The sequence below is a fragment of the Rhipicephalus sanguineus genome, chromosome 8 (genome assembly GCF_013339695.2).
Source record: "Rhipicephalus sanguineus isolate Rsan-2018 chromosome 8, BIME_Rsan_1.4, whole genome shotgun sequence".
NCBI lineage: Eukaryota > Metazoa > Arthropoda > Arachnida > Ixodida > Ixodidae > Rhipicephalus > Rhipicephalus sanguineus.
The window spans coordinates 54,618,217-54,762,395 of NC_051183.1; the positions used below are offsets into that span (position 1 = coordinate 54,618,217).

The 144,179-nt window shown below is 46.0% G+C and overlaps 2 protein-coding genes and 1 long non-coding RNA gene across 9 annotated transcripts in view; 2 read left to right on the forward strand and 1 right to left on the reverse strand.

Moving 5' to 3' along the window:
• Positions 1-4,760: 4,760 nt before the first annotated feature.
• Positions 4,761-29,878, forward strand: LOC125759538 (zinc finger protein 26-like). 3 transcript variants are annotated; one of them, XR_007417119.1, is made up of 5 exons: positions 4,761-4,944; positions 6,792-6,994; positions 8,530-9,212; positions 11,028-11,792; positions 29,264-29,878. XR_007417119.1 is itself a non-coding variant. In XM_049418449.1 (5 exons), the coding sequence occupies exons 2-4, from the start codon at positions 6,820-6,822 to the stop codon at positions 11,259-11,261; spliced, it is 1,092 nt and encodes a 363-aa protein (XP_049274406.1). In that variant the 5' UTR covers positions 4,761-4,944; positions 6,792-6,819; the 3' UTR covers positions 11,262-11,281; positions 27,418-28,151. The 3 variants fall into 3 exon arrangements, 2 of the variants coding, with proteins under 2 accessions (XP_049274406.1, XP_049274405.1); XM_049418449.1 differs by lacking the exon at positions 29,264-29,878 and adding an exon at positions 27,418-28,151 and having other exon boundaries at positions 11,028-11,281; XM_049418448.1 differs by lacking the exon at positions 29,264-29,878 and having other exon boundaries at positions 11,028-12,282.
• Positions 18,525-83,545, forward strand: LOC125759539 (uncharacterized). 5 transcript variants are annotated; one of them, XM_049418452.1, is made up of 5 exons: positions 18,525-18,849; positions 22,276-22,480; positions 23,505-23,599; positions 70,706-70,954; positions 83,123-83,545. In XM_049418452.1, exons 1-4 carry the CDS (start codon positions 18,526-18,528, stop codon positions 70,928-70,930), a joined length of 849 nt encoding a protein of 282 aa, XP_049274409.1. In that variant the 5' UTR covers position 18,525; the 3' UTR covers positions 70,931-70,954; positions 83,123-83,545. The 5 variants fall into 5 exon arrangements, with proteins under 5 accessions (XP_049274409.1, XP_049274410.1, XP_049274408.1 ...); XM_049418453.1 differs by lacking the exon at positions 23,505-23,599 and adding an exon at positions 58,667-58,761; XM_049418451.1 differs by lacking the exons at positions 22,276-22,480; positions 23,505-23,599 and adding exons at positions 55,931-56,135; positions 58,667-58,761 and having other exon boundaries at positions 18,532-18,849.
• A 30,094-nt stretch (positions 83,546-113,639) lies between these two features.
• Positions 113,640-144,179, reverse strand: part of LOC119401928 (uncharacterized) — a 105,225-nt gene continuing 74,685 nt past the window's right edge. Inside the window, exon 2 of the long non-coding RNA XR_005185568.2 lies at positions 113,640-113,992. This is a non-coding gene — a long non-coding RNA (uncharacterized LOC119401928). The remainder of the gene's footprint in view (positions 113,993-144,179) is intronic.

Below are 144,179 nucleotides of genomic sequence, written 5' to 3' on the forward strand. Positions count from 1 at the left end.
AAAGTGATACAGGCTTGCCAAAAGAGCTCATTGAAGATAATAAGCTGTCGCGTGAGGGCGCTGTATGTCTTCCATTTTATTTTTATTTTTGCAGCTGAAATTTCGGTTCGCTACGCTTTCCATAACCTTCCTTCCAATGTGTCAGCAGCTGAATATTTTCGAGGGGTTGGAAATAGAGCAAAATATTGCAGTACAGTAGCAAAAAATAAAATCTTGTTTTTGTGGTATGGCCACGGCACGAGCGCCAGCCAGCAAGCGAGCCGACTACAGCCAGCCACAGCCGCAGCGGATGTTTTCGGTCGAGTCACGAGTGTGTGGTGCGGCATGTTCGTGGTCGAAGTCAGGCTTAGAAATGTTGTATGCTTGTGTCTATTGAAGGTTGCACGAAAACGCACGTGTGTAATCGCGACGACAATGCAAGGTCGGCCATGAGCGTGAAAAAAGTTAAACGTTTCAGCGCTAAAAGCGTCTCGGACTTGCAACAGCAGTAAGTGGTACCGTGTGTGCTGACAGGATGCTGCTCGCAAAGGTGGTTGCTTCGGTGCGCATACCCTAATGGGCAAAAAACAGCGCGCAGACGGACGGGACGAAGAAAGGGATACACAGAACAAGCGCTGACTCTCAACTGTGGTTTATTAGGCATATGCAAATTATTTATACACAAATGATAAGCATCAAGAACATGCGCAGAGGGGCTGGCAAGGTACCTTAACAAGGAAAAAAAAGAAAAGAAAACTGCTTTTTAACATCGTGATGAGACTGCGCAGGAGCGACCAAAGATCAAACGAACATACGACTGATTAAGTTTACTTCTTTTTCGTGTAAAGAAACCGATGTTTGGCTGACGCAGAACTCTCCTTCTTTTTTAATGTAGAAAGCTTCCACAAGTTCCCGTGTCGTTTGATCACCGTGCCTAAAGAGCACAGTCGTGTCACTGAACAATGGCTTGCACCCACACTTGTTGCAGTGCGAAGGCGAGTTGCACCCACACTTGTTGCAGGCGAAGAACATTCCGCAACCTTCAAGACATGCACGTATGCCAACCTGCCTTCGCACTGCAACAAGTGTGGGTGCAAGCCATTGTTCAGTGACACGACTGTGCTCTTTAGGCACGGTGATCAAACGACACGGGAACTTGTGGAAGCTTTCTACATTAAAAAAGAAGGAGAGTTCTGCGTCAGCCAAACATCGGTTTCTTTACACGAAAAAGAAGTAAACTTAATCAGTCGTATGTTCGTTTGATCTTTGGTCGCTCCTGCGCAGTCTCATCACGATGTTAAAAAGCAGTTTTCTTTTCTTTTTTTCCTTGTTAAGGTACCTTGCCAGCCCCTCTGCGCATGTTCTTGATGCTTATCATTTGTGTATAAATAATTTGCATATGCCTAATAAACCACAGTTGAGAGTCAGCGCTTGTTCTGTGTATCCCTTTCTTCGTCCCGTCCGTCTGCGCGCTGTTTTTTGCCCATTATGTATCACCAACTAGCCCAACTTTCAGTCCTGCTGCGCATACCCTGCCGATGTTAGGTAAGTGAACTGTTTTTTATATATTTGCTAGTCAGTAAAAGTTGCTCTTGCTGTGCTAGTAATTCGCGCATCTGCCAGCGTGCCCACCGGACAGCGAGGACAAGAGCGATAAATCAGTGTTCACTTACGGTTCTTTGCAGATGTATTGAAATAATACCTCTAGCCACGTAAAATGATTTTGTCGCTGCATGTGCCTAGCTCTCACAGCCCTAGCATTGTAACTGGTATGGAATAAGTCTGAGAACTTGGCGTAGTTTTTTAAAAAAAGTTAGCCCCCTTCGTTTGTTCTAGTTTTTCCGCTCCACAGTACAATAGTTTTGAACATCGTGTGGGCTGTTCGCATATACAGACGCTGGCATAGACGCACGTTATCGACTTGCGCATTGTTTTCGCGATAATCTAAAGAGACTAAAATACGTAATCATGCCTTCGTTCACCTTCAATAATACACTTATGGGAGAGGGAAGAAGTTTATTGGCAATAAAAATTCTGTGTGGCTGTCCCATCATCAATTACTAGTCATGCTCACTGAACCCCATTCTATGACACACACGGTTGCAGTAGAGAGGCACTATATTTAATGAAGATTTCTGTGGGAAGTCCCGAAGTTCACACGCTGCGATCGGTGTGGTGCTAGGGCTGTTTGGCCTTTCCCACAAGTGTCCGAAGTCCACACACGTGACTGCGGTTATGCTTCTGGGACACAAGCATAATCTAATCTGCTGCACGAATTTGACAAAAGATCCGTCCCTGTCATGTTAAGCTGTTACCTACATCCAGCTCACCGGAATTCCCCTTATGCCGATTCTAGTGTGTTGTATCTGCATATATTTTTTTATTCTAATGCTTGTTTTCTTTCAGTAGCACATCTAAATATTTTCTTTCTTACTTCCTGGTATTTTATGTTTGTTTCTTTTTTTCAGGCACTACCTAGAGAAGCGGTGCTGTGGCATATATTCGAAAGGCAGCACAGCATGCCTGGAAAGCTTGTTGCGGGGAAGATCGCCGATTTGATGAAGTTATCCTGTAATAATGATAAATATAGCACATGCATCCGTTCAAATAGAATTTGTTCATTTTATACAGGCGCTGCTATGTTGCAGTCCTAAATGGCCATTGTTTGATATGCCAAAATTACGAGTTCCCGGCAGAGAAATAGGCCAGTAGATTTCCAATACACAAATACAGTACTAATAGGCAAATAGAATGCCAATAGACAAATATACTACGAGTACGCCAATAGACAAACACAATAGACAGAGTGCCAATAGACAATACACCAATAACCAAATAGAGGTTGAATAGACCAGCACGCCACCTATAGACCCATATGATACCAATAGACCAATATGTTCAATAATCCGATAGGCTATTGGTTTTTCTATGGGTGATTTTTGCTAGGGTTGACCTTTCTAGTCACCTAAGAGGGGGGGGGGGCGCTGCGATGAACCTTCGCCCCCCCTAATGAGGAACCCTGCGCACGCCTGTGCTTTCAGCACCTCACCCTGCCTCCGGCCGGGATCGGCCCACCTTTGACCAAGAAACAGTGTCGTGTGATGACGTACGGCACAATTTTTGGCAATCTGTGACGTCATCACATAATGGTATTTTTTGCATCAGTCGTGTTGGCGCCGCCGACGCGGAATGCCGGTACCAATTCACGTTCGATGAGGCATCTAAGGTTTTCTCCTTAATATCGCTTTTAGGGGCGGGCATGGGGTCGGGTTCACCTCCTCCCCGCTAATTCCCGCTAGAGCAAGAGCTCATGTGGCGCGCGCCCTCTCCGCTCCATGGACTCGGCATGGCGCGATCGACTGTGGGCGCTTGCCCGAAAGAGAGAGCGCCGATGCCGCGCAAATTATACGTTTCGAGCACGGGTATCGCAAGCGAAACGGCAGCTTACCCTGATCAGCGGCATAGAGATGCACAAGCGAAACGCCACTAGAGACAAACCAAAACCTGGAGTTTCAAGAGCGAGCAATCAAGCTCAAGCGCCGAAGGCCATAAGCCAACCCAGACTTTCGGCAGAGAGAAACCGAAGCCAATTGTCGCTACAGGCAAGCGAATCCCCCGCCCCCTTCAGTTTCAACAGCAGGCAACTCGAGCCAAGCGCCTTCAAAGCAAATTAGCCGTAATCTTCGAGGGCAGGAGGCCGAGAGATTCCTGCTACCGACGGTGATGGACGGTTTCCTTGACAGTTCTGCACCGTGGTTCGGCTACAGCACAGCCCATGTGAAAAAAGACCTACTGGTTCTAACTTGTTTTAACCGGAACCAGCTGCATAACTGTTTCCAGTTGATCCCCAGCAGAAATCATTCGAGTCTCGAAACAGAACCATCTGGAACCAGTTGGTCAAGGAATGGACACTCTGGAACCAGTTGATAACTAAAGTGGCCTGGAGTTAGGAACCTTTTGTTTGCATACATCCTGCTGCAACCCAGGCATGCATATATTGCATCCAGGATAAAATGTGGAATTCATGTGCGCTTCAACTGCAAGAAAATTAACTCTTGCAGGTGGTCTCCGAGTGCGCAAGTCGGTCAGCTATTAATGGTAGCGCGAGCTATGTTCCCGTATTTTGAAAGCCGCCAATATTAACGAGGAAATGAAATTGAAGACTATATATATATATATATATATATATATATTAGTCAGTACGCGTGTATACATATTTCTTTCACCAAAGGTTTGCTGGGACGCGACTCAGGTTCTTTGCCGTATGCGAAATTCTGGAACAATGTCATAAACAAACTTGCTTATTGCAAGTCAAAATTTTTTTCAGCTCTGCTGATATCGTATGCAGACCGAGCTGTATTCTTACTTCATTGTGTGTGTTCGTATGGTTGTGCAAATACTAATTGTAGTATTTGCCCCGTGGTACTAATTTCAACACAAGTCCGGACTTTGTTGGTGCTTCAGTTTGGAAGAGCACCAAAATGATGCATATTTACATGGAGATATGCAAGCGTGGCCTACCATACGAGACGCCTTCGAAGACAGCTAGCGAGCGCTCTCAAGTGTCGTCAAGCGCACAGCCGAAGCGAGAAAACATCCACATTTAATACGAACTATAGAGCAGGTGGCATTTTGAAATTTTGTTTTCAGCGCGCGTCGGTGCTCCCGAAGCAGACGACGCTCCTGTTGCTGACTACGTCACGCCGACGGTGGCGCCAGCTTTTCCAGTGGTGGGCCCAGGTGGGCCTCGCGCCCAAGCACAAAAGTAACCAAACCAATCAAACTTTCCTTGCTACGAGTTCGCGAAGCAGGCATATTGTTTGTTGTGTTGTGTCCGGGTCTGAATCTTTCTGTAGTCTGATCGGTCTGATCGCTTGAAGAAGCAAGTAGGAACGTTTAGATTGCTGCAGTGAAACGCCAGAGGCACACAAGAACCCGCGGATTTGCTCGGGTCACTAAATTCAAGGTAACTTTTTTGCGTCGATTACGCTAAGCAAAAGAGAAGAGGTGAACCTTGCAGAAGCTCGACTTAGAGCCGCTAGCTGCTGCGCTGACAGCGAAAAGCACGCTCCTGCACAAAAGCACATGAAAACATCCGCATCTATACTGTCGCGCCTGCTAACTTCCGTAGCATTTCTCTGGGTCGTACAAACGAAAATGTCATTTTTAATCAAGCTCGCGCGAGTGTGCTTAGTGCTAAGAATCTTCGCGCGAACGGCTCGCGTCTGCGAACGCTTGAAAACATGAACCCTTTTCTTTGTACCAAATTCGAAAAGTGGAAGCTGCACTGGCTGCACTTCCTGCGTTAGTTTTCCGGCGGGAAGTAGAGAAGTTCCAAAATAATTTGTTTGTTGTCAGTGTTTCGTTGGGATTCGTATCCGTGCGGCAGTAAACGTCGTTGACGGGAGTAGCCAGAATGCCTTTCCGGTGGGGTAGGGGCGGCGGACTGTTGTGTGTGGGTTTGTATGTGTGCGCGCTACATACGCATAGGCGCGCGCAGGGCTTCCCATCGGGGGGGGGGGGGGGTCAGAGTTCCATCGCAGCGCCCCCCCCCCCCCCTTGGCCGAGTCCAAAAGACAAGATGCTTCATAACAGATGAAAGATGAAAATCGGGCAGATCCCACGCACTGCGGGAATCAATTTCATGCGAAGCAGTCAGCGAGTAAACTGTCTGAGCAGGACTTTTTGATTTGAGCCAAGCCCTACGAGGTGGATCGACGTCCTTGTATAAATTGAGCAGTTGTCCGTGTATTGTGGGCTTAACAGGCATGCCAACTACACTGCCACACAAAAAGTAGCTCACGGCCCTGTGTAACGGCGGCACTCACGTTAGGGAGAGACTTGTTTTGTCACAACGAAGTGCATGCTATGGTGCGATGATGTGCATATCACAAGTGACATCTTCGGCGTATTCGAGCAACGCTTCACTATAGTTTGCGGAGTCACAGGTATGCACATATGTAGTGTTTATTACATTGCTATAAAAGCGGATAGTCAAAACTGCAAACAGTAGCACTTTTAATTCATGCACTGGCATGGTTCTGTGGTAGAATACTCGACTGCCATGCAGAATTCCTGGGTTCAATTCCTGCTCGAGCTGTGATTTCTATTCTTTACTTTTAGGGTATTTCACCCATCAACAACACCACCGATGCCGGCACTGCATTTTCTGCAGAATGGCCTCCTTCACGCCGTCCCGCTAAGATTTCCAAAGTCTAGGTTGACGTGGACTGTGAATCACCTGTGGCGCAGGCCTTGATCTTCTGAGACAATGTTGCAGAAAAGAGAGAACACTTCACGCTGGATCGAAGCTGTTGCTAGGCCTAGGCGCAGCCATTCTTTCAATTCATCCTAGAGTGTCGAAGGAACAGCGAGAAGAACTTGACCTGAAACAGCCAGTGCAAAGATCAGACTACCTCGGAGTGAAACAGTTGCGCCGTGTGTGTTGGAGTTGTATGTTCTGTCTTGTGAATTGGCTTGTAGCTTGCATAAAGAGACGAGACTGACTCGTAGAAACTTGTTCTTGAGTGCTTTTTTTTTCTTTTCTGTACGGCTGTGGCTTTGTTCTTCTCAGTGTGTTCCTCTTATTGCACAGTGAAGCAGAGGAGTATCTGCGAGTAGATGTCGAAGCTGTCAGCTTTCAAAGAGAGAGAGAGAGGGAAGCAAGGAAAGACAGGGAGGCTAACCAGACAAACATGTCGCCTTTCAAATATATAACAAAGAAAGGTGGATGATTATTTTGTTTCCTGTTAAACTTGTGGAACTGGCCTTTACAGTTTAATACATTGCTGCGCACTTTGTTGCGCTCCCCGGCTCCAGGTTGCAGTGCCACCCGCAGTCATGCAACGCAATGCTGCTTCCAGCCGCAAGCAGTCCACGTCGTGTGAGTTGGGCCTGTCCATATCAAAACAGGCCGAAATGCTCACTCCCGAGGGCTCCATAAGGATGCAAACCAATGAGTTGGAAGGCTTTCATGAGTCCTCCTCAACCCCGCAAGTGCCACTCCCAGGCAAAGGTACACTCTTTCTACGCATTTCGATATCATCACCATCGCCAAAGGTTCGCTTATAACAGTGTCATACAGGCATCTGGAAAGCCTTCCAGGCAATAGTCCATTGACTAAAAGGTCAAGTTCAAGCTGCTACATGGCCGCTGTCAAAGGCCGTCAATAGGCTATGGAGTCAATGGAGCACCCTACAGCTCTGTCGAAATCCTGATGGCCATTGAGCAATGGAAGCGGAAACAGCACAAACTTGCTGTCGCGTTCACACTGTGCTCGACTCATGATTCGAAAGGATACAATCGGACCAGTATGCTTTAAAAATGGCATATGTGAGTGATATTAATTATTTAATAAAGTATTTTTGCCACAAAAAATCTGCGAACTGCACACACTTTCAACAACGTGCCTGTGTTGTTGAAAGTACAGCCACATCGAGCGGTGCAAGCGTTGCCACAGTTTCACTGCTCAACATGTATGTATAACGACGTGTAAACAATTAATTGAAATGTTTAAACAAAAATAACAGACATTTTTATGTGTTTAAGTGCATTTATATCATTTGACGTTTGTGACATGAAAACCAAAATAAACACGCGTATCGCCACCCAGTTTTTTCGAGAAACGCCTGAACCACTAAATAGCCATTCAAAACTGCCATGTAGTAGCACCACAACTTCATTGTGCTAATAGAGTTGTGGAATTTTATGAGCATTGACTGGATGGCCTTTCAAGAGTGTCTGTGTGCCATGGGTATTAGACGGGCATTTAAGAGGGAGTGTTAACTTAGGTTTGATCTTGAAATACCTTTTCTGCAGTGAAAGACGAATGCTACCACGATATGGAGCATTGGGATGACAAAAATGAAACATGGGTCTTGGCGAGAAATAAGTACTATGAGGTTCCTGGAATGCTATTTTAACAATCCACATCGACTTGATATTTGGCTTTAGTGTCCCTTCAGAGTGACACTAAAGAGAAAAAGAAAAAACGATTCTTCTTGTATTGGTAAATTATTGTTTCACATCTCCAAGATCACCATGCTTGCCGCGAGAAGACGCACAAAAAGAAATTGCGAGTGGTCACACCACTTTGAAATGCCCGCACCAAACACGGTGACATCATAGATATTGACGGCGTCTAGTAGGTCCTACATAATACCAAATCAGTAAAAATGGAATACATGTTCTCTGAGGTGTCCATAGGCTTAACATGTCAAGTTTCAGGAAATTTCGTTGAGCCATTGTCGCCAAAATACAAAAAAGTAAGCTTTGAAATTCGTGACGTCATGTGTGGAGACTTCTGTATGAAACTTAAAAATGTAACTTCGGCCTTGATTTTCTCCTCTATTAATAAAGCTATGATAGTGACATTAACAACTTTAGAATGCTCAAAATACAATTTATCAATCTAAACCGATTGATTGTTTCTCTTTAGTGTCCCTTTAAATAAACTTAACTAAGCATTAGTGTGTGCGTGCTACCTGAGGTTGCAAGTTTTTACCCATATTCACAGCATAGTGCACTAAACTTTCCGTTTCATTTCGGCAGTGCCTTTAGTGCCGGGAAATTCGACAGGAGCTGGCTGTGCAGTGCAGGGAGCTGCAAAAGTCGATGATGCCACAGAAGGCAACTGCAAAATCAAGATGGAAGCTGAGACATCGTGCAACGCAAAGAAGGAAAACCCTTCCTCCGCGAACGTGTGTCTTGTGGTTAGTCCATATGGCTGTGGCGTTTGCTCGCGCAGTTTCGAGGAGGTGGATGCTCTGCTCTCGCACGTACTGACGTGCCCGTGGCCGGAGCCATTTCGGTGTGGCCTGTGTCCGGAGCTGTGCACGAACTGGGGCACGACGCGGAGCCATCTCATTGCTCACATCACGAGAGGCACGCCAAAGTGCCCACTGTGTGGCCACGCGTTCGGCAAGCACTGGACTGTCGAGCGTCACGTTCAGCGGCACCATGTGCCCATCCGGCCGTTCGTGTGCAACTGCTGCGGGGGTGCGTTCACCGCGAAGGCGGACATCCAGAAGCATAGCCTTCAGTGCCGTGCAAATTCGCAAACGGTCGAGAAGTACCTGGGATCGAGCGAGAAGTGTGACTCGCAGGTTCGCAGTCATCTGCCCACTACGGTGTACAAGTGCTCCGTTTGCGCGAGTGCGTTTTTGGACCGTTTGGTTATAGCGAGGCACATGCGCATTCATTTGAATCAGCTGCAACACAGTCGAAAGGGTGAGGTAAGTACATATAATTTAATTTCATTACCTTAAAGGGGCCCTGCAACACTTTTTGACCATGGTCAGAAAACACTACCGACGGGTAGTCAAGGCTTCTAAGAACATGTGAGCCAAACATTATGTCGCAGCATGTGGACTGGAATTAAGAATTCATTCTCGGGGTCAGCTAGAAATCACTCGCTCTTCTCTCGACAAATGATGCCATAGACCCAAATGACTGCACCATAAACCGGTAGTCCACACGACCATTGGCTGAGTTGAGCATCGTGAACTGCATAGTTACTGCAGCTGCCGCGGGATGCTGCCACATGTCCACGTGTACACTCGCAATCACACTGAAAGTAAGCCACACCTTCGAAGCAAAAAATAAGCTCAAGGTCATGACGCGTGCTGACACACGGACGTAGCATGTTGCCCCATTGTCATCGCCCTTGCACAGCTTTCAGGGCGCTTGCTGGCACGAAAGAAGAGAAAAAGCGTGCAGCAAATCCCTGTAACTCCACTTGTACTTGACGGATTCTAAAGATTTTTGCTGCAGTTGATTTGTGAGGCAATAAACTCCTTTAATTAAGCCATTCTATGATTACTTGGAAAAGTGTTGCAGGGCCCCTTTAAAGGGACACTTAGAGGAAAGCTATTTTTCCGATGTTAAGAAATTACGATTTTGTAATACCATAGGCACTACTCTCACGACAAGTAGACACTTGGTTAGCGAAAAAAACATGCCAAAAAAATACGGGTGGCAACACCACCTTGAGGTTCCCGCACCAGCTTGCCATGGCGTCATAGGTTTTGGTGGCGTTTGCTGGGGACTACGTAATCACTTGTCGGTAAAAATTATTTACAGTGTGTTCTAAGGGACCCAGAGTTGTAACATAACAAGTTTGTAACATAACAAGCTCTATGGCTACATGAAAGAAAGCATTGAAGAAATGCCTCTTGTAAATGCCTTTCGAGGTAATAGGGGAGAGAGCACCTGCATTGGCAGGGAGATGATTCCTTGCAACATGTTAACAGAATCAGTTAAGTTTCTTCAAACTCCTTCAGAGAGAGAAAGAGAGAGAATTAAAGTTTATTTCTTTTACCAGGCTGTTTACGCCTGGAAGTGGGTGGCCACCTTAGTCCGAGTAGCCATGAACTTGAGCCCTGTTCACCAGTTGTAACTGGTCCTCGGTATTTGGGCTTGTCAGGTGTGCCTCCTACTAGCCCTCCACAGGCAATTGGATAGGCATTGTCCGTGTGTGCTTGTTACATTCACTGACCATGTGGTAGAGTGTGTTTAGCAATTGCAAAATTTGCCGTCTAATCCGTATGTTCCAGGATGCGTCATAAGTAGCAGAGTCCTGTGGAGGTAATAGGCCCACTTATAGTCAACGCAGTATGATGGATTCTGCACTTTTTATTTTGCAATGTGGCGCTGGGCTTTTCCACCTCTTGTTTTTGTAATGTTCTAGAAGTAATGAGGCAGTTTGAAAAATTATTTTTGTAACTCACTTAACTGGCCTTACAACTTCAAATGCATAATCAAAGTTGGCAGTGACGCCAGCTGAAGAGGCCCATTGCAAACTGTTTTGCGATCGGTTGGTTTTGGACAATCCACTCCAGGCTGAAGGGCAGAATCCGTCTTTATACTGTACAAGGCAAATGTCGATGTGTTCAATGTTCAATATATAGATGTATATCTAGTATGCTGAAATTGTGAGATAATTTTTAGATGTGCACATTTCGTTCTTGTTGATGTTATCTTGTGTTGTGATTCAGCTGTTTATACATTGCCAACTTTTTTTATCGCGCCTCATCTCTCCCTGTGTCTAGGGGCCGAAGAAGCATCCCTTCGATTGCGGAAATCACAGGTCATACGGTATTGGACCCCCGAAGGTCAAGCAAGGAGTCAAGGCATACACGCAGTGCTTCATTAAAATACATGTTGCTGACAAGACGACGTGCTGCAAGGCCATCTCTAAAGCCACACAGGCTAACTTGCGCTCTACCACGGTCTCCAGCTGGACACAGTGCGATGATCTGGAAGACTCTGAAGACGACCTTTGAACTTCCACTGTGAAATGTAGGTGCATCCCCACGCATTTTTGCGATCGCACATCAGTGCTGTCAGCAAGTTAACCCTTTGGGGTCCGAAACCTTTACACACCTTCCGTCCATTCTGGTTCGAAACTAAGGAAATCAAAGCTCAAGTAAAAGAAGTTTACATACTCGTTTAGAGATGGCGCTTAATGCAATGAGAGAATGCACACATGGATCAACTACAAAAGAACTTGCTAAGCAGTGCCCTACCACAAACCGCTGCGGGGGTGTTGCGTTGTTGGGAGGGGCCCGAGCGGCGACAGGCCCGTGCTTCGCTGGGCCAAGCTTTGCGCGACTTAGTGCAAACATTAAAATTCTTTTGCATCTAAGATATCTGTGCGAGCCATATTGCCATTTCGTTAGTGTCGATTTATATCTCGACTGTTACGACGAATATAGGATATAACGAGCTAATTTATGATCCCCATGCTACTTCGTTATAACGAGCTTCAATTGTACTACAAACATGAGACTTGCCGCAACTGGAGACTTGGCAAGGTAGAGAAACAAAAACGGGAGGATATCACAGTCACGCCATGCAATTTGCACATTGTTTGCTCGGTAGCATTGTTAACGCAGCACTTTATGAATGTACTGGAATACATTGCATTCTGATGAAACCAAGGACTCGATGTAATGAGCTTTGAGGATCAACTCTTCTTTACCACAGTTACCCCTTTTAATCACGGTCTAAGACTCGAGTCACAGCTGCAGCAAAGCTGTGTGCAGGTGCTGTACAATTAGCGGGAAAGCTAAGATGAACGTTGGTAATGCCGGGCTCAGTATGAATCCAGATTTAAGACCTATATGCACTGCTTTTTGATCACATTGTGATGTGGCAAGCACACCTCACAGATTTCGTCACAATCCTACACCCAGGGGTTTGTCTTCAGCAGGAAGACCTACATTTACAAAATGCTGAGCACTCTTTCTTGGATATGAGTGCCTGTTTTGAACTGTGCAGTAAAGTTCACTGTCGTTCTTCTTTTCACAGTGCCTTGGTATGCTTCCTCGCATGTCATATTTTCTTACGTAGTGCACCAGCCTCTCAACACTGACAGTGTCTTAACTCTGACAGCATGCGCAACATTTGCCGGCTTCAGTCGTGCAAGTATATGCTCGGCACGTGACTTGCATCACATGGGAACAATTTGCTAGTATACTCACAGACAACTTTTCTTGGCAATTAAAGGGGTACTGACACAAAATTTCACGGCCGAGATAGCCTGCAGGATCGATTCCTGTGAACGTGCATATATCATCTGCAAAATATCAAGATCGAATATAGCTTGGAAGGTATTATAAATGAATTTTGAAGTTTGCGTGAGCTATTGACACCTTCAAAAATGACCCTCGGTGACCCCCCTACTTCCCTCGCATGACCACACTGCAACGAGTTATGATGACGTCATAGCCGCCATTTTTGTTTTTTGCCACATTCGCTCCAGCAGCCTACTTCTCGGCGGCTGTTTGCGAACCGCGCGGAAGTGCGTCACAGTTCTTTGTGCTGAAGTGATCGAGCGCTCCACCCGCTAGCTGGTGACAGTTGTACCTGGAGACTTGTCGTTTTTGAAAGCGAAACTGACACTGGTCGGTACTGAGGAGCCTGTGATTAATTACCTGTTGTGCGCTGCAGCAAACGATGTGCTGTGTTATGACTAAGATGCCCCCAGCTACACATTGCGGCAAAAAAACGTGAGGCCAAAATTTTTGTGTCAGTACCCCTTTAAGGGACACTTACGGGGCGGAGCTTCTGCGCAATCACTCCTACGCGAAGTAGTCTAGTCTGGGGTGCATTTCGTACCGCTGTGGAAAGGGATGACTGCACGTCAGGACCATTGCGTGCCATTTGCCTTGTTTTCTTGGATGGCCGTTTGTGGGTAAAGTTCGTCGCAAGTTTCTGAGGTGGGTAGATGGAAGAGCCAGAATGGCGTGGACGCTCACCCGAATACGCAGACGCCATTTGGCGTTTAGCTACACATCAAATGCGCAACATCCTCACACTTGCAAAAATGCGAAATGACAACGTATAAATGAAAGAGATACGAATATCTCAATAATGTGTGCTGCATCCTGGCTCAAACAGCTTCCTGTAAAAAATGCAGCAGTCCTCTTTTATTAGTTCTCACGTAGAAAACACGGATTCAGTGATGGGACTACATTTATTAGCGGTATCATTCGCGCAGTTGGCTCTGTAGCCTTTACTTCACTGCCAGGAAAATTTGTCCCCGAGCATAGAACTCATTGATGGTCTAGTGTGTTGTACATACTTTGGAAGTACTATTTGCTTCGTCCACATGCTGAAGCATGAGCACGGAAATCGCGTGTGTGCACAATTACTGAATTCCAGAAAAAGAAAAAGAACTTAGGAAAACGTACAAGAGGTGGCTCAATCAATGCAGGGGGGATGGTGAGCTCATGTGGGCCTGGATGAAGTACAAGGCATCCAGTTACAATGTACACACACATGCGCGCGTACACTGCACACGATACCTTGATTATAAAAACTGCGCTACTGCGAAATATGAAGTGTCCACTTCGTTTCGTGTCTCCCCCCCTAACTTCGTATTTCGCAGTAACTGTAGCGCAGTTTTTATAATCATGAAAAACCAACTAGCCCAATACCTCACGTTGCACACGATACCTGGCAGTCCAGGGTCGTTTGAGTCGGATAAAATCTGAGCTTGTCTGCGTACATACATAGTGCGCTGCATGCAAAGCCGACATGTAAAAAAACATATTCACTAGGACTGACATGGACTAACAAAAGCAATGTCACATGTATTAACAAGGTTTCCATGTTGTTTGGCATGACTTTCTTGTGGTGTACGCCTGATTGGCTGTCAGAATGCAACACTCATGCTGTCCATACCTAAAAGGAAGTCGTCACCTGCAGTGAGAGATACAACTGGCTGACTTGGCTCCACAAGTTTGGTTTGCTGTGGTCTCACACTGTTTCTTTTAATAAGCACATATGCAGGCTGTTTGCCTGCTTTTTCACATTGTCGTGCACATTTGGAGCGAGGTAGCTATTTAGAAAACGTAAGAACACATACAAAGCGAATTAAATGTACTGAGAGAAAGTGCAATGGTTCCAGCCTTTCTGGCTTTCTGGTAGTTAAAATGCCACGGAGGTTATAGATTATCGCTGCAAGTGAAAAGAGGCGCAGCAACTGCAAGAATACAATGTTCGCAACATAGGAATGCTTATAGGTATCCGCAGGATAGAACGAAGGAAAGATACTCCACTCTTGAAGCTGCAGTGGCTCCAGCCACAGTTTGAAAAGAACTTGACATTTTGGGGCCTGTTCGGTTCCCTTCTCAGAAGGTGAGTGTCATTTCAGCTTCGATAATTCTATAAACCAGCTCAACAAATCTCCACCAACATGTTTACATTTAATACTTACCGTGCATTAACGCGGCAAAAATAAAGCGACAATGCTGTGGACAACGCCATCCACATATTCGACATGGTATGTAAAATATGTTCATACAGAATATAGTTCATTTTGATCACGCGTTCAGCAGAACGTTGTGGTGACGTCTGAAAATCACGTCTTTTTGCCCACTGCACCTCATAGTCTCTCAAACTCGCAACGTGCGGTACTGTATGCAACAAATTACGTGTTGTATCGGCATTCGAAGATAACGTCAAAAGAAAAACTATCATAGCCACTCCGGAGATTCCGCTCTGTGAGGGCGACCTGTGAAGCTGTGTGGTGTGGCATGGCAGTGTCGCTGCAAGTGTCTCACCATCACATACAAGAAGCATTGCAGCATCGTTTACAGGTTTAATTTTGTCGACACGACCTTTTTAACAGCGATACTGTTCCAGCTCGGCGTGAAAAGTGCATTGTCCGCAGAAAACCTTCCTTCGCGTTGCCTAGCCATAAGCCAAGCCACAGCTGTCGCAGCACCTGGCATAACCATACTATGTCACTATGTGACATCACCTCGCAAAGCCGCGCATGTGCAGGAGCAACAGCTGTCGTTAAGCGGTTAAGCCACGCCCAGCGACGGATACACTGCGCTCAACCGGGTCGCCACCACGTCGAGGCCTGCGCATGCGCAATAGCAACAGCTGTGCTGCTTCTGCAAATGTGCTCGACAGTGTCTAGGCAGGAATGGGGCGACCTAAGAAATGTGAACCGTCGAAGCCGCTTACAGCCACGCTTGGCTTGATGCAGAACTGGAGCATAAGCGCGTACTATCAGCAAAGAGACAACGACGGGCTACCGACCCGGACTATGCACAGCGGTTACGAGAGCGAGAAGCTGCTTCAAAACGCCGCTTACGCGAAGGTCCTCACGTTGAGGGGAGCTGAGCACAAGCGACGACGGCCTGTGCATCAGTAACGTTGAAACCTGGCAAAGCTTTGCTCTGTCTAGCTTTGCGCGACTGAGTGCAAACTTCCCCATTTTTGAAAGCTCAAAGTAAAACGTCCGTCCTACCGCAAAAAACTGCGCGCCGTTGCCTAGCAACAATCAAGCCACAGCTGCGCACCAGCTGGGACTGTGAGTGGGTTTAACCTCGCCTAGCCGCGCATGCGCCGAGGAGCAGCCGCCCCCAACCGACGGAGACGCTCTGCGCAGCCGCCGCTCCGAGCTCCGCCACAGCTGGTGATTGCCGCGCATGTCCTCGCGCGTGGTTCGGCCGCATGGGTCGACCGAAGAAGGTGCGCACGGCCTAAGAAGAAGCCGCTTACCGCGAGTCTCGGCGTGCTGCGGAACGAGAGCGCAGCCGTCAACGGCGATTAAATCCCGCCTACGTGGCCCATGAAACGGCTGCGAAGCGGCAACGACGACGAGCGGACCCGGACTATGCTCGGCGAGAGCGCGAAGCGAACGCTGCAAGAAAGCGGACTGTGCGAAGTTTGCCCGGCGTGGCTCGAGCCGAGTACCAGCGACGAAAGGCCCGCGCTTATACCAGAGTGCCAGAGCCAGGTTTGCACGTGAGTTTCTGGCGCTGGAGTTTCGACATTCTTGCACGCTCTGCGACAGGACGTGGTTCGACTCTACTCTTATCTACGCCAAGGAAAGACCTAGCATTAGCCAAGAAGGCACGTTTAAGCCCCTAAGATCGATCAGCTTCGCAACCTTTACGGATAATGTAAACTTATCAATTTTTTAGATGCGAAGCAGCTTATGAGCGAGCTTAGTCCGGTGGCGTCCGCGCTCCACTGCGCATGCGCCTGCTCTCTCTCCCACGCTCCTTTACGCAGGCGTTCGGTGGTTCGGTCGCCTTTTCTCCTCTCCTCCCCCCCCCCCTGCATCCTGTAAACGCACTCTCTCATCTCCCTCCCCCATTTCATATAAGCGCGTGCGCTCGGTCGGCTTCCGTCATTCGCGCTTCGCTCCCGTTCAGATGGGTTGTAACGCCAACGTCGGCGCCATTTGCAGCAGCACTCCAACTGCCGAGATCGTCGCGGAGCAGCAGCAGCGCAGGGCTCGCGATGCCGTACGCAAACGCCTGCGCAGACAAGGTGATCCCGAACTCCGGGCCAGGGAAGCGCAAGCCAAGAGTCGGCGTCGAGCTGCAAACCCCGAGGTCCGGAATGCCGACGTCGAAGCCAAGCATCGGCGTCGAGCTACCGCTTCCGCTACTAGATAGATAACGCGAGTCTGCGGCGAGGGTAGCGAGGCGTTCGAGACAACTGCAGCGACCGGGAACCAACGGAGCGACCGCACGATTCTAGCGAGACTTCCTCGACCGGAGCTTCGGACACAGCTGCAACGTGTGCGACCGACTTTGGTTCGACAACCCGAGCAGGGTTGGTAGCATCCAGAACGAATAACATACTCAGCGCTAATGGAAGCAACGCACAAACACAACGTAATGATAACACAAACACTAAATACAAACCGCACACACTAACGGAAACGCCGAGTGAACGTAAACGGAAACCTGGTGTGCGCCCCCAATGCTGCTTCGCATCCCCTCATGGTCCCCTTTAGTGGGAGATGGTGTAATTTTTTTTTTCTACACACCCTGCAACCTCACTGTAAAAAAAAAAGCTTCAATTACATGTGCGCGAGAAAGAAAATCGCACACACACCGTGGCAGTATGCCTTATCAGGATCGGCTAGCTAGCCTTGGACTTGTGCGTGCGGTTTTCTTTTTCGGAAGGGGACTTCTGGTACCTGTAAGAATCAGCCGTGCAACAAGCCGCGACTAGGAAGAACGCCTTTGCTAGGTACCATGCCCCAGAGGCGCAGGCGCGCTTCTCTATGATGTGATAGTCGTAGTGAGGGTGATGGAGGAGGTCGCTGTAGCCGTAACTAACAGTTGCTGTCAACGGCCACGAAAGTACGCTACTCCAGAAGAAGCTAGGGAAGCCCGGAACGCTGCTAAACGAGCCAAACGGCGTGAGCAAGGGGTGCGACCACGAGTGAAGGCTTCGTCGCCGACAACACGACGACGTAAAGCCGAGGCGAAGAGGCAACAACGCGTGTCAGATCGTACATGTCTTCAACGCGAGGCGGCAGCCAAGCGGTTCAAGCGGCTGCTCGATCCTGGAATACTGCAACGTGAGACGGATACTAAGACGCAAACGTCAAGAGGATGCGGAACTTATGCAGCGAGAAGCCGAAGCTAAACGTAGAAAGCGCAAAGAGAACGCCGAGCTGAAACGGAGGGAGGCCGAAGCGAAACGTCTGAAGCGGCAACTGCGGAAACGTGAAGCTGAGGTTGCAAACCGACGACGTGAAGATAGCTCAGAAGCGAGAACAAGAAGTTAAGAACGGAGCGTGTGACGCCTACAGATCGATTGAAGGGAGTGTTTGTGCAAAATCCATTCGACAGCGTGTGCGGTTCGAACGGTTTGACCAAACTGAAGCCGGGTTGGACGGGTACACTCTGCTGGAACACTTCCCAGCGGTCATCGTGGACGACTTTCGAGTCTGCCGTCGGACTTGGGCATCTTCGCCACGCGAGGCCAAGTTGCCTGACAAGTTACAACTATAGGCCTTCGCCTTCAAGTCTCGTTAACGATCGTGTAAGAGACCCCGTAGAATTTTTAACACCGCAAGCCGAGCGTAATCTGTCTGTCGTAGACAAAAAACTTCGCAGAGCGATGACGCACCTCGCGTTGCCTAGCAACCGCCGTCGCAGGTGCGCGCTACTGCGCATGCGCCGTGACGTCGTTCTGGTGCATTCCTGCTCGCCGTCCGTACACAGTGCATTGCTTCCGCCCCACCTTTACGACTCCGGCGCCAGCTGCTCGCAACTGCGCATGTGCTCTTTCCATATAAAAGCTGGTGCACGGCTGCTGCGATCCAGACACAGACGTATGGGGAGACCGAGGAAGGTTCGCACTTCCGAAGAAGAAGCCGCTTACCAAGAATCGCGGCGCGCTGCTCATCGAGAGTACCAGCGTCGACGCCGATTGGAACCGGCACGATTAGCCGAAGAAGCCGCTGCAAAACGACGACGGCGAGCCGGAGACCCTGAGTACGTCCAGCAAGAGAATGCTAGGGAACGGGAGAGAAAGCGTCGGCTCCGAGAAGATCCTGACGTGAGGGAAGCCGAGAAGGAACGATACCACGCCCGCAAGTCGGTGAGATGGCACGAACGCCCGGTTCCAGCGTATAACTTGGCATCGGCGCATCGCTTAGCATTACTTCGGACCAGCTAGACGCTGGGCCTTTAGCCATGCGCCACTAGTGCAAGGAGGTAAAACGGATGAGCACAAAAAACCCCTCCGCGCCGTTACAACAACCGTTACCACAGCAACCGCCGCGAGGAGCTGCCAGCGCCAAGCCACGCCCACCGACGGGTGTGACGTCAGCATAGTCGTCGCTTAGCAACCGTGTCTACGTCATAGTTCTCATAAGTAGTGGAGGCGGGCGCGCTCGGCCTCGGCCGTGTGTCCAAGTACACTGTAGTCCAGGCATTTGGAAGCCATGGGTCGGCCGTTGAAGGTGCGCACAGCCGAAGAAGAAGCCGCTTACCTCGCAGCTCGGCGTGCCGCGGCCCGAGAATGTAACCGTAAACGGCGATCGGACCCCGACTACGCTCAACGGGAGCGCGAAGCGAACGCGGCGAGGAAGCGGGCCCAGCGAAGTTTGCCCGGCGTGGCTCGAGCCGAGTACAAGCGGCGAAAGGCCCGCCGCGCTTCTACCGGGGCGAGCCACTGCCAGGTTTGCTCGCGAGTTTCTGGCTCTGGAGTTTGGGCATTCTTGCAAGGTCTGTGGCAGGCTGTGGTTTGACTTTAATCTATACGTCTACGCTAAGCTCGGTTCGATGCAACGAAAATCGCGCGAAAGGCCTGCAAGTGCTGCGCGACATACCAGCTTTACACGGCTAGTGTAAACATTTTTTTTATTTCACAGATGTGGGAGCTAGCGCGGTTGTGCGCTGTGAAGTTGCGGCTTTAAAAAAAATGCTTCTACCTGCGTTTGTGTTTTCTTGCAGGGAAACTTGCGGGGATTTCTGGAGAATGTTGTGGGGGGGAATTGTCCCTACAATGGGGAATTTTCGTTCTGGACGAACAGCGCGGACGCGAATCCGCAACTTTGGAATTCAAACGTTGCGTATTCGCGTCCACTTTAATTTGTTTCGTCCACATTAATTCGTTTCAACCTATGTCATATAATTATTACCTGACAGATCAAAAAAGCAAGAAAAAAACTGGGGAGGGGCGAAGTATGTAGGGAAGGAAGGGTGTTTCAGCTCCACTAATGTGAAACCTGCGGAGGGGCGAAGTATGCAGTGTGCGGCGGTCTTTCCCATAGCGAAATCTCTGCAATTGGACAATGAGAGACAGGAGAAAGATTATACACAGAGACCCGCAGTCTGCTTCTAGTTAACGTGTACACTGCGAATCTTTATTGTTCAACTATGTACAAGAGAAATTTCCCACTGGCACTACATTGCAGGTCAAGATCATATATACAGGGTGAACGAATGGTGCAGCGCAAGTAGTCGTTTATTTTTCAATCAAGAAACTCTCTAGCAGATGCTGCCCGTGTCAGCGTTGTCTCTTGCGGGCGAGGGCGCGTTCTCATTCCTTGTGAGCTGGCAGTTCATCGCAGAAATAGCGTTTCTCATAGTCAACGCGTGCCATTTGCTCACTCTCGCCACACGGCAAGCGCTGCAGCAGTGGCGCCCTCTCTTGCGCTCAAGCAAATGGACTGTCACGACAGCAGACGACGATGCATGTCGCGACCCTAAATTGTCCCCTACGCTTTCCTTGGCTTTAATTACCTGCTGGATTACCCACCGCGGTTGTCTAGTGGTTATGGTGCACGACTCCTGGCCTGAAGGTCGCGGGATTGTATCCTGGTCAGTTGTGGGAGATTGATGATGCCGAAATAGATCAGCAAGCAAATTAAATTTGCCGTCTCTAAAGCAGTGACCATTTCTCAAGAACCATCGTCCTCGGCATAAGACTGTTTCTACAGAATTTGCAACCACGCATGCTTATTTTTGTTAACACGATTCCTGTTTATTACTTCCACTGTGGAAGAAGATGCCCAAAATGCTGATTTCCCTTGTGATACAGATAGCTTCACTGCACCACACTACCCTGAAGTCGTGCCCAGGTACCCTTCTTGGTCTGAATATTACTCTCTGCTGGCTGAAGGTGATGTCACCAAACCTTCACCATATACTGTGGAGGCACCACGAATAGAATGTATAATTGTGGCAACATCCACGCGACATTTCAGTCAGCGTAAAATATTGATGTCAGAAATCGAAACATATTGATCAACACCTGACTCCAATCTGGGCTCGTCTACGGGTTTTTATAATCCGAACTATATTTACACAATTTAATTGACATCATCCTCAGAGTCACGTCTGCCAGAAACAGCAGAAAAATAGCTTGCGGATACAACAGAATCATCTAAAAAATGTTTCCGAGAGGGTGTCACTACCGGGTCATCTGCCATATTCGCGAACAAACCAAGAGAACCGCTGTCTTTGAGTCACTGTTAAAAATTGCCGCCGGTCGGGAAAAAAAAAAGACTAATGTGCAGGAAATGAAACATTAGTGCTTACAGAATTTGCTAGATGGCGCATCTATTGTAGTTGATAGGAGCGCCCGTATCTTTAAATTCTCGCTTCGGGTCACCAGGGACCCATGTTCTATAGGCGCGGTAACAAAAGTGTTAAAGGACCCCAGGTGGTCGAAATTTCCGGAGTCCTTTACTATGGCGTCCCTCATTATCAAATCATGGTCTTGGGACGTTAAACCCCAGCAATTATTACATTATGTCTGTTTATTATTATTATGTCTGATTCATTTGGTTGTGTTGAACAAAGCGCACGACAAAAGTAGGGGAATTGGCCGAGGGGCTCGTTTTCTGTATTATAAACTAGCGAGACTGACAGATTGCCTGTCGGTTTCATTCGGTTATAACATAGAAAATGAACCCCTCGGACAATTCGCCTAATTTTGTACTTTCACAGCGAGGGCTTCGTCACGGCAGAGTTGATGCCTTAGGTAGCATGCGAGGGTTTATTGGTCAGCCGCCACTTCGTGCAAAGATGACGTGCCCCATGATGCCCTCCGGCACAAAAAAAAGTGTTTTACACTCTCCACTTGGGCTAGGAGTGGCGCTGGCTAACACTCCCAGGTATTAAGTACACATAAGTACCCTACAAAAAGTTGGACGGGGGAGTACCCTTTGTTGTAGCTCAGTGGTAGAGCATCAGATGCGTAATTTGAAGGTTGTGGCTTCCGGTCCCACTGACAGAATGGGTGATTTTTCGTCCACTTTAATTCCTTTCAGTTTAATAGAGAATCGCCACAAGACATATAATGTCCCCGGTGCTTTTTCTTGCCTTAATTGTCTGTCGGTTTCATTAGTTTATAATGTGCATTACGATATTTTTTCAGTCGCCATGTAGATGCTGATGACTCTTTACATTTAAAGGATAGCGCTCAGGCATATTTGTTGCCAGGTCAACTAGTGAAATTGGCCTTTACATTTTATCACATTCTTGGATGCCTTATATTGTGCTCTTCTGCCATTAGGTTGCATTGCCTGCGCGATCAGTGGGAGTTGTTCAAGGGAACCGTGCCGTGCAGCGTGACCAGTCCACATCGTGTGAGAAGGGCGTGTCCAAATCGGCACAGGCCAACATACTCACTCGCATGGTCTCCGGATGGACGCAGACCGAAGAGGTGCAAGATTTTCACGATGCCTCCTCGCCACTGAAAGTGCCACTGCCGAGCAAAGGTGCACCCTTATGCATATTGGTATTATTATCATCATTAAATGCTAAATTAGGCATTTAGAATTGCATACCTGCAATGACGCAAGCCTCAGCATTATCACAGTGGGATCCCTTGTTAGTAGAGGTGTGCGAATATGCGAATATTTGAATCGCATGGCACTCCCATTGTTCAAACACTGTGGAACTTCATGACAAGTACTGAAATCAGCTCAAGAACTACATACCTGTTGTAAATTTTGCAGAATTTGATGCAGAATTTGACGTTGTTGAAAATGTCGTACCAGTATACAAGTGCAGTGGCCAGAGCATGGCATTGTGTATGAAGCCGAGCACGTTGCATTAGTGCTGAAGCTGTACTGAAGAAAACCACCGGAACAAGTGGGGAGCCATTGCAAAAAAAAATTAAGAAGAAATGGCTCAGCATTCTTCTGGGTTATCGTAAGATGACGCACCTACAGTGAACAACATGATGATCAGGTGTTGCTCCTCCCTGTTGAAAACGCAAGCTTAAAGGATTAAAGTATGATGACAAAATCAATGCATCAGCGCTAGTGTGTCTAGTGAGTGGCTATTTTCATCTGGAGGAATGGCAACATGTACAACAGTGTCACTGCTTCCCGAACATATCAAGCAGCAATGCATCCTTCGTGACGACATGAAATAGCTGCATATGTGATGCTGTAAATCAGTAGGGCTGTACAATGCATAAATTTCCTGTACATTATTTGCTGTACGAAAAACTTAGTTTTTCATTTCTGGTTGGCAAAAACAAAAATTTCTTTCTGCAAAAGTCGGTTGTACAATTCGTATTAAAAAACATTCGGAAAATTGTCCTAGTAGGATTCTGCGAATATCCGAAGTTTCGAATGCAGATATACTTCGCGCCATTTGATTAGATAAATCGCCTTTTGGAAGTATCAGTTATCTGTTCATTCTCACTGATTTTGACCAATAGCACACAACACGGTCTCGAGTGAGGGACATCGGTGGAAATGCAAGCTGTTCGGAATGATTTTGTTTTTGCAGGAGAGCCACCATTGGTCGCCTTCTTAAACAGATCAGCGATTGCAATACAAATGCTGCTTCACTCGAACGAGGCGCAAGAAAGTCAAGTGGAAGGGGTGAGTACACTTCGCAACTGAAAGAGGACATGTGGACCCTAGTCCCCAATCGGAATGCTGTGGAGTACAACTTAAGCTTCTCGTAATGAAGTTACGAGCCCTTGTTTCAATAGTACAACAAACGTACGATAGATTGATAAGGCAGTGCACGACATATTGGCTACTGTGCTTAACCCCTTCAGGCGTGAACTATAATGGACTGTCTGAAAATGCGCCGCACTTGCGCAACATAATTCCAAGGCACTCAATATTAGATCCCAAGAAAACGAGATATGTTGTTTTGTGAGAGTTTCACTAAGTAATCATCCCAAAGCATGCAGTTATATATCTGATTGTTTAGCAATGAGTCAGGTTTAATTCTTTCGTAAAATGAATAAAATGTTAGGCTCAAAATGAATTCCCAGTTTGTTTATTGGTTCTATTCATTTCGAGCAAAGAAAAATAATACTCTTGACGTTGGTCCTGGAACGCGGCGCGTCGAATGATTGTCGAACATGGTAGTGTCTCCAGCAAAGTGATCCTCTGCAGCAACACGCAGCCCAGTGAAGTTCAAGGAGTGCTAGTTGTCCACCCCGGAAGCTTATAAAAATGTGCACACTGCGTTTCAAGCCACTTAAAGAAACACGCGGTGTGCGATGTGCCTCCGCAGTTGATATGTACAATTGTACACACTGCTGCTGAAGGGGTTAAAGTCTGGCTGCATCAAAGGGGGGTTCCTTGTTTCAAAGTACTGCAGCGCATAAAACAGACAAGGATGAAGTGAGATAATAAGGGTGGGCACTGAACAACTTCCAACGACACTTATTTGAAATTTGCACTTAGTACTATATGTACGCTGTCCAGTACAATACGTCACCCTCAGCCAGGCCCGTAGCCAGGAATTTGGGGGGGGGGGGGGGCGCTTATTTTTATTATTTATTTCTGCTAAAAACACCTACTTCACCAAGTTTTCGGGGGAAGGGGCGGGCCCCTAGGGGACCCCCCCCCCCTTCGCTATGGGTCTGTCCTCTGCGCATGCATAAACACGCCAGCGTTGTCAGAAAGTGATATGGAGGTAACACTAACGCAACTCTGTCCGAGATTGAAGATGCGCTCGGCTTCAATTATTTCCCGCGCCACGCGGATTCTGTTTCTCCTTGTTGCGGAAATGTGTTCCAGGTTGGGCGAGCATTCCTGAAACTCTAGACAATGGCTCGCTAGAAATCCTTCAAAGTATTTTCCTTCGTGCGCATTTTTCGCATTGTTAGCATGCTGTCTTAACCTGTCGTCGATGCATCTCCAGGTTTGCCCAACATACACTTTCTGGCACCTTAAAGGAACTTTGTATACTACCCCTTTTACACATTTAACAAAGGGCCGCCTGTGATTATCTCTAGTGATTTGAGCAAATCTGAAGAGGGAAATAAAGGAGAGAGAAAAAGCGGCTGATAGCTTGTAGAGACTATGCAATGTGTTTCCCATTGTTGTGGAGACTTCGAGCTCAGTAGTCAGGGTGGGACTGAGACATGGCATGAAGGCACAGGTTTGCCGTTTTCTTCGAAACTTTGTGCAGTGCTGCCGACTTTTTTGTTTGCTCTATCTCAGGTTTTAGCGAACATGGCAATGGTTCTTGCGGAAAATCATGGTGGAATTTTCCAAATGATAGAGAAAAGGTGTTCCGATCACCATTGACAAGGAGAGTATTAAGATAGTGTGCATGTTAATCATCAAAAACACCAAAATCGAATCCATACACACAAGCAAGCGAAGAGAAAAGTTAGAACTGTAGCCAGCTGGGAAAGCACTCCTAAAGGTTCTGCGTCAGTGACTATCTGTCTTGTTCAGACAATGCCTCCTTTATAAAGAGTTAATAAAGGAGGCGTTGGTTCAAAAGTCCAGTGAACTCTTGAGTCATTTCAAGTATACACTGCTTATATTTTATAAATTTTGTGCATTTGAACCATTTATCATTTATGTATACATACGCTGGCATCTGCATGTCCCATCAGTGTGGTGGGTAACAGTGAGGCTTTAAACGATTGTGCAGTTATTATGTACAAGTACTTTAATTAACATGACGCACAGCAAGTCCTACACCCATGTGGCCAAAGTAAGGATGACTTGCTGCTTCACGTCCACACATACCAATTAGATGGTGTCACAGTTCAGCTGTCAGTATCATTGGTTCATTGTGGTGTTGTTTTCACTGTGAAGAGAAAAAAAAACAGAAGGGGGGGGGGGCGTAGCAATGTTAAAGTGGGACACTAAAGGCAAATATTAAGTCGACAAAAGTTGTTAAAATAGCATTTCAAAAACCTCGTAGCACTTCTTTCGTGCCTAGGGAATGCTTAGTGTAAATGAAAATATCATTTTGGTTGTCTGCATACCATTTGCACACTTCAAGCCACCCACCTCTGAGAACGGCCTTTTGACGTAGCATTTGCCATTCACTGTCTGACAGTTGAGCAAGGGGCTTTAGCGGAGTAAAGTTTGGCGAGTGTGGAACTTGTGTCATTCTGAAGGGTAACATAAAGTGTTTTTTTGCATGAATCAAACTGAAATGCAAAGATTTTATTTTATTTCGTCTTGTCCTGCAATGAAATGTTCTTATTTTTCACGGGGAGTTTGAATGCATGTTATTAATTGTACTGAAGTGCTACTACGTCATCGAGCTTGTTTTCCAGGATTTCCGAGCAGTGGTGCAAATAGTTTCCCACATTTACCTTAATATCTTGATTACTAAAATGCTGCTGTGTATAGTATAGATGTTTTAGATGCTCTGAATCATTGACCTTTCACTCTGACATAAAATGTTATTTGCATTTAGTGTCCTTTTAAGCTTGGTGAGACCATGCAGTTCAAAAACAGCATAGTCTGTCTTTAAACTATACATGTCAAACTTTTTTAAATTTCCATTATTAACGTCTGTCTGGTGCACTGCAATTGCGGTGGGACAATTTATACTTTGTTATATCTGATAATTCTCTGTATTGAGATTCACCCGTCATGGTGCCCGAGTGCTGATCCGGACGTTACGGAATCGAAGCCTGTGCACTTTGTGGCCTTATATTTAGGTGCATGTTAAAGAACCCCCAGGTGGTCAAAATTTCCGAAGCGCTGCACTACGGCGTCCCTCGTAATTGTATCATGGTTTTGGGACGTTAAGCCCCAACGGTTATTATTGTGCATCGAGATTCAACTGTAATGCGTTGCCGCTTTGTTGCGACACCGTATCTCTCTCTGTCTCTCAATTACAAAGCAGCATCCTTTGGATTATTTTTGTAGCGCACTTAACTGGCCTTACAACTTCAAATGCGTAATCAAAGTTTACAGTGACGCCAGCTAAAGGAGCCCATTGCAAACTGTTTTGCGATTGGTTGGTTTTGGAGAATCCACTCCAGGTTCCAGGGCAGAATCCATCTTTAGACAGTACAAGATGAACGTCAATGTGTTCAATGTTCAACATATAGATGTATATCTAGTATGCTGCAATAGTGAGATAATCTTTAGATGGGCACATTTCGTTCTTGTTTATGTTATCTTGTGTTGTGATTCAGCTGTTAATACATTACCAACATTGTCTAGGGGCTCAAGAAGCATCCCTTCGATTACGGAAATCACAGGTCATACGGTATTGGACCCCCGAAGGTCAAGCAAGGTTTCAAGGCATACACGCAGTGCTTCATTAAAATAGAGGTTGCTGACAAGAGCACGTGCTGCAAGGGCATCTCGAAAGCCACAGAGGCTGAGTTGAGCTCTTCCACACTCTCCAGCTGGACACAGTGCAATGATCTGGAAGACTCTGAAGACGCTCTTTGAACTTCCACTGAGAAATGTAGGTGCATCCCCACGCATTCTTGTGTGATCACACATCAGTGCTGTCAACAAGTTAACCCTTTGGGGTCCGGAACCTTTACACATCTTCCGTCCATTCTACTTCGAAACTAATGAAATCAGAGCTCAAGTAAAAGATGTTTACATACTCATTTAGAGATGGCGCATAATGCAATGAGAGAATGCACGCATGGATCAACCACGAAAGAACTTGCAAGGACGTGCCCGATGACAAACTGCTGCAGTGGTTTTGCATTGTTGGGAGAGGCCTCACAACAAACCACAAAGGTTTGAATTAGCATTTTGCTAAAGGGAAATGGTGAATAGATTGCATGGGCAAATTGATACGCCTGTGAAATGCAGTTTAACCTTGTTATAATGCACATTGATATAGCAAATTATTGTTTATGGTGAACCAAACACAAACTTTGGTTGGGCAAACTTCATTTCAATGACTATTACTTTGTATATCAAAAACCGAAGACACGAGCGGTGCCATGATATTGGCTGTAACGAAGAAATATTTAGTTTGCGCGAGGCTCAAAACTGGAAAGGTAGCATAAAAAGCAATATATTTATCGAAAGACAATTCGGAACCACATTGTTCTAAAAATATGGTTGTGACGCTAAAACTTTGGTGGAAAATGTGGTTACATCCTTTTTCAAATAAATGTGAATGCAGTCCTGTTTTGTCAGACAGACTTTGTTCTGTTGTGATTTCACCTTATGTTTGTTTAGTTTGAAATGCCACAAGGATACAGTTTATTTATTGAAAATACCTTACAGGCCCGAAGGCATTGAGTAAGGGGGGTTACAGTGAAATCAGATAATGAACAAAATCTCACAATGAACAAAGCTACAGTGCAGGTTAATAATAATAACAAAAATACTTCGTAACAAAATTAACAATGCAATCAGTCACCGTAATTCAATAGTACACGAATAGCAGATTACAGCACGTTAATCAAAATAGAGCGCAACACTTCACAATATAAAAGTTTCAAAGTTCGACGAAAAAAAAGAAAAAAAAGAAATCTTACAACGCTACACCGTGAAAATGTATCTCAAGTTTCTTCCGAAACGCGTTAGGGTTACTATTAGAGGTGATATCATCGGGAAGATCATTCCACATGCGGATGGCTTGCGGTAGTGCTGATGTGTTAAACGCGTTTGTGTTACCAAAGATTATCTCGTTTATAATATAGGTTTGAAGCATAGAATAGTTGTTTTTAACAGCGAAGCTGTTTGAGCCGGCCTTAATGTCGACCCTCCCGCAAAACTATCATCATGAACGGGTATGTGCCACAGATTTTGGGCAAATCCCACTACTCAGTGCTATGGCATGGCCTGTGATAACCCTCATGGGTGAGAGAAAGAGCACAGTGAGAAAGAAACAAACAGAGAGACGGAAAGAAGATATAAAGAAAGAGAAAAATTCTTGCAGAAAAAAAAAGTTATTCGCGAACCATGGTATCTTAGATCCAAAGGCGATCGTCCTAACCACTCGGCTATCCAGGCGCACTAGCAGACCTAGAGAGTCATGGGGCATCCTAGGAAAGTGCGTACTTCCGAGCAGGCAGCCGCGATTCTCGAAGCTAGACGTGTCGGTCGACGGGGAGTACGAACGGTGACAGGTCCGTGCTTCGCTGGGCGAAGCTTTGCGCGACTTAGTGCAAACATTAAATTTTTTTTGTATCTAATATTTCTGCGCAAGCCATATTGCCACTTTGTTAGTGCCAATTTCTATCTAGACTGTTACAACGAATATCGGGCATAACAAATTAATTTATGCTCCCCTTGCTACTTCGTATAACGAGCTTCGATTGCACTACAAACATGAGACTTGGCAAGGTAGAAAAACAAAAACGGGAGGATATCACAATCACGCCATGCAATTTGCACATTGTTTGCTTGGTAGGACTGTTAATGCAGCACTTTGTGAATGTACTGGAATACATTGCATTCTGAAGGAACCAAGGAGTCAATGTAATGAGCTTTGAGGACCAACTCTTCTTTGCCACAGTTGCTCCTTTTAATCAGGGTCTAAGATGCGAGTCACAGCTGCAGCAGAGCTGTGTGCAGGTGCTGCACAATTAGCGTCAAAGCTATGATGAACGTTGGTAATGCCGGGCTCAGTATGGATTCAAACTGAAGATTTACACGCACTCCTTTTCGATCGCATTGTAATGTGGCAAGCACACGTCACAAATTTTGTCACAATCCTACACCGAGGGATTCGTCCTCAGCAGGTAGGGTGCCTTCAGATGTTGTGTCTGAAGTCTCACATGGGTAACAGGTTGTCAGCACTTAAATGTACTTCTATTTTCAAATAATATTTAGCTGCAAGTTCATTGTTGTAGTGTTTCCCTCTATCTTGTTTTGTCTGTGTTGTTGTTGCGCTGCTTTCAATATGTTCAAGGACTATTACCAACTAGCTGAGCTATCAATTCTTCTGCAGAACTTTTGCATTATAGCTCACTTAGACTTCTGACCTCTTTCAGAAATGCCTTAATTTTTGGAGATCCAAGGAGGACCAGCAGTCGAGTGGAGGAATACGCAGATGATGATGGCATCGCAGATGGTGTCGATAGGCGCACATTGACAGCAAGCTCACCTTTAATGAAGAAGGAGAGAGAGAGAGAGAGAAGGCCCTGCCACGGTCGATGGAGAGCCAGTACAGGTCACCACCTGGAACAGTGGCCTTTGCTCGTGGTAGTTTCAGTACCTGAAGGCTTTGACTTTCCAACTGTGTCACGGCCTTTCCAATGCAACCTGTGTCTACAGACGAGTGTGATGTGAAACCATCTCCTCGTGTCTTACATTGACAGAGCGAAGGGCAAAGTGCCAATCCTGCAAGCACACGCTTGGCCGCTTGCAGCAAATATTTTGCTAATAAATGTGAGTTGCAGACCCACATTCACCGGAAGACTGCATGGTCATGTAAGTGTCACATTTCTTTCTCTAATTTAGATAAAATAATTTTGGGGTAATTTCCATACAAGAAGGTCAGTCTGTAGCCTTTGTAAACCTTCAATTTATCGATATTGTGAAGATTCATCCAGTTTGGATGAAATAAATTTTGGGGCACCCTCCAACCGAAAAGGTGAGGCTATAGCTTCTGGAAGTCTTGAATTTTTTGTTTTCTTGAAAGTTGTATTCCTATAGCTTATACCTTTTCGGTAACAATTCTACTGATATTTGTGAAGTTTGTGTGTACGGAGGCTCAGACATGGAAACCCAGAATTTAAAAGAATGTGCAGACCAACTTGAGCACACTGTCATCTGTGCCGTTCCAGCGGTCGAGGGATGAAGTGTTCGCTCCATAATCGACAGGGCGGTGGTTCGAATGCCACTTTCGGTCACGTTTCTAAGGAGTGATGGTTAGATCTTAAAAATATTAATTTTTTTTCAATTTTATGAAGTTCCGTCGCACTTTGATAAAATTGTTATAGAACATTTTTCGCCGATACTTTCGCCACGGCGGGAGCAAAGTGGTTTGGCATCAGCTTCCGTTACGGGAATGTACCAGGTTTGATTCTTAGTGCTGTCGAGCCACCCACTGGTTTATTCCAATGGGTACGAGTGTGCTTTGGAATGGTGCTACAGCAATACGAAGCTTTGGTTCCTTGCAGGACTCCCAAATTGCTGCATGGGACTAGGGGCCAAGTTCCCTGAGGCAAACAGGGGGTTCTCTTTTGTTCTCTTAAAAATTGAACTTCCTCATCTGCGTAACATTCCTTGTTGAGGAACAATCGAGTACTACCTTGTACTTTCCACTGATGTTGCCGTGGAAGAATGTCACGAGGGTCAGGTACTGCTTTGCGAGGCCATCCATCTCCAGTTAACCGCGCACGTAAGTGTTCGCTTCATCCACATGCTCAAGCATAAGCACGAAAATCATGTGTGTGTACACAATTACTGAATTCCAAAAAAAGAACTTCGGAAAACGTACAAGAGGTGGCTCAATCAATGCAGGGGGGATGGTGAGCACAGCCTGGATGCAATACAAGGCACCCAGTTACAGTGTACGCGCACACGAAGCCTGACAGTCCAGGGTCGTTTGAGTAGAAGAAAATCTGAGCTTGTCTGCGTACGTGCATAGTGCGCTGCATGCGAAGCCGACATATAAAAAACACATTCACTAGGAATGACATGGACTAGTAAAAGCAATGGCACATATATTAGCAAGGTTTCCATGTTGTTCGGCGTGACTTCCTTGTGGTGCACACCGGATTGTCTGCTAGAATGCAATACCCATGCTATCCATACCTGAAAGAAAGTCCTCACCTGCAGTGAGAGTTAAAACTGGCTGACTTGGCTCCGCATGTTTGATTTGCTGTGGTCTCGCACTGTTTCTTTGCATCACTCGTGTTGACACCGCCGACAGTCAACTTTCGCGTTTGATGAGGCATCTAAGGCTTTCGCTTTAATACACTGCTCGGCTGTCGTTGCATGAAATTCCAGCAGCCGCTGGTGTTCGGCACAGGTGGCTTGTAGTAATTAGGCGGGATAATGTCTCCTAATACATCTTCAAACTACACTGAAATATGTAGCCGTCATTTACGACTCGGAAGATTTCATAGAATATAGGAAGCGGCGACTTAATAAGGATGCAGTAGCGTCAGTCTTTGCAGACTACCCTTCACGTTTGCAGCCCAAGGTAACAACTGAACCAAGCACGGCAAGTATCGCGAAACGTGACTGTGCTGCGTCCGAACAGTGAACGAATGCATGTTCCACTCCCTAGCAAAAATTCCCAATAGAAAACCAATAGCCTATTGGGTTATTGACACCTATTGGTCTATTGGTTCTATAGGTCTATTGGAACTGTATTTGGCTATTGGTTCTATATCAGCCTATTGGACCTATATTGGTGTATTGGTTCTCTATTAGCCGATTGGAATTATATCGGCCTATTGGTTCTGTATTTGCCTGCTGGCATTGTATTAGTTTTGTATTTGCCTACTTCTCAGCCCCATTAGAATTAGTCTTGCGCAAGTGTTTTATGGGTGTCTTGTCATGCAGAAGGCCCACAATGTAGCAGCGCCCCTGCAATGATAATCACAGTGGATGAATTAGGCATATGTTCAAATATATTCTCATAATCAAAACTACAAGTGCTTCTTCTGGCCCTTGATGATGTTGGCGATCTTGCGGGCGACTATTTTGCCAAGGCAACTATGTCTTGTGTCAATTTCTTCTGGACTGCCTCATCCGCACTCGACGAAGTGCCTGAAAGATTCTGTAAGTAAACAGAGCCATGAAATCGGAAACAGTAACACATATTTAATTAAAGTTTACCTTTGAAGCAATGTATAGAAAGTAGGCGGCACAGTGAGAAATGATCTAGACCTTCATTCACTGCACATGTTCACAATGTTGCAGGAACTGAACTATAGCAAAAAACTGAGTGAAATATTACACACCAAACTGTGGCTTATTGCGTGAAAGGAAACAGTATATGGCAAAATTTTGCGGCAAAAAAGGAAGGAAAAGAAAGGGGCAAAATTTTTTTTAAAAATTAAGCAGCGCCTTATCCCGTTTACACGCTTGCGTCCTGTGTTTTTTGAGCTGTACCCAAGAATGAACTTCAAACTCGTCCTTAAATTACAGCAAACTCAATAATCACTTACTATCTGTGACGTGCTCTTTTTCACGATGGTGGTGCGACTATCATACCTAGAGCATGCCACTAAATCTCAACTTAAAGATGGCATGAAATAAATTAAGCTAGGGTAGATTCACGATGAGGCAACAGTAATATGTAAGACTGTAGTAAAGGCAGCCTAGATTCCATATCATTGCAAGCCCAACACAGCAGTCAGGCTGCAATGAGTTGGATATAACACACGTGCTGCATGTTACGTGCTTGTGCAGTTAAGCCAACAACATTAATAAATCGCACCAGTGTAGTACATATGCTATGCACATTTTGTATAATGAATTGTCATGTGGCCTTTATGTGGTCTTGTGACATTATGTCGAACAAGTATGATAAGCCGATTGGCGCGCACTACAACACACAAACCGCATCGACTAGAGCGTTTTACTATGAGGCGATAAACGCGTTTTCGGCTCAACACGCACGTTGTAAATACTTACAAAGGGCTTGCGAGACTCCAACTACACTCACGAGCAGGGCGCCTGTCCTTTACCTCTAATCTATGCTACGTTTTTTTGTGCATACTGACAAACACAAAAACAAACTGCAATAATATATGCGCTCAATCATTCAACTTCTATTAGAGCGTGTGGACTTGCAATCGAGGCGTCGCTGGTCTCGCTGTCATCAAATACCGGAGACAAAGGACGAGGGACTTGTTTTCCCGATCTTTCGGCTTCGTCCCAAGTTTGAATACAAAAAGAAAGGTGATACCAAATAAATACTAAATAGGAGTAAGAACCATGCCCACTCAACTCACCAAACAATCGGAGCACATGGGCCTTGAAGTATAACCTTGTTGCTCGTCTTGCCATTATTCTTGGTGCCACTTTGAAGAGTCGAAATCGGTCGAAATCCAAGACATTTATGGCTCAGAACGTCTCCATCTGGTGCACGCTGAACACAGTCTTCACGTTATCGTCGCGGAAGCACACTAAAGCAAACACCGTGTAAGCAGGCTTACGCGAAACATCTAGATCACACAAAGCGCGCGCTAAGGCGACAGACACAGAACGTTTTGGCTAAGCTTGGCCGCAGGCTGGGCTTGTCTTCGTATCGGCCGAGCGCGGATGGCGCGCCATACGCACGGTCGGTCGCGTTTGCAGATCCACAATTCTTTCTCCTGTATCTTTACAGCGCTACTTATATTGCTTAGGATAAATAGTTATAAACTTTACATATTATCCAAAGCTTCTCTTAAAGCTTAGCACATGGCTTAGCCTGCTTAACCAAGGAACGTGTAAAAAAAAAAATGTTACACATGCAGCGTCGCCACGCCGCGCACCGTCTCACTTTTTTTTTTTTTTTGTCACCTGGCTGGTTCTATGCATGCCGGTTGTGATCTCATGGCGGTTTCTTTATTATTATTCCGTGGTGTCTGTGTTGTCGATTCCTCCGCAAGTTCTTCTTTAGCGTGTTTACCGCACGGCAGGTACGGAGACACCGTACCGCCGTGGTCGACACGCAGCCTTTTTGTCGCGCGAGTTGCTAACTGCACACGGTGTCTCACGGTGTACGATTAAGCTCAATCGGGATCAGACTTATCAAAAGTGAATTGATCCCGTCTGCAGCTTGCGTATAATAGCCAATCATGATCAAGAAATTTGATCGGGATCGGGTCCGACGCGCTCAATCAGTCATAAGATGCTATAAACAGCTACCAATAGGCGGTAGTTCTTTGAACAATAAAACTCTTGTTGGCCTTATACATCTTCTGTTAGTACATTAAGAAACCAATAGAAGTACTTATTTGACCAATACAACTTCTATTGGCCCAATAAGTCACCAATAGGCAGCACCTATTTGACCAATACAACTTCTATTGGTCCAATAAGACACCAAAGGCAGCCCCTATTTGACCAATACAACTTCTATTGGTCCAATAAGACATCAATAGGTGGTGGCTATTGGTATATATTGGTACCAATAGAAGTCTTATACAACCACTACAGCTCCAATAGATGTCCTATAGAACCAATAGCGATTTTCTATTGGACCAATAGAAAATCCTATCGGCATTTTTGCTAGGGCTGGCAACGCTGCCTCGCGATTGCTGCCATGTGTAGCGCTGACATTAGGTCCCGAAGCCGAAGAATCGGAGCCCATGGACACCACATTCGCTACCGGCGAAAAAACCGACAATCATCATGTACAGTGTCACAATGAATGCGTGCGCAAGGCTGAGCAGGCTGCCTCGTGCGACAAAAGCGTCCAGACCGACAGCCATTCTGCCTCTACTTTGCTCACTACCGAAAAGGCCAAATGGAGGAGAAATATAGCTGAGGAGCCAGATACTGAGGCTACAACAATCCGTCGACAAGTACAAAGACGAGCTCTGAAATGGCGGAATCACTTGGCATAGTTCCTTTTTTTCTGGCACCAGCTGTTGCCGTGCTTTCTCTCGGTGGCAACAAATGTAATTATCAAAAGCTTTACGAAGGGAACGCGTGATCACGTATATCCCTGGAAGCTGTCTAGTGACATTTCGTGATATTTAGCGCATGCACTCAGGCTTGCGTATAGTGTACTACACAACTAGACGATAGCACGCATCAGGGAACTGTAAGCGCCCAAGCTTTCAGTATTAGCTCCTCACAAATGCTTTCAAAAATCGACTTTCAGACAGTCAAAAACCGACTTTCAGTCAAGCGAACGTAACGGTGACAAAACAATCTTCCGCGCATCACTGGCATGCGCTCTCTGGTACCGGCCTAGCAGACGACGCGCGAGCGCCTCCATCAAATAGCCGCGAACGACGCATGCCTTTGAAATGGGCTGGTTGCCTAGAACAAGTGCATCATGATTCCCGTTTACAAGTTTTCATTATACTCTACACAACGCTAATACAGCCGAAAACTGAACCACATAGCAGCTTAGAATACAGTTTGCTGAACATATCGTAAGTGGCGCGAAGCTAGGAACACGAAAAAGGGCCGGAGGAAAGAGACAGAAGAGCGCTCTTCTGTCTCTTTCCTCCGGCCCTTTTTCATGTTCCTAGCTTCGCGCCACTTACGATATGTTCAGCAAACTAAGGCACCAACTCGCCCAAAAACAAGTTCTTTTAGAGTATATTTCTTAGAATACAGCCATCGCATTCATTTCCGCGAGCGACGACGCGACTGCGGGTCTACTACGGTGGCGGCGCCTAGCGGCCGAAAGCCGCACTAACGCCAACGGCCGGTTTCTCCCACTGATCTCCACTAGGATAGGGTGCTAGCCACCCTAACTAGGACAGTGGTTTCTCCCTCCCCTCCCCTCCCAAAACCGCTCCTCTCCTTCGCCCAACAGGCACAGAAAGATAGAGGAGGCGCAGGGTTTAACAAAGAATGTCTTTGTTTTTTTCGTCATACTTGCTCGCATAGGGTGCCTTTAGAAAGGCATAATTAGAGATAGTCGTATCATGGGTGCGTCAGCACGTCGTCGATGGAGCCAAATGTACTAGGGCACACCTACCTTAAGTGAACCTTAGAAGCCCCCGTGATCGACCTGGTTTTATTTCAGAGGTTCGCTAAATATCCAAACATCTTTACTTGAAACCTACCCAATAAAGATTACCCCCCAAAACAAAACAAGTGAACTTTGTACTTTGTATCCTTTAAGCAATCGTCTAGAAGACAAAGTGAGAGAGAGAAAGAGAAGTCTTATTGAAAGGAAGATAATTTACCTGGCGTGTACATATTGCTGACTTGCTATTCTGCGAGGGGAAGGGGGTTGGGGATGGAAAGACAGGAAGAGGAGGCGGAGAAAAAGAAAGTAAAAAAAATATATTAAAATACGATAAATAAATAAATAAGACTACTTTTTCTTGGCATTGAAGCGAAGGCTAGAGCCACAAATATATGCGCGTATCCTACCGCTAATGAAAGTAGTCCCACAATTGCGTCCGTATTTTCTGCGTGAGATATATAAAATGCTCCTTCATTTTCTACATGTAGCCTTTTGTGACGGAACGCAGCGCACACAAGCGAGATATCTGCATTTCTTTTACTTTACACGTTGTCACTTTGCGTTTTTGCGTGCGTGAAAAAGTCGCGCCTTATACCCGTACCTTAGACGCTAAGCAGCGTTTGCGTCGAAGTGCAACGCTAGCCATCACACTCCACAGCGTTACGAGACGCGCGCCAAACCGGTCTACTTCGCGTAGCAGTACATGTGCGGACCCTCCGCCCCCGTAGCTTTCCCTTCAGTGCGAAGAAAAGTTGTCGGCGAGTATAGTAGCACAAGGCTAACAAGGCTGGAACCAACAGCGAAGCGACTATTTCTGTGACTTGCTATGTCGTGATTTTAGTCACGTGACCAGTTTTTACGTAGTTTTTGGCTCGAACATGTCACGTAACTAGTCGTTGCGTAAGTTACGAGATTCTAGTCACGAGATTTTTTACGAGATTATCTCCTCGCCTGTTGTGATTAATAACACTTTGTTCAGCTAGCTGGCACCTTCCTTGAGCAACTAACACTTATACTTTCATGCTCATCTTTCATGTGCAGGAGAAATTGAATTTTTTTTTTTACATTTTAATTGTGTGTCGGTGATTACAGCAGCGACATATATTTCGTGCTTCAAAAAAAAAAAAAAAAAAAAAACAGGACGACGTTTTATTAGGGTCCCTAGAGTTTTATTTAAAATTAAATGCACAATACATCTGGTCGACGTAGTCTGTCAGTGAAGTTCGTGTGCCCCGTTCTCCGGTGTGAACCGAGAAAGCCGGCTCTCTTATGTCGCTAGAGGAGACTTAGACAGGGTAAAATGCAGTTCGTTTATTCCGATGCGCACTCGGCGCATTCCGAAATCCGTCTCTCCTGGACCCTCCCTTCAGGTCTCGTAAAAACACTGCTGCACGGGGTCTTCACAAGTTCATGTATGCACGGCACTTTCGCGCGGAGGTCACGTTCCCACGGCTCGAGCACGGTGCTCGGATGCCTCCAGCCATTGAGATCTTATAATAAGCGCCGCCGCGGGAGCGCACTCCACCAGCTGCGTCGGCTTTTCGCGTCCGTATGTGGACAAGAGAACGTGGACGTTTCCTTTGTCCACATACGGACGCCAGCCGCCCGGAGTACTCCACCTTGGAAACGCGCTGGCTACACGGACACAGCTTTGCTGCAAAGACATCCTATGGCGAATGCTGCTTTGGGCCTTTCGTCAAGTGCACGCAAATGGCTCCCGCGATGTGTCCGACTTGAAGAAGTCCGGAGTTTGAGTCGTCCTGCCAAAACCACAATAAATAAAGAGCAGGATTTCGGAAACATTGCGTGTGCCATACTGCTGCTGCTGCTGCATGCTGCTGCTGCTGCACGAGCTGGACAAAGACACTTTGAAATAGTATCGTGATAAAATACAAGATGCGCAGGCAAGAAGTACTTGAGATACATTTACAAGATACTACCGCAATTATACTGTCCGATACGATAGATTGAAATTGTGTCTTAGGATATTTGAATACATTCACAAATTTGTTATTACTTGAGATACATTTGCAAGATACCACCGCAATTATACTGCCCGATACGATAGATTGAAATTGTGTCTTAAGATATTTGAATACATTCACAAATTTGTTATTATATATCTATCCCGGGTGATCAAAATTAAGCTATATGTTAGGCACTGGGATGTAGAGGGCCGATGGAATGAAACGCGAACAGCGCTGTTCGGATTCGTTTTGATGGCGCTCTTAGTAAGAGGACGGTAGTCTCGTCCTTGAATGTGTCATAGATGACTCTAGTGTACTTGTTTTACCAGCCAGGCTTCAACCACTTGAAAAGCGAACGGCGGGAGCGGGTATCGATGCCGCACTGTTCGCGTTTCTTTGCATCGGGATAGTGAAGGCCACCTCTGCAAATAAGCTGTGTGGTCAGGGGGACACAAAGTGAGATGTCAATTATCGCTGTAAGCTTCCCAGTTAACTAAGATATAATAACGAACTTTTTTATTGCTTGCACTAAGCGAGTCTGTTTGTATCGAAAAGTTACGGCCAGTGGCTTTTCTACTCAGTTCAACTTGAAAAAAATCTTGTACCATGTCCCGCTCATAGTTATCCAGCTGCAAAGTATGTTTGCGGTTCGCATGATATTACGCATTCAAGTCAGTGAGGGTCGGCGCAGTGTTTCTCCCTGGTGTGACGCGCAGTCATTCCTCGATATCGCCAGCCAGTAGTAAAACCAGTATTATCATATTTGCCTAAACACTGCACGCAACTGCCGCGGCACATCAGGGCGGCGGTATGAGCCAGTCTTCACTGTGCTGAGCGTGTAATCATGCAAATCGCAAATAAACATTGCAGCCGGATATCTAGGAGCACGGACACGCTAGAAATATTCTGCCAAATGGCACTATGTAGAAGCACGAATGCATCTAACTCTTGAATACAAACATGCCCGCTTAATTCTTGCAGTCATTAAAAAGTTCATTATTGAATCTAAGCTATGTGCGTGGGTTACATATACAATTAGCATCTCAATTTGTACCCCCCTGGATGCTTATCTTATTTAAAAAGGTGCTCTTCACGTGCCTCCGGGCACTGATTTTCAAGAAAACTATAAGGCCTAATTTTGATCACCCTGTATACATTATACCATTTAACGCCTACGCACTATAACGTTTGCTTGAAAATTTGTTAACTGCGACCAACTATGTTTCATTTGAATGAGATGTCTGTTAGTATGTCAAAAGCTTCGTATTTCTTGCTCGAAGTATATTTCATTGCGAAACAACTTATTGGGGTTCCTTTAGGCGCTTCAAATTACAGCCTTTTATACACTTCACTGTCAGTGGCTTGTATACCCTTCGTAATTGATGGGATTCGCTGCTCTACTTGCCAGCTAGCTAGCGCGTTGCTACCTGATTACAAGCCCATCAATAAGAAGCGTCCACACGATATGGAGCTAATACCGGTGTGGAGTTCTATCTCGTCCTTAAACGTTTCACCGTATCCGCAATACCGGATCACCGGACAGGTTTACAGCAGAGATAACGCTGGCAGCAGGGGCGTAGCCAAGGGGGGGGGGGGGGGGGGGGGGGTTGGGGGGGTTCAAACCTCCCCCCCGAAATTTTTCAGTTTTGCTTGCGTATATAGGCATGCACACATACAAACGCACGCACGAACATACATAAAGTATGGTTGAACCCCCCCCCCCCCCGAAAAAAATTTCTGGCTACGGCCCTGGCTGGCAGCGAATTTTTTTGTGGCGCATTGTGTAAACGTAGAGGTCGCGGACATAAACTGCAATGACTTTTCATATTCTAATTGTTTGTTGGTGTAAAGCGCTCGTTAGCGGCATAGTATCGTGCCATCTATAAACAATTCTTCAAATTTTCAATTTTATAGACAAAAAATGGTTTCGGGAGGCCTAATAAAAAAGACAAAGTACTTCTTAGCGAACCAAAGGCACTTGGACCATATCTATCTATCTATCTATCTATCTATCTATCTATCTATCTATCTATCTATCTATCTATCTATCTATCTATCTATCTATCTATCTATCTATCTATCTATCTATCTATCTATCCAGCTACGTCTGGACGCTTTCATTTTTGTTTCCTTGGTATTTACCAAAATTGAGAGAGAAGGACATGAGTGTACGAAGAACACGATTCACAAGTTATTTATTTATTTATTTGTAAATACTGCCAATCCCAAAGGGATCATAGCAGGAGGGCATATACAGTAGTTGAATACAAAATAACACAAATTGTGATACAATGGAAACAACAAATAATTACAAAGAAAGTGCAACACAAGAGCGATTAGTGGTATGTGCATATGAAGAAAATAGGCTCGCATAATAAGACCATAGTCAAGGGAAGGAAAAGAAAGAAACATGGAAAAAAAAAGAAAAACATTTTGAGACCATGGTGTAAGCATTTTAACATAGTAGAGCTTTAGCGCGAGGCGACAAATGCATCCTGTGGGGCTTCAGGTATTGGAAAAAAAAAAAAAATAAGAGCAGAAAATGCATTAAGAAAAAAAAAAAACAGGTGACAGGTGCAGTTTCATACATCAATAGGAGGGTGGAAAGACAGAACTATCTAACAGGGTTCAAGGTTCGCAGCGTCCCACCGGGCCCGTGCCCCCCCCCCCCCCCCCAATTTCTTTTTGCTATTGCATACTGAGCCCAAAATGACACTTGACCACATCTGCCTGCCCGGCCCCCACTACAAATCAAGGAGGTGCCCCCCCCCCCCCCCCCCCGAAAAAAATTTCTGCCTACGCCCCTGTGCGCAGCGCGTACTAGTGGCGCAAGGCTGGAACCAACAGCGGAGCGAGTGTTCCACCTATCTTCTTCTAAGTTCTTGCTAGTAATGACAAGCCTTCGCTAAAGAGGCTAAGTTTTTACAAAAACGTTGGTTTTTACTAGTACTTTTTACTAGAAGTATGGCATGCTCGGCTATTTGAGTGATTTGAGCGAAAGGTCAGCGGGCCGCGTGTTCGAGACTCCTGCTCAAGCGCCACCTGAGCTCACGCTACGTACTCGCGGACAATTTTTCTCGGCAATGAAGGAAAGGTTATGGGGGCGGAGCTACTGCACATGTACTGCTCCGCAAAGTAGTCCGGTTCGGCGCGCGTTTCGAGTTTAGTTTCGGTTTGGATACAAGATTCTGTATCTCCTGTGATGGCCATTTGATTATTCGAGCGGCCGTCACAGGCTTAGACAGCCATTTGTTAGTGAAATTAGTCACAGGCTCCTTCGGCGAGTCCTCGGAAAAGCTGGGGGGTGACGAGAGCTCACCTTACGGTCCCTAGGGACCGTACTCATTGAAGACCACTGAAGACCATGCATGCTGAAGACGAAGACGCCATTTTGACTGTGAGGTGCACGTAAAAGGTGCGACGTAAAAGGTGCAAAAACGCGAAATGAAACTGCAAAAAGCAAAACAAATATAAATATCACATTGGTGCGTGCTGACCTTCTTTTCAAACAGCGTCCCATAGAGAATAAAGTAATACGTTGTTGTTTTTTATTCTCACGCGGAAAACACGGACGCAATTGTGGAACTATATTCTTCAACGGTAGCACCCGTGTAGTTCGGCTCGGCAGCCTTCCCTTCATTGCCAAGAAAAATTGTCCGCCGAGCTAAGCCACTGCTAAATTTTAAATGCGAATGCATTTCTTAGTCGGGGGTTGTCGTGCGTCCCCGGTCGGCGTGCGCACAGATCTCCCAGGCTCAGCGCGCGCTCCTCCTCGCCCCTAGCAACAGCTGCGCCGCGCCTAGCAACCGGAGCAGGTGGTGAGCGGCGGAGGGTAAGGGAGAGGAGGAGCGCGCGGGCGTGTGAGGGCGGTCGCATCTCGGAGCTCATTCGGCGGAGACAGAGCTCGGGCGCTCCTCCTCTCCGCGCTCGGACCTATATATATCATGCACAGAGCGCGCGCTTTGGTGTCTTGATAGCGATGGAAGTCGGTGAAGTCGAATCTCTCGCGGCAACGATACCACTAGGTCGAAGTGTAACACAACGCAACTCGAGCATTACGCGTCTTCCTGGTGCTGGCGTCACTGCAGTTGCTTCAACGTCATCATCGGTTGGAGAAGAAGACACTGCTGCGAAGCGAAGAGCGCGTAATGCCGAACGCATGCGCTTGAAGCGAGTCGCCGATGCGGAACTCCGTGCTCGGGAAGCCGCTGTGAAACGCCAACGACGAGTCGAAGATCCTGACATGTGTGCTCGGCACGCTGCTGTCCGGCAACAACGGCGAGCTGAGAACGCTGCAAATGAACGTCAACGACGAGCCAAGAACGTTGAAGTGGTTCGTGTTCGAGAAGCGGCGAGGAAACGTCAACGGAGAGCCGCCGACCTTCGAGTGAAACAGCGGGAGGCCGAGGCCAAGCGCCAACGACGAGCGGCCGATCTCGCCGGCGCTCGCGAGCGGGATCGCGCTCTTCGCGCGGCGACTCGCGCTCGGCAGTTTGCCGGGCCGGACGCACGTTTCAAGCGTGACTTCGAGGATCGGAGCTTTGGCCACAGCTGCAAGGTGTGTGATCGGTTGTGGTTTGACAACAATCTTAGCGTGATCCGAAACATCAAGAAGGAGTCGAGTCGTTTGAACGCGCTTCGGGTTCTTTGGAACGAGTTTGGAAGAGGAGCTGCTGGTGATGAGAACGGTGACGCCACCATCGCCGTCTTTCATTAAGTAATCGCACACTCATCGGGTGCACCCAAATGCATTCACATTTCCTCACGATCCCCTTCGGGGAGGTGCGGCCTTTTTTTGCCACTATTTTCGTTCTTATGAAAACGGCGCAACGGAAAGACACGAACAGACTTTTCGTCTTCGTCTCTTAGTGCTTAGTATACACGCGTGTATCATCGTGAGCGGCCTGAGTGATTGCTGCTCTGTGAAACAACGAGAAATTTCGTCTTGCAGCCCGCATGAAAACGTGCCAAGTTCACGCTCGTCGCGTGCCTTCACCGTGCAATTTCTTCATGTCTAACAACTTCTGGACCAGGAGACGTTGATAGGAGATCGAAAGTAGGGCTCACAATTGGGCGAGTTGGTACGGATTCTTTATTATATGTAAACGGCGTATTGGAAAGACACAAAAAGACTTTGCGTGTTTTCAGTCTTTCCGTCGCACTGTTTTCGTAAGAACGAAAATAGTGGCGAAAATATTTGGCCATATATGGGAAGCTGACAGGGGCGTAGCCAAGGGGGGGGGGGGGGGGGTTGGGGGGGTTCAAACCCCCCCGAAATTTTTCAGTTTTGCTTGCGCATATATACACGCACACATACAAACGCACGCACGAACATACATAAAGTGTGGTTGAACCCCCCCCCCCCCCCCGAAAAAAATTTCTGGCTACGCCAGCTGATCAAGAGCACGCAGGATGGCTATCAGCCAGTAAAAAAAAAAAGAGCCCTGCAAATCATGCAACGCTGATTTCAAATGTGGAAAATTAGAAATTGACCGCCGCCTCGCGAGTTGCAAGTACAAGAAATGGGTTACAGACTTGCGATTGAACCGAACTAACCGAACGATCCCATTTAGTGGGTAAGTGAACTTGACAAACTTGTCTTTCTCTCTAGCAACTGGCGCCATCTGCAAACCCTTTATGTGCAATTATTCCGCATAAAATGCAGAAAACTTCAAATAGGATTGGCATTAATTGGGCCAGAACGCGAACAATCCTTATACCAATTGTTAAAGGTGAATTAACCTAATTATTACATTAAAAAGTCAATCTAGGTACTTTTCTTGCCATCTAGGGTATTTTCAGGGGTCAGTCTAGGGATAAAACGTTGACTTAGGTTGGCACAATGGCATCATTCACTGGTCGGTGTTTTTCATGTTCTCTGGCCGAGTGTATCAAAGGCTGCGCGCGACCGTGCCCAGGGCATAGTACAGTTAAGCCATAGAGAAAGAATAGGCAGACATGGGGCGATCTAAGAAAGTGCGAACCGCCGAAGAGGAGGCCGCTTACCGCGAGGCTCAGCTTGCTGCGAAACGGGAGCTAAATCGCCGGCGCCGAACGGACCCTGCCTACTTGGCCGAAGAGGCTGCAGCGAAGAGACGGCGGCGTGCTGATCCGGAATAAGCTCGACGAGAGAAGGCCAGAGAAGCGGCGAGAAAGCGATTACTACGCATGAGGGAAGCCGAGTATGAACGACGACGGGCTCGTGCTTCTACAGAGGCTGCCGACGCCCAGTTTCAGCGCGAGTTACTTTCGTTGGAGTTTGGCCATTCCTGCAATGTCTGTAATAGACTATCTTCACTGTGCCTGATCAAAAGTATCTAAAAACGTTGGCCTGATCCCATAGACCATTATAGCGTTGAACTATTCGCCTTGTTTTAAATGCGAATGCATTTCTTAGTCGGGGCATGTCAGGCGTCTGTCGGTGTCCGCGCGCCGGCAGGTGTTATCTCTCCGCTCTCACTCCCTCTCCCATAGCAACAGCTGCGGAGCAACCGGAGCAGGTGGTGCGGGCGGAGTAGCGGAGAGTGAGTGGAGAGGAGGAGCGCGCTCTGGCGTGTGAGGGCGCTCGCATCGCGAGAGCTCGGCGGAGCTCCCGCGTGTGTGGAGAGAGTGTAGGAGAGGGTAGGTGCAGTGCTTCGCCGCTCCTTCTCTCGCCGTTCGCTCTCTCTCCTTCCTGCGCCCCACTCTCCCGTCCGCTCGCTCGCACGTATATATAGGTTGTATTCACTGAGGACACGCCCACACTGGCGCGCGGGCTGATGGGAAGGGCGCGAGCTGCTTCCGTCGGCCATGATCCGGGCCACTTCGTGAAGCTCTTTCGGTGCGTGTGGATGTTCTGTGCCTCAGTTCGCGAAGCAGCAGCTGACCATGTTCTGTTGCAGTCTCTGAAATCATGGTAAATTGTGCCGTCTATTGACATAGCAATAGGTCACGGCGAAAGAACAGCGTCAACTTTTATGGAGCCATCTACAACCAACGCAAGAATTGTTGTAAAGGTGTTGTACCGAGTGGTTCGCCGCATTGTTCGCTCTCGCATCAACAAAACTTGGATTAACTACGAAGTGTGCAGCGCTCATTTCATTGCTGGTGAGTACCAATTTTGGTTCCAAATGTTACACTTGACGCATTTTATGCTTCAGAGTGTCCGTGTTTGTTGTCCCGTCACCACGCCGCTTCGAGAAGGGCAGTTAAGTTTCTGGTTGGCTGGGTGTTTACGTTTGCGTAGCCGCATTTTTATTGTTGTAGACGACACTAATACATAATGTCAGCGTGCACTGGCACAGTTGCATTTTTTCGCTCCGCTTGCGACGTCTCTCCTGTAAAACGTTCGCTCTGAGATTTGCCTCGGTGACTGCTTCTCACTTCAAGAGGCGGTGCTGGCGTACTACAAGATCTGTAATTACACTTGTATTACTCACTTGCAGTAAAGCCATCCTATTTAGTGGACGAGACCAGCCCCAACTGGGCACAAAGTCTTCGGGAGGCTACGAAAGCAACCCTAAAGAATCCTTGATGTGGGAAATTTTCACCCTCGGCACACACTCGACGTCGAAGTGCAACTTGCCCATGACCAGGAACAGTGGTTCAACACCGCCGCAAAGCTTGAATTTTTCCACGCAAAGCTCCAATTTTTCCAACCTGCTCCCTTGCCGTCTCGTCCAAGCTTTTGTGCATTGCGCTCATACTGATTAAAGGCGTATCGCCCATCACTTTGCAGCGTCTTCGACCGCGTTCGTTGAGGGTTATCCTGCGGTAGTTGCTAGTACACAGCAACAATTCCTGTCCTGTAAGGGCAGCACCTGTCAAATCCCATATAAAGCAAAACACACAGTGTGGGGCACTACGGCACAGACGCCATACAGTGGCCAGGATCATGGCGGACCGCCCAAAGGACGGCGTCACTATAGTTGCTAGCGCTGCTCACAGCATCGTGGTGACGTCATGTGAATACAACCTATAAATGGAGTGAAGCGCGCGCCTCACTCATAGAGTAAGAGAAAATGACAAGAGTGGACACACGAGCCTATAAGCGGCGGAGCTACGCAGCTTCCCGCCAGCCGTTAGACGGCAGCACGTCACTCCCTGTTTCCAAGAGAACGCGCGCACTAGTTATCTACTGCAGTACCTTTTCTGGTTCACGATACATCTACTTGTCTTTGTCAGACTATGTGGCTGCGGCAGTGGCTTCCGCTGGCTCGCAGTGCGGCTCTAAATCCGTCTTTATCGTCTGTGATTGGACAGTTCGAAATCATCGATTGGTAGCTGTCATGACCATATATGGTCAGATTTGCCGGCAAGACGACGCGGCGACGCATATAAAATTTCCTCTACCTGCTCCGTGGAATTCGCTGGGATCGTCTGCCGGGAAGTCACTCTGCTTGGCGGCTGCTTGGTAAGAACGCCTTCATTAGGTTCTTTTTTCCCTTCATTACCTTGCAATGTATTTGTCTCTACAGCTTTAAGTTGACATTTGACGCACTTTGTGTTTTAGCGCAGAAAGCTTCTTTGTGCTTCACGCTTCGCGTATGATGCTCGTGAATTGCTTTGCATTAAGAAATAGCAACTTGAAATGCTGCGCAGCACGTTAGCGAAGAAATCGTTTCTTGGCGCCAAAAATGAGCCGTCGCTTGCGTCGTAAGGTTTTCTTTGTGCATACAATGCCGTTACACGCAGCTCTAATTCACTGCATGGGTGTGCAAATGTGTGAAAGAGTGCAGTTATGCTTAGAATTGTTATTTGTGGTATTCGCAGCTTGCTTGACGCCTATGTTAAGAGCCGAATTAGAGAGTACTTGAGAAATGAGAACAGTGTTCGTTTGCCGTGGCTACGACGTAATATTCTCGTTAAATACTGCCTCAGTGGTTCATGCATCGAAGGTTGCTTTGTTTTCACTGCGGCAACTGCTTGGGACTGTTTTTCGCGAAAGGGCGCTGAGAAGTGCGTCAGAGACAATTTGTGCGAAGGCCAGAGAAAATACGGTCAGCTTTCTCTCTTTTTCCAGGTCATGCCGTCCGTAGTCAAGTACTACGGCAGCTACTGCTGCACTGCGTGGTGCAACAACAACGGCAGGACAGGGAGAGAGCGTGGTACTAAGTGGTTCAGGATTCCGCGAGACGACAGGTAGCCCTTTGCACCTTTCCAAGATGTAACGTTGAAGTTGTGGTTGTTATTAGCTAACTATCAAAGTATGTCCGTACCTTTCGCACTATTTTGCCGTTCAGCTAGTTAGTGTCTGGATGGTCATACATATTCTTCATTCGCTTAAATCGAGTGGCCCCTTTTCACTCTGAAAAATCGCCCCCTTTTCACTCTGAAAACTTCGCACTGGAGGTGTCATGGAGCTGGGTGGCCTTCCTTGTTTCTCCTTTCTTTCTCTGCTTCTTGAATCTTTTTCTGTCCCTATCTCTTTCTTTCTCTCTCTATCTAGTTTTCCCTTTCTGTATCTCTTTGTACTCACTCTTGCTATGTATTTCTTCATTTTCTCTGTCCCTCTCTCTCTTTATTTGTTTTTCACTCTGTGTCACCTTTCCATGCCTTTTCCTTTCATTCCTGTCTGCGTTCTATCTCATTTTCACATGGTCGTTTTTGTTTGACTCACACCAGTTGTATTTGGTAGTAGAGCTTGCCAGATTCCTGTGGTGCTTATCCTTCCGAGGAGCTCTGCATGACTGAGCACAACTTAATGATAGCTCAAACAGCTTCACTGTAAAGAGAACGAAGAGAGAGTGCGAGTTTATGATAAGTTGTACGATGTTGCACAAGTCAGTGGCAGCTTAATCGAGTTTGTTTTAAAAAATGTAGTTCCATTGTTGAAAGTGTGGTTCATTGCCATGGCATCTGCTCTATCCCTGGTAGCACAAAACATTGCTGCAACATTGTCATAGTGTTGCCTTTCAATGTTGTTACAACGTGGATAATGTCCGCCTTCAGTAGCATTCCCGCAACATTGACAAGAAACATTGCAACAACATTGGTGAATCATTCAGGCAACGTCGCAAAAACATTATATAATATTGCAACAACATTTTATTAACGCTGCTTTCGCAGCATTGCAGCATTAGAGAAACGTTTGCACGCACGCTGCACACCATTCAGGCAGCATTGCTGAAGCATTAAATAATGCTATAAAAATGGTTATTAGCGCTGCTGCCACAGTACTGCAACATTATAAAAAACATTTTCGTGCATCCTGCACCTCACTGAAGGTAGTAGTGATTTTGAACCATTAGGTATCCCTGAACTGACTGTCTTTTTGCAGCACAACAGTCAATCAAAGGTGAGCAGGAAAACAAAATTGTATGGAAGAACACTTTATTGTCCCCGATATGAACACTAATAATCTGATGAATCCTCTTCCCTGATGGACACATCTGGCATGCAGGCTCCGATGTCGCTCGGCTGCTGAAAAAAATTAAATTATATATTCATGCATTAGTCTTAACAGAAGTCATTCATTAGGCTCATTATAATAATTTGTGCCCCATCAACATGTCACGATTTTAAAAGAATACCACCACAAAAATTAGGCAAAGAGTTTTTTTTCCGGCAGCTGTTGATGTCACCTTCAAATACAAACATATATTTTTCCAGTGAGTTGTATAATTCACAGCCCTTTCAAAAATGTGCATGAAGAGCAGTGTAGCTCTTGCGTTTGAAAAAGATACTCGTGTCACCGGAAGTGGCAATCCCTAGTATGAAATTTTTTTAGCCCACTAGCGAGCCCAATGTTATGCTGGCGGGAGGCCACGTGGCAACTGCATCTTCAAGATTACGTGTGAAGCAGTGCAGAGAGACAAGGCACAAAAGGAACGAAGCGACAGGACACCGCTGCATTCGCAAGTAGTTTATTTTGAAAAAACAAGGCTATTACACATATACCAGCGTACTACGTGTGACAATGACTTTCAAGTTATAACAGTTTCAGGTGATCTTCCAAAAAAAAGACTTCACAATCACTCAGAACAACGGACGCTTGGCTGATACAATCACCTTTTCTTTTGGGGACGTGGAAAGTCTCGATCACTTCCCTGGTCAGCTGATCCTTGTGAGTGGAAAGTATCTCAGTTTCAGGGAAAAGCGGCGTCCAACCACATTCCAAGCAATTCCGTTTAATGTGTGAATGAACATTGTTTGTTAGTGATCTCTTGTGTTCTGAAAGCCGTGTGTTAAGATCAATAACAAACAATGTTCATTCACACATTAAACGACATTGCTTGGAATGTGGTTGCATGCCGCTTTTCTGTGAAACTGAGATACTTTCTAATCACAAGGATCGGCTGACCAGGGAAGTGATGGAGGCTTTCCACGTCCCTAAAAGAAAAGGTGATTGAATCAGCCAAGCATTGGTTGTTCTGAGCGATTGTGAAGTCTTTTTTGGAAGATCACCGGAAACTGTTATAACTTGAGTCACTGTCACACGTGGTACACTGGTATGTATGTATATAACCTTGTTTTCTTCAAAATAAACTAGTTGCGAGTGCAGCGGTGTCCTGTCGTTTCGTTTTTTTTTGTGCCTTGTCTTCGTGCGCTGCTTCACACGTAAACATGAACTATCACCAACTCGCCGAACTTTCAACTTCATCTTCAAGAGCTGCAAAATTTGTATTCAACAAGGGCACTTGCTATCCTCCTTTGTACTAGTGAGTGGTGAATGGACTAGGCTTTCACAAGCACGGGCGCATTGTATTTGTGTACATGCCTCACAGTGCCCTAGAACTGCATTACACTGCTACGCACAAGGCAGCGGGTTCAATTCCCGGCCACGCTGGCCATATCTTGTGGGAGCCACAATGCACACATGCTTGTGTACTTCTGCTGTTCCTGGCATGTGTTTTCAACGTGTCACATCAAAAGGCAATAAGATATGTTGCACTCTTGAATTAAGGAGACGTGGTACTTTAAAACATTTCTTTAATTCTTGATCGATTTTGACGGAAATTGGAAAGTTTAAGAATATTTGTGTGCGAATTTTAAATATGCAATTGTTATTTTTTTCTATGATAAGTAGTTTCCAGGATATCAGACCAATACTTCTTTGTTTAATGCCTAATTAGCTAATTAACCGCAACCTGCACTAATGTGCAATCCACAGAATACATTCAGAATGTAGTGTGCCGTAAAGTATAAATCATTGCTTTAGGCCATTTCCAAGCAGAGTCGTGGGCTGTTGCACCCGATTTAAAAAATGCCCTCATTAGTACTCGAAACAAAACCTTCATTTATAACATTTCCTCATGAAAGTACTACAACAAAATTTGCCTCATGACACATATCGCATCTACTTATATTAGAAGCAAAAAAAAAAAGATATCAATGATAACCCAAGTATAACAAAAGATATTGCTCCTCCATCACAGGAAGAGCATGAAAAATTGTTTGCTGTTCGCCTTCAATTTAAAGGGCAGGATGCATGATTTTGGTTTTTTAAAGTAAGATATGGATAACAAATGACAGTATGCTACTGTATGCAGCAATGAAAATTTGTAACCAGGTGCAGAATGATGTCAGGAATGTGAAAAGATGAAAAGACAATGACAGAAGAAAGACAAAAATGTTTGTCACACCAAGCAGTTTCTTTGTGTAACAAAGAAAATGTTAAGGCTAGCAAGCCACATAATCAAGGCACATAATTAGGACTTAGTAAAGTTAAGTAGTGTTGCAGAAGAAAGGCATTGGGTACCATTTCTGAATCCTTGAAGGAGCATAGCGCAGCCAGTCTGCAGCATATGAACGTTTCGTACATTTTCGGCAATCCGCCGCCGTCTCCGACGAGATGACACTTCACCAATCGAACTTCTTCATATCCGCACAATACACATGTCACCGCGACGCCGCCAACGGAGCACAATCACAGAACATTACACCCAGAGAACATCATCTTGACTCATCTTGACTACACACAACAAAGGTGCTGCGTCAACACGTGGTATACAAGCAGGTGAACGAACCGAACCGAACGAACCGCAACGCACATGGTAGCGGACTGAGTTATATGTGGTGTTATTACATGATTTATTATAAATAAAATAATGCGGTCTGTAAATTAGACAGGAAACGCTACAGCGGCAGCTGCACTGACTGTTAATAACTATTGAACGTTTCCTTGGCACGTTCGTGCCTCCATTTCGGGTTTTCTAGGTATCACACTGCGGCGCGCAAATTCAAATCTGTCCGCACGACGTCTGACGACGTCGGTGTCCGTTGTGTCTGCTTAGCCTAACTATACTGCCTTGAACCTGGTCACGATTTCATTTTATGACTACATATCCGCGGAGTATGATTAACAGCTCGACGCTCCACGAGCTACATGGCATGCAAGGAGTTTGTGAATGTTCGGACAGTGAACAGATAGAGCTCGACAAATAAAATAAAATACACCAAAAAAAGGACTTACCACGTTTCCCAATGCTGCAGGGACCCATCGCGTAAGAACTTCACGAGGGTCGTTCTCGAACAGAATGAGAGAAATCGCCGGCATGGCGTGCACAAAAGATGCGATTATAACTGATTACAACGTGTTCTTGCGCGGTGGGCGTACTGGCGGCGGGATTGTGCAGCTTAATTTGATCGCTGTAATGTTTAATGTGAGAATCTGCTTGAAGTGTATGCATGCTTATAAAAAAAATTCTAGGCCAGAAAATAATGCTCAATACGGTTGCTCTAGTTTGCTTCAGCGAGTTTGCGCTTATAGTCGGCCACACGCGTCCCCGCCCGTCATCTCCGTAGATGTTGCCTCAGACTTTCGCTGCATGCAAACAGCGCAACAATGGCCTCTAACCCTTTAAGCCCTGGATTTTTTATTTTGGTCGGGGACATTTTTTGTGCTTATTTTCCTAATAGTCATGACCTCAGAAGACGACAAATTAAAAATTGAGCCAGTGGTGCAAGTATTAATCGATTTACAGGCATGACATCAAATTAGGTCATCAGGGCTCAGCGGTTGTGAAATGAGAAAAATGGCATCTTTTTTCCTGCTATTCACTAGAGTACACAAAATGTGAACCACGTGTCATTTTTCAGTGTGATACTCACTGATACGGCTTCGGTACGTCGACCCGAAAATTGCGCTTAGCCGCCTCAGCTGACCCACCTCGGCGTCACCCATGACTTCGGTCAAGTTTCTTCTTCTTTGTGGCTCCCAGCTCCGTAAGCATGTCACCCTTTTGGTGTCAATCGCAGTGGGGATCATTGAAGAAGTATTACCCCAAAAATGAGCAGTTTTGGTTTCATTTCCGAGGTGCTAGGGGAAATGTTAGGTGATGGTGTCAATTGACACCCGCCAGGGCCGAAAGGGCTAAGACGCATATAATTTTATTTTATTTTAAATGACGACGTTGCCTACAACTACTTATTGTGGATTAAACAGATTCTCAGATATGTGTTATCATACGCAGTAGATATTTTGCTTCGTTGTCAACGAATAAGTCTCCGAGTAACAAGTACGAATCTAGGAGGCCGTGCTACAGCTTGGACATGCAGTTGTGTTTGGACTTCGCAAGTGCCAAAACAGGCTACGATAATGCAGAAAAAAATGTGGTCACAATTTTTTACGTACTATTCATTTTAAAGTGACGACCATTGAGATATACGGTTGCATCGTGCGCCGTATCACGAGCCAGAATCTAGGAAGTCAGTATAAACTCGCGTTGCTGTGATTAATTTCGCAGATGAAGTTTTCTCCTCCATTTATCGATACTGCTTCAATACATGCTCATGACTTCGTCAAGTTGTGGCAAGTCGCGAAAGTTGAAAGATTAAAAAAAAAAGGTGCATGCGATGTGCTAGTGCTTCAAGAAAATATTGTGATTTAAGGTACCCTGCAGCGTTTTTTGCGTGCACGCCATTCTTGCTAAGTGCATAGGCAAGTGTTTCTATGTTCCGCTTGAATATCGCCAGTGAATGTTGAAGGTTACATCGACGGGATAATGCTGCGGCGTTGTCTACCGACATCGCGTTAACATTGTTAAACAACGTTTCATCAACATTGCTGGAAAGCAATGCCAACGTTTTAGGAGTTGTCAATGTTGCAGCAACATTACCATAAGTTGTCCAACGTTGGGCACCAAAAGGCAACGTTCGAAACATTGCTGTAATGTTGCAGCAACATCTTGTGCTACCAGGGATCTTGTCTGATGAACTGTCATCCATAAATTTCCACCTTTGTTCACTGCATTCCCGTCATAGGTTCCTGAAGATGTAGAGTCGAATACGCTTGTGTAGGAATGTCACATTTGTTAATTGCAACTTGGATAAAGTTCAGTTTCAGTGCCCGGTTTCTGGCTTGCAGACTTGTTAACCACAACTTGGGCAAAGGTCTGTTTCAGTCCCCATTTCCTGGCTTGCATCTTCACAAGTTTAAGTCTTAAACCAAAGGATGTGGGTTTTATGTGATATAAAGGTGTGAGGCTTAGAAAACCTCCTAGTGTGATGTTTGTGTGAGATGCATTGAAATTGCATGTTGCTTTGTGAAAAATGTGAAACTAATCCTTAAGAAAAAAAAAGGGGGGGGGGGATGATTTGTTCTGCATTGTGCGTGATAGCTACTTGTATACCTAATAAGGTTGGGCTTCGAAAGATTATTGTAGTCCTCTGTGATGCTAATGCTGTCTTCTGCACTTTTATTGTATTGTGGGAATTTTCTAAATATCGCCTATTTATTCCTACTGTGCAATTTCTCAACATGTGGCAGCTGTCTTGCATTGTGCAGTGCACCCATCTTTTGTATGTGCTTACTGAGAATGTGACTTGAAATAAAATGTTTCGTCTCTCCCAACGTTTGCCATGTCTGCATAAACAATGACATTGTGTGCTCGCCGCTCTGGCGGTGTGGCTTACACGAATCTACTTATGCATGCAAGTAACACGTTAAAAAAAAAAATATATATATATATATATATATATATATCTATGTATGACCTCCGAGACAATCACACGAAGAGAAGTGGTCTCGGGGTCCGTGTAATTTTACCTATAGCTAAATAATGGCCTCTGAGATCGGCATTTTTAATTTTTTTTTTGCGATTTCTTATCTCTGAGGCGGCTGTTAGGATTCCCCACTTCCGTTTGGTGCGCTGCGAACCCAAATTTAAAATCAGCCGCAGGGGCCTACGGTACGGGGTATCTCGACCGTTCGCTGGCTGGGCTTGGGCTGGGCGCCTCTCACGGCGATGGAAGTAGGTGAAGGCGAATGTCTGACGGCAACGGTACCCCTGGCAAGATGTGTAATACAATCCAACCCGAGCATTACACCTCTCGCTGGAGGTCACGTCACTGCAGTAGCTTCAACGTCATCATCAGCCGGAGGAGAAGAAGCGGAAGACAAGGCTGCGAAGCGAAGAGCGCGTGATGCCGAACGCAAGCGAGCGAAGCGTGCTGCCGATGCCGAACTCCGTGCTCGGGAAGCCGCTGCGCAACGCCAACGCCGAGCCAAAGATCCGGAAATGTGTGCTCGATACGCCGCTGTGAGACGTCAACGGCGAGTCGAGAACGCTGAAGTTCGTGTTCGAGACGCGGCGCAGAAACGTCGACGGCGAGCCGCCGATCCTCGAGTGAAGCAGCGCGAGGCCGAGTACAAGCGGCGACGACGACAGGCTGATCCCGCTACCGCCCGCGCTCTCGATCGCGCCACGCAAGCGGCGGCGCGCGCTCGGAAGTCTGCGCAGCAGGACGCCCGTTTCAAGCTGGTTACGGTACAAATCCTCGTCTCGTCATTAATTTACGCCATTAAAATTACTACGCCGTGTTCTCTCAGCGCAAGAAATGCGTTCGCATTTCCTCACGATTCCCTTCGGGGAGGTGAGGGCATGTTTTTGTGGTACTTGCGTCCTTTGGCCGCGTTTAGCGCTTCGCGGCTCGTGCCGGCGTGCATGTTTTCTTGCAGGGAAATTTGCGGGCATTTCTGGAGAATGTTGCGGGGGAGGGGGGGGGGGGATGTCCCTCAAGTAGGGAATTTTCGTCCTCGACTAGCAGTGCGGACGCGAATCTCTGCAACCGTCGAATTCGAAGGTTGTGGATTCGCGTCCACTTTAATTCATTTCAATCTATGTCTTAATTACTACCCGATAGATAAAAAAAAAAGCAAGAAATCATGTATCCTATGCTTTCCTTGGCTTGATTGTATGTTGTGTTACGTGCCACGGTGGTCTAATGGTGCTCGACTGCTGACCCGAAGGTCGCGGGATCGAATCTCGGCCTCATAATATCATGGTTTAAGGATGTTAAGACCCAACAAGCGTTATATATTATGTCTGTCGAACTCGTTTGGTTGTGTCTAACAAAGTGCATTACAGTATTTCTTCAGTTGCCATGCATATAGATGGTGATGCCTCCTAACATTTTAAGGATAGGGTTCAGGCATATTTGATCTCAGGTCAATTTGTGAAATTTGCCTGTAAAGTTTATAACATTCTTGGATGCCTTATGTCGCGCCTTTCCTGCCATTAGGTTATATTGTCGGCACGATCAACCAGAGTTGTTCAAGGGAACTGTGCTGTGCAGCGTGACCAGTCCACATCATGTGAGAAGGGCGTGTCCAAATCAACACAGGCCAACCTATTTCCTCACATGGTCTTTCGATGGGCGCAGACCGAAGAGGTGCAAGATTTCCACGATGCCTCCTCATCAGTGGAAGTGCCACTGCTGAGCAAAGGTGCACCCTTATGCATATTAATATTGTTATCATCATTAAAAGTTAAATTAGGCATTTAGAATTGCATACCTACAATGGCACAAGCCTCAGCATTATCACGGTGGGGTCCCTTGTTGGTATAGGTGTGCGAATATTCAAATATTTGATTTACATGGCACTTCTACTATTCGTACACCTAGAAACTTCATAACAAGTGTTGAAATCAGCACAAGAACAGCATACCTGTTGTAAATTTTGCAGAATTTGATGCATAAATCGACATGCTAGATTCGGTTGTTTGCTACAATGATTGCTACAGTGACTACAATTTATGCTTCAATCACAACAACTGTGAGATTGAGCACGCTCATGCAGTACTCATTTTAATTGTCACCGCAAGGTTGGTACTTCTAGTTCTTTTAAAGGGGCACTAACAGAATATTTCGCGGCTGAGATAGCCTGCGGGATCGATTCGGGTGAACATGCGTATATCATCTGCAAAATACCAACAGCGAATACAGCTTGGAAGTTACTTTAAATAAATTTTGAAGTTTGCATGTGCGATCGACATCCTCGCACTGCTGACACCCTCAAAGGGGACCCTTGGTGACCCCTTACTTCCCTCACGTGACCACGCTGCAACAAGTTATGATGACGTCATAGCCGCCATGTCTTTCTGCCACGTTTGCTCCAGCAGCCTACTTCTCGGAGGCTGCTCGTGAACCGCGTGGAAGTGCGTCACAGTTCTGTGTGCTAATGTGATAGAGCACTGCACCCGCTAGGTGGTGATAGTTGCACCCGGAGGCTTGTCGTTTTTGAAAGCGAAACTAACACTTGGTCAGTAATGAGGAGCCTGTAATTAATTATCTGTCGCGAGCTGCAGCAAACGATGTGCCGTGTTATTGCCAACAGGCCCCCAGCAACACATCGCAGCAAAAAAACGCGAGGCCAAAATTTTTGTGTCAGTACCCCATTAAGAAAAGTGACGCATTATGCTTGAAGAGAGTGTCAGAAACTTCTTTATCCTGAATGAAATGATTGCTAAAGTGAACAATTTATGCTTTAATCTCAGCAATTATGATTTTGAAGGGTTCTTGCTGTACTTATTTACCTTTATCATTTAAATTACAACGTTGCAGTTGTTCACAACTGTGCATTGCTACTTTTAGCTACGTTTACGGCCCTTAGCCCAAGCTGGCTACTTTTTAGCTTGTTTTTACAATATCTTGGCTAGGTTTTTGCTTTTTGACCTGGGAACCATGGTGCCAATGTTATACTGAAGAAAACCATTGAAACAAGTGGGGAGCCATTGCAAAAAATTAGCAAGAAATATCTTGACATTTTTCTGGGTTATCCTAAGATGACACACCTGCAGTGAACAGTATGCTGATAAATTGTCATTTTCCCTCCCAGTTGAGAAAGCAAGCTTAGAGGATTAAACTATGATGACGAGACGAATGCATCAGCGCTATTGTGTCTAGTGAGTGGCTGTTTTCATTGTCTGGAGAAATGGTAACATGTGCAACAGTGTCACTGCTCCCCGAACGTATCAAACAGCAATCCATCCTTCGTGACGACATGACGTAGCTGAATATGTAATTCTGTAAATCAATGGTGTTATGCAATGCATAACTTTGCTGTACATTATTTGCTGTACGACAAACTTGCTTTTTCGTTTCTGGTTGGCGAAAACAAATAAGTTCTTTTCGCAAAAGTCGGTTGTATAATTCGTATAAAAAATATTGGTATTATTGTTCGTTTGAACTTTCTATTACCTTTAAGAACGTTAACCTATTGTCCGTTTCACCTTGTTTACCTTGATGTTAACCTTGTTTTATATATCCTCTTGCTTATTACAGTAAAAAAATACAATGTGTAGTACGCGACCTGTCTCCCCTGTAATAATGCCTCTGAGGCAGTGTAGGTGTTCTATAAATAAATAAATAAATAAATAAATAAATAAATAAATAAATAAATAAATAAATAAATAAATGAATAAATGAATAAATGTTTGATGATATTTGTACTTAGTTTTCATTATTCGAATTCAACTTGCACTTGAAATTTTGATATTTGCGCACCCTTACTTGTTAGACAAAAATGAAACATAGGCTCCAAGCACTTGCACTAGCTCCTAGCACCATCGGGAGTAGGATTCTGCGAATCTCCAAAGTTTTGAATGAAGATATATTTCTTGCCATTTAATTAGATTGTGGCGATGAGCGACCTTGCAGACCGGTGAAGTCTCGGTCTTAAGAGTGAAAGAGTGAGCCCGACACGACTGCTGGAATCAGAGGTTCTTTAATCACTCATTCGAATGATAGCGCTGCAAGCCCGTGCCAGCGGCACCTGCCTCGTGCAAGAGCAAGCGTCTCGGTGGTTTTTGATGTGACGCTTATGCTGCTGTGGCTACAAGATAAATCACTTTTTGAAAGTAGTAATTATTTGTTCTCATTTCTATGTGAACAATAGCACACGACAAGGTCTTCAGTGAGGGACATTGATGGAAATAGAATCTGTTCAGGATGATTTATCATTCTTTTTTTTTGCAGAAGAGCCATCGTTGGTCACCTTCTTAAACAGATCAGCGATGGCAATACGAATGCTCCTTCACGCGAACGAGACGCAACAAAGTCAAGCGGAATGGGTGAGTACATCTTGCAACTCAAAGAACATGTGGACTCTAGTCCCCAGTCAAAATGCTGTGAAGTGCTACCTAAACTTGTAATGTAGTTTAGGTAGCACATCAGGCCTGGTTGAGTAGTGCGACGAACGTACAATACGTTGATTAGGCAGTGCATGGCATGTTAGAAGTAGTGCTTAAGGTCTGGCTGCATCAAAGGGGGGTTTCTTGTTTCAAGATACCGCAGCGCAATAAACAAACAAGGATGAAGCGAGATGATGAGGACGGGTGCTGAACTACTTCCAACAACATTTATTTGGAATTTGCGCATATATATACGCTGTCCGGTACAATACGTCATCCTCAGCGCATGCGTAAAAATGCCAACTCTTTGTCAGAAAGAGATATATAGGCAACCCTAACGCAACTCTCCCAGAGATTGGAAATGCGCTCATCTCCAACTATTTCTCGCGTCACACCCATTCTGGCCCCCTGGCAGAGACAACACTCCCCTTTGGCCCCGGCTTCACGTAGATGGCACCCCTGGGCTGACCCACCCAGGGAAAATTGGCAGTCGCCTTTTCCTGTCTCTCTCTCCTCTCAGCTTCGTCTTTATCTCCCACTTTAAAGGAGTGGTGACAGAAAATTTGTGAACCTCTGTTTTTTGCTCTTAATCAATGGCTACTGACTCGATAATAGCGGCAACGAAACTCATTTGCCCCAGCGCGAGACGAATGTTTAATTATATGCTCGTATGTTACGACCGGAGGCAGTTTCGATTTCGAAGAGCACTCGGTAGCCCCGTGACGTAGATGGTCTACTTGGTAAACAAGACCGCGAGAACCAGTGACGTCACTGGCCAGCTTCTGCCATGTTGTCAGTGCTGCTGTTTCGTTTGCGAGTTGAGCGTTGCGAGTGCTTGTTTCCTCGATTGTCAAACTGCGTTGCTTATCTAGTGCGGCGATGGACGAAAGAGCTGGCAGGAGTGCAAAAATCAGTAAGAAAAGCTCGATTCACTTTGCGAATCTCGCCGGTAGCTGCGATTTTGTTCTTGTAGCCGTTGTCCAACTGAGGCGACGTTTTCCGCCAGGCTTGGAGTAGCCGCAGCATTAGACATGCTGAAACATTTTTGCTCCGATCATTCGTAAAGTAGCAGGATGAGAAGTGACGAAGGAAGCATTGAAATCACAACATTGGCGCTCTGTAACAGTGTTTATGCGTAACATGCAAATGACGTGATGTACGCTTTACTGACTCGTATTTACATCGGCGAACACCGCGTTCTCAAGGCATACCAATCCCACGTACGCACGTCGGAGGGTCGAAGCAGTTATCTGTCCACTACGCAATATGATCCCGGCAGCAGAGAGCTTTAGTTCGTCTGTAGACTTCCTATCGTTTGCGGGCACCTGGTTACCGGAGCTGTTGACGGCTGCAGCAGCAGCAGCAACTGCGTACAACTGCGGAGCCCGTAGCGACATCTTGTGGCGTTTTGTCCAACTACAATAATTTTTTTTCGATTTTTTTCCGTCGCGTTGTAGTTCTTGTCGGGAAAAAAAGCAATGAGAATACTGTGAGTTGCTAATTATCTCACTGCAAATGCTTTACATAGAATCAGTAAGCGGGTAAGTCCCTGCGATGTTATATTGTAGGTCTCTGTTTAGGCTACGCATCATCAGGTGTCGCTACCAGCTTTGTCGGTCTCGTACACGCCTCCGGTAACCCGGCCAGAACTCGTGACGTACGTGGTATCCACTCGGTGACCTCATCGTCTTTTGCTTATATTTCCGATCCGGCACTTTCACGAACTTCAAAACTCAATTAAAATACCTTTTAGGCTGTATTTGTGGCTGATATTGTACAGATGGCACCTATATGCACCCATTAGTGTGATTCAACAGTCAAATTGTGTCCGAATTTTTGTGTCACCACTCCTTTAAATCTTTCCTGTCTTCTCCTCTTTTCAATTCATTTCCGTTTTTCCAGGCGGCAAGGGTTAACCTTGTGTACTATGCCCAGTCTTGGGCATATATATTAGGTTATAGCTGCAGTGTATAGCTGACGTTTGAAACCTGCAACGTACCCTTGGGCTCGCTGGTGGGCAGCTAGCACCGCTGCTGTACGTCATGTGCACATCATTTGTGCTGTTGTCTGTTTTTATTTTTTTATGAATGTGAAGAAGGATAACTTCAGGCCAACACATCATTTTCACAAGAACACCGTGCACCCGAGTCACTAACTAGCTGTTTATGCAAGTTGTTCGGAAAAATCATAAATCGCCGTCTAATGTATTTTCTGGAACTTAATGGAATCCTAGATCCGCACCAAGCTGGCTTTCGCGTCAGCAGGTGTACGACAGATAACTTAGTACTGCTAGAATCGTATATTAGGGAAGCATTTGTGCACAAGCAGTATTGCCTCTCTGTTTTCTTTGACCTTGAAAAGGCATACAATACAGCCTGGCGCTATGGAATACTAAGGGACTTGGATAGCTACGGTAAATGCGGCAACCTATACAACGTCATACAGAGCTACCTGACTGACAGGAAATTTCGAGTACGGGTCGGTACATCACTCTCGAAAACATACATACAAGAAAACGGAGTCCCGCAGGGCGGAGTTCTCAGCTGCACCCTTTTTATAGGCGATGCGCAAAACGCCGATGACGCCATCTCCCGCCATGGCTCGGAAGTGCTCGCGGGGCCCGACGAGGAGTGTTCCCGCGAGCGTCTATACGCGAGTGCACGGATGGATGTGTTTTTCATCGTGATTTAACGATTCTGGCGGGCCTCAGCGATGTCGAAAAATACCTGCTGCGTTGTTGGCTGCTCAGCAAACACAAAAAATCTCCAGGAACGCACATCTACAGGTTTCCGGGGCTATTTCATGAGCGAAAGCGACGGCGGCGATGGATTGCGGCTGTACGACGTAGAAGCTAAGCAATCGCGCTTTGTTTACGGCAGTGTTAGAACGATTACCGTGTTTTTATTTCTCCTTTTTTGTCGCTACGTTTTCAGCGAACGCTACTACGTTTACACTTGGTCGCCTCGCCTGCATTGTAGACACTACAATTCACATGAGGTTGTTATTACTGATAAGACGCGATACCTTGGCTCACTTGGAAAACGAATGGCGCGAAGCGCAATGCGAGAGAATGTAGGGCAGGTGAAGGCTCCTTTAAAAAAGCGCCGTGGAATCACACGTGTGCTGTACGAAATCGGCTGCATTCTACCTATTGATGGCACTGGAATGCGATCATCGGTTCAGAATGTTCGCTGTGCGCTTCTGCACCGATGATGACAAGCTTATTGTTTATTTTTTCACAAGTTTATCGTGCTGGTTTCAAAGTTTTACCAACGCTGACCCTTCACGTGGCCGACCCTGTGAAATCTATACGCCGGTGATACAGCGCTCCCTCAAAATCTACTATATCAGCACATGGCACGTAAACGAAGCTACTGTGTCGAGAAAAAACATTGGTTCACGCGTCAACGCATGCAGGCGTTAGGGATCGGGACGTTATAAAGAAAGCGGTGAACTTAAGATGAGCTCCACTTCGTAGGAGAAGCTTGTTGTAGGGGTGTGCGAATATTCGAAATTTCGAATATTTTTCGAATAGTGTTTGCTATTCGATTCGATTTGCACTGAAATTTTACTATTCGAACTTCCCAAAGACAAATGCAGTCAACGTCTGGTTGAAAGTGACCCCTTCAAATTTTTAATATGCTTCACCTAATTACACTCTCGTATTGCGGCAAAGCTGCCTTTCAAGCTCCGTTACGTTCGAACTTAGCCAAGAGACAAAGTCCGGTTGGAAATGGTCCCTAGATTTTCAATATGCTTCACCTCATTACACTCCCGTATTGCGGCAAAGCAGCCTTTCAAGCTCCGTTACGGTCAAACTTAGGCAAGAGAGTCAACGTCTGATTGGAAGTGGTCCCTAGATTTTCAATATGCTTCACCTCCTCACACCCCCGTATTGCGGCAAAGCTGCCTTTCAAGGTCCGTTACGGTCGAACTTACCCAAGAGACAGTGAACGTCCGTTTGGAAGTGGTCCCTAGATTTTCAATATGCTTCACCTCATCACACTCCCGTATTGCGGCAAAGCTGCCTTTCAAGCTCCGCTACTGTCGCAAATGTGTTAACTCAAGAAAACGCTGGTTCCAATATGGAGATGAAAGATGTGGCAGAGTTGGGGACTCAATTAATGCTGTTTTGGACCTGAAATTTGGGCAGGAAGTATGAAAAATCAGACGCCGAAGCTTTTTAGCATCCAAAATTTCAGATGTTCTTATATATCGATGTCTACGAGGCAGATTTTGGACTCTGGACTTGAAAGGAGCTCACCCTTGACCGCCACATCAGTTGGGCTTCCACAGAAGTTGAAAGAGAAGGAGAGGCTGAGGAAATGGCATCTCTGCCTATCACATGTAAAGTGTTGTCGGCAACCCTTTGGTTGCACCAAATCATGTACATAAATACAATTCGGCCTCTACATTGCCTCACTCTTGATAAGACAACTATGAAACACCACCCCGCCAGTGCTTCATCAACCTAGCAAAAAGAAACACTTTCATGTTGCTATCTCATAAGAACATGCTTAGGAATCCTCTCTAACTTTTTCTGTAATTTCACTTCGAATTATTCAAAAAATGTTTGAGAAATATTCGAAAATTATTCGAAATTATTCGATTCGATTCGCACTCAATCTTTATTATTCGAATTCGCTTCGCACCCAAAATTTTGCTATTCGCACAGCTCTAGCTTGTTGTCGATTGTCTGTGACAAACGCTTGTCGCGTATGGGGACATTGTCGTCCCACACAGCTGTGACATCGGACACATGTCCACTATTATAAAGTGCGGCTCCTTTGCGCACACTGTTGCCGCAAAAGTAATTATCTGGGACGCGCACAACCGGCGAATCGCACGCGCGCAAATGAGGCATCTGCTACGCGACCCGCGAGCGGTTCCAACGGCTGCCGCTACGCGGCTTTCACTGGCGCCCCTATAGGCGCTGCGCATCGCGGATAGTAAAGATAAACTCTCTAAGCACTGCTCTCCCACCGACAATATCCTACCCTGTTTACATAGATGATATCCAAGTAAGTTTTCGGTCGTGTAACTTGTCCATTTGTGAACGGCAAATTCCCCTGGGTGTGAACCTCATCTCGAAATGGGCAAATGAGAATTGTTTTGCAGTTAATGTTGACAAAACTGTTTGTGTCTTGTTTAATAAATTTGAAGCTGTTCAGCCGGTTCCTTGTATCAAAATCAATGGCTCCCCCATATGTGTTGAAAACGAACATGTTTCTTGGCGCAATTTTTGATAGTCGAATGTCTTTCCTCACATCAAGGCACTTTAAGCTGAAATGTCTGAAAACGATGAACTTGTTCAAAATGCTGTCATATCCATCATGGGGAACTGACAAAAAATGCCTGTTATCGCTGTTTAACAGTCTTGTAAAAAGCCGGCTGAACTATGGCTGCGTAGTGTACCAATCGGCCTCAAAAACGGCACTTAGATGCTGGATCCGGTGTACCACTTAGGCATTCGGCTTGCTACTGGTGCGTTCTGCACAAGCCCTGTCAGTAGTCTGTACGTTGAGGCAAACGAGAGGCCCATGCAACTCGAATGTGAATACTGCAGCCTCATGTACACCCTCAAGCTATTTTCCATTCCGACACATCCCTGTGCAAAACTCGTGGCGGACACCTCTTCTCTAAGGTTTTTTGAAAAGCGACCGTCTCTTTCAAAGCCATTCGGTCTTACCTGTAACGCGACTGTGGCTCAAGCCGAAATACCGCTACAACAAGTTGCTGTAGCACCTTCCATAGCTCCCACCATGGCAAAAAACTCACATAAAATGCGACATGTCTTTCTGCCGCATAGACAAACAGCGGCATCTTCGTGCAGCTATACAACAGCATTTCTTATCTCTCCAATACAAATATCGCGGCTGTCACCAATTTTACACAGATGCGTCGAAGACTAGACACTCTGTATCTGCCACTGCCATCGGGCCTGAATTCGCCTCTTCACAAAGACTCAACACGCACACTAGTATTTTTACCGCAGAAGCATATGCAATATTAACCGCCACAAAATACATTATTATTCGCAACATTAAGAAATCAGTCGTATTTACTGATTCATTGAGCGTTGTTCGGGCATTGAACACTGGCAAACCAAACAAAATTCCAGTCCTCACTGATTTAGAAAGGCGATTAATTACGGCATATCGGAGCACCTCAGAGATTACAGTATGTTGGGAAACGAGAGAGCGGATGCCTGCGCAGCAGTAGCCGCGCAAAAAAGCAGTCTCGACGTGGACAGTGTGCCGTACCAAGATCTAAAAGCGCTTGCCCACCACAATCTACATGAGAGTGGCAGAAAGAATGGGACCTCAAAATCAACAACAAGCTCCACACAGTGCAACCTCATGTTAAAAGCCTAGTTTTCCCCTGCTGTGATAAATACAAAGAAGTTGTTTTATGCCGACTCCATATAGGACATACCCATAGCACTCATTCCCATCTCTTAAACGCGCTCAAACGCACCAATATGCGAAAGATGTGGAAAGATCCTGTCCGTTTTAGTCCTTATCGAGTGTACTCAAATGGAGATGGGGCGGATACGCCACTTTCCGGAGATCTTTAAAGGACATATCCCGCTTCATCCATCACTGTTTTAAATGCGAAGGCATCTCTTGCTCGGGGGTATGTCTCTCGGCGTCAGCCTGGTAGTCCACACTCACACTGTGCATGCGCAACTCTCCTCCCTCCCTCTCTCCAACAGCTGCGCGTTACTCTCTCCACTTCTCTACCAGCACCTGCTTGCGCTTCTCCTGCGTTCTCGCTTCTGCTGTCGCAGCGCGTGCGCTACTCTCCTCCTCTAGTCTCCTCTCCTTCAAGTGGTAGAGCTCTGCACGCGTTCAGTCCAGCGCTTGCTTCGGTTGACTCCTCTGAAATGCGGGCTCGACATGCCGAAATTCTCTCCTGCGCAGCGCTGCGATAGGTGCCAGCGCATGCGTGTTCCCTCCCCCTCTCTCTCCTCTCCTACGCTGCTCCCCTCTCGTGCGCCTGTCGACCGCGTTCCCTGCTCGCCCTGTGAGAATTAACGGCCAGGCTAGAGGGAAGACACGACGCGCGTAGTGTTCCTTTTCGCGTTCCACAACGCGAGGTCGGTAGCATGCCCAACGAACGCCAACGGAATGCGATCGTGCAAGTGCTCCGGCTTCGCATCGCCTCATGGTCCCCTTTAGTGGGAGATGGTGTAATTTTTTTTTATCGGACACCCCCATGGTTCCTTTTAACACACTATTACGCTATTTAGGCGACGTTCATTTTCTACAATGTATATTCTGGCAACACAGGTCGCAGCCCAGCCCTCAACTCTGAGGCCCAGGCTAGCCTTTATTTTGGTGGTATCGGTGGCTTGTCAGACCCTACCACGGTAGGGCCACTTGGCCAGGTACGTCTGTAGTCCCTGAGCTACTGTAGTGCTATATGCAACATTTCTTTTTTATCTCTGATGCACTTTTAGTATCACCCTTATTCACCCTTAGTATCCATCTTCACACTGTACAGTGAAACCTCGGTGATACGGTCACAGCTAATACGAATTTCGGGGTGATACGAATTTTTCGTTGGTCCCGGCCAAGGTTCATTTGCCTGCAGTGTAATGGAGTTCGGTTATTGCGAACCCATTTTTACCCAGCGTCGTTTGATACGAACGTACGCTACCGGCCAGGTATGAAGAGATCCTGTCCGCGCTGTCGCGGAAGACGTGCCAAGCACGTGCGAGCGCGGGAACGCAAGCGTGGGCATGCGCGCCGCACCGCCAAATCTTCAGAATCACGGTGTAAGAAAAACACTTTTCTTACGGTCAGAATAAACCTTCAGAGACGCGTCATGGCCTCCGAGATTGGTACGCGAATCTTTGAGGTTCTTATGTGCCTCCGTGTGCCTTCGTGTTTAGATTACAGAGGACATTAGCACCTTGCTTTTTTTTCTAACGCGTCGACGCGGGCTGCTGTCGTTGTACTGTGTTCAGACGTGCCTGCCTCGTGCATCAGACATCCCATGAAAGGTGGACGAGAACCGAAAGAAGGCGAGGACGGTCTTAGCGAAGGAGTCAGGCCTCACAATGTCAACATGCGCGACCGTTGACGTCGCACTTGTGCGGGCACGGCCGTAATTCTGCCAAAAAACATCCTCAACACCTCCGCGATAACAAAATCATAACATAGGATTGTGGTTCTGTAATTTTGTGGCCTTGATCCATCGCATCAAAGCGCTTCTTTCGTTACTTTCGCTGCAGTACTTCTGTGTCATGCAAAAAAGCATACTAAAATTTGGAAAGGGCTACTACTGTCGCAGGTCACAACGCACCTGGTTTATTAAATAAATACGCGCGTGTGGGCCGTATATTATGGTATGATTGCCGACATCTAAAAACTTAACTGACAATCATTCAAGGTTCTTCCTGACGTTGTTGCGGCCCTGAAAAACAATAAATGAAAATGTACGCCAGCTTTCTTTTGTCGCATGCTAATTTTCCATGCTTCCTCGTGATACGAATTTTGGATGATACGAATATTTTTGGTGGTCCCGTGAGATTCGTATCACCGAGGTTTCACTGTATACACTTCTAGGAAGCACGTGTCAGATATTCATTGCACAAATTTATTCCATGTCATGATAATTTTACTATGTATATATATTTTATGCACATCTAGTGCGCTGCATTTTAGGCCGGTGAACTCTTGAGTCATTTCAAGTACTATATACATTGCTTCTATTTTATAAATTGTGCATTTGCACCATTTATATGTGTATACATACGTTGGCATCTGCATGTCCCGTTAGTGTGATGGGTAACAGTGAGGCTTTAAACCAGAGGTCTCACTCATCTCAGCTAGTGGGCAGCAGTCCCAAAATTAATTTCGACAAGTGTTAAACTTAAAGGGTCACTAAAAGCAAAGATTGGAAAACTTGGAGGACGCTTGAGCTTCGCCTTCAAGAGTAGAAAGTGATAGCGTAATTGGGCCCCGTGCACATCGCCTTCTCAATTCCTGGCTTCGGTTCTCGGTGCATGCGTCAACCGTGCCGTAAGGAAACGAACGACTGTGCATGTAACATTGGCCGTTTCAAACTATCCTAGAATGCCTACTGCAAGTACAGTTGTTAAGGGCCCACTGCACCATAATTATTCCTTTTTCGAATCAGTGAAGGGCCTACTACGTGTCCGTAAGGCAACACGTGAACCTACGCAGCTGCTCACTTTGTTGATGCTTTTGCAGCTGATGATGATTAAATATGTCTGAGCGCTTTGTAATGGGTGGGCCTTTAAAACACCCACTTGTTGAGCAATCCACATGTTTTAATGCCTGGAGCGATTCTACGCTTCTGCCATGCAATATTACATGCGTTTAGGAGACTCCTTCTATTACATGACATTCATGTGTGTTTTTTTCCGAAGCAGTTTCAAGCAGTAGCGTTGCTCTGTGGTAGAACACCTGCTTGCCACGCAGACAAGGGGGGGGGGTTCGATTCTCACTCAAACCTAAGATTTTATTATTTATTTTATTTGCATCTTTCTCGATTTGTCGGTCACGGACAAGATGATTTTTCGCTCACAACCAATGATGCCGACACTGGAATTTCTGCAAAACGAGCTCTTTAACACTATCGCGTTAATATTAAGTCGACAAAGATTGAAATAGCGTTCCAGAAACCTTGTAGCACTTGTTCCATGCCTAGGAAATTCTTAGTTTAAATGAAAATCACGTTTTAGTTGTCCGCGTACCATTAGTGCAATTCAAGCCACCCGCCTCTGAGAACGGCCTTCTGCCGTAGCAATTGTTATGCCCACCCTTCACTGCCTGACAGCGGCGCAGGGGAGCAAGGGGCTTTAGCAGAGCACAGCTTGGTGAGAATTGAACTTGCGTCGTTCTCAAGGTTAATGTCACATTCTCGTTTGCATAAATCAGACGGAAATGCAAAGATTTCATTTTATTTCATCTTGTAATGCAATGAAATGTTCTTATTTTTCATGGGGAGTTTGAATCCACGTTATTAATTGTACTGCAGCTCTACTACATCATCGAACTTGTGTTCCGGAATTTCCAAGTGGTGGCGCAAATCATGTCCTGGATTTTCCTTAATTTCTTGGTTACTGAAGCGCTGCTGTGTATAGTAATGATGTTTTAGACCTTCATAAGCGTTGACCTTTCATTCTGACATAAAACATTATTCGGGTTTAGTGTCCCCTTCAGCTTGGTGAGACTATCCAGGTCAAAAGCAGCGTAGTCTGTCTTTAGACTATAGAAGTGAAGCTTTGTTAGGTCCAATTTTCATTGTTAACGTATGTCTGGTGCACTGCAATTGTGGTGGGACCATTCCTATCTATACTTTGTTATATCTGATCATTCTCTGTATTGTGCTTCACCAGTCACGGTGGTCTAGTAACGGTGCTCAAGTGCTGATCCGGACATCACGGGATCGAATCCCAGCCGCGGTGGCCGCATTTTCAGTATAGATTAAAATGCTCGAAGCCAGTGTACTTTGTGGCCTTAGATTTAGGTGCACGTTAAAGAACCCCAGGTGGTCATAATTTACGAAGCACTGCACTACACATCCCTCATAATCATATCGTGGTTTTGGGATGTTAAGGTATGAGGCCAAGGGTTGGAAAAAAATTTTTAAAAAGCGATAATCACTAGATATTATTAGCCTACATTGTAAAGCAGACCTTTTTAGGGGGATTTTAGCATTATAAAGCAAGTCCTAATTTTTGTTAATTTTTCATAAATAAAAATTTTAATAAAAGTGGGCCTCACGTGAACAGTCCCAACTCACATTTTACTCAACAAAAAAACCTCATTTTTTGCAAAGACATAAAAGAAGCTTTGGCCAGTGCAATGAACCAAAACAAATGAGATCAGGTGAATACTAAAAATTATGCACTAACACCAGGGGCACCTTCGTATAACAGGCAGCCGTATTAAATATTGTGACACGATTTTGCTTATTGAGGTTCATTGCACACCCACTAATGTGGTAAGGAAGTGTGCCAAGTTTTAATGGAAAATCTTTATTAGCAAAAACGCTTTAAATGTTCGCGTACGGAAAAATACCAAAAATGTTAGTTCTGAGAAAATTAACAAAAGAAAGATTTGAAACATGTGCAGCGCTTACACAAGGTGACCAAGAGCCCTAAAATCCTCGATATTTGTAGCTAGTTTCATCCCGGACCTTATTCTTGTGTGCCATTGCTCGAGTGGTAAATTCCCCTTTTTTTTCTAGCTTGCCTTGCAGCATCAGTGCCATGACGGGACGCTTTCGTAATGCGGTGCCGATCGTTTGTGAGGCAAGTTTTTGCAGTGTAGAGGCCAGGCTCGAAGCCAACTTGCCTCAAAATATCAAATGTGCTTCTGTTGCCATTATTCAAACGACACACAGCATCATACAAAGCAAATTGAATGATTTACAGGCTCGCATATGTGTCCTTGAGGTGTACCTCGTTGCGCGACCACCTGGAGAGAAGTTTATTACTTCTATGATTAAAAATGATGGGTTTACAATGCTATTAGAGCATTATTACAAGTTCGCACTTGACATGACTGTTAAATAACCAACAAAGTACCACATATCAAGCTCATTTTATGAAGCACACAAAACTGGCACTTTCAGTTTCGGTTTTGTAGATGACGGGTTGTCTAACATTTTTGCTTGTATCTTTGGAAAGAAAGTGTGTAGACAGAAACTTTATGCTGCAAAATAATGGGCGATTAATTGCACATTTAAAATGACCAAAAACAAAAAAAAATGACGTTTTGAAAAAAATATTCACTTTTTCCACTTGACTTCATACCTTAAGCCCCAACAGTTATTATTGTGCATCGAGATTCAACTGTAATGCGTTGCCACTTTGTTGTGACACCTTATCTCTCTCTGTCTCTAGGTTACAAAGCAGCATCCTTTGGATTGCAGAGGACACAGCTTAGTGGCTGCAGGACCTCCAAAGGGCACGGAGGGGATCGATGCATTTGCGCAGAGCTGCATTACAAAAGAGGTCACTGACAAGACCACATGGTGTGCGGGCATCTCTGAGGCGGAGTTATACTCTCCCAAGGTCTCCAGCTGGATGCAGTCCGAAGATCTAGAAGACAGTGACGACTACTCTTGATTGTTGGAACCGCTACCGCAAGACGTAAGTGCACCACTATGCATCTTCAAAGTAGTGGCATTCTTGGGCCAGGTCTCCAAAGAAAAGCATGTGTGTTGTGGGTGTCACCATGTGGAAGAGCAGCAAGAATGGTTTGTGCAAAAAGGAAGTAGGCCACCAATGTTGGTGTGGTAACCAAACCACGCAGTTGTTGCAAAAAGAAAGCAGGACAGTACACTTGCCACAGCAAGTAACCACAGCATGCTGTTGGATCTACAAGTTATCGTGTCATGTAGTCTGTGCAGTGAGTGATTATACAGTCGGCGCATGAAGAAAACTGGACATGCAGTGGCTCAATGATTGCTAATGTCATCAAATGCCCGCTTGAATTGACCGATCTTGCATAGTGTTGGTTTAATGATGGCAAGGTTTGCCAAAATGATGGCTAATATTGGCTAAAGAATGGCTAAATGTTGGCTGGTGTTGGGTAATGACCCCCAGGTGGTCAAAATTTCTGGAGCCCTCCACTATGGCCTTGCTCATAATCATATTGTTGCGGTGAAAAGAACGAGGAAGCTGGCCCCAGATTAGAGGAAGACGACGTCTCTTACCGCCGCTTGAGCACCAGCTGTATTTATCGTAAAATACCAACTCTGCACTCGTGTGCCTGTTTTCTTCGTGCAACATTTGGTGGAGGTGCTGGGTACCAGTACGGAACTTCGCAGCGGACGTCATCTGCCTGCCGCCTCGATGGCACACCCACCGTCAACTTCGATGCCAGCCGTCTTCCTCACCCATCCGCGGGACCCTGGGCCGTTTTGTGGCACGGATAAGACTGATGTCGAGGAGTGGCTAACGCTGTACGAGAGGGTGAGTGACAGCTACAGGTGGGACCCGACCCTCATGCTAGCGAACCTGAACAGAGTTCCCTGAACATGCTAGCGCAGTTCAGGGAACTGCGCGGCAATGGTATGACACGCATGAAGCTGACCTAACGAGCTGGGACGTCTGTAAACAGAAAATGCGAGATCTGTTTGGCAGACCGGTCGGTCGTCAGCTGGCCGCAAAGAAAGAACTTGCGGGCCGCGCTCAGACGTCAACAGAATCGTATGTCGTCTACATACAAGATGTGCTGTCTCTCTGCCGCAAAGCTGACGACAGCATGACCGAGGCAGACAAGATCGGGCACATATTAAAAGGTATTGCCGACGATGCCTTTAACCTCCTAATGTGCAAAGATTGCTCCACGGTCGATGAAATCATCAAAGAGTGTCGGCGCTTCGAACAGGCAAAGGGCCGTCGAGTTGCTCAAGCGTACGACAGATTGCCGAATACCGCCGCGACCTCTTCCTGCGAAGACCCACCACGGCTCGTCCAATCGACAGCACCTGAAGACATCACGCGCCTTATTCGCCGTGAGCTCGAGGCCATGTCTCCGGCTCCAGTTCATTCGGACTTTAGGAACAACATGCCCTCCATCTCCCTCATACAAGCTGTTGTTCGGGAAGAAATCGCAAGTTTGGGCATGCCATCACTCTGCTCGGTCCGTCACACGAACACTTACCAGGTTTCCCCAGCCACTCGCAGCCAGCCGCAAAGTTTTGTTCCGCCCCGCCGCAATCCAGCCGAGTGGCGCACCGTGGACGATCGACCCATCTGCTTTAATTGTTCCCGTATTGGACACATTGCCCGTCACTGCCGCAGTCGCTTGTCGTCACCTCCACGGTGGTCGTCTCCTAGTCATTACCACCAGCCGCCGGACAGTCATACTTTCTCGCCCTACACGCCGACTCGGAGCATCAACGTCGACAATGTCCCGCCAAGGTCCAGCCGCTCCCCGTCTCCGCAAGGTCGTCGCTCGCGTTCACCTCTCATTCACCGCTCCTCGTCCCCGTCCACAACCGGCCGCTTCACTTCGGGAAACTAGGCGGCGCAGCTCCCGGAGGTGACGCTGCAACTAAGACCCGGCCTTCAAATCCTCTACCGACCCTGCCTACATGCGGAAACTTACTGGACGTGGAAGTTGATGGTGTTCATGTCACATCTCTTGTCGATACAGGGGCCCAGCTTTCAGTTATGAGCGCTGCTCTCCGCCGAAGGCTAAGGAAAGTTCTGACACCCGCCGCTATGAGCACTGTACGAGTCGCCAATGGTGGCACTGCAGCTGTTCTAGGAATGTGTACAGCACGTGTTACCCTTGGTGGCCACTACGCCATTGTTTTATTTACTGTACTCGAACAATGCCCGCACGACCTCATTCTCGGCATAGACTTTCTTTCGAAGCACTCAGCCCTAATTGACTGCTCCGAAGGAGTTGTACAGCTGGATCTGCCGTTCTCTGCCGACGCCGCAACTTGTGCATCACCCCGTTTATGTTCTGCTGAGTTCGCTCGCCTGTCCCCACAAGTTGCTACAGCTGTTCTCCTGACGCCCTGCCCTCCCGTCCCAGATGGCGACTATGTTGTGTCGCCGCTCACCGACGTGGTTCTGACGCGAAATATTGCCCTGCCAAGCACCATAATCCAAATAATCGAGAATCGGGCGTGCGTCCCAGTCGTCAATTTTGGATTTTCTACTCACGTGCTTCCACATGGCATCGCCATGGCGCATATCACCCCTTTGGGAGAATACGAGATCTCTTCTTTGGCCACTGAATCCCTCTTCACTACCAGCACACCTTTGCCGCCTATTACTTCGTCCTCGTCGACTGCGGACAGCATCTGTAAGATGATTGCCCCTGATCTTCCTGCAGAACAAACAAGAGCTCTTCGTCACCTGCTGTCATCTTATCGGGATATCTTTGACTTGAACGACCGCCCTCTCGGACAGACATCTATTGTCACCCATCGCATCAACACCGGTGACGCGAGCCCCATTCGTAGGAGACCATATCGCGTCTCCGCTGCGGAAAGGGCCATCATACAAAAAGAGGTCGACAAGATGATGGACAAGCACATCATTGAACCATCGAGTAGCCCGTGGGCATCCCCGGTGGTCTTAGTAAAGAAAAAGGACAACTCGTGGCGCTTCTGCGTCGACTACCGTCACCTCAACCGGATAACAAAAAAAGATGTGTATCCACTGCCCCGCATAGATGACGCCCTTGACTGCCTTCATGGATCCAACTATTTTTCTTCAATTGATCTCCGTTCCGGCTATTGGCAGATTAGCGTTGATGAGATGGACAGGGAAAAAACCGCCTTCGTAACACCAGATGGTTTATACCAGTTCAAAGTCATGCCTTTTGGTTTGTGCAATGCGCCAGCTACATTCGAGCGCATGATGGACTCCCTTTTGCGTGGCTTGAAGTGGTCAACGTGCCTGTGTTACCTCGACGACGTGATTGTCTTTTCGTCGACTTTTGAAAGCCACCTGCAGCGCCTCAGAACTATCCTCTCTGTGTTTCGCGCTGCTCGCCTTCAGCTCAATTCCTCGAAATGTCATTTCGGGCGCCGCGAAATCACCGTGCTCGGACATCTCGTAAACGCAGCAGGAATCCAACCTGATCCCGAGAAAGTTCGCGCTGTGCGAAATTTTCCTATTCCTTCTTCGACGAAAGATGTCCGCAGTTTTATGGGCTTATGCTCTTACTTCCGTCGCTTTGTAAAAAAGTTTGCCGACATCGCTCGTCCTCTGACCGACCTTCTCAAGAAGGATGCCTCTTTCTTCTGGGGACCACACCAAGAGCAAGCATTCTCTACCCTTATTGAGCGACTTACGAGTTCCCCGATTCTCTCGCACTTCGACCCTTCCGCGCCCACTGAAGTGCGCACTGATGCAAGTGGTCATGGCATCGGCGCTGTCCTCGCTCAGCATCAACAGGGCCACGACCGTGTCATCGCCTACGCGAGCCGCCTTCTCTCCACGCCCGAACGCAATTACTCGATAACTGAGCGAGAATGCCTTGCGCTCGTTTGGGCTGTCGCGAAATTTCGACCATACTTGTTTGGTCGTACCTTCCGCGTTGTAACTGATCACCACGCACTCTGTTGGCTCTCCTCTTTGAAGGACCCAACTGGACGACTTGCACGTTGGGCATTGCGTCTTCAAGAGTATGACTTCTCCATAGTGCACAAATCTGGACGCATGCATAACGACGCTGACTGCCTTTCTCGCAATCCCGTGGATCAACCGGACGACACCGATGCTGACTTGGACATCTGTACTCTGTCCCCATCCGACTTTCTCCACATCGGTGACGAGCAACGACAGGACCCTGTTCTTCGGAGCCTTATGGACCGCCTAAGCTACGCGCCTACCGACCCTTCTCTCCGGATGTTCGCCTTGCGTGATGGAATTTTATACCGCCGCAACATTCAGTCCCGTGGCCCTGAGCTGCTACTAGTCGTTCCCAAGCATCTGCGACTGGCCGTGCTCCAGGAACTTCACGACGCTCCTACTGCTGGACATATGGGCTTCACTCGGACTTACGATCGCGTGAGGCGCCGCTTCTTCTGGCCCGGTCTCTATCGCTATGTGCGTCGCTATGTTGCTTCTTGTGACCTGTGCCAGCGCCGGAAGACGCCTGCTTTGCCTCCCGCTGGTTTGCTTCAACCTATTGAAATCCCTACAGAGCCATTCTTCCGCGTGGGCCTCGACCTACTTGGCCCGTTCCCTATTTCTACCAAAGGCAACAAGTGGATTGCCGTCGCCACAGATTATGCAACAAGATATGCCATTGCGCGTGCGATACCGACCAGCTGCGCTACAGATGTTGCCGACTTCTTACTCTACGACGTCATCCTACACCACGGCGCCCCTCGCCAGTTACTCATGGACCGAGGCCGTTACTTTTTGTCGAAGGTCGTCGATGACCTGCTCCGTTCCTGTTCTACCGAACACAAGATCGCTACCGCGTATCATCCTCAAACGAATGGGCTCACCGAACGCCTGAACCGCACTCTAACTGACATGCTTGCCATGTACGTTTCCGACGATCATCGTGACTGGGACGCCGCTTTACCGTACATTACTTTTGCTTATAATTCGTCCCGTCACGACACCGCCGGATTTTCGCCATTCTACCTTTTGTATGGCCGCGACCCTGTCTTGCCCTTCGACACGTTGCTACCCTCTGACATACAATTCTCAGCGACTGATTACGCCCGCGATGCAATAACCTTGGCCGCCCATGCCCGAGAGGTCGCTCGTCATCGCCTCACAGCATCGCAAGTTTCTCAAAAGCGACGCTACGATCATCGGCACCGAGAACCACAATTTTCGCCTGGTTCCCTTGTCCTTCTCCGGACGCCATCTCGTCGTGTCGGCTTAGCGGAAAAACTCCTTTCTCGCTACTCTGGTCCGTACAAGATATTGCGCCAACTGTCTGACGTGACGTACGAGATCGCACCAGCCGACGTGTCTTTGCTACCTCAGGTCACAAGCGATGTTGTTCACGTCGCCAGACTCAAGCCTTATATACCCACATTAAGTGATGTGCCATGATTTGCACCGGGACGGAGCTAAACCCGCCGGGAGGGTGATGTTGCGGTGAAAAGAACGAGGAAGCTGGCCCCAGATTAGAGGAAGACGACGTCTCTTACCGCCGCTTGAGCACCAGCTGTATTTATCGTAAAATACCAACTCTGCACTCGTGTGCCTGTTTTCTTCGTGCAACAATATTGTGGTTCTGGGACATGAAACCACCAACAATTATTATTATTGTTGGGTAATGATGGATCGTGTGGCCATATATTGCTTAAGTGATGAATTTACAGGTATGCCTATGCACTTTTTGAAAAATCTCCGGTAGGGAGTTTCTGCTGCATTCTTTTATGGCAATGTTTGGGGACAGATATTTCCGCAATGGCTGTCGAAATTCTTGGCAACCTGAAGTTTTCCAAAAGGCCCATGTTAAGTTAGGTTGCATGCTTAAATAATGCACTTGTGAGGTACTACCACAAATCAAGCCTTGCCACAAACGGAGTCTTGGTAAGCCAGAAAACATAAAAAATATTTGCTTGCCCAAATTGCATCATTTCATTTATACAATATCTGCTGCATTCTTATTACAATATTTTACCACTAGACAGTGATTGCATTGCTTTCTGATGGAACATAAAACTCAACATGGTGCTTCACGTAGGGGTTTCCACAGATGTGGCTATAGACACCATCATGAAGTCTTGGAAGTCTGACCCTTGGGCCATGTTAATGAATGCCTATATCTAAATTGAAGAGTACTTATGCAGAAACATGGTTCCCACAGAACTTTAGTCCGCTTGCTTAATTATTGTCTCATTCACAAAAAAAAATTGTCTGGTCTAACACCACACCACCTCATCAATCGCGGGTGCCATCAATCCGAGGAAGGAGAGGAGGCCATCAGTCACATGGTGCGATTGTCCACCCATTGGCATTACGAGCCATCATTACCGACATAGGCCGTCATTTATGTTAAAGCTTGCCTTACGTAAGCAATGTTTGGTGACATCAGGCAACCACTTGCTCCACCATTGAGAAAGCACATTCAATTGTCACCAGGTTGAACACCCACATGCCTTAAAGGGTTTCAGAAGCACAGGCAACTACTCTGCGCTAAGGGAATGGCTGCATTGACAAAGAATCAACATATCGGGAATAGGTAGAGTGGGGTGGCCACCCACACCCTTGCCTTCATGGCAGTGAGCAGTTCCCCATATAGTCAAGACCTCTGTTGACTTTAGTTTAGGTGGCCACAGACCCCCACAAGTGGCCTTTCTATGTCAAGGAAGAATTGCGAAAGAGCTGCAAGTCCAAGCATCAGCAGCTTGTGTTTTAATGTCGACGCACCACAACAGGGGAAGTGTTCTGGGATGATCTCTGCTTCAATGTATACAGTAGAACCTCGGTGATACGATCACGGCTTGTACGAATTTCGGGGTGATACTGATTTTTCTGTGGTCACAGCCAAGGCCATTAGCCTGCAATGTAAGGGAGTACGGTTGTTGCGAACCGATTTTCAGCCCATGACGTTTGATATGAATATACGCTACTTCGAAGTTAGTTGCCCGTGCTGTCACTCAAGACCCGGCAGTCACGCACGGGGGCGGGATCTGAAGCGCGGGCATAGCGGTAAAGCTCACTTTAAAGGCGGCATCAGCAGTGCGTCGTATCCTCCGAGATTGTGCACTCGAATCTTGGAGGCACTAATGCGCCTTCGTTTGCCTTCGCGTTTAAATTACACATGGCCTCGCGCTCTTTCATTTCTTTCTCTCCAACGCATCGACGGGTGCTGCTATGCTCGAGGCAGTGTTGTTGTACTGAGAAGTACTCGTTGCTGGGCTAGTTGGTGGTTCATCATAATGAGGGAAATTCTAGACGCCTAAAACACCGCAAGAAGAACGAAGAAGCACAGGGAAAGAGCGTCACTTGCAACTGGTTTATTCTCAGAAGAAACGCAGAAAATATATGTGCCGCACCACACATGCACACACCGCACTGCATCACCTAGTCACTACACATAAAAAAACACGAGGTCAATAGAAAGGCATATCTAATCAAGCAACGACGAGCAAAATTGGAACTCGGACGTGAGCAAAACCACTGATGTGTCACTTACACACAAGTCGCCTTTCTTCTTTATCCAAAAAGCTCCCATTAATTCCCACATAACTCTGGCGTTCAAACACCGACCACTTTGGCCGATGTAAATCCGACCACAACTAAGGGGGTTTCATACACCACGCCCACCAAGCAATCCATGTACTTTCAAGTGTGTTTCTTTCCACAAGTGAAGGCCCTCGGTGGTTTATAAATACGTGGACGTAGGCCAGCCAACGTATGTGGCACAGAAAAAACTACGGGCACATTGTACCTGTTAGCCACGTTCTTAAGGTTGTGCACTACCTTATGAACATGAGGTACCACCATAGGTCTTTTGACCATGGGCTGCCTGCTTTTCCTTGTGCCCTTCAACTTTTGAACGAGGGTTTCGGCAACGGATGCAACGGCAGCTGGATAGCCAGCTGAATGCAGCCGCCTAACCTAATCTATGTAACTATCCTGCATACTGTGAGGACAAGATTTCACCAGCGCTCCCTCGAGACACATGGTCGCAATGGCCTTTTTAACAAGTTTGGAATGGGCAGCATCAAAAGGTAACAGCTCTTTGCACGAACTTGGGCGATAGGCCCAGCACGTGTCGCTCTGGGAAAGTGATGCTTAAGTCTAAAAACTGCAATCCATTGTCAGTGGGGAGCTTATGCGTGAACAAAAGGCAGTTAGCATGTTGTCTGAAAAGTGCTAGAATTTCATCCACTGAGCTAGTGGTGGTCAACAAAGGGTTAGCGTATAAAGTAACTAAGAAATCGTCCACATGCCGAAAGACCTTCAGCACCTTTGCGTCATCAAGTACTTGAGCTAATTCTGTGTCAAAGGATGCTCCTTTCCTGTGCTTCTTCGTTCTTCTTGCAGTGTTTTAGGCGTCTAGCATTTCCCTCATTATTCATTGTACTGAGTTTACACGTGCCTGCCACATCGATGCAAGCCATGTCCTTGCAATCAGATGTACTATGATAGGTTGACGAGGACTGAAAGAGGAAGCGGACGGTCTTGGCAAAGGAGCTAGGCCTCGCATCGTCAACATGCCCGATTATTCGGGACGCGCACGCCGGCCAACTCTCCGATTTGTACTGGGATTTGGAAGGGGCTCTTAGCGGTCACGGGTCACAACACACCTGGATCATTAATTGCACACACGTGCACGCGCCATATATTAACCAGTACAAGTATTATCGCGGACGTCTAAAAAGTTTACTGGCAATCATTCAGAACTGTTCATGACGTTGCTGCGGCCCTGAGAAACAATAAATGAAAACACGCCAGCTTTCTTTCGTCGCATACTAATTTTCTATGTTTTCTGTTGATACAAATTTCAAGCGAATACCTTTGGTGACTGCAAGATTTGTATCACCGAATTTGTACTGTAATTACTGTGCTTATCAGTGCCATGGTGATAAGTCACAATTGTCTATTAACAATGTGCAGTTGCTATTATGATATGTTGTTGAAGCTAAATTTGCATTTTATAAGGCTGGTTTTCTTATGTGATTGAGTTGAAGAACGCCTCTTATGTGCACTTTTTAGCTAGTGCGTCATGATGTGGGGGGCACACACAACTCCCACGATGATTGTTCATATTGAATGTTTGTCTTCAGGAGGTAGTGCTAGGCTCGCAGAATTGCAGATGTTTGCTAGGATTCGTGTGATTGTTTTCAAATTTCACCTTAGATTTCGCAGCGATTCCTCTTTGCTCACTGCCTTGGCATGCCTCCTCAAATCGGCCGTGCCGTTGGTACAGTGCTCATGGCACCCGTCTGCTGACCCAAAAGTCGTAGGTTAGGTCCCAGCTGCGGCGATTGCATTTTCGACGGAGGCAAAAATGCTAGAGGCCGATGTACTTAGGTGCACATTAAAGAACACCAGGTGGTCGAAATATCCTTAGCCTTCCACAATTGCGTGCCTCATAGTCATATCACGATTTTGGCTAGTAAAACCCCAGAAATTATTATATTATGCTTCCTCAGACTGTATTCTCTCATGCCACCAGTCTTCCAACACTGACAGCACCCCCACGAAACACAAGAAAAGCTAGAAAACTTCTAATGAACATCCGGAAAGGAAAGTCCGAAAGTATATTAGAAATTTAGTCGAGTTGTTGTTTAGATGTAAGCAGCTTGAAAACTTCCTGTAGCTGTGCTAACGCCACGTTATTAGAAGTCTAGAAATCTGCTTGCAAGAATTCTAGAAAAATTCTTGCTAGATCTTTTTAAAAGCCTTTTTAGGCATTTATTTTTCATGCGAAGCAGCTTGTTGAGGAGCTTGCTTTAGTCAATTCGTTGCATCATGCCAGTGTTTTGCAATCACGTTTGGTTGTTCATTGTCAAGAGTGATAATTAAACGAATGCCTGCGTAATATGGCATCAGATTAATTCCTGGAGCTTCTCTAGCGAGCAGAATTGATAATTCAAAAAAAGGCACGAGTTCAGGGGAAGACGGATGCTTGAAGAGATAAGAAATTCTTGGACGCGCTGTCTCGCTAGAGCCATCTCGACAAGCAGACTTGTCAATTTACAGCCTTGGAGAAGACGAGTTTGCTTGTTGAAGCGCCGACTCCAGCGACACCCCGTATCCAAGAATTTCTCATCTCTTCAAACTTCCATCTTCCCCTGAACTTGTGCCTTTTTTGAATTAACAATTCTACTGGCTAGAGAAGCTCCAGAAATCAATCTGATCCCATATTACGCAGGCGTTCCTTTAGTTATCACTCTTGACAGTGAACAACCAAACGTGATTGCAAAACGCTGGCATGATGCAACGAATTGACTAGCATGTTGCTGGAGCCAAAGTTTTGACAAACCGACTTGTCTTCAAGTTCCAGCCTTGAAGAAAAGTCCGCTTGTCGAAACTGCTCCAGCGACACGCGGTGTTCAAGAATTTTTTTATCTCGGCAAAATTGGTGTTCTTCTGGCCTGTTTATTTAGACATGGCATTAGCGTTATCAGTTTTGCTCAAGACAGTGTAAGCATTTTAATGTCGGGTAATTTTAATTACGTATGTTTTATGGAATGCGTTATGCCACACTTCCAAAAGTAAATGCGAAATTTCAACAAATCTTGTTGGTCATGCGTAATCTTTATTGTAGCAATTCCAAACAATATGTTGGTCGCTTGACATAGGCTGGAGCAATGGAATTGATGACTTCGTTCAAAAACCTGCAAGCAAAAGGCACAGTAAAGTACAAGGTGTCTCCATCAAGCAGACATATGTCAGCGCAACAAAAATCGGAAGGCTCGCTTGGCAAACACACAAGCAAAGTAGCAATACTCTGCTAAATCATCGAACATTTGTAAACACCAATAGGAGCAGTTCAGTGGCTTAATTTGTCTCAATGAAGTAAATTTAGATATATGTTAAAGAATCTTGAGTAGACAACATTTGAGAGTTCCTCCACAGGGGTGTGTGTCAATAAATTTGTGGTTTTGGGAATACCTGGAATTCTAATTTCATTCTGCACACAAAAGGCACGATGAACCAAGAAAATGTTTCAGTCAAGCATGCACCTACACCAGCATAAAAAAAAACAAAAAAACAAGAGCCTAGTTTGGTTAAAAGACAATGGACGCTGTAGCACAGGGCGACATTGGTCTAGGAAAAAATGCGCCCTAGTTGGTAGCACATGCCAAGAATTTTTTCCGGATAAGCAGCACAAGAACAAAAATGGAGAGACACAACATGTGCACTAACTTTCAATAGAATGGTTTATTGCTCATAGAGATGTCAAGTGCGTCAATTTCGCGTCCTAAAAGCAACTTTTTCTCCATTGCGCACACTGTTAAACCAATCAAAATTTACCGTCAAGGACGTGCAGCGTCCAAAACTGAAATTTGCGCAGCAAACATCCCTACATGCTCTAGAAAAAGACGTCTGGTAAACTTTTAGAAAAAACTTCTTGTACAAAACGTTTTCTCATCGTTTCCTACAAAACTTCTAATGGAAAACGTTTATTCAACTTCGCACAATATACCAAGGCGTGTATACACTTTTCTAGTGGTTTCAAGAAGTTTTTTCGACGTTTCGTGGGCCTTTGCACTTGAACATCTTGAAAACAGTGCAAAAACGACACAGACAGACGAAGATAGAAGTACACACTTCAGCACTGAACTCTCAAGTAAATTTTATTTGAAAATACAGGCACACTTAAATGCTAACAACCTTTCACCCAAGTGACTTTCTCACACATGATGCCGGAAGGCACCACTTTGAATCCTAAAAACCAACAACAAGCTTAGAAAATTCCACTCCCATGTGAACAGCAGCAAAGAAGATTGCTGTGGTCCTGAATGTTCCAAGATACAGTATACACTATCATGCAAGGCAATCGAGGGAGAGCTGATGCACTGCTCACTTCTTTGCGGCTGTTCACGTGGAAGTGATTGGAATTTTTTATGCTAGTTGGTGGTTTTTAGGATTCAGGATGGTGCTTTCAGATGTCATGTGTGAACCGTGCACATGGGCGATAGGTTTTCAGTATTTAACTGTCGTACTTCTATTTTCAAATAATATATATATAACTGCAAATTCAGTATTGTGGTGTGTCCTTCTATCTTTTTTGTCTGTGTCATTTTTGCGCTGTTTTCTAGATGTTCAAAGACTATTACCGACTAGCTCAGCTATTAATTCTTCTACAGCACCTTTGCAGCATAGCTCACTTAGACTTCTGACCTCTTTCAGAAATGCCCCTAGTTCTGGGAAATCGAAGGAGGACCAGCAGTCGAGTGGAGGAGTACACAGATGATGACGGCATCGCAGATGGTGACGATAGGTGCAGATTGCCAGCAAGCTCACCGTTAATGAAGAAGGAGAGAGAGAAGGCCCTGCCACGGTCATTGGAGAGCCAGTACAAGTCATCACCTGTGACAGTGGACTTTGCTCATGGAAGAAAGTCAAGGCTTTGACTTTCTAACAGTGTCATGGCCTTTCCAATGCAACCTGTGTCTACAGACGAGTGTGATGTGAAATCGTCTCCTCGCTTCTAACATTGACAGCGAAGGGCAAAGTGCCGATTCTGCGAGCAAACACTTGGTTGCTTGATGAGGTTGCTTAGAGCAAATATTTTGCTAATAAATGTGAATCGTGTTCTCACATTCACCAGTAGATTGCGTGGTCATGCAAGTGTCGCATTTCTTTATTATTTGGACAAAATTAATTTTGGGGTAATTTCCAGGCTAGAAGGTAAGTCTGTAGCCATTGTAAACCTTCAATTTATCGATATTTTGAAGATTAATCCTATGTGGATGAACTAAATTTTCGGGAACTTTCCAACCAAAAAGGTGAGGCTATGATAGCCTTTGGAAATCTTAAATTTTTCAATTTCTTGAATGTTATATTCCTGTAACTTTACCTTTTTGGCTACAATTCCACTGAAATTTGTGAAGTGTTGTGTGTACAAATGCTCAGACATGGAAATACAGCATTTAAAAGAATGTGCAGACCAACTGCAAGACATGGTCATCTGTGCCGTTCCAGTGGTCGGGGGATGAAGAGAGTGCTACGTAAGTGACGGCGGTGGTTCGAATCCCGCTGTCGGTCTTGTTTTCAAGAAAGTATTATTACAGCTTTTAAAAATTTTAATGTTTTTCGATTTTATGAAGTTTCGTCGCAGATTGATCAAATTGACACAGAAAATTTGTCACCGATACTTTCACCATGTCAGTAGCAACACGATTAGGCGTGAGCTTCCATTATGGGAGGTACTGGGTTCGATTGCCAGTGTCGGACGGCCACCCACTGGTTTATTCCAATGGGTACATGCGTGCTTCGGAGTGGTGCTACTACGTCTAGCGGCACTACGCAAAGCAGGCAAGCGTCGCCGCAAGCACATATGACACAGGTAACGCCACCTGGTGTTACCGCCATCTTTCATTGTGTATTCGTGCAGCCCTTCGCTCTCGCCCGTCACACTTCACCTTCTAGCCGCCACCGTGGCCGTAGAGTGCCTCGATATCCTCCTCACCCGCCCCTCCGTACAGAGTGGGGACATCCTTTCACGGGGATCAAGCCGCCGTAACCAGTTTTCGGAGCTCTGTCCGCCATTTTCATGCCCGGCGTTCACTCAGCGTTCACTCTGCGCTGTCAGGCGAAATGCCCAGTTATTGTGTGCCATTGTGCTCTAAACATTCCAGGATGGGTTGAATTTTCCGAGACTCAAAAAGGAAAATTGCGCGGCGAACATTAAGCGCGACAAGTGGCAGCTTAGAAAAATCCTCATGTCTATACAGTGTTAGTAACACGGCACTCCCCCGGAATAATTGTTTCTTCTTCAAGAGTTTTGTGGCATGAGAGCGGTGACTGAAACATATTTTCCTTATACTCTACGATCAGAGAATGTTTCTTGAGCAAAAACGATGCGGTACGAAGTAATTGGATCGGTTAGCCTAATTACCAGCCGTGAGCTCAAAGCGGCATTATGCGAAGTGCCCTTCTGATGTGTGCCACTGTGTCTAAATCAGTCCAGGATGGTTGGCGACTGCTATATTTTCCGAGAGACCCCCCAAAAATTGTCCAGTGGCAAGGATCAAGCGCGACAAACGGCAGCTGCACAAAAACTTTTGTATATGCGTTGCGTTGCTTTGAGCAACATGAAGAAACTGTTGAAAAGGAGCTAATTTTAAACTACGCGAGGATGCGCGTACGTGAACCTCGATGGGACCTAACAGGCATCATGCAAGCCAGACATGCATGACTGAGCGACAGTGAACTTTGAAATCGTGTCTTGGTGTAGTTAGCCATTATTCAGGCATTTTGTTTAATTCTTGTTGCCCATTCTTATGCAGAGTCTGCTTTTGTGTTGTTTTTGCTCACTTGTCAAGTTGAGCCACGTGGTGATATATTCATCTGCTTTCTTCAAACGTATTGAATTATAATTTTCGTAGTTTATGCTCTTATGACCCAGGTATGCCAAATACGTGTGAGAAATATGCATGCATTTTAATCAAAACCTCGAGACATCAATTACATATTTATTCTCATTTGTTAGCTGGTTAACCGACATGGTCTCAACGAATTTCATCATTATTGCTGCACAAAGACTGTTTCAAAGCAGCACAGCTTCGCCGCGAAATTCTTCCCGAAAAGCAGCAATGCCAAGTAATATGTTCATTCGACCGTCGCTTGTCTATTGCTCTACGCTAACGCCTGAGCATGTGCGTTATGTTCCACCTGCAGAGCAAGATCAGCCATTGTCAAATGACCCAGTTCGCAAAAATAAACTCTCACGCCAACACGTGCCCGCAGCGCGTTTAAAAGCGGTTACAGGCAGCAGCTTAAGATGAATGTGTGAAGCGGCCAACTTCATAATGCTGGTAAACTGTAAGCCGTCAAAAATATTATTTCTTCAAACATGATCACGCATTAATGCCTTTCTGCAAAATCCACAAGGGTCCCGTACTGCCTGCAAACTGCTTACACGCGTCAACAACCAGTGGCGTAGCCATGGGGGCACACCTGCCCGTGCCCGCCCCCCGAATTTTTTTTTTATGCCGTGGTATACAGAGCACAAAATGACACTCGCCCACACTTATCTGCCCGGACTCCACGTCGGATCAAGGGCGTGCCAACCCCGCCCCCGAAAAAAAATTTGTGCCTACGCCACTGTCGGCAACACGTCTGTAGATCGGAGCATGCGTCAAAATGGCGGACACGTTGCAGACAACGCGGTTGTCTCCACTCACTACCAACGTTTATAGAACCGGTTCTATAAACGTTGCTCACTACGGAGCGGCGGACGAAGAGGACCTCGAGACACTCAACCCAGCCGGGCGCCATCAATCACGTATATTTCAAACTTTGAATGAAAAAAAAAACAAAACAAACTTGGCATCCAGTTTCGGCCAGAAGCCTATGGAAGTCCCTTTTTTTGGATTTTTCACAGTTTAGTCAAACCTTGATGATTGAAGGATGGGCAAGTTTTTAAGGCCTCGTTTTTCTTTTCTAGACAACATTAATTACAATTAACAGACAAGAAACAGAAGGAAAGTATAGATGATGCTATATTGTAGTAATTATGAAGTAAATGTAAATAAAGTGGGCGAAAAGATAACTTGCCGCGGGCAGGGACCGAACCTGCGATCGTCGAACAACGCGTCCGATACTCATTGGACGCGTTTTTCGAAGGTTCGCAGGTTCAACCAGAAAAGCTTCGCTGTTTAGGAACCCTAGCATTAGGTTTCATGATTATGGGGTGCAATAATGTGCAGACCAAATTGTAAGCAGTGTTCGCTGCGCCATTCCAATAGCCCAGTGGCTAAGGTGTTACGCTCGTAACCGAAAAGGTAGTGGTTCGAATCCTGGTGCAGGCATCGCAACCAAAAAAAGGGAGGGCTATAACCGTCAAAATTCTCATTGCATGCGATTGCGAAAACGGGGTTCTTGGAATAACGGACCGCACCACGCAGTGTGACCCTGACCTTTATTTCATAATATTTCAAGCAGCGCAATCATGGAACCTTACCAACTAGCCCAGCTGTCGACCTTGCTTTATTTCATTCATTCGATTCTTTTTGAGTTTCGTCGCAAATTATCGTGCAACCTATACCTTGCTCGTTGTTCACTAGTACCCTCACCGAATTGGTGGCGAAACGCTTGGGCGTCAGCTTCCAATACGGGAGGTGCCAGGTTCGATCCCCAGTGCCGGCGCCTACCAGCGGTTTCAAATGGGTACAGGCCGGCTTCGTACTGGTGTTACAGTACCGGTGTGGTGCGGAGCTTGAGACGCTTGGAGGATTCCCAACCCGCTGCACGGGACCACGGGTAGCTTCCCGTGCAGCGAACCGGGGGTTCTTCTTTTTTATGAAATATTGAGTTCGAAAAAAAAAAAAACGAAAACAAAACACCCACCATAATTTGCTCAACATTACCGGCAGTGCGATGCAAACCACCAGTTTTTGAGCCACAAATTGGGTTTTAGCCACGCGGTAACCGCATCACTGCGTCAAATCGCTCCGTTTTTTTCTTTTTGGCCATGCCGTCAGCGGGATTAAAACCAACGCCCTTCCGCTTGTGAACCGAATGCTTTACCGTCTCAAATACAACAACGGCACAGGACACGGTGCTTAGAAGTTGCACTGAACATTACCGCATGCACACATATAGCGCATGCATGTATCTCAAGGAGCGCATACGTCAAAATGAAATGCGGTGCTTGCCTGTCCACTCGGGCAAATGCACAGCTTCACAAGTGAGTTCTGGTGTCATTTGTGTAAAGAAATGTAACGCAGCAGCCTCCAGCAATTTTCATTTCTAGGTTTTTAAAGGTTTCGTCGAATTCTGATGGAACAGTTCTTATGACTGTTTTTAACCTGAAAGGTCACCCTAAAGCGTTTGGAAATCTGGAATTTCTGGATATTTTCAAAGTTTTACCGTATTTTGAAGAAATCGAGTTTCAAGTAGAATTATCTCGGAGCTGTCTAGTTGATTCATAGCGAAGAAATTCTGCAGTGTGACCAAAGAAGGACCAGAACCAGAGGCATCAGACACATGAGAACAGGACGAGCGCTGGCTACAACTGAACTGCATAGCTTGAAAGGGTTGACGCTTGTGCAGGTTGGTGTGAATCAGTTGCAAAATATTAACAGCGTATAGAAGGTTTCGAAAGGAATGGGGCCAAGGGAGACAAAAAGCGCTGTTTGCCTTTCTTTGCCCCGTCCCTTTTCGAATCTATATATGCGCTGTTAACATTTTGCAATGGTTTCTACTGAACGATTGATCACGAAATGCGAGGTATACATGTTGCAGGTGCCACACCGTCACTGGCTGTCTTGATAGCACCACGTGATGCGCATTAGCGATGCGCGTGGCCCATCGTGTTTCTTAAAATGTGACCGACTTCGCGCATCCAAGTTAGAGGATAGAATCGGTCCAACGAGAACCAAACGCTGTCTGGAGCTGCTGTTCGCCTGCGTCTATCTTCCTGGCTGCCCTGCCATGCGCGCCTTCGGTCGTCGCGAGCTGACGTGTGAGCGTTAAATAAATTGTTGTCCGTTGTTATGTGAATACTACTTGTGGCTCGGTTTAACTACGGACGGGATGCACCAAGTTCAATACTTACAATGTGTGCCGTGACAGGGATGGCGTACTAAAGCAACTAATTGCTTCGAGTTTAAGGAAGTATGCCTCAATGATTACGCGTAAGAGCTTATCATGCGCCCGCTGAAGTATAGCGCCGTGGTATGGAAAAACGCAGTGAATTACCACTGTTTACAATGAAAAAGAATTGCACGCAAGATTAGTTCATAACAGGCAGTGTGTTTGTGGTCACGAGCCCGCTACTATTTCGCAAAACACCGCGCTTTCGTATCGGTCGCGGCATGATAACTTTGAGCGCGAAAATCTTGAAGGTCAATTAGTTAACGTTTATCGAAGCACTGTCCGTACGCCTTCGCTATCACAATTGAAGAACAAAGTCGGTTGCTTTAAATGTTTCATCTGATTTTTGGACAATGTGCGCGCACATATATGCGTCATATTTCCTAAAAAAAAGACAAAGTTTTCAATAACGTTAGCTCTCGTACTATTTTTAATTTTCGCTTCTCGTAATTGCTTGTTGGTGCTGCAGAAGTTCTCTGCCAAGTTCTGTCTCTTTTTGGACTAAATAGTAACCATGTAGCCTTTGGAAATGTTGTATTTTTCGATTTTTCACAGTTTGGTCAAGTCCCGGTGAAAGAGATTTTGGGACCATATTAGACATGAGTGGCAAGCCTGTAGGGTTTAGAAACATTGTATTTTTCGATTTTTCATAGTTTTGTCGTATATTAATGAAATATATTTTGGGACAATTTTCAACCTAAAAGGCAGGCCTATAGCCTTAAGAAATGTTGTATTTTGCGCTTTTTCGTAGTTAGGTCGTGTTTTGATGCATTCGAATTTGGGACCATATTTAACCTAAACGACAAGCCAATAGCATATAGATATCTTTTATTTTTCGATTTTGCATTTGCTGATCGCGTTTTGATGCATTCAACTTTTGTGCTATTTTCAGCTTAAATGGCAAGCCTATAGTTTTTGGAAATGTTGCATTTCCCATTTTTTTTTGTACTTCTATTGATTTTTATGCGTCCAACTTTGGGGCCATATTCAGCCCAAACAGCAAGCCTATGGCCTTTGGATATCTCGTATTTTTCCATTTACCAGTGTTTGGTCGTATTCCGACGAATTACATTTTGCGACGATTTTCAACCTTAACGGCAACATATGGAAATTTTTGTTTAGTTTTCACCGTTATCTTAAAATATGATGAAATGCATGGTGTGGGTGTATATTTAGCCAAAAAAGTGAAGCTATGGGCTCAGCCAATCTAGAGCTTTTCACTTTGGAATGTTTTGTAGAATTTGCATCAAATAGATTTGAGGGCTAGTGTTCACGAACCAGTAAGCCTATAGGCTCTCCTGTTTGGTCAAAAATTCTTCAATGATTCGTTTTATCGAATTGTAAAGATGCCTAAAACTGGAGAAATGAAAGTTGATAGAAACTACAGCCTTAATCATCAATGACACGAATTTTTTTCTCAAGTACTATACCTACCGAGGATTGGACAAAAAACTACAGGATTAATTTTTATGATTATGGTGTGCAACAATGTGCAAACCAACTTGTAAGCGTGGTTCGTATCGCCGTTCCAATAGCCCAGTGGCTAAGGTGTTACGCTCGTAAACAAATGGGCGGTGGTTCGAATCCCGGTGCGGGCATCGCAACCAAAAACGCAAGGCAATAATCCATGATGGATGCGATTGCGGTAAGGGTGTGTGTTGCGGGCATCGCAACCAAAAACGCAAGGCAATAACCCTCGGAATCCATGATGGATGCGATTGCGGTAAGGGTGTGTGTTCCTGGAATGAAGGACCCTCCCACTTACATGTAGTGACCCTGACCTTTAATTCATTCAGTCGCATCTTTTTAGGTTTCGTCGCCAATGATCATGTAACGTATATCTTGCTCGTTGTTCACTAATACACTCACCGAATTGGTGGCGAAACGCTTGGGCGTCAGCTTCCAATACGGGAGGTGCCGGGTTCGATTCCCGGTGCCGGCCGCCCACCCAGCGGTTGCAAATGGGCACAGCCGGGCTTCGTAGTGGTCTTGTAGTGCCACTGTGGTGCGGAGCTTAAGACGCCTGGAGGATCCCCAACCCGCTGCACGGGCTCAAGGGTAGCTGCCCGTGCACGAACCGGGGGTCCTTCTTTTTTTATGAAATATTCAGTACGAAAAAAAAAACAAAAAAACGGCCACCACGCTTTTTAGATATGGCCGTCCTTTCTTCTGCGTTTAAGGGTCGGTCAGTACTTTGTTGTGGCATGCTTACGAATCCAATGGGGGCATTGGAAATGCAACCCGCCATACACGAATGATGTCATTATGCCATGCTCAGGATTATTGGCAGTACGATGCGGACCAGGAGTTCTGGATCCACGAATTGGGTTTAGCCACGGTAACCGCATCTCTGCGCCAAAGCTCTCAGTTTGTTTGTTTTTTTTGCCAATCCGTCAGCGGGATTCGAACCAGCGACCCTCCGTTTGTGAAACGAACGCTTTACCGTCTCGGCTACAACACCGGCACAGGAACCGGTGCTTAGAAGTTGCACTGCACATTATCGCATGCACGCAGGTAGCGCATGCGTGTATCTCAAGGTGTAGTAGCGCATACGTCAAAATGAAATGCGGTGCTTGCCTGTCCACTCGGGCAAATGCACAGCTTCACAAGTGAGTTCTGGTGTCATTTGTGTAAAGAAATGTAACGCAGCAGCCTCCAGCAATTTTCATTTCCAGGCTTTTAAAGGTTTCGTCGAATTCTGATGGAACAGTTCTTATGGCTGTTTTTAACCTGAAAGGTCACCCTAAAGCATTTGGAAATCCCGAATTTCTGGATATTTTCAAAGTTTTATCGTATTTTGAAGAAGTCGAGTTTAAAGTAGAATTATCTCGGAGTTGTCTAGTTGATTCATACCGAAGAAATTCTGCACAGTGACCAAAGAAGGACCAGAACCAGGGGCATCAGACACATGAGAACAGGACGAGCGCTGGCTACAAGTGAACTGCATAGTTTGAAAGGGTTGCCGCTGCTGCAGGTTGGTGTGAATCAGTTGCAAAATATTAACAGCGCATAGAAGGTTTCGAAAGGAACCGGACCAGGAGAGACAAAGAGCGCTGTTTGCCTTTCTTTGTCCCGTCCCTTTTCGAATCTATATATGCGCTGTTAACATTTTGCAATGGTTTCAACTGAACGTTTGATCACGAAATGCGAGGTATACATATTGCAGGTGCGACACCGTCACTGGCTGTCTTGATAGCACCACGTGATGCGCATTAGCGATGCGCGTGGCCCATCGTGTTTCTTAAAATGTGACCGACTTCGCGCATCCAAGTTAGAGGATAGAATCGGTCCAACGAGAACCACACGCTGCCTGGAGCTGCTGTTCGCCTGCGTCTATCTTCCTGGCTGCCCTGCCATGCGCGCCTTCGGTCGTCGTGCTGACGTGTGAGCGTTAAATAAATTGTTGTCCGTTGTCCCAGGCAGCACAGCACATTGGTCCAATATTGTTTATACGTTGGCAAACGATGGCCCAATGATGGCCCATACAAACCACTATAATACCAATGTTGGCAAGCCAGCCTACAAGGATGCCAATAATGGTCCATCTTTGCCAGCCAACATACAATATTGGTCGTGCTATTCTTTGAGGTTGGCAACAATGGCCCATGGTTCCCGATGTAAATACGATATTGGCAGAACCAGGCCGTATGGATGGCAATATTGGGCCAGCTTATCCGTTGGTAAAACAATGTTGGTTAAGTAATGGCAGTAGATCGGATATATTGTCCAGTCAATCTGACTGGTTAAACAATATTGGACGGCCAATGCTACGCGCCGGACAATATTGTCCAGACTTACACGTTGTCGCTCCAATGTCTTAAACACTGGCAAGCATATGCATGATTAATCGGCAAGAATGTTTTTTTCCCCTTTTACCATCACTGAGGGAAGGTTAGCCCGAATCGAGCCACCACCTGCATGCACGCTATTATGAAAATCACTTTGTCCGGCATCCAGCGCACCTCAAAGAAGATTTCTGGTTACTTATCACCATAGGCGTGCGCAGGGTTCCCCATTAGGGGGGGGGCAAAGTTTCGTCGCAGCGCCCCCCACCCTACTAAGAGGTTCGTCCGAATTAACCGGGTTGCGGACAGGTATGGCCGAATTAACGAGAGTGTGATGCCGTTAAACAATAAACATGCTTGCAGGGACCAGAGAACGCGTCCTAATTATCCGACTTTCCGAATTAATAAGTGTGGAATTAACGAGCTTTTACTATATAAAGATGGCAAAAACAGTCCATCGTTGTCAGCCAACAAACAAAACTGCAAATTCCAGTCTATAAGAAAGGGAACAATGGCGCACACAGGGTCTTGATTTTTAGGTTGGCATTTAGTATGGCACAAAATATATGCTAAATAGTTGGACAAAATTCGTTTTACAGATGTTGAGCAATGTAAAATAAGTACCAAGTTCTCAACTGAGTTTTGCGCGCCGTTGGAAGTACATTCTATGAGAAAGGAAACACAAAACAAAATCTCACTTTGCAATGCTTGTTGAATGTTAACGTTAATTGTGTGATACAGCCAGCGTATACATAGCAACTGTATAAAAACAACCAAAAAACCCTACTTTTACATTGATTGAAGCTGTACATAGCGTTGACGAGTTAATGGAGTAGAATAAAAGTCATCTGCTTCGCAATGGGCCTCTGCGTTGGTGCGCCTTCTGCGCACCGCACACGCACCGAAATTATTCTCACGGCTTTATTAGCGGCAAACAATCAAAACATTTCATGTGACTTCAACCACGCTGTGTATTTTCGTGTTTGCTACACGACTGGTTGGATTACAGGATTATAACTTCTTTGTGTGCGCGCTACAGCGACGTGCTGTCCAAGACTACGGTATCGCCCGCGGAATCTTTAAATGATCGATGAGTTATGTTTGCACTTTCAACGCTTCACACAACCAGACGTGTTCACTTTGAATAAATGTTCTCGGTGATCGGGAGGCCGGAGAAGCAGCGCGGCGCCATGTTTTGCTCCGGAATTTCACGACGTCCTCTCCTCGCGGCAGTGGGGCAGCGCGGTGGTCGCTGGTCATAAAACACTTGTCACTTGACGGCTGCTCCGCCCACGACGGTTCGCTTTCAATGCCTTTGACAAGAGGGGGGGGGGGGGTTGAGGGAGATGGCGGGAGACGACGGCGCCTCGGAAGATGCGTACGCGTTTCGGCCCCTTCTGGCCGGCGGCTATTCTTCGTCAGTCAGTGGCGGTTACTTTTGCCTCGTTCGGGCTCCCAGCATCGGCGGGCGCGCGCCCCTCAGTATTCAGTCGAGAGTCATCGGGAAAAAACGGAGTCGGATACCGAGACAGGATGCCACGATTCTACGGATACCGAGATTCGACGGCGATGCCACAGTGAGAAGGCAGCTGCCCTGTTCTTCATCGGACCTGACTGTTTTGACTTTTGAAGAGCGATCCGCAGATGAGCGCCGATGTGTTCCGACAACTCGCAAACTTTCCGCCGGATTTTTGTGTTCGTATCGCGTTCAGTAAGTCGTTTTTCTCCTTCGTCGCATGTTACTTTCCGTGTTGTTCGTAAGTGAAATGTGTGCTGCGTTTATTATTGTCTACATTACCGCGTAAGTTTTCTTAAATTTGCTAGTTGGTGAATACCGATGTGGGGGGGTTTATTGTGCGCTTCGAAGTAGGTTGGTTAAGTTCTCGCCCTCAGCGATGTTGTCAGCATTTGCGTGTGCTATTTTGTTCTTTTCTCGCGTTGTAGTGCGTCAGCTTAACACCCTTTTTTCATTTGCCCTTCGCCGCTGGATTCGCGCAAAGAAATGATGGATTTGTAACACACAAATTTTTATTAGTTGTGAAGTTGTCGCAGACGTTCAAGCTCTTGCTGCAGTCACCTTTTAATTAATAAATAGGCGATGAATTTTCTGGTAGTTTAAGGTGGTTATGGATCTCGGCTGTATCGAATGTCTGTTCACGTGTACATGTTCATTTATTTCATTTTCTATCACGCTTCGCTTTTCACTGACTTCCTTTTGAACCTTCGGTGAACTGACAAATCAAATAAGCGCTAACACCTAGGGAGGCTGTGTGTGTTTGTGAGTGGTCCCGTTTCCCCGATTTCTAATATAAGGACGTTATTGAAGGTAATTAGTGTAGGTTCTGTGCAGCTGTTATCTGCCAGCAAGCGGTCAGCAGAACAAAGCGCGAAATGCGAAATTATTTTCAAAACTTGCAGTATCTTTGCCATATGTATACATGCAGAATAAACTTGTGTGTACTCTCAGCTTTTGTACGTTGATTATCCCTGCTGCTTGCCTAAAAGCAAAAGCGTGGGCAACATGCATTTGTTTACGTGCACAAAAATCTACCTCACGTTAAACTACACATTCAGTGGAAAATGTTTTCATTTCCAGCGTTAAACGCTGGAAATAAAAGAACGATGGTGCAGCCAACGATAAAGGCTGGCAAAAAATATTGGAGCTGCCAATATTTATACAATGTTGGCGATACGTACGACGAACAATGTTGGCTACAGCCATCCTTGCCATTATTGGCGATATGTTGGACGGACAATGTTGGCTACAGCCATCCTTGCCATTATTGGAAAATAATTGGCATCCAATATTGGACCAATGCACATTTAGGTGTAGCAAACCCCCAAAAGCCAACGCAGGACCAATATTTCTGCCAATGTTTACCAACATTGTTCCGAGATTGGTCCAATGCCGGCGTGCTGCCTGGGGTTATGTGAATACTACTTGTGGCTCGGTTTAACTGCGGACGGGATGCACCAAGTTCAATACTTACAATGTGTGCCGTGGTATACTAAAACGACTAATTGCTTCGAGTTTAAGGGAGTATGCCTCAATGATTACGCGTAAGAGGTTATCATGCGCCCGCTGAAGTATAGCGCCGTGGTATGGAAAAACGCAGTGAATTACCACTGTTTACAATGAAAAGGAATAGCACGCAAGATTAGTTCTTAACAGGCAGTGTGTTTGTGGTCACGGGCCCGCTGCTATTTCGCAAAACACCAGGCTTTCGTATCGGTCGCGGCATGATAACTTTGAGCGCGAAAATCTTGAAGGTCAATTAGTTAACGTTGATCGAAGCACTCTCCGTACGCCGTGGCTATCACAATTGAAGAACAAAGTCGGTTGCTTTAAATGTTTCATCTGATTTTTGGACGATGTGCGCGCACATATATGCGTCGTATTTTTTTTTTTAAAATGCAAAGGTTTCAATAACGTTAGCTCTCGTACTATTTTTAATTTTCGCTTCTCGTAATTGCTTATTGGTGCTGCAGAAGTTCTCTGCCAAGTTCTGTCTCTTTTTGGACTAAATAGTAACCATGTAGCCTTTGGAAATGTTGTATTTTTCGATTTTTCACAGTTTGGTCAAGTCCTGGTGAAAGAGATTTTGGGACCATATTAGACATGAGTGGCAAGCCTGTAGGGTTTAGAAATATTGCATTTTTCGATTTTTCATAGTTTTGTCGTATATTAATGAAATATATTTTGGGACAATTTTCAACCTAAAAGGCAAGCCTATAGCCTTAAGAAATGTTGTATTTTGCGCTTTTTCGTAGTTAGGTCGTGTTTTGATGCATTCGAATTTGGGACCATATTTAACCTAAACGACAAGCCAATAGCATATAGATATCTTTTATTTTTCGATTTTGCATTTGCTGATCGCGTTTTGATGCATTCAACTTTTGTGCTATTTTCAGCTTAAATGGCAAGCCTATAGTCTTTGGAAATGTTGCATTTCCCATTTTTTTGTACTTCTATTGATTTTTATGCGTCCAACTTTGGGGCCATATTCAGCCCAAACAGCAAGCCTATGGCCTTTGGATATCTCGTATTTTTCCATTTACCAGTGTTTGGTCGTATTCCGACGAATTACATTTTGCGACGATTTTCAACCTTAACGGCAACATATGGAAATTTTTGTTTAGTTTTCACCGTTATCTTAAAATATGATGAAATGCATGGTGTGGGTGTATATTTAGCCAAAAAAGTGAAGCTATGGGCTCAGCCAATCTAGAGCTTTTCACTTTGGAATGTTTTGTAGAATTTGCATCAAATAGATTTGAGGGCTAGTGTTCACGAACCAGTAAGCCTATAGGCTCTCCTGTTTGGTCAAAAATTCTTCAATGATTCGTTTTATCGAATTGTAAAGATGCCTAAAACTGGAGAAATGAAAGTTGATAGAAACTACAGCCTTAATCATCAATGACACGAATTTTTTTCTCAAGTACTATACCTACCGAGGATTGGACAAAAAACTACAGGATTAATTTTTATGATTATGGTGTGCAACAATGTGCAAACCAACTTGTAAGCGTGGTTCGTATCGCCGTTCCAATAGCCCAGTGGCTAAGGTGTTACGCTCGTAAACAAATGGGCGGTGGTTCGAATCCCGGTGCGGGCATCGCAACCAAAAACGCAAGGCAATAATCCATGATGGATGCGATTGCGGTAAGGGTGTGTGTTGCGGGCATCGCAACCAAAAACGCAAGGCAATGACCCTTGGAATCCATGATGGATGCGATTGCGGTAAGTTTGTGTGTTCCTGGAATGAAGGACCCTCCCACTTACATGTAGTGACCCTGACCTTTAATTCATTCAGTCGCTTCTTTTTAGGTTTCGTCGCCAATGATCATGTAACGTATATCTTGCTCGTTGTTCACTAATACACTCACCGAATTGGTGGCGAAACGCCTGGGCGTCAGCTTCCAATACGGGAGGTGCCGGGTTCGATTCCCGGTGCCGGCCGCCCACCCAGCGGTTGCAAATGGGCACAGCCGGGCTTCGTAGTGGTCTTGTAGTGCCACTGTGGTGCGGAGCTTAAGACGCCTGGAGGATCCCCAACCCGCTGCACGGGCTCAAGGGTAGCTGCCCGTGCACGAACCGGGGGTCCTTCTTTTTTTATGAAATATTCAGTACGAAAAAAAAAACAAAAAAACGGCCACCACGCTTTTTAGATATGGCCGTCCTTTCTTCTGCGTTTAAGGGTCGGTCAGTACTTTGTTGTGGCATGCTTACGAATCCAATGGGGGCATTGGAAATGCAACCCGCCATACACGAATGATGTCATCATGCCATGCTCAGGATTATTGGCAGTACGATGCGGACCAGGAGTTCTGGATCCACGAATTGGGTTTAGCCACGGTAACCGCATCTCTGCGCCAAACCTCTCAGTTTGTTTGTTTTTTTTGCCAATCCGTCAGCGGGATTCGAACCAGCGACCCTCCGTTTGTGAAACGAGCGCTTTACCGTCTCGGCTACAACACCGGCACAGGAACCGGTGCTTAGAAGTTGCACTGCACATTATCGCATGCACGCAGGTAGCGCATGCGTGTATCTCAAGGTGTAGTAGCGCATACGTCAAAATGAAATGCGGTGCTTGCCTGTCCACTCGGGCAAATGCACAGCTTCACAAGTGAGTTCTGGTGTCATTTGTGTAAAGAAATGTAACGCAGCAGCCTCCAGCAATTTTCATTTCTAGGCTTTTAAAGGTTTCGTCGAATTCTGATGGAACAGTTCTTATGGCTGTTTTTAACCTGAAAGGTCACCCTAAAGCATTTGGAAATCTCGAATTTCTGGATATTTTCAAAGTTTTATCGTATTTTGAAGAAGTCGAGTTTAAAGTAGAATTATCTCGGAGTTGTCTAGTTGATTCATACCGAAGAAATTCTGCACAGTGACCAAAGAAGGACCAGAACCAGGGGCATCAGACACATGAGAACAGGACGAGCGCTGGCTACAAGTGAACTGCATAGTTTGAAAGGGTTGCCGCTGCTGCAGGTTGGTGTGAATCAGTTGCAAAATATTAACAGCGCATAGAAGGTTTCGAAAGGAACCGGACCAGGAGAGACAAAGAGCGCTGTTTGCCTTTCTTTGTCCCGTCCCTTTTCGAATCTATATATGCGCTGTTAACATTTTGCAATGGTTTCTACTGAACGTTTGATCACGAAATGCGAGGTATACATATTGCAGGTGCGACACCGTCACTGGCTGTCTTGATAGCACCACGTGATGCGCATTAGCGATGCGCGTGGCCCATCGTGTTTCTTAAAATGTGACCGACTTCGCGCATCCAAGTTAGAGGATAGAATCGGTCCAACGAGAACCAAACGCTGTCTGGAGCTGCTGTTCGCCTGCGTCTATCTTCCTGGCTGCCCTGCCATGCGCGCCTTCGGTCGTCGCGAGCTGACGTGTGAGCGTTAAATAAATTGTTGTCCGTTGTTATGTGAATACTACTTGTGGCTCGGTTTAACTGCGGACGGGATGCACCAAGTTCAATACTTACAATGTGTGCCGTGGTATACTAAAACGACTAATTGCTTCGAGTTTAAGGGAGTATGCCTCAATGATTACGCGTAAGAGCTTATCATGCGCCCGCTGAAGTATAGCGCCGTGGTATGGAAAAACGCAGTGAATTACCACTGTTTACAATGAAAAGGAATCGCACGCAAGATTAGTTCTTAACAGGCAGTGTGTTTGTGGTCACGGGCCCGCTGCTATTTCGCAAAACACCAGGCTTTCGTATCGGCCGCGGCACGATAACTTTAAAAGCGAAAATCTTGAAGGTCAATAATTAACCTTTACCGAAGCACTGTCCGTACGCCGTGGCTATCACAATTAGAGAACGAAGTCGGTTGCTTTAAATGTTTCATCAGAGTTTTGGATGATATGCGCACACATATATGCGTCATATTTTCTAAAAAAAAGACAAAGATTTCAATAACGTTAGCTCTCGTACTATTTTTAATTGTCTCTTCTCGACCTTGCTTGTTGGTGCTGCAGGAGATCTCTGCCTAGTTCTGTCTCTTTTTGGACTAAATAGTAACCATGTAACTTTGGAAATGTTGTATCTTTCGATTTTTCCCAGTTTGGTCAAATCCCGGTGAAAGAGATTTTGGGACCATATTAGACCTGAGTGACAAGCCTATAGAATTTAGAAAAATTGTAGTTTTCGAATTTTGATAGTTTGGTCGTGGGACCATTTTCAACCTAAATGGCAAGCCTATAGCCTTAGGAAATGTTGTATTTTCCGCATTTTCGTAGTTCGGTCATGTTTTGATGCATTCGACTTTGGGACCATATTTAACCTAAACGACAAGCCAATAGCATATAGATATCTTTTAATTTTCGATTTTGCATTTACTGATCGCGTTTTGATGCATTCAACTTTGGTGCTATTTTCAACTTAAATTGGAAGCCTATAGTCTTTGGAAGTATTGCATTTCCCATTTTTTGTACTTTGATTGATTTTTATGCGTCCAACTTTGGGACCATATAGAGCCCAAACAGCAAGCGTATGGCCTTTGGATATCTCGTATTTTTCCATTTTTCAGTGTTTGGTCGTATTCCGACGAATTCTATTTTGCGACGATTTTCAACCCTAACGGCAACATACGGAAACTTTTGTTTAGTTTTCACCGTTATCTTAAAATTTGATGAAATGTATGGTGTGGGTGTATATTTAGCCAAAAATGTAAAGCTATGGGCTCCGCTAATCAGCAGCTCTTTCACTTGGGTGTGTTTTGTGGAATTTGCATCAAATAGATTTGAGGGCTAGTGTTCACGAACCAGTAAGCCTATAGGCTCTCCTGTTTGGCAAAATTTCTTCAATGATTCGTTTTATCGAATTGTAAGGATGCCTAAAACTGGAGAAATAGAAAGTTGATAGAGACTACAGCCTTCATCATCAATGACACGAATATTTTTCTCAAGTACAATACCTACCGAGGCTTGGACAAACAACTACAGGATTAATTTTTATCATTATGGTGTGCAACAATGTGCAAACCAACTTGTAAGCCTGGTTCGTATCGCCGTTCCAATAGCCCAGTGGTTAAGGTGTTACCCTCGTAAACGAAAGGGCGGTGGTTCGAATCCCGGTGCGGGCATCGCAACCAAAAACGCAAGGCAATAATCCATGATGGATGCGATTGCGGTAAGGGTGTGTGTTGCGGGCATCGCAACCAAAAACGCAAGGCAATAACCCTTGGAATCCATGATGGATGCGATTGCGGTAAGTTTGTGTGTTCCTGGAATGAAGGACCGTCCCACTTACATGTTGTGACCCTGACCTTTATTTCGTTCAGTCAATTCTTTTTAGGTTTCGTCGCAAATGATCATGTAACCTATATCTTGCTCGTTGTTCACTAATACACTCACCGAATTGGTGGCGAAACGCTTGGGCGTCAGCTTCCAGTACGGGAGGTGCCGGGTTCGATTCCCGGTGCCGGCCGCCCACCCAGCGGTTGCAAATGGGTACAGCCGGGCTTAGTAGTGGTCTTACAGTGCCACTGTGGTGCGGAGCTTAAGACGCCTGGAGGATCCCCAACCCGCTGCACGGGCTCAAGGGTAGCTGCCCGTGCACGAACCGGGGGTCCTTCTTTTTTATGAAATATTCAGTACGAAAAAAAAAAAAACAAAAAAACGGCCACCACGGTTTTTAGATCAGGCCGTCCTTTCTTCTGCGTTTAAGGGTCGGTCAGTACCTTGTTGTGGCATGCTTACGAATCCAATGGGGGCATTGGAAATTCAACCCGCCATACACGAATGATGTCATCATGCCATGCTCAGGATTATTGGCAGTACGATGCGGACCAGGAGTTCTGGATCCACGAATTGGGTTTTGCCACGGTAACCGCATCTCTGCGCCAAAGATCTCAGTTTGCTTGTTTTTTTTTGCCAATCCTTCAGCGGGATTCGAACCAGCGACCCTCCGTTTGTGAAACGAACGCTTTACCGTCTCGGCTACAACACCGGCACAGGAACCGGTGCTTAGAAGTTGCACTGCACATTATCGCATGCACGCAGGTAGCGCATGCGTGTATCTCAAGGTGTAGTAGCGCATACGTCAAAATGAAATGCGGTGCTTGCCTGTCCACTCGGGCAAATGCACAGCTTCACAAGTGAGTTCTGGTGTCATTTGTGTAAAGAAATGTAACGCAGCAGCCTCCAGCAATTTTCATTTCTAGGCTTTTAAAGGTTTCGTCGAATTCTGATGGAACAGTTCTTATGGCTGTTTTTAACCTGAAAGGTCACCCTAAAGCGTTTGGAAATCTGGAATTTCTGGATATTTTCAAAGTTTTACCGTATTTTGAAGAAATCGAATTTCAAGTAGAATTATCTCGGAGTTGTCTAGTTGATTCATAGCGAAGAAATTCTGCACTGTGACCAAAGAACGACCAGAACCAGAGGCATCAGACACATGAGAACAGGACGAGCGCTGGCTACAACTGAACTGCATAGTTTGAAAGGGTTGACGCTTGTGCAGGCTGGTGTGAATCAGTTGCAAAATATTAACAGCGTATAGAAGGTTTCCAAAGGAATGGGGCCAAGGGAGACAAAAAGCGCTGTTTGCCTTTCTTTGTCCCGTCCCTTTTCGAATCTATATATGCGCTGTTAACATTTTGCAATGGTTTCTACTGAACGATTGATCACGAAATGCGAGGTATACATGTTGCAGGTGCCACACCGTCACTGGCTGTCTTGATAGCACCACGTGATGCGCATTAGCGATGCGCGTGGCCCACCGTGTTTCTTAAAATGTGACCGACTTCGCGCATCCAAGTTAGAGGATAGAATCGGTCCAACGAGAACCAAACGCTGCCTGGAGCTGCTGTTCGCCTGCGTCTATCTTCCTGGCTGCCCTGCCATGCGCGCCTTCGGTCGTCGCGAGCTGACGTGTGAGCGTTAAATAAATTGTTGTCCGTTGTTATGTGAATACTACTTGTGGCTCGGTTTAACTGCGGACGGGATGCACCAAGTTCAATACTTACAATGTGTGCCGTGGTATACTAAAACGACTAATTGCTTCGAGTTTAAGGGAGTATGCCTCAATGATTACGCGTAAGAGCTTATCATGCGCCCGCTGAAGTAGCGCCGTGGTATGGAAAAACGCAGTGAATTACCACTGTTTACAATGAAAAAGAATGGCACGCAAGATTAGTTCATAACAGGCAGTGTGTTTGTGGTCACGGGCCCACTACTATTTCCCAAAACACCACGCTGTCGTATCGGTCGCAGCATGATAACCTTGAGCGCGAAAATCTTGAAGGTCAATTAGTTAACGTTTATCGAAGCACTGTCCGTACGCCGTGGCTGTCACAATTGAAGAACAAAGTCGGTTGCTTTAAATGTTTCATCTGAATTTTGAACGATGTGCGCACACATATATGCGTCGTTTTTTTAAAAAAAAATGCAAAGGTTTCAATAACGTTAGCTCTCGTACTATTTTTAATTTTCGCTTCTCGTAATTGCTTGTTGGTGCTGCAGAAGTTCTCTGCCAAGTTCTGTCTCTTTTTGGACTAAATAGTAACCATGTAGCCTTTGGAAATGTTGTATTTTTCGATTTTTCACAGTTTGGTCAAGTCCTGGTGAAAGAGATTTTGGGACCATATTGGACATGAGTGGCAAGCCTGTAGGGTTTAGAAATATTGCATTTTTCGATTTTTCATAGTTTTGTCGTATATTAATGAAATATATTTTGGGACAATTTTCAACCTAAAAGGCAAGCCTATAGCCTTAAGAAATGTTGTATTTTGCGCTTTTTCGTAGTTAGGTCGTGTTTTGATGCATTCGAATTTGGGACCATATTTAACCTAAACGACAAGCCAATAGCATATAGATATCTTTTATTTTTCGATATTGCATTTACTGATCGCGTTTTGATGCATTCAACTTTGGTGCTATTTTCAGCTTAAATGGCAAGCCTATAGTCTTTGGAAATGTTGCATTTCCCATTTTTTTGTACTTCTATTGATTTTTATGCGTCCAACTTTGGGGACATATTCAGCCCAAACAGCAAGCCTATGGCCTTTGGATATCTCGTATTTTTCCATTTATCAGTGTTTGGTCGTATTCCGACGAATTAGATTTTGCGACGATTTTCAACCTTAACGGCAACATATGGAAATTTTTGTTTAGTTTTCACCGTTATCTTAAAATATGATGAAATGCATGGTGTGGGTGTATATTTAGCCAAAAAAGTGAAGCTATGGGCTCAGCCAATCTAGAGCTTTTCACTTTGGAATGTTTTGTAGAATTTGCATCAAATAGATTTGAGGGCTAGTGTTCACGAACCAGTAAGCCTATAGGCTCTCCTGTTTGGTCAAAAATTCTTCAATGATTCGTTTTATCGAATTGTAAAGATGCCTAAAACTGGAGAAATGAAAGTTGATAGAAACTACAGCCTTAATCATCAATGACACGAATTTTTTTCTCAAGTACTCTACCTACCGAGGATTGGACAAAAAACTACAGGATTAATTTTTATGATTATGGTGTGCAACAATGTGCAAACCAACTTGTAAGCGTGGTTCGTATCGCCGTTCCAATAGCCCAGTGGCTAAGGTGTTACGCTCGTAAACAAATGGGCGGTGGTTCGAATCCCGGTGCGGGCATCGCAACCAAAAACGCAAGGCAATAATCCATGATGGATGCGATTGCGGTAAGGGTGTGTGTTGCGGGCATCGCAACCAAAAACGCAAGGCAATAACCCTCGGAATCCATGATGGATGCGATTGCGGTAAGGGTGTGTGTTCCTGGAATGAAGGACCCTCCCACTTACATGTAGTGACCCTGACCTTTAATTCATTCAGTCGCTTCTTTTTAGGTTTCGTCGCCAATGATCATGTAACGTATATCTTGCTCGTTGTTCACTAATACACTCACCGAATTGGTGGCGAAACGCTTGGGCGTCAGCTTCCAATACGGGAGGTGCCGGGTTCGATTCCCGGTGCCGGCCGACCACCCAGCGGTTGCAAATGGGCACAGCCGGGCTTCGTAGTGGTCTTGTAGTGCCACTGTGGTGCGGAGCTTAAGACGCCTGGAGGATCCCCAACCCGCTGCACGGGCTCAAGGGTAGCTGCCCGTGCACGAACCGGGGGTCCTTCTTTTTTTATGAAATATTCAGTACGAAAAAAAAAACAAAAAAACGGCCACCACGCTTTTTAGATATGGCCGTCCTTTCTTCTGCGTTTAAGGGTCGGTCAGTACTTTGTTGTGGCATGCTTACGAATCCAATGGGGGCATTGGAAATGCAACCCGCCATACACGAATGATGTCATCATGCCATGCTCAGGATTATTGGCAGTACGATGCGGACCAGGAGTTCTAGATCCACGAATTGGGTTTAACCACGGTAACCGCATCTCTGCGCCAAACCTCTCAGTTTGTTTGTTTTTTTTGCCAATCTGTCAGCGGGATTCGAACCAGCGACCCTCCGTTTGTGAAACGAACGCTTTACCGCCTCGGCTACAACACCGGCACAGGAACCGGTGCTGAGAAGTTGCACTGCACATTATCGCATGCACGCAGGTAGCGCATGCGTGTATCTGAAGGTGTAGTAGCGCATACGTCAAAATGAAATGCGGTGCTTGCCTGTCCACTCGGGCAAATGCATAGCTTCACAAGTGAGTTCTGGTGTCATTTGTGTAAAGAAATGTAACGCAGCAGCCTCCAGCAATTTTCATTTCTAGGCTTTTAAAGGTTTCGTCGAATTCTGATGGAACAGTTCTTATGGCTGTTTTTAACCTGAAAGGTCACCCTAAAGCGTTTGGAAATCTGGAATTTCTGGATATTTTCAAAGTTTTACCGTATTTTGAAGAAATCGAGTTTCAAGTAGAATTATCTCGGAGTTGTCTAGTTGATTCATAGCGAAGAAATTCTGCACTGTGACCAAAGAAGGACCAGAACCAGAGGCATCAGACACATGAGAACAGGACGAGCGCTGGCTACAGCTGAACTGCATAGTTTGAAAGGCTTGACGCTTGTGCAGGTTGGTGTGAATCAGTTGCAAAATATTAACAGCGTATAGAAGGTTTCGAAAGGAATGGGGCCAAGGGAGACAAAAAGCGCTGTTTGCCTTTCTTTGTCCCGTCCCTTTTCGAATCTATATATGCGCTGTTAACATTTTGCAATGGTTTCTACTGAACGTTTGATCACGAAATGCGAGGTATACATGTTGCAGGTGCCACGCCCTCACTGGCTGTCTTGATAGCACCACGTGATGCGCATTAACGATGCGCGTGGCCCATCGTGTTTCTTAAAATGTGACCGACTTCGCGCATCCAAGTTAGAGGATAGAATCGGTCCAACGAGAACCAAACGCTGTCTGGAGCTGCTGTTCGCCTGCGTCTATCTTCCTGGCTGCCCTGCCATGCGCGCCTTCGGTCGTCGCGAGCTGACGTGTGAGCGTTAAATAAATTGTTGTCCGTTGTTATGTGAATACTACTTGTGGCTCGGTTTAACTACGGACGGGATGCACCAAGTTCAATACTTACAATGTGTGCCGTGGTATACTAAAACGACTAATTGCTTCGAGTTTAAGGGAGTATGCCTCAATGATTACGCGTAAGAGCTTATCATGCGCCCGCTGAAGTATAGCGCCGTGGTATGGAAAAACGCAGTGAATTAACACTGTTTACAATGAAAAGGAATCGCACGCAAGATTAGTTCTTAACAGGCAGCGTGTTTGTGGTCACGGGCCCGCTGCTATTTCGCAAAACACCAGGCTTTCGTATCGGTCGCGGCATGATAACTTTGAGCGCGAAAATCTTGAAGGTCAATTAGTTAACGTTAATCGAAGCACTCTCCGTACGCCGTGGCTATAACAATTGAAGAACAAAGTCGGTTGCTTTAAATGTTTCATCTGATTTTTGGACGACGTGCGCACACATATATGCGTCGTATATTTTTTTAAAAAAGGCAAAGGTTTCAATAACGTTAGCTCTCGTACTATTTTTAATTTTCGCTTCTCGTAATTGCTTGTTGGTGCTGCAGAAGTTCTCTGCCAAGTTCTGTCTCTTTTTGGACTAAATAGTAACCATGTAGCCTTTGGAAACGTTGTATTTTTCGATTTTTCACAGTTTGGTCAAGTCCCGGTGAAATAGATTTTGGGACCATATTAGACATGAGTGGCAAGCCTGTAGGGTTTACAAATATTGTATTTTTCGATTTTTGATAGTTTGGTCGTATATTAATGAAATATATTTTGGGACAATTTTCAACCTAAAAGGCAAGCCTATAGCTTTAAGAAATGTTGTATTTTGCGCTTTTTCGTAGTTAGGTCGTGTTTTGATGCATTCGAATTTGGGACCATATTTAACCTAAACGACAAGCCAATAGCATATAGATATCTTTTATTTTTCGATTTTGCAATTACTGATCGCGTTTTGATGCATTAAACTTTGGTGCTATTTTTAGCTTAAATGGCAAGCCTATAGTCTTTGGAAATGTTGCATTTCCCATTTTTTTGTACTTTGATTGATTTTTATGCGTCCAACTTTGGGGCCATATTCAGCCCAAACAGCAAGCCTATGGCCTTTGGATATCTCGTATTTTTCCATTTATCAGTGTTTGGTCGTATTCCGACGAATTCTATTTTGCGACGATTTTCAACCTTAACGGCAACATATGGAAATTTTTGTTTAGTTTTCACCGTTATCTTAAAATATGATGAAATGTATGGTGTGGGTGTATATTTAGACAAAAAAGTGAAGCTATGGGCTCAGCCAATCTAGAGCTTTTCACCTTGGAATGTTTTGTAGAATTTGCATCAAATAGATTTGAGGGCTAGTGTTCATGAACCAGCCTATAGGCTCTCCTGTTTGGTCAAAAATTCTTCAATGATTCGTTTTATCGAATTGTAAAGATGCCTAAAACTGGAGAAATGAAAGTTGATAGAAACTACAGCCTTAATCATCAATGACACGAATTTTTTTCTCAAGTACTATACCTACCGAGGCTTGGACAAAAAACTACAGGATTAATTTTTATGATTATGGTGTGCAACAATGTGCAAACCAACTTGTAAGCGTGGCTCGTATCGCCGTTCCAATAGCCCAGTGGCTAAGGTGTTACGCTCGTAAACAAAAGGGCGGTGGTTCGAATCCCGGTGCGGGCATCGCAACCAAAAACGCAAGGCAATAACCCTCGGAATCCGTGATGGATGCGATTGCGGTAAGTTTGTGTGTTCCTGGAATGAAGGACCCTCCCACTTACATGTTGTGACCCTGACCTTTATTTCGTTCAGTCGATTCTTTTTAGGTTTTGTCGCAAATGATCATGTAACCTATATCTTGCTCGTTGTTCACTAATACACTCACCGAATTGGTGGCGAAACGCTTGGGCGTCAGCTTCCAGTACGGGAGGTGCCGGGTTCGATTCCCGGTGCCGGCCGCATACCCAGCGGTTGCAAATGGGTACAGCCGGGCTTCGTAGTGGTCTCACAGTGCCACTGTGGTGCGGAGCTTAAGACGCCTGGAGGAACCCCAACCCGCTGCACGGGCTCAAGGGTAGCTGCCCGTGCACGAACCGGGGGTCCTTCTTTTTTATGAAATATTCAGTTCGAAAAAAAAAAAAGAAACGGCCACCACGCTTTTTAGATCTGGCCGTCCTTTCTCCTGCGTTTAAGGGTCGGTCAGTACCTTGTTGTGGCATGCTTACGAATCCAATGGGAGCCGTGGAAATGCAACCCGCCATACACGAATGATGTCATCATGCTATGCTCAGCATTATCGGCAGTGCGATGCGGACCAGTAGTTTTGGATCCACGCATTGGGTTTAGCCACGGTAACCGCATCTCTGCGCCAAACCTCTCCGTTTTGTTTTTGCGAATCCGCCAGCGGGATTCGAACCAACGACCCTCCGCTTGTGAACCGAACGCTTTACCGTCTCGGCTACAACAACGGCACAGGAACCGGTGCTTAGAAGTTGCACTGCACATTATCGCATGCACGCAGGTAGCGCATGCGTGTATCTCAAGGTGTAGTAGCGCATACGTCAAAATGCCATTTAGTCTAAAAATTGCACCAAAGTCGAATGCATCAAAAGACGACCCAACTATGAAAAAGTGCAAAATACAACATTTCTAAATTCTATAGGCTTGCCAATTAGGTCTAACAGGGTCCTAAAATCTGCTTCACCGGAATTTGACCAAACTGTGAAAAATGGAAAAATACAACGTTTGCAAAGTATATATTGTTACTATTTACTCCGAAAATAGACAGAACTAGGTGGAGAACTTCTGCAGCACGAACAAATTAGGACGACAAGAGAATTAAAAACGGTACGAGTGCTAACGTTAATGAATACTTTGTTTGTCTTTTTTTAGAATATATGAGGTATATATGTTTGCGCACATCATCGAAAAATCAGATGAAAAATTTAAAGCAACCGACTTTGTTTTTCAATTCTGATAGCCACGGCGTACTGACAGTACTTTGATAAAGGTAAATAATTGACCTTGAAGAATTTCGCGCTCAAAGTTATCATGCCACGGTTGATACGAAAACGTGGTGTATTGGAAAATAGCAGCGTGCCCGTGAACACAAAAAAACTGGGTGTTATGGACTAATCTTGCATGCGATTCTTTTTCATTGTAAACATTGCCAATTCACTGCGCTTTTCCATACCACGGCGCTATACTTCAGCGGGCGCATGATAAGCTCTTACGCGTAATCATTGAGGCATACTTCCCTAAACTCGAAGGAATTAGTCGTTATAGTACGCCATCACTGTCACGGCACACATTGTAGGTATGGAACTTGGTGCATCCCGTCCATAGTTAAACCGAGGCACAAGTAGTATTTGCATAACAACGGGCAACAATTTATTTAACGCTCACACGTCAGCACGACGACCGAAGGCGCGCAAGGCAGGGCAGCCTGTAAGATAGAACAGCAGCTCCAGGCAGCGTGTGGTTCTCGTTGGACCCATTCTATCATCTAACTTGGATGCGCGAAGTCGGTCACATTTTAAGAAACAGGATGGGCCACGCGCATCGCTAATGCGCATCACGTGGTGCTATCAAGACAGCCAGTGAGGGCGTGGCACCTGCAACATGTATACCTCGCACTTCGTGATCAAACGTTCAGTAGAAACCATTGCAAAATGTTAACAGCGCATATATAGATTCGAAAAGGGACGGGACAAAGAAAGGCAAACAGCGCTTTTTGTCTCCCTTGGCCCCATTCCTTTCGAAACCTTCTATACGCTGTTAATATTTTGCAACTGATTCACACCAACCTGCACAAGCGTCAACCCTTTCAAACTATGCAGTTCAGCTGTAGCCAGCGCTCGTCCTGTTCTCATGTGTCTGATGCCTCTGGTTCTGGTCCTTCTTTGGTCACACTGCAGAATTTCTTCGCTATGAATCAACTAGACAGCTCCGAGATAATTCTACTTTAAACTCGATTGATACTCGATCTGTAGGCTTTTGCCAAAAAAACAAACAAAAACATTTGGGTTGATAACGGTCCCAAAGTCGAACACATAAAAAATTAATCAAAATATAAAAAATTGCAAAATCGAAACTTTAATTTGTTTACATTTACTTCATATTTACTACAATATAGTATCCTCTACACTTTCCTTTTGTTCCTTGTCTGTTAATTCTAATTAATATTTTCTGGAAAAGAAAAAAGAGTCCTTATATTTTTCCCTTCCTTCATTCATCAAGGTGTGAATAAATTGAAAAAATTAAAAAAAGAGTTTCCACAGGCTTCTGGCCGAAAGTGGACCCGAAGTTTTTTTTCATTCAAAGTTTGAAAAATGCGTGATTGATTGCCCCCGGCTGGGTTGAGTGTCTCGATGCCCTCTTCGTCCGCCGCTCCGTTGTGAGTAGAGACACCCGCGTCGTCTGGAACGTGTCCGCCATTTTGTCGCATGCTCCGATCTACGGACCCGTTGCCGAGAGTGGCGTGGGCACAAATCTTTTTCGGGGGATGGGGGGCGAAGAAACCGCTTTCAAACGCGCTGCGAGCACTTGTTGGCGGGAGGGCTTATTTTTGCGAACTGGGTGATTTGACAATTGCTGATCTTGCTCTGCAGGTGGAAAATAACGCACTTGCTCAGGCCTTAGTGTAGAGCAATTGACAAGCGACGATCGAATGAAAATATTACTTGGCATTGCTGCTCTTCGGGAAGAATTTCGCGGCGAAGCTGTGCTGCTTTGAAACAGTCTTTGTGCAGCAATAATAATGAAATTAGTTGAGAACATGTCGGTTAACCAGCTAATAAATGACAATAAATATGTAATTGTTGTCTCGAGGTTTTTGATTAAAATGCATGCTTATTTCTCACACGTATTTGGCATACCTGGGTCATAAGAGCATAAACTACGAAAATTATAATACGTTTGAAGAAAGCAGATTAATATATCATTACATGGCTCAACTTGACAAGTGAGCAAAAACAACACAAAAGCAGACTCTGCATAAGAATGGGCAACAAGAATTAAACAAAATGCCTGAATTATGGCTAACTACACCAAGACACGATTTCAAAGTTCACTGTAGCTCAGTGATGCGTGTCGGGCTCATGGGCGTCGGCAAAGGGGTGCCAAAGGGGCAGTTGCCCCCCTCAAGCCACACCAGCACTTTCCCCCACCCAAGCTACACCACTACTCTCCCCCTCTCCCAGCCGCCATGCAACACGGCTTTGCACTCCCCAAGACAAAATCCTGCCGATGCTCATGGTCTGGCGTGCATGATGCCTGTTAGATGCCATCGAGGTTTATGTACGCGCTGCCTCGTGTAGTTTGAAATTAGCTCCTTTTCAACAGTGTCTTCATGTTGCTCAAAGCAACGCAACGCATATACAAAAGTTTTTGTGCAGCTAGCCGTTTGTCGCGCTTGATCCTTGCCACTGGAAAATTTTTGGGGGGTCTCTCGGAAAATATAGCAGCCGCCAACCATTCCTGGACTGATTTAGACACAGTGGCGCACATCAGAAGGGCACTTCGGATAATGCCGCTTTGAACTCACGGCTGGTAATTAGGCTAACCGATCAATTACTTCGCACAGCACCGTTTTTGCTCAAGAAACATTCTCTGGATCGTAGAGTATAAGGAAAATATGTTTCAGTCACCGCTCTCATGCCACAAAACTCTTGAAGAAGAAACAATTATTCCGGGAGAGTGCCGTATAACTAACACTGTATAGACATGAGGATTTTTCCAAGCTGCCACTTGTCGTACTTAATGTTCGCCGGGAAGACAATTTTCCTTTTTGAGTCTCGGAAAATTCAACCCATCCTGGAATGTTTAGAGCCCAATAGCACACAATACCTGGGCATTTCGCCCGACAGCGCAGAGTGAACACTGAGTGAACGCCGGGCATGAAAATGGCGGACAGAGCTCCGAAAACCGGTTACGGCGGCTTGAGCCCCGTCAAAAGATGTCCCCACTCTGTACGGACGGGCGGGTGAGGAGGATATCGAGGAACTCTACGGCTACGGTGGCGGCTAGAAGGTGAAGTGTGACGGGCGAGAGCGGAGGGCTGCACGAATACACAATGAAAGATGGCGGTAACACCAGCTGGCGCTAACTGTGTCATAGGCTCAGAGCAAAATGAGATTCGAAGAGAGGCTGAGGAAAATGAAGAAGAGTAGATGGGCAGGTAGTATCTGTATAGAAAAAGCGTTGACACGCAGTGGAGAAAAAGAACTAGGAGGCTCACCAGTAAATATATGGCTAGCAGTGCGGGCGATATGGCAACAAGGAGCATTAAGCGGAAGGTCAGAGGCGGAGTGGACTTATTGGATGAAAGCGATGGGAAAGAAGCCGGCTCTGAGTAACTACCGAAACGGAAAAAAACGAAATATGTAGGAAAGGTTTTATGATAATTCAAGGGGAAGCGCTTTAAGCAAGACTTTGAAGCAAGGTCGGGCTGCCTTAGAACGCGTCGTTATAAAGCGAGATTCAGTAACGAAGAAGAACAATGTACATGCTGCGGGGGAACTAAGGAAACGATGGAACATGTACTGATTGAATGTGGCGATATTCACCCAGATACACGTGTGGGCACGAGTCTACATGAAGCCTTGGGTTTTAGGGACAACATTGGAAAGCTGAACACGTCCGCGATAGAAATAAGTAAGAGACGGTTAGAGTATTGGTGGCAGAAAAGTAGAGATAAAGTACAAAAATAAATAATGGGGGAAAAATAAGGTCATTCGGCCTTAAGAGGCAGAGAGATGGACCGTGAATTTATATTTTTTTGGTGTAATAACATAGATTTAATCAATGTAGATAAGGTATTAGGCCAACATGAAACAAGTTTTTTTTTCTTCGAGCCTGGTGGCAGACATGTCACCGCCCCGTTATAAAGGGGACCCTCATAGCATCCATCCATCCATCCATCCATCCATCCATGCATCCATGCATCCATCCATCCATCCATCCATCCATCTATCCATCCATCCATCCGTCCGTCCGTCCGTCCATCCATCCATCCATCCATCCATCCATCCATCCATCCATCCATCCATCCATCCATCCATCCATCCATCCATCCATCCATCCATCCATCCGTGCTTGCGGCGACGCTTGCCTGCTTTGCGTAGTGCCGCTAGACGTAGTAGCACCACTCCGAAGCACGCATGTACCCATTGGAATAAACCAGTGGGTGGCCGTCCGACACTGGGAATCGAACCCAGCACCTCCCATAATTGAAGCTCACGCACAACTGTGTTGCTACTGCCATAGTGAAAGTATCGGTGAAAAATGTTCTGCGATTTGCCCAATCTCCGACGAAACTTCATAAAATCGAAAAACATTAAAATTTTTAAAAGCTGTAATAATGCTTTTTGGAAACGATCGAGAGTGACAGCGGGATTCGAACCACCGCCCTGCCACTTACGTAGCACTCTCTTCATCCCTCGACCACTGGAACGGCACAGATGACCATGCCTTGCAGTTGGTCTGCACATTCTTTTAAATGCTGTATTTCCATGTCTGAACCTTTGTACACACAACACTTCACAAATTTCAGTGGAATTGTAACCAAAAAGGTAAAGTTACAGGAATATAACATTCAAGAAATTGAAAATTTTAAGATTTCCGAAGGCTATCATAGCCTCACCTTTTTGGTTGGAAAGTACCCCAAAATTTATTTGATCCACATTTGAATAATCTTCAAAATATCAATAAACTGAAGGTTTGCAATGACTGTAGACTTACCTTCTAGCCTGGAAATTACCCCAAAATTAATTTTATCCAAATTAGAGAAAGAAATGCGACACTTGCATGACCATGCAATCTATTGGTGAATGTGAGAACGCGATTCACATTTACTAGCAAAATATTTCCTCTAAGCAACCTCATCAAGCAACCAAGTGTTTGCTCGCAGAATCGGCACTTTGCCCTTCGCTGTCAATGTAAGAAGCGAGGAGACGATTTCACATAACACTCGTCTGTAGACACAGGTTGCATTGGAAGGGCCATGACACTGTCGGAAAGTCAAAACCTTGGGGTCCTGAAACTTGAGCAAAGCCCACTGTCACAAGTGATGACTTGTACTGGCTCTCCAATGACCGTGGCAGGGCCTTTTCTCTCCTTCTTCTTCATTAAAGGTGAGCTTGCTGCCAATCTGCACTTATCGCCACTAGACCTGATGGCATCATCATCTGCCTCTTCCTCCACTTGACAGCTGGTCCTCCTTGGATTTCCCAGGACTGGGGGCATTTCTGAAAGCGGTCAGAAGTCTAAGTGAGCTTTGCTACAAAGGTGCTGTAGAAGAATTGGTAGCTGAGCTAGTCGGTAATAGTCCTTGAACATCTTGAAAACAACGCAAAAATGACACAGACAAAAGAAGACACACTACAATGCTGAATTCGCAGTAAAGCATATTATTCGAAAATAGAAGTACTGAACTCAAATACTGACAACCTATCACCCATGGACACGGTTCACACACGACATCTGAAGGCATTATCCTAAATCCTAAAAAGCAACAGCAAGCATAAAAAATTCCAATCACTTCCACGTGAACAGCCGCAAAGTGAACAGTGCATCACCTCTCCTTCGATTGCCTTGCATGATAGTGTATACTGTTTCTTGGAACATTCAGGACCACAGCAATCTTCTTTGCTGCTGTTCACATGGGAGTGGAATTTTCTAAGCTTGTTGTTGGTTTTTAGGATTCAAAGTGGTGCCTTCCGGCATCATGTGTGAGAAAGTCACTTGGGTGAAAGGTTGTTAGCATTTAAGTGTGCCTGTATTTTCAAATAAAATTCACTTTTGAGTTCAGTGCCGTAATATATACTTCTATCTTTGTCTGTCGGTGTCGTTTTTGCACTGCTTTCAAGATGTTCAAGTGAAAAGGTGCTATCAGTGTTGGGAGACTGGCGGCATGAGAGAGTACAGTCTGAGGAAGCATAATATAGTAATAATTTCTGGGGTTTTTCTTGCCAACATCATGATACGTACTATTATGAAGCACACCATTGTGGAAGGCTCCGGATATTTCGACCACCTAGTGTTCTTTAACGTGCACCTAAGCACACGGGCCTCTAGCATTTTTACCTCGACCGAAAATGGGACCGTCACGACTGGGATAGAACCCGCTACTTTTGGGTCAGCAGACGGACGCCATAAGCGCTGTAAGGAGGCATGCCAAGGCAGTGAGCAAAGAGGAATTGCTGCGAAATCCAAGGTGAATTTATTGAGGAGTCCTATAAAGTGGGCTAGTTGGTGTTGATTCATTTTCAAAAGTGCGCTTAGTGAAGAACACAGACACAAACGAAAAAAAACGCCAGGCCTGCGCTGAAACCGCAGCACAGTCACAGCGAAAGCTGGAAGAGCGGCGTTTCTAGAGCCCGTTGCTAGTTCTCTTGGGGCTACAATACAAGTACACTAGAAACGTACCCACTACGCCATAAATCACAATTTTTGTGAAGATGGGAAGCACCTACTAAGCCATTATTCGTCATTCGGCGGAGAAGCGAGGCACCAGCTACAGGTCTGTAAGGCATTATGTGCACTTTGTTGACGCGACGACTGACGACGATGAAGAATTATGGCTCAGCCCTGTGTAATGGGTTGGAAGCTTTAAACGGCCCACCAGTTATGTAATTTGCATTGGGTGACGCCCGCTCGCTATTTCCCTCTCCCGTCATGCTGTATAACATACGTTGACGTGGGAGAGAGACGGAGGGGGGGGGGGGGGGCGAAGAACTTTACTGAGACCCCGAGGAAATGGATCATGCGCTTATGGGCTTCCTTGGCAACCAATACAAGTGCGCTTGCGAGGAATTCACTACGCTATAAATTATTGTAATTTTACTGAGAGCCCGAGGAAATGGATCATGCGCTTACGGGCTTCCTTGGCAACTAATACAAGTGCACTTGCGAGGAACCCACTACGCTATAAATCATAGTAATTTTTGAGAAGTAAGGCAGCAGGCACTGTGACATTCTTCGTCATTCTACAGATAGCCGTGGTACCTGCTAAACGCATGTAAGGCATTATGCGCACTTCGTTGATGTTGTGCCTGATGACGATGAAGAATTATGGCAGAGCCCTTTCTAATGGGTTAGAAGCATTCAACAACCCCCTCGTTGCGCAATTCGCATTGTTTGATGCCTGGTTACAGAATTCGCGTTGTGCGACGCTTGGTGCTTATTTTACTCTTCTACCACGCTATATTGCATATGCTAATGTGGTTCCTTCCCGACATGAAGCCTGTATAGGACCTTTTTGCAAAGTAGTTTCAAGCACCGGCATGGCTCAGAGGTTGAATACTGGGCTCCCACGCAGAGGGCCCAGGTTCGAACCTCGTTCCATCCTGGAATTTTTTTCTTATTTCGTTTTTTTTTTCTTATTTCGAGCGATACCGGTTACGGACACCGGCGGCGGCGGCGGCGGCGGCGGACAACTACGGCACCAAAAACGGCCGGTGAAATGATCTCATAACAGCTTTCGCTGTAAAAGTACAGGACATAAGGCAACGAGCGCAAGATGAGCTCGTTGCTTCATGTCCTGTACTTTTCCGTTTGTGTCTGCAGTGTGCTCTTCACTAAGAGCACTTTTGAGAATGAAAGGTGAAATTTGAAAACAATCACACGAATCCTAGCAAACATCTGCAATTCTGCGAGCCTAGCACTACCTCCTGAAGACAAACATTCAATATGAACAATCATCGTGGGAGTTATGTGTGCTCCCCACATCATGATACACTAGCTAAAAAGTGCACATAAGGGGCGTTCTTCACCTCAATCACATAAGAAACCCAGTCTTATAAAACGTAAATTTAGCTTTAACAACAAATTGTAACAGCAACTGCACATTGCTGGGACACAGCTGTGACTTATCACCATGACACTAATAAGCAGAGTAATTACAGTACAAATTCGGTTATACGAATCTCGCGCGGTCACCAAAATATTCGTCTGAAATTCGTATCAACAGAAAACATGGAAAATCAGTATGCGACGAGAGAAAGCTGGCGTGTGTTTTCATTTATTGGGTCTCAGGGCTGCAGCAACGTCATGAACAGCTGTGACTGCCAGCAAAGTTTTTAGACGTCCGTAATAATACTTGTACTCGTAAATATATGGCGCGTGCATGTGTGTGTAATCAATGATTCAAATGTGTTGTGGTCCATGACCGCTAGTAGCCCTTTCCAAATCGTAGTATGTTTTTCTGCACAACGCCTTAGTACTGCGGCGAAGGTGACTTAAAGGCCAACTCCGGCGATTTTTCGAGGTCGATGGATCTCAGTGAAATTCGCTGGGTACGTTCCTTTGCACGTTTCCGTCATTTATGCCAAATTACAGGCTTGAGACATGCGCAGATTGTTTGCAAATGAATTTTAAAGATTGTCTGCAAACGCCCTCCTGGCTTCCCACAATTATTGGCAACATTGCGTCTGTGACGTCAGTGTTGGCAAGGCGGCGGAAGTGACGCAGCCGAGGGCACCGTTAACTTCGGCGCTTAGGCCGCTACAGCGAGCGTCTGCTGTGCACAAGGCGACAGACAGCATTGGTTTGGCCGGCGCTTCGCTGGTCGTCCCGGCTGTCACAGTTTTCTTACTCCGCGCCGGCGTGACCGGCATGCCTTGCACGACTTCCGGTTCGTTCGTAACAACGTCTACGTCATACGCAGACAGTACACTCGATTGGGTTTCGGTTTCGGTGTTGCACTTTTTTGCTTATTTAAAATTATTCTCCAATTTGCCGAGTATTTCTGCTATCGGGCCCGTAACAGGAGCGTCTCAGGAACATAAAAGCACCATTACTTTGACATGGCCGAAAAATCGCCGGAGTTGGCCTTTAAGGAGCGCTAAGAGTTGGCTGGCGTGCGCATCCCGAATAATCGTGCATGTTGACAATGCGAGGCCTAGCTCCTTCACAGAGACCGTCCACTTTCTCTTTCTATCCTCATCAACCTTTCATAGTACATCTGATTGTGAGGACATGACTTGCATTGATGTGGCAGGCACGTGTAAACTCAGTACAACACTGCCTCGAGCACAGCAGCACGCGTCGACATGTTGGAGAGGAAAAAAAGGAAGAGCGCGATGCCATCTGTAATTTAACGCGAAGGCGCCATTAAAGTGAGCTTTACCGCTATGCCCGCGGTTCAGTTCCCGCACCAGCGGGAACTGAATTTTTTTTATTAGGAGGGGGGGGAGGAGGAGTGGGGGGGGGGGGCACGCCCTTGATCTGAGGTGGGGCCCGGGCAGGTAAGTGTGGTCGAGCGTCATTTCGTGCTGTGTAACACATGACAGAAAAAAATATCGGTGGGAGGGGGGGGCACGGGCTCGGTGTGTCCCCCCCCCCCTGGTTACGCCACAGGCGGGCAGGACCTCTTCGCAACTTCGCGGTAGCGTACGCTCATATGAAACGTCACAGGCTGAAGATCAGTCCGCAACTACCGTCACTCCGTTAGATTGCAGGCTAATGGCCTTGGCTGGTACCACAGAATTCGTATCACCCCGAAATTCGTACGAGCCGTGATTGTATCCCAGAGGTTCTACTGTATACACTGAAGCAGAGAGTGTCAGAGAACACTCCCCCTGTTGTGGTGCGTCGACATTAAAACACAAGCTGCTGATGCTTGGACTTGCAGCTCTTTCGCAATTCTTCCTTGACATAGAAAGGCCACTTGTGGGGGTCTGTGGCCACCTAAACTAAACTCAACAGAGGTCTTGACTATGTAGGGAACTGCTCACTGCCACGAAGGCAAGGGTGTGGGTGGCCACCCCACTCTACCTATTCCCGATATGTTGATTCTCAATGCAGCCATTCCCTTACCGCAGAGTAGTAGCAGCCCCTTGCTCCGCTGCGCCGCTGTCACGCTGTGAAGGGTGGGCATGGCAAATGCTACGTCAGAAGGACGTTCTCAGAGGCGGGCGGCTTGAATTGCACTAATGGTACGCGGACAACTGAAACGTGATTTTCATTTAAGCTAAGAATTTCCTAGGCACGGAACAAGTGCTACAAGGTTTCTGGAACGCTATTTCAATCTTTGTCGACTTAATATTAACGCGATAGTGTTAAAGAGCTCGTTTTGCAGAAATTCCAGTGTCGGCATCATTGGTTGTGAGCGAAAAATCATCTTGTTCGTGACCGACAGGTCGAGAAAGATGCAAATAAAATAAATAATAAATATCATAGGTTCGAGTGAGAATTGAACCAAGGCCGTCTGCATGACAAGCAGGTGTTCTACCAAAGCGCGACGCTATTGCTTGAAACTGCTTCGGGTGTTTTAAAGGCCCACCCATTACAAAGCGCTCAGACATATTTAATCATCATCAGCTGCAAAAGCATCAGCAAAGTGAGCAGCTGCGTAGGTTCGCGTGTTGCCTTACGGACACGTAATAGGCCCTTCACTGATTCGAAAAAGGAATAATTATGGTGCAGTGGGCCCTTAACAACTGTACTTGCAGTAGGCATTCTAGGATAGTTTGAAACGGCCAATGTTACATGCACAGTCGTTCGTTTCCTTACGGCACGGTTGACGCATGCACCGAGAACCGAAGCTAGGCTAGCTGTTGAGAAGGCGATGCGCACGGGGCCCAATTACGCTATCACTTTCTAGTCTTGAAGGCGAAGCTCAAGCGTCCTCCAAGTTTTCCAATGTTTGGTTTTAGTGTCCCTTTGAGTATAACACTGCTCCCCCACCCCCAGCTTCTATTCCCTGCAGAGTGAAAACCTCACCAGAATGGACCAATGACGCTGACAGCTGAACTGTGACACCATTTAATTGGCTGTGTGGATGTGAAGCAGCAAATCATCCTTACTTTGGCCACATTGGTGTACGGCTTGCTGGGCATCATGTTAATAAAAAGTACTTGTACATAATGACTGCACAATCGTTTAAAGCAGGGGTCTCAAGCACGCAACCCGCGGCTTTGCAAGGAATAAACTTTTGTAAATGTGCTAAATGGTGCTCGCATTATGTTCTCGCCTATTGCGATTAATAACGCTTTGTTTGGGGGGGAGCTACAGCGACAGGACTGGTCTCAAGGATATCTTTTTCCTGAGGCACCTCATGTGGTCACTATGTATTGAAAGATCACCATAACACAAAAACTCTATTTCAGAATTTTAGTCATTCTGCAGATCGGTGTCAATATCTTTCTCGAAACCTACGTCAAATGCCCTGCGGATATGACCTATATGTGAAATATGGGAAAGACATTCTTTCAAATGGCAACGTTAGGTGATATTTTGTTGAAATCCCACCCCCCCTCCACCCTTTCTTCACTGTCCCGGCCCTTGTTGAAATAAATTTCGGGACTGCGGCCAGCTAGCTGAGATGAGTGAGACCCTTGGTTTAATTAAAGCCTCACTGTTACCCATCACACTGATGGGACATGCAGATGCCAACGTATGTATACACATATGATAAATGGTTCAAATGCACAAAATTTATAAAATATAAGCAGTGTATACTTGAAACGACTCAAGAGTTCACTGGACTTTTGAACCAACGCCTCCTTTATAAAGTCCTTATAAAGGAGGCATTGTCTGGACGAAACACAGTCACTGACACATAACTTTTAGGAGTGTTTTCCGAGCTGGCTACAGTTTTTCTTTTTTCTTGCTGGCTTGTGTGTATGCATTTGATTTTGGTGTTTTTGATTATTAACACCAAGGAGGTTTAAATTGATCAACACGGACACTGTATCTAAATAGTCTCCTTGTAAATGGCGACCGGAACATTCTTCCTCTATCATTTCGAAAATTCCACCATTATTTTTGGCAAGAACACTTTGCCATGGTCTCTAAAACTCGAGACAGAGCAAACTAAACAGTCGGCAGCACTGTACGAAGTTTCGAAGAACGGAAAGCACCTGCCTTCATGCCACGTATCAGTCCCAACCTGACCACTCAGCTCCAAGTCTGCACAACAGCGGGAAACCCTGTGCATAGTCTCTACAAGCTCTCGCCGTTTTTTCTCTCTCCTCCATTTCCCCCTCCAGGTTAGCTCAAATTACTAGAGATAATCACAGGTGGCCTTTGGTTAATGTGCAGACGGGGTAGTACACTTAAACCTCGATATAACGAACACGGATATAACGAATTATCGGTTATAACGAAGCAAATCAAGAATAGTCTTGTCAGAGGTACAGTGTTACAAATAAACGTTTATAGCAAATTTTCGGATATAACGAAGTTATTCTTGTGACAGATATGTGACTGTTATAATGAGGTTTGAGTATGTACAAAATTCCTTTAAGGTGTGGGAAAGAGTATGTTGGCCAAACCTGGAGATGTGTCAACGATAGGTTAAGAGAGCATGCTAACAATGCGAAAAATACGTATGAAGGAAAAGACTTTGAAGGATTTCTAGCTAGCCATTGTCTAAAGTGTCAGGATTGCACGCCCGACATGGAACACTCTTCCGTAATCGGGAAAAATTAAGGCAGCTTACGATGATAAGACTATTAATATGCATAAGGGTGCACCTTTGCTCGGCAGTGGCACTTTCGGTGGTGAGGAGGCATCGTGGAAATCTCGCACCTCTTCGGTCTGCGCCCATCCAAAGACCATGCGAGGGAATAGGTTGGCCTGTGTTGATTTGGACACGCCCTTCTCACACGATGTGGACTGGTCACGCTGCACAGCACGGTTCCCTCGAACAACTCCGGATGATCATGCCGACAATACAACCTAATGGCAGGAAGGGCACGAATAAGGCATCCAAGAATGTGATGAACTGTAAAAGCAAATTTCACAAGTTGACCTGGGATAAAATATGCCTGAACCCTATCCTTAAAATGCAAGGGGGCATCACCATCGACATGGCGACTGAAAATACTGTAATGCAATTTGTTAGACACAACCAAACGAGTTCAATAGACATAATATATAACGCTTGTTGTGGTTAATGCCTTAAACCATGATATGATTATGAGGGACGCCGTAGTGAAGGGCTCCGGAAATTTCGACCACATGGGATTCTTTAACGCGCACCGGGCCCCAAGTACACGGGCCCCCAGGATTTTTGCCTCCATCGAAAATGCGGCCGAGATTCGATCCCGCGACCTTTCTTGACTTTCAGCATTTTTTGTGCTTTTCTTTTTGGCTTTCAGCCAAGCGTTACGAGGTGGATGTACGTGTTTTTGTAAGCGTAGTAGTTGTGTGCACATCGTGGCCTTACCAGGCACGTCGACAACACAGGCGTTTAAAGGGTAACTTATGGTCTCACGTAACGTCAGCACTCATTTTAGAGTACAGACGTGAGTATTATTGAAACGAAGTGCACTTTATGGTGCAATGATGTGAATATCATACGCAACTTTCGTTAGCCTATTCCTCCGGGACCGAACAACGGTTGAATATAGCTTGCTGAATCATAGGAATACAAATGTAATGTAGACTTCGATGAAAGCGGAGCCAACGCTAGAACCACAATTGACTTAACCCGTCATGACACCTGTATCAGAAAAGTACATATGTAATGTTTATTGCTTTGTTATGAAATTAGATAGCCAGCACTGCAACAAGTGACGCTGCACTGACATAACGCCTGCATAGGGTCTTTTTCCAAAGCAGTTTCAGTACGTCGCGTGGCGCTGTGGTAGAATACCTGACTGCCACGTAGAATGCTTGGGTTCGATTCCTGCTGGGATATTGATTTTCATTCTTTGCATTCGTCGGGTCAATTCTGCCGATGTCGGTTTTTCTTTACGCTCTCGCATATAAATTACGAATGTCTGTTCTCGCCGTTCCTCGGTATATATAAACTGTCAATCACCTGTAGCGCATACCCGCATACCGCGGCTAGTCGTAACGGGTATGTGCCACACGTTTCTGGAGGAGAAAAGGGTTTGACGACGTACTCGATAGGATTTTCATGTTAATCATGTGATGACCAGACAGTCATATACGTCAAACCCCCTTACCGTCCTATGCCAATTTTAGTCTACACCAACCTAAGGATCCGATCACGAGCGCACCCAGACGTAGGCGCGGCAAGATAGATAGATAGATAGATAGATAGATAGATAGATAGATAGATAGATAGATAGAAAAGCTCAAAGTGCCTAGGGTTCGCTAAGAAACGCCTCGCATTCAAAAAAAAAAAATCACAGCATATCCACGTGGTGAATGATTATGAGTGGGGCGAAGCTCCGGAGGAAATCATCGGTAAACCGTGAATCTTCCGTGTAACGCATTGTGACTAGAATGTTTGAAAACCACAATCTGTCGCACACACCACAATCTGTCGCACACACCACAATCTGTCGCACACACCACGCGCCTTCGGGCCCGCCTGATGCGTTTTGCAGCCACTTCATGTGCTCGCACAGCCTCGGGCTCTGCCTGCCGGTACGCGCGCTTTCTCGCCGCTTCACGGTCCTTCACATTTTGAAGATACGATTCGCGCCGCAGCCGTGCAGCTTCGGCCTCGCGGGCTCTCACCTCAGGATTCTGTCTGCGAGCGCACGCTGCCGCCGCCTTCCGTGCCCTCCGTTCCGCAGCCTTGTCTTCCATTCTGCGACTCTAAGGCGGCCCTTGAATGCGTGCGAAGTTTACGACGTGGAAACTACCATCAGTTGGTGTCTCATATCAATGAAATTTGTCATCGCGCCGCTAATCAAGGACACGACAAAGTCTTACAATGGCTGCCGGGTCACTGTGGGATCAGTGGTAACCACTTCGCCGACGATGCTGCTCGATGTGCCCACGATGGAGCGCCCACACTGTTCATACCATTATCAAGGGTAGACGCTGCAAGAGAACTTTATCACATCGCGCACAATGCCACGATTACGCAGTGGAATTCTCCGCTCAACTCCAATCGTCGCACGCAGAACCTTGAATCGTTACACCAGCTACAACTGCCATCCAAGCTTTCTCGACGTGACGCTACAATGCTGTGTCAGTTGTGGGTCGGTGTATACATATAGCGTTTACCAACTCATTCAGCTATGGTACTGGTATGGCAGAGTCATCCATGTGCAATAACTGCAACTGTACCGAGACTATTGATCGCCTCTTGTACCACTGTCTCCAATTTGAACAAGATCGCCGGACTCTGCAGTGTGCCTTGAGAAGACTCGATGATCGGCCCTTTACTACAGGAAAGATCTGGTCTCACAGCACAGCAGCCCAGAATGCCACGCGAGTAGTGATGCAGAACTATCGATGGTACTATCGATAGCTTAGTCACTATCGAACTATCGATGGTAAAAAATACTATCGATAGCGCTATCGATAGTAAAAAATTCCATGGTACTATCGATAGTATAAATGCAACAGCGCGAACTCAATGCAGAATAAATTTGGTTCATCGCGCGCGTGGTGCATAGTGGAGCCGGAGGAGCAGGCTGACGGGCAAGAAAGTTAACATGTTGTGTTCTTCACCTGAGTACTTTGCTAACACATGATCATAAAGTGAAACTGTTCAGCTGTGGCGGAAAGGAAGGCGTTACATGAGTTGAACTGCGCGGCTTCAAACTTATACTGCATTTTATAATTTCAAAATAAAAAATATATCATGATCTAGGTTGGTTAATTGTAAGGTGTAACTGGTTGCTTTTGGATGTAACTTTATTTATGGACATATTATGACATTTTCACTGCGGAATTAATTTATTTCTTTCGCCAAAAACTGCTCATAAATTAAGCGAAGCTGATAGTAGGTTATCGCAAATATTTTGGCAATTTGGCCGGCCAGCAACAGCATCATTATTCTCACCACTATCGATAGTAGTGTCACGCGGTTGTGACGGTGAAAAATGCTGCAGCAAGACTGGGAAATACGGAGCTTTTATTTGGGCGAACCTGTGCCCAGAAAATCAAAGCTCAATATACAAGCGATAACACGCTGAGCACTGATAGCGGGGAGTACAGTCGTCGGCCATCGAGTAATCTGATCATCGGTGGAACGCGTCGACTTTTATAGATCAGTGATCGAACCTTCCAGCTTTATCGCTGTTGCTCGCGTAAGCTCTGGACTATTCGCGTCCGGCGCGTAATCTTCACAGAATTATCTCACACAATCGTGAAGCTTCTCCAACATTACGGCGCGGTCTGCGTCAAACGTTGCTAACAGTCTTTGTGGGTGAAACCCGAATACATCAAAACAAAGTAATAAACAGGCATGGCATAGTATCGCTAGTAATATTAACCATGGCACTATCGATAGTTTGTCTACACTATCGATAGTTTCAAAAAAAAAAAAAACTATCGATGCTATCGATAGTCAATTTACCGATAGTTCTGCATCACTGCACGCGAGCCCTTTTGCAGTACTTGAAGGCAACAGCATTGAGCGACCGCCTGTGAAACCCTGCACTGTGTGTGTGTTGTGAAATGTGTCTCTCCTTCTCTCTCTTTTTTGCTTCCTTATTCCCCAACTCATGTGTAGGGTAGCAAACTCGACGTAGTCTAGTTAACCTCCCTATTACTTTCCTATATGTGCGGGCCACTGGCCACGTGTTTGAGACCCCTGCTTTAACATCGGCCGGTCTGAACAATGTACTGGCGACCACAACTAGGGGAAGTGCTGTAATAAACGCTGAAAACACACGCTGTGAATTTGTTCTGGTGTTATGGGATGCAAACACGGCGCTTGTCTCTGTTATAGTCAAAGGACACAACTTTGACATTTGAAACTTTATGTGACATAGTTTACAGTTGATATTTCTTAAGATGTTATTGCGCAAAAAATCAAATTATCTACAAATCCCGGCTTTAAGCGCGTCATTCGCTGTTGCATCAGATATCCTGCCACTCTAAAGTTTCTTGCACTGTTTCCGCTAGCAGCAGGGGAGCACAACATCTGCCTTGCGAATTGTGATGGCGTCGGCAGTTGTTGTCCCTAGACTTCCACCCCTGGAGCAAATTTCGAATGTCTTTGAAGACCTCTGCAGAATGAACATAGCTGTCCAGCTCATCCCTTCATTTCTCTCGTTCCCGAACGTCGTGCAAATCTTCAATATCATCTTTAAAACTCCTCTTTTAGGGCTCCTCCTTGCAGGTTTCAGCAGTGTATGTTACGCACCGTTTGTACCGTGCTCTATCTTTCCATGTTATAATGGTGTATGCCTTCCTAACGATGTTGTACCGGTAGCAGGTGGCCATTGGACTACGCGGTGGCAGGAGGTGGACGAAGTGATTTCGATCTATTTTCGGGGTTCGTTCCAGTTTGGTAATAAAGGCGCGAATATGTTTCTCGACGCTTACTCACTGGATGCATGTGGTTCGAGGTAAAGGGACATCAGCTGGCACGGAATTCGTAATTGTCTTTTTTTTTTTTTTCAAGTCATATGTTTAGTCAAGCGAATACACTTTTCCCCACGCCTTGTTTAACGGACATATATGCTTTTACTGCACATTCGAACGCTGTTGCGGCAGTATCATGTAGCTCTCGCACCGTAGCGGAACAAGACGAAAGCTCAGACGTCAACAATGTGGGCACACAAAGCAAGATGTGGATATCCACCTCGCGTCCTCGCGTCATATGACCGCTGGTAAAGACTGCAACAAGACTGCGCGCAGACCTTTTGTTTGAGTTATAGTTGTTAGAGAAGATAAGTTATAGGTATAAATCTATTATATTACATTTGTTACTGCGATTACAACATTACATTTGGGATATAAAATAATAACGAATGTAAATAAAACATGGAATAGCGAGATGTTAACTGTATAAGCGCCTGGTCTATATTTAATAAAATGCTCTGTTGGGCGTGTTGGTTCATTCTGTAATAGATTGAGCGCAAATGGTCTATTTACTTTGAGCTCGCCCGTTTCAGATACATCAAGTAGCCCCATATGCAAGAAGCAAACGAAATTCAGTACTTGTGCCCCATAATGCTCCTCCCAATAGCTTGCCCCACATAAAAAAAAAAAATGCGTTTTCGAGATAAAATGCGTGGGACATATGTGTATGCACGACGTATGTGGAACAATCTTAAAGGGACACCGAAGAGAAAAACATTTTTTTTTATTGCCCGAACAATTACTCTTTCACAATTCCAAAATCACCACGCGCTCGCCGCACAAGACTTGGTAAGCGAGAAAACGCGCAAAAAGAAAATGCGGATGGCGACGCCACCTTGAAATTCGCGCACCAAACGCCGTGACGTCATAGATTCTGACGCTGTCTACTAGGGCCTACGTAGTTCCTGATCGGTAAAAATGTAGTGCATTTATCTTTGAGGGAGACATAACATACAAAGTTTCGAAAAATTCTGTAGAGTCAGTGTCCCCAAGATACGACGAATCCGTGCCGTCACGCGCGGAGATTTGGGCGAGGGACTTAAGAATGGAACTTTGACTTGATTTTCTCCTCTACTAATAAACTTATGACAGTGAAATTAATGACATTAGAGTTCTCAGAGTGATATTCATCATTCTAAACAAATTCATTGTGTCCATTTAAGAAATAGGCAAAGTCCAAGTCCGGCCCGACCTGCGGCGTCAAACCCGCCACGTCAAACACGAGCTCGACCGTCGGCCTGGAGCTTCAGGCCCGAACCCGGCCCGGGCCCGCCGGGAAAACTACTTTATCCGGCTCGGCCTGGCCCAGCCCAGCCCGGCCCGGCCCGGCCCACGTGCCTGGCCGGGCTCGGGTTTTCTGGTAGGCCCGAGCAGGGCAGTGCTCTAGAACGGACTCTAGGCTAGATGAGCCTCGGCGTCTAGGCGGGCTAGGTACTTCTTGGCCCCGCTCAGAGTTAGCTCTTGGTAAAACTTTTTAGCCACTCTGATTCCAGTGCACCCATCATGTCGGGGTGAAGCGAACGCAATTTTGCAGTTTGGGACTTCGTCCCGTATTGCTTGCACTTAATTGCGATTTTTCAGAAAAATCAAGAAAAATAAAGAAGACGTTGAGGATCTCAAAGGCTAAGGTGGTGTAAAAACAGTGTGATGGCAAAGCCAAAGATGGCGCCACCATACCGTGCTGCCTGATTTTTACGAATAAAATTGTTGAGTGCGTTGCGTGCGCCGATTGGCCGCGTCTCCTGCGCGCGGGTGGCAGGAGACGGTAGGTGGGGTAAAGCTACAGTGTAGGTAAAGCGTTCGGTTCACCCATATAGCCGCTTAAAACCGGCTTGACTTGGCTTGAAGTGTATAAGTAGGTGGCGGCAGAGTAGCGTTCAGGCCGCCGTTTATTTCTGCGTGGTGTGGTGGGTGTTGGCAGAGACGGCACTACTGGTGTTGGTTTTGAGCGTGAACTGTGTGCGCGAGAACCGCCTCTGGCCGTGGTGTAACGTGTAACCGTGGGGACGTGGTCGCGTTGTGTAGAGTGTTGTAGAAAGTGATTCGTGTGCAAGTCGTTGCCGCTTTTGTTTCTGCGATGTCCCCGTGTTCAGTGGACCGCCGCCAAATCTATAAGCAACGATAACGAGCGTGAGATAAAGGCCATGTGTATGCGATTTGTGAATGTCTGTAATAGTAGTGGTTCTTGATGGAAAGGAAGAACGGAGTGTCTAGCGCGTTACGTCTAGACGTAACTATAGGGAGCTTTCACAAGCGGCGGAAGCGCTGTGCATTGTGGGTAGTCCGCCATTTTGAAGTCATAGACAACCGAGCCGGGAAGCGCACGCGTGCGGCAGCCCCGAGTAAACAAACAGACGTGCCGGCGCAATCACGCTTGTTGTTCTTGTGAGGAGTACCGAGCAATAATTACGAAGTCAGCGAAGACCAGAATGTACGCATCGACACTCTCCCCGAAACACAGCGAGTGATACAACGAGAAAATCCAGCTATCCGGAGTGGACCTGTTCACGCTGCAGGCAGGCGAAGGCATAGTGGATGTGAATTTGTGACCGCTCGTCGATGCCTCCGACATTCGCGAATTTGTGGTCTTGAGGACGTGTTTTGTAACGCGACAGCAGCTCAGAGGAAGGAAGGCCGTTGGCGGCCACGACTTCGTGACAAGCGGCCGGTAAGCGAGCCGCGATCGTCATGACACAGGTAAGCTTCTAAGGGCGTTTTAGATGTTTATCTTTTCCATTCTTTTGTTAGGTGACCCATTCGCAGGCCCGCATCAAGCCTCCCGTCGAAGTGTGGTTCCTGGGGAAGGGTGACGGAGAAATCCTTGCTGCGCATTGCTCGTGCATGGCCGGAAACGGCTAGGCGTGCTCGCACATTGCAGCGTGCTGTACACCTTGGCATATTTTGCCAGAAGTTCATGAAAACTTATTGCACTTTTCTCTAAGAGCTGATGCTAATCGGCACCTTTGCTGCTTCTCACCGACGACACATAAGTGCTCGCTACTGCAGGGCGATACTCAGCTGCAATCAGTACGCCGAGAAACTGGTCGCGGTCAAGGCTGCGGTGCACAAGTTGGCTTGTTGCAGTGTCGATGCGCCACTTCTTCATCGCCGATGACGACAAGCCCATTGCGGCAACGGGCCGCACCTCAAGTTTTTTCATGGTAGGAGGGAACCAGCTCTTGGAGCCGTCTGTGCACGAGCGCTCTTCACGCGCTCGCAGGCCGTACTCCACGTAAAAGAGGAGCGCTGCGATGTGGGAACACGCCTCGCCGTTTCAGGCCGTGCGCGGCAAGGATTTCTCCGTAACCCTTCCCCAGGAACCACACTTCGACTTGAGGCTTGTCACATTACAAAAGAATGCAAAAGATAAATATCTAAAGCGTCCTTACAAGCTTACCTGTGTCATGATGATCCCGCTATCGGCAGCAACTTGCTTCATTCGCGGCTCGCTTACCCAGCCGCTTGTCACGAAGTTGTGGCCGCCAACGGCCCCCCATCCTTTGAGCTGCTGCCGCGTAACAAAACACGTCCGCAAGACCACAAATTCACGAATGTCCGAGGCATCGACGAGTAGTCACAAGTTCACAGTCGGCTACCTGTAGCGTGAACGGGTCCACTCCGGGTAGTTGGATTTTCTCGTTGTATCACTCGCGGTGTTTAAGGGAGAGCGTGGATACGTACATTCGGGTCTTCGCTGACTTCGTAGTTAATTCTCGGTGCTCCTCACAATAGGAACATGCGCGATCGCGCCGGCACGTCTGTTTGTTTATTCGGAGCTGCCGCACGCACGCGCTTCCCGGCTTGGTTGACTATGACTTCAAAATGGCGGACTACCCACAATGCACAGCACCTCCGCCGCTTGTGAAAGCTCCCTATAGGAGCCGTTGCAGTTACGTCTGGACGTAAGAATAACAAATCTTAAAGTTACGTCCAGCGTGAGATCAGACGCACCGAACCGATCGGCTCTAGTGGCGCAGCGGGCTAGTACGTGTCGTGCTCGGATCTGCGAGGACGTTGGTTCGAACCTCGCTGTTGTCCTTCTCTTCTTTTTTTTTTATTAAGTGCTCCACGGGCGCCGTAATATTTTTTGTTTAAGGAAATCGCCTTGGTGGCAGCGGTGGACGCCCCAGCCCACGTCGCGCTCCGTACTCTTGCTGTAGTGACACCAGCCACTCGAGCAAAATAGTGGAGCGACGACGGCGCACCGCGAAGCGACAGCGTCCCAGTGACACGAGCCAACCACTGAGAATGGCAGGATAATTATTAAACTTAAGTGCGCATTGTGAATCACACGGTGGACGTAACTTTAGCAGCTGATTATGGCTCCCTGCGTCGTCTGCTAGCCACACCGTGTTCGCTAGTGTGCGAACGTCCTGCGCGCGTCCTCAGAGGGCAGCCTATTCCGTTGTGTTAGCACAGCATCAAATGCTTGTACGTATGTCTGCACGATATAAACAAGCATTTCAATTTCCAAGGCTTGTATGCAGACTAATAAGTGAGCAAGACACGCAAATTGGGCGAGTTGGTGAGGTTCCATGGTAAAAATATAAAGCAGCGCTTTTTTAAACACAAGACGAAGGAATGGAGGGACACATACGTCTCTTCTTTCCTTCGTCTTGTGTTTAAAAAAGCGCTGTTTTATGTTTTTAATAAGTGAGTGCAGGCACGTGTCGGTATGGAAGTGCGAATGCAGAATTTTTGAGACACAATTATTATTTTATTTTATTTATTTAATACCCATAGCGCCCATACAGGCATTACGTAGAGTGGAGGGGGGGGGGTACAGAAGAAGAACAAGCATGAAAGTTGCAGGTGCAAATGAAAATGTAGATTATTCTACGCCGACACAAACGTACACAGCTGCGTCGAACACAGCTACATCAAAAATGTCGCATACATTGGGAAAACAATCTAAAATAAACAGAAAGCACAGTGATAATAGTTAATGGCAATGCGAACAGTAATTACAACAAAGCGCGGCAGTGGCAAATATATAGTACAGCACAAGATGCAAAGGAAGCACTAAAAGAAAACAACACAGTTTACAAATGGGATACAGTATAGATCATGGTGATTACCAGGCGTACGCATGATTTCTTTTAAGGCTCAGTGGTCAAAAGATTCAATCATTTTTATTGCAGAAAAGAATGCGTCATTAGACGAAATTCCTACAATTGTGGAAGGAAGTCGATTCCACTGACTGATAGTTCTGGGAAAAAAAGAGTTGCTGAAGGACGATGTATTGCATTTATATTCTCTTATCTTAATTGTGCTCGTGATCTTTGCGTGCTGATGTGTAGTGAGGCCGGTTAATGTATACGTCACGGGGAATTCGAGTATGAAAATGATATATGCTGTGTAATAGCTTCAGTCGAAATGACGCTCTTCGCATGCTGCAGAGACTTCCATTTTAATATCGCCTTAGATTCCATTGAACTAAACTGTCTGTCATACATGGGTATATTAAGCACATATATCTTGCCGCCATGGACTGAACTTTTTCTAATCTTTCTTTGTTTGATGCTGTTGAAGGGTCCCACACGCAGCACGCGTATTCCAGCACTGATCTTACGTATGTTTTATATAATAACTCCCGGGTTTGCTGTGGAAATGCACGTGTATTTCGTCGCAAAAATCCCAAACTCCGACAAGCTTTACCTACGGTATAATCCACATGCCGACTCAATGATAAAGAGGGGCAAAAGTAAACGCCTAGGTATTTGTATTCGCACACCATTTTTACCGGTGAGCAGTTTATTGTGTATTCGAATTCACCTGGACTTCTTTTTTTCTGGTGAACCTCATGCACACCGTTTTCTTAAGCTTCAGTTTCATTTCCCATCGCCCACACCATGCGTGTATCGCACATAAGTCGTTTTGGATCACAGATCAGTCAGTTTCAGAGGTAATTTTGCGGTATAATATGCAGTCATCTGCAAATAGCCTAATATGATATTGTACGTTTTCGTTAATCTCATTGATATAAAGTAAGAAAAGAAGGGGTCCCAGTACTGATCCCTGAGGCACCCCTGACGTAACATCAGTTATTGCAGACTGTTCGCCGTTTACAACTGCGCATTGTCGCCTCTCACGTAAATATTCAGCAACCCATGCAATAACTTGGGGATTAATGTCAAAGCTGGACAGTTTTTGCAATAATAAGTAGTGCGAAACGGTGTAGAACGCCTTCTGAAAGTCGAGGAAAATACAATCAACCGAAGAGTTATCGTCCAGTGCTGCTGCTAAAACATGTGTGAACTCTACCAGTTGTGTGACGCACGATAGTTCATGTCTAAATCCGTGCTGGTTTGAGTTCAATAAAGAATTACTATCTATATGCTTAACAAAGGCGGTATATAAAACGTGTTCAAGAATTTTGCAGCACACAGAAGTGAGTGAAATGGGGCGGTGATAACGTTACGCGGGCCAGATTGAGCAACCGATGCCATTTTCCAGTCAGTCGGGAGAGAACTGTGTTTGTTCGCAATCTCGTGAAGTGTTGGCGATTTAGAAATCCTTGTGATACCAAGCATGAACTATAGTCTGCAAAGGCCGGTTAGCAGTAAAAAAGACCTCAAGTCACGCACTTCTAGAGAGGTACACGGAATCATGCAAACAGAAAAGCAGAGTGCACAGAGTTCCACTTCAACTATATATATAATTACACAGAAATACAGGCTTTCTTTTTTTTTTTGTAGCCGCTACAGCAAGAAGTATATTGGTTCAGTCGCACAACACCATTTATATTGTAGTATGGGCAGAACACAACCTAAGCACGTACAAATAAAGCAAGAAAAAAAAACATCGAGCACAGTGGAAAACACGACTGTCGCCGAAGGCCAGTACCCCATTGATTGGCGGATTGCACTTCTCACACACGTAATAGGAACGTTAGGACGGCTTCGTGCATTAATGTGGCGATGGAGGGCGTATATACCACCATTGGGCTGTAGTCAACGCGCTTTCTTGGATATGTGCAACACTTAATTGGATATGTGCCGCCGACCGCCCATCTATACTACACTGCTAACGCCGCGACGGTGAGCCCAATCTCGCAACAATGTGTTGCGAGTAGGCCAAGTAGGCTGCACCAACATAACTGGACGGAAGGAGGCTTTCTAAAGACGACATTTATGTGTACACACGCGGGGCAGCTGTACCGATTGTTATTGTATGGACGTAACCCTAGTGGACGTGTGATACATCAACACGGGCACGCAAACCGTACTTACATCAAGTTCGATGGAGACCTGCAGTTATTTCACTTTTATTTACTAACCGTGATTGCCCCAAACTGAGGTTGACCGCCTCAACGAAGCTAAGGAAAAGGCAGCACCCGAGACGATGGCTGAAGGCAGCGTGGCTCCGGCGGAGGCCGAAATTAACGTCTTCCTAAAGTGCGTCAGCTGGTCTGTCTCGACAACAGAGCTGCTGATACGCGAAACAGTCCGGCAAAACAAGCCACGCACCTCTCAATACATAAGTGATGCTGGTAAATCGGTGATACGACAGTGATACTGAATGTATGGCCGCTTAATTCAGCGAGCGGCCGTGCTGAACGTTACAGTTACAGTGGATAGGTGCAAACGTCTAAGCTTTCACACCGACCACAAGGTGACCACCCCTAACTTACGTCAAATATTCACAGGGACAGTAGATTAAAAACAGCAAGGAGTTGTTTTAGTCTGCGCATAGGACGCGTAACCACGGAGGCAGAATTGCACCGTGGACCCCGTGGACAGTTACGTCTGGGCGTAACGATAGCGACGGCTACAGTTACGTCTGGACGTAACCCTAGACGCATCGTTAAATAAAAGTGATGGTTCAAGTACACTTCGCCCAAATGACTTTCCAACTGTAAGCGATCGATCCACGCAAAGCACGCACTTACCACACATACATGTCCGCCACAGTGCTGTGCGTCAGACAGACATTCACAAATCACGTAACTCATGGCCTTTATCTCATACTCGTACAGCTCGTTATCATATCTGATAGATTTGGCAATGGTCCACTGAACGTTTTGGCAATGGTCCACTGAACATCGCAGGAACGAAAGCGGCAACGACTTGCTACGACTTCTACAACATACACAACGCGATCACGTCCCTACGGTCAGAGGTGGTTCTCGTTAATGCGCACAGTTCACGCTCAATATCAACACCAGTACAGTAGTGCGTGCCGTGCCTCCCCTGCCAGCACCCACCACGCAAGCCACACAAACGGGACACGCAGAGCACGCACTTACCACACATACACGTACGCCACAGTACAAGCTGTGCGTCAAACAGACACATTTCACAAATCACGTAACACATGGCCTTTATCTCATGCTCGTACAGCTCGTTATCATTGCTTATAGATTTGGCAGTGGTCCACTGAACCGGAGGACATCGCAACAAAAGCGGCAACGATTTGCTATGACTTCTACAACACACACAGTTCTCGTTAATGCACACAGTTCACGCTCAATATCAACATCAGTACAGTAGTGTGCCTTCTCTGCCAACACTCACCACGCAAGCCACACAAACGGGCCTGAACGCTACTCTGCCGCCACCTACCTATACACTTCAAGCCAAGTCAAGCTGGTTTTAAGCGGCTATATGGGTGAACCGAACGCTTTGCCCACCTAACGTCTCCTTCCACCCGGTGGAAGGAGACACTGCCGCGCCGATTTCAAGAGGCGGGCGATCGAAATTACAGCACTGTCCAGCTATGTTGAAACGTAATGTGCATCGAGTGACGTCACAGAGAACGCGAAAGCAAAAACTGTATAAAAACACTAAGCAATGCGTTGGAAACTAAAAGACAGGGACCGTTGGGAACTAAAAGACTGGGACACACGCACACATATCTGTTTCATTCAACACGTGATTTCTACGCGAAGTCATTAGATTTGGACGACGACCAGTCACTAACACTTTCTAAAACAACAAGCATTGCGCTAAAAGACTGGGATCTTTGAAGACCGAAAAGATTTTGGTTTCTGTTCATAACAAGTTACCAAAATTGGCCAAGCGAAGTCATTGTTTTCTTCAGAATGGAGTGTTAATGACTGGTCGTCGTTCAAATTTAATGGCATCGCGGTTTGCCCTGACGTAGAAATCACCTGTTGCCTTCCGCCCTCCGCCCTTTCAACTCTGCCCTTCCTCTACCAAAACACACACACACATCTGTGTGTGTGTGTGTGTGTGTGTGTGTGTGTGTGTGTGTGTGTGTGTGTGTGTGTGTGTGTGTGTGTGTGTGTGTGTGTGTGCGCGCGTGTGTGTGCGCGCGCGCGCGTTTGTGTGTGTGTGTGTGAGTGAGTGAGTGAGTGAGTGAGTGAGTGAGTGAGTGAGTGACCACTCTGTTACGTCAGGCCGTAACTACCTGTGACAACGATGTGACGAAATTTGAATGAAAGCGCGTCGTGGACGTAACCGTTCGTTAAAAGCCGCAAGTCATCTTATACTTGCGCCCGCGGATCGCCTAACTTTTGCGTGTGGTGTTTCTTGCTTATTTGTTTATTTCCAGCTGCGCGCTAGAAAACCGCAATATCAACCTTTCCTTTCTCTGTGAAGCATAGAACCCAGGAGCATCCACCGCGGCGCTTCTTCTTCTTGCAGACAGGCGAAATAGCTTTCCGCGCACGTTTATAGCTTAACAAAGACTTAGATAAGCACCACGCATCGCACCCAAAATAATAAGCTGCCAACTTGTGCATTTTAGAATACTAGCCGCTATTCCTGACCAGATTCTGCTTCGGCACGCCTTGATTCAAATTTCGTCACTTCATTGTCACGAATAGTTTCGACCTGACTTAACAGAGAGGCCGCGTTTCCTGCACGTCGGGAGCCGTCGGTTTCGATATCGCGCCCTTAAAATTCGATGATACATACCTCTAATTACGTGCAACATTTACGATATCTAAAAAAAAATGAGTATGCCATGTATTGACACGCACTACAACTTTCCAATATAAAAGACTGCCCTGAAGTCAATAATTAAAGAGTTATCGAGCTTTTGTTGATAAGTCGCATCACTCTCATTTTAATTGCGGCTAATTATTTCCGCCCGGACATAGAGTTTCGTGTGCGAAAACGACGGGGGCCTGGCGGTCATAGAGTTTTGATAAAAATATGTATCGTACAAAAAGACAACTTGTATGTGCCATACCATATACGACCCCATGCATGTAGTCCTATGTGTCCGCGACGGTGGTAAGGTGGTTACGGTGCTCGGTCGCCGACCCTTCAGTTCGCAGGTGCGATCCCGGCCGCGGCGGTCGCATTTCGACGGCGAAATGTTAGAGGACCGTGTACTGTGCGGGGTCAGTGCACGTTAAAAAAAACCAATTGGCCGAAATTTCCGGAGCCCTCCATTACAGCGTGCCTCATAATCATATCGTAGTTTTGGCACGTAAAACCCCGGATATTATCATTATGTGTTCCTATATATGTATTGCACGGCGTCACCAAACGGACGCATGGTTTTCGGTGGAACATGGCCCAAGAAGGCTTACACATTTAAAGAGTTGACGGCTCGAAGATACGTGCAGATGTGATGCAACCTTTTCTCTCTCTCTCTCTTTTTACGACGAAATCCTTAGATGCTTCATCAAATGCGAAAATTAACCATCGGCGTCAACACGAGTTGATGCAAGACATCATCATCGCGTTATGACCTCACCATATGACGTCGTTCGTCATCATGTAACAAATAGCCAGAATGGTGATATCATCATGACGTCACTATATAATGTGACGTCACATAATGACGTCATAACACGACATCGTCGCTTCGTCAAAGGCGGGCCGATCACGGAGGCCGTGCAGAACTAGCTGAGGTGCAGAGAGCTGGCAATATACCTCCGGTCCTGGAGGCAAAGCAAAATCACGTTAGTTGCAGAAAGATTTCGGAGGGGGGTGGGGGAGGATCAATACATCGGCTGAGAAAAAAATGAAGACGGCTTTTGCATTCGAGTTGACGTAGGGCAATGCATAATGGACCCTGTGAGGTTTTTTATTGTTTTATTTTTCTTGACGTGTCTGGCTCTCGTAACTCGTTTCTATCACGACTCCCCTATCTAAACTTTCTGTCGTCCTAAAACGTCATCGGCTCACTCCTCCGCCCCTCGTCGACGGACGCCTTATCTCTGCAGTCTCTTCTGCAGACACGCCCGATGACGACGACGACAAGCGGCACTTTTTTGAAACGTCGCGTCGCACGCGAGCGCCGTCAACGCGGGTCGGAAAGGGGACACCGCCCTTGAGGAGCCCGCAATCTGCTGAGAGCTTGCAGCTGCGCGCGTGCCGCTAAACTTCACGGTCGCGTGCAGCCCTTTCACGTCTCGATAGGACGAGTCGGTATGGAAGGGCGGGGGAGATGAGATGATGGAGACGGTCTTCTTCCGTATTATTATTTTATTTGTTAGAGCACAGCTCTTAGCGCCCGTTGCTACGTTGAGCGGCGTCGCCGTTGACGTCGGCGGCGTAACCGATAGAGCGAACGAGGACGAAAGAGAGCGAACGAGGGGTCTGTTGATATCACGAGCCTCTGGCCTCTGATACCCCTGTCACATGGCAAATCTAACGTCATTTACAACGAATGACATTAGGTGAACTTAATGTCATTTTACCTGCCTGCTGTCACACGATGAAAACAAGTATAATTTTAAAATGATGACCATGACGTTAGCCCCCCCCCCCCTGAGCCGTGACTTTGGGAGAAATAAAAATCTCTTAAAACTTTCATCTAACATGCCTGTATCCTTGAAAACAATTTCCTATCACTAAAAAGCTGCTCCAAGAATATAAATGCAGCCGTTTTACACAACTTGCCACAGCTGCACGACACAAACGAAGTCAAGCCAAGAACCAAGCGAAATCCAACATGACCGACGATATGATCGGGCGTGTACACAACCTCTGTAATTGTAGGGCGTTGCTACAGTGAACTGAAGCATGGCAGCTACCTTGTCGCGGCGTCTGCTGGTAGCAATGGAGAATTTTAAATAAGGTTTCGTGTTTCACACGAAAAAAATAGCCTAGTTAGCACGATTGGCACTCCAGCTGCAAAAATTAGAAGGCGACGATAATTCGTGTAGTCACCATCTTGATCACCAAAACACGTGCAATCGAACGATCAGCACCCGCGATACAGGCAACAACAAGAGAGCACAAATGAAACATGGCCGGCGTCCAGCCGCAGTAGTTGAGAGTAGTGTTCGTTTAGAAACTTTTGCGCGTGCTGTTACATCATCAGACCAGTAATAAGTTAATCTAGTAATTAATAATATACTTGCGAATTGTAAAAGTTACGTATACATAAATCCACAGTCATCTCCCTAAAAGGTCCCTGGCGTCGAGACTACGCATTCGGTCCGAAATCGAATGCGAATGTGTTTCGGGAACTCATTCGAAGGGAAATGTCGTTTTCATCAAATGGCATATTAGTTTCCCCGTGTGACAGCACACAAATGGCATTACAAACGAATGACATCACCTGTAAATGACAAAAGATTTCCTGTGTGACAGGGGTATATAACCTCGCTTTCTTCCTCCGTCACGCGCGCTGGCCCCTCGATCGGAGCTCGCGCGAGTGCATGCAGGGCTGGCACGTGCACTGCGGCTGGCTTCGCTTGTCGTAACGGGGCTGTCTGCGTTTCGCTTGGCTCGCCACACCTGTAATACACCGAGTGGTGTGCGTAGCACTCGAGCGCTGGCAGTTGCTGTAGAAATATGTAACGAATGTTACATTGCTGTGGATAGCCAGAATTTCAAGCACAGTTGGCATTGCCCCAAGACAAAACTGCGCACAGATTTCGCATTAGGCAGTATCGTAATCAGCGGTGATTTTTTTTCTGGTTGCTTGTAGTGAGACCAAAGTGGAGTTAATTTGGAGTATGTATTTACAAAATATTGTCAGTATTTTTGAAATAGACATTTAAAAAAGATAAGGTAAAGCGACCCTAATGTAAGACTGCGTCTCAACAGTCGCACTGACTGTGTTGGTGCACTTGTGAGTAACTGTGAGCCGCCTTCTTTTTCTTCTCGGTCGATGCATTGATCCTCCGCGGCGGCATGCCCACAAAAAAAAGAAAGAAAGAAAAAGAAGAAAAGATGCTTAGCAGGTATAAATGAAAGTAAATCGTCCTTTGCAAGACAACGGTGGAAGAAATGACCAGATGTATCTGCATTACGCTGACTCTAGCAAAACAACGTACCACTATTTACAAGCAATATCTCAGGAAATATCGGCGTTTCCGAATTTCCTTGAAGAGCGACTCCGTCGTCGCGTGCAATTCATAAGCTTCGATCCACTCCATTTGTATGCAGCCACCCTTAAAATCGCTCATCACGCCCGCATAATTCACGCCCCCTGGCTGATGCGTCGCGTCTCTAACACACTAACGAGAGCTTGTCTTCAACGACCAAGGGCGAGATCAGATTGTAGGCTCGTCGTGGTGGGAACAATTGAATTCGATGAAATTCAAATTAAGAAAGAAAAATTAAGGCAGCTCCGCATTCTTTGTTTCTCTTCGGTTTTTCTCTGTCTTTCCCCCTCTTAACTTTTCTCTTTTGCCGCTTCCTTTTCTGTCTCTTTTTCTCTTATTTCTATTTATTTCAATTTTTGTTCCTATTTCTTCCCTTACTTCCTCTCTCTCGCTATTTCTCGCTTGCTTCCTTTTTTTTTCTATTTTTACATGTGATTTTGCCTGCGTTGCGCCAAGGGACGACAGCATACGACAGTCCGAGTCCCTGAAGTGCTCCGCACTTGATATCATCATCAAGGCGCTCGAAGAACAAGAGGAAGAAGACTTCTCCTTGGCGCGAGCGCGTGCTCAATATGCCGCAGATGCTTATGCTATACGTGGTTTTTGCCTGCGTTACGCCAAGCTATGACAGCATACGACAGCGTTCGACAGCCTGGGCCCCTAAAGTGCTCCGCATTTAAAAGAAACGGAGAAGTGTCCGTCGATAGGCTTCCATTTAATTGTTCAGCCGGCGGTTACCTTTCGAATCTCCGACCGGCGCCGCTCCGGATCGAAGTTTGTGGGAACGGCTCTGTAGCACACAGATCTCTGCTACTACAGTAAGAGCATCCGGACTGTAACACATCGGAGAGAGCGTTCGATTGCAAGCATACGTACCCACGGCCCCCGAAACCACGCTGATCCCTTAACCTCAGCCCTCACCTTTTTTTTTATTTTCTGTATCTTCCTCTCTCCTTAGCAACGTCCTCCACCATTCCCACACCTCGACATTTCATTCATGCCTCCCGAGTTTCGCGTTCCCAGATACGTTACACACGCTACTATATACGCTACTACGAGAGGGCACGCAGTACGGCCCTCAGCCACTTCGCTGCCTTTCTTTCTTTCTTTCTTTCTTTCTTTCTCTTTCTCTCTTCTTTCTTTCTTTCTTTCTTTCTTTCTTTCTTTCTTTCTTTCTTTCTTTCTTTCTTTCTTTCTTTCTTGTGTGCATGTGTACTCGCACTCTCCGTCCTACGGGTTCCACTTAAGGTCTCCAACACCCCGCTAGAGGTCGCCCGCTTCGTCCTATATTTTTTTCTTCCATTTTCGTCATATTCCCCCTTTCTGCTTCAACTGATCCACGCACCAGGACCATTTCTTGCCCTTTAAACCGAGATCTCACGCACACGCGACCTTTACACGCTCTTTATTATTTATACTTTCACACCGTTGAATTCTCTTTCCCTCATCTTGTTTTTTCTTTCATCGCCGTTACGATCTTTAAAGTTCCACCACGCTCTCCACCTGTATACCTTATAGTCTCTGACACCCACTCCCTCTCCTACGGTTGTCACGTGATTCTCATTCACGTCGTGTCCTTTCCATACATAGCTTTTACGCTTACGATCATTTCGTCCCCTTTCTGGACTTCCGAAAAGACCCGGTACTACTCTCCCTCTCCTGACATACTTAGAGAGAACCACTGCGTTCTCTCTGCACTCTCTCCTTATTCTTACTCCCAAGGTAATACTCGAGCAGTCTATACCCCTGTTTTTCTCTATTTCGCGCGAAATTTTGGTCATTCACTTTCTTTTCGATTTCCGAGGAGTGCGCATGCATTCTCTGCACCGCCACGACCCCTCTCCCGCGATCGCAGTGGTTCCCAGACTCCGTTGGGAGTCCCCCCACCCCCCGTCTTCTGCCCCACCAAGGACTTCCGGCGTAAGATCTCCGTGCTAAGCGGGGTTCGCGTTGTGTACGTCGGGGGGTTTACGCGAAAGGGGGTGGGGGTAGGGGGGGGGGCTGCCATAAGGCGCACGACAGCCAGCCGCAATGTGTTAAATGTTTAAGAAATGTAAACCGATAAGAAAAAGGGGGAGAAAAAGAAAAAAATAATGGAGGCGACAGGAAGTGGGGAAGAACCGGAAGCCCCGCGGCAACGCACAGTGTTGCCCCGTGGTCTCGCGTCCTTACCGTGTGCATTGCCGTCGTGTGCTTCTGTTGCCGAGACAAGTATGACGACGACGTCATTGAGGTCGTGTCGCCTGTCCGAAACCCTGTGCCGGTGCTGTAGGTCCGCCTTTGTTAAGGTGACGGCAAGTGATCGTTCGGCAGTCGGCTTTACGGACGACCTTACATAAGGCGCACGGGCGCCGTCACCTTGGGCTGTTGAACGAATGTTTTCCCATTTGCGTATATCGCGACCTAATTTAAGGCCACGAAACGTCGAATGCATCAACTCAACAGTTTTCGTGCATATGCTTGCATACGCGTATGCGTGCAGCTTCTGCTGGGAATCGAACCCCTGACGATCGCGCTCAGAAGCACAGCGCCATAGGAAATGAGCAGCGGCTGTGAGAAGAATATAACTGTTTTTCGAGGACGCTGGTATAAGACGAACACGTAAGACAAGAGTAATTAAAACTAACCGACAAGACAGCCAAGGAAATTATAGGGGATGTTATTTGTAGTAATTATGATGCAAGTGTGAAGAAAGTAAAGTGGACGAAAAGATAACTTGCCGCCAGCAGCAGAAAAAGTGTTCCACACTCGCCGCCATGGCTACTAGTGGCGCTGACCAACACTCCCAGGTTTAAATGCACATATATACCCCATATAGTGGACGTGTGAGGATGACCGCCACCGTAGCTCAGTCGTGGAGCATCGGACGCGGTTTTTCAAGGTCGCAGGTTCGGTCCCTGTCGGCGGCAAGTTATCTTTTCGTCCACTTTACTTTCTTCACATTTACATCACAATTATTACAAAATAACATCCCCTTTACTTTCCTTGGCTTTCATGTCTGTTAGTTCCAACTAATGTTGTGTCTAGCAAAGGAAAACGAGCCCTTAAAAATTCCCCTTCTTTCGTTCACGTACAGACAAGATGTTTCACAATCAGGGTGATGCATCTGGGATCTCGTATGCCAGTGAAACGTGTTTGGAAAAGTAATAGTCGACTCAGGCGAACTTTTCTGGCAACAGGTTTCCATCGCACCGGGTTGTTGTGGCTGGGAACCGCAGCACGGCAATAAACTAATGAAGCAATACCGTGGCACTGTTCGTTTAGTTGTTAAAGATACAGGCAAGGCTCTATTCAGCCCAGTATACGGCGGCTCTGAAAACCATACGCAGAGCGGTCTATATATCTATAAGAGGTGTCGGTGGCTGATCGCTCGTCTGTTGCTCTTTTCGGCGGCTATCAGTGGATGATGCTTATGCACAACGTTTATTATCCGCTTATAAAATTTGTAATGATAAATGATACATAGACAAGGGTTTTCCACAGCAAAAGACTGCATGGGGCCATTCGATCAATTGTTACAATAAGAGCGTACTTTGTAACAGAAAACACGTAAACGGAGTCAGTCAGTAATAAGGAACTCATAACACACATATACGCGAAGAAAACAAGGGACACACAGGACCACACGTACTTGCACAATTCTAATGAGCAAAATAGCATTGTTGAAAAGTTAACCCAAGCCAATATTTCTTTTGCTAATACTTAAATGAGTACAAGGCAGAGGACGGTTTAATGACATGTGTTATATCTTCCTAGATAACTCAGACCAATCTAAATTAAAAAAAAGGAGGGGACAAGAAGATACAGTGATGGGACCTATATGACGTTTTGCCAGCGACCGCCTTTCGCAAGGGATAAAGTATGAAGACAGTGTCGTCGAGTTTTCCCTGCATGCTTTACCAGTCTGTATAACGAAGCGAAGGGAATATTCCTGACCGAATACAACGGCCGAACTTAGTCGCACTCTATACGAGCACTGCTCGCCACCTCGGTGGAACAGTGGTCACGGTGCCCGGCTGCTGTCCCGAAGGTCGCGGATTCGAGCCCACGGGACCTTTTTTTCGGCAAGAATTTTTCTTTATATCTTTCCATCTTTCTGTTTGTTTCTCTATCTCTGTCTCACTCCCTCTCTTTCTGTACTCGTTTTCAGGTTTATTACAGGCCACGCCGTAGCAGTGAGTAGTGGGATCTGCCCAAATTCTGTGCCACATACCCGTTCATGATGATGATAGTTTTCGGGCACGGTCACACACTTTACCGCCGAGCCAATTCACTCCTGGCACCACTTGCGCGAATCTTTCATAATTCTTTTTTTTTCTTTACGTCTCACCATACTGCCAGGAGCAGAGGGCACCGTTCAGACGAGTGGACTAACAGTAACTTAGTAAAAGCATTTTTGATGGTGGCAAGGTCGTCGGTTGCAGCAACGATCGAGGGAGGGAGGCTTTTCGAGTCCCTGCTTCTTCGAGACAAAAAAGAGCCGAGGCAAGTGTTAATGTGGCATAACGATATTTTCATAATTAGTTTCGAAATCCATACGCGAGAATACGGAATCTATACGAATAGTCCCGTCTTCATATATATTCCGTATTTAATTAATAGAACTCATGTTTGAGGGTGGCATCAGGATGATCAATTTTTCAATACAGATTTTGGTGGACGCATTTGCGGTGCGACGTATAGATCTCGCGGTATACCTAAATTAGTTTTCGGAAACACCAGTAAAGCAAGACTAATTATAGACGACGTTACGTAAGACACATGGGCCGTGCCTCCTTGGGCTGTGTTAAACCAATGTTTTCTCATTTTTTACACTAATTAATAAGGCCATGAAACATCGAATGCACCGAACCCAACAGTTTTCATGTGCATGCGTGTATACCGTAGCACTGTTCGTTTAGTTGTTGAAGATACAAAACGACAAGGCTAAC

Excerpts from the sequence above, each read along its gene's own strand:
- LOC125759538 (XM_049418449.1), top strand. The coding sequence starts at position 6,820 with ATGCAACGCAATGCTGCTTCCAGCCGCAAGCAGTCCACGTCGTGTGAG. Across the intron at positions 6,995-8,529 it reads AGTGCCACTCCCAGGCAAAG|TGCCTTTAGTGCCGGGAAAT; the intron begins GTACACTCTTTC and ends TCATTTCGGCAG. Across the intron at positions 9,213-11,027 it reads AACACAGTCGAAAGGGTGAG|GGGCCGAAGAAGCATCCCTT; the intron begins GTAAGTACATAT and ends CCCTGTGTCTAG.
- LOC125759539 (XM_049418450.1), top strand. The coding sequence starts at position 54,655 with ATGGAAGTAGGTGAAGGCGAATGTCTGACGGCAACGGTACCCCTGGCA. Across the intron at positions 55,177-55,930 it reads CCCGTTTCAAGCTGGTTACG|GTTATATTGTCGGCACGATC; the intron begins GTACAAATCCTC and ends TCCTGCCATTAG. Across the intron at positions 58,762-70,705 it reads AACAAAGTCAAGCGGAATGG|GTTACAAAGCAGCATCCTTT; the intron begins GTGAGTACATCT and ends CTCTGTCTCTAG.